General features: G+C 40.4%; 9 protein-coding genes across 12 annotated transcripts in view; 5 read left to right on the forward strand and 4 right to left on the reverse strand.

Moving 5' to 3' along the window:
• Positions 1–17852: 17852 nt before the first annotated feature.
• Positions 17853–32115, reverse strand: LOC106139186 (uncharacterized). Its single transcript, XM_060945587.1, has 16 exons — positions 31697–32115; positions 31305–31536; positions 30518–30701; positions 30259–30418; positions 28547–28708; positions 28323–28471; positions 26459–26677; positions 26150–26248; positions 25610–25832; positions 24569–24696; positions 24268–24450; positions 24016–24186; positions 23579–23903; positions 22910–23023; positions 18077–18234; positions 17853–18005 (listed from the first exon to the last, which is right to left on the reverse strand). The coding sequence occupies exons 1-16, from the start codon at positions 31770–31772 to the stop codon at positions 17865–17867; spliced, it is 2724 nt and encodes a 907-aa protein (XP_060801570.1). The 5' UTR covers positions 31773–32115; the 3' UTR covers positions 17853–17864.
• Positions 32116–33194: 1079 nt separating this feature from the next.
• LOC106139194 (molybdenum cofactor biosynthesis protein 1) lies at positions 33195–44205 on the forward strand. The gene is given in 10 exon segments (XM_060945373.1): positions 33195–33456; positions 34374–34639; positions 37268–37435; positions 37628–37791; positions 38269–38353; positions 38803–38866; positions 39212–39350; positions 39754–39864; positions 41504–41651; positions 41654–44205. Coding segments are annotated over 9 exon segments (1689 nt in total). The 5' UTR covers positions 33195–33456; positions 34374–34422; the 3' UTR covers positions 42247–44205.
• Positions 44206–44395: 190 nt separating this feature from the next.
• On the reverse strand, positions 44396–45122 carry LOC106139196 (prefoldin subunit 2). The gene is made up of 2 exons (XM_013340587.2): positions 44839–45122; positions 44396–44729 (listed from the first exon to the last, which is right to left on the reverse strand). The coding sequence occupies exons 1-2, from the start codon at positions 44976–44978 to the stop codon at positions 44441–44443; spliced, it is 429 nt and encodes a 142-aa protein (XP_013196041.1). The 5' UTR covers positions 44979–45122; the 3' UTR covers positions 44396–44440.
• A 2152-nt stretch (positions 45123–47274) lies between these two features.
• Positions 47275–59186, forward strand: LOC106139187 (exocyst complex component 1). Of its 3 annotated transcripts, none has more exons than XM_060945652.1 (14): positions 47275–47372; positions 47618–47725; positions 48510–48666; positions 48753–48979; positions 49720–50025; positions 50208–50321; positions 50535–50615; positions 54532–54716; positions 54883–55156; positions 55244–55356; positions 55503–55674; positions 57169–57349; positions 58370–58494; positions 58751–59186. In XM_060945652.1, the coding sequence occupies exons 2-14, from the start codon at positions 47636–47638 to the stop codon at positions 58847–58849; spliced, it is 2124 nt and encodes a 707-aa protein (XP_060801635.1). In that variant the 5' UTR covers positions 47275–47372; positions 47618–47635; the 3' UTR covers positions 58850–59186. The 3 variants fall into 3 exon arrangements, with proteins under 3 accessions (XP_060801635.1, XP_060801633.1, XP_060801634.1); XM_060945650.1 differs by having other exon boundaries at positions 47332–47470; XM_060945651.1 differs by having other exon boundaries at positions 47353–47474.
• Positions 59187–59238: 52 nt separating this feature from the next.
• Positions 59239–60662, reverse strand: LOC106139198 (uncharacterized). Its single transcript, XM_013340589.2, has 3 exons — positions 60474–60662; positions 60011–60168; positions 59239–59394 (listed from the first exon to the last, which is right to left on the reverse strand). Exons 1-3 carry the CDS (start codon positions 60517–60519, stop codon positions 59338–59340), a joined length of 261 nt encoding a protein of 86 aa, XP_013196043.1. The 5' UTR covers positions 60520–60662; the 3' UTR covers positions 59239–59337.
• Positions 60663–61700: 1038 nt separating this feature from the next.
• Positions 61701–74556, forward strand: LOC106139199 (major facilitator superfamily domain-containing protein 8). The gene is made up of 7 exons (XM_013340590.2): positions 61701–62171; positions 66877–67120; positions 67435–67556; positions 68309–68513; positions 68681–68927; positions 69564–69834; positions 72409–74556. Exons 1-7 carry the CDS (start codon positions 61932–61934, stop codon positions 72661–72663), a joined length of 1584 nt encoding a protein of 527 aa, XP_013196044.2. The 5' UTR covers positions 61701–61931; the 3' UTR covers positions 72664–74556.
• On the reverse strand, positions 74214–81555 carry LOC106139202 (organic cation transporter protein). Its single transcript, XM_013340591.2, has 8 exons — positions 81255–81555; positions 78259–78466; positions 77892–77992; positions 77557–77711; positions 76873–77132; positions 76280–76628; positions 75909–76090; positions 74214–75547 (listed from the first exon to the last, which is right to left on the reverse strand). Exons 1-8 carry the CDS (start codon positions 81458–81460, stop codon positions 75350–75352), a joined length of 1659 nt encoding a protein of 552 aa, XP_013196045.2. The 5' UTR covers positions 81461–81555; the 3' UTR covers positions 74214–75349.
• A 1524-nt stretch (positions 81556–83079) lies between these two features.
• Positions 83080–92344, forward strand: LOC106137454 (solute carrier family 22 member 6). The gene is made up of 8 exons (XM_060945658.1): positions 83080–83707; positions 88424–88667; positions 89211–89311; positions 89597–89751; positions 90219–90591; positions 90983–91242; positions 91337–91524; positions 92094–92344. The coding sequence occupies exons 1-8, from the start codon at positions 83571–83573 to the stop codon at positions 92256–92258; spliced, it is 1623 nt and encodes a 540-aa protein (XP_060801641.1). The 5' UTR covers positions 83080–83570; the 3' UTR covers positions 92259–92344.
• A 4656-nt stretch (positions 92345–97000) lies between these two features.
• The window catches only part of LOC106137453 (organic cation transporter protein-like), a 16301-nt gene continuing 8305 nt past the window's right edge, over positions 97001–104996 (forward strand). Inside the window, exons 1-2 of one of the 2 annotated variants that reach the window (XM_060945656.1) lie at positions 97001–97531; positions 103300–103513. In XM_060945656.1, the coding sequence (XP_060801639.1) occupies positions 97320–97531; positions 103300–103513 (426 nt within the window). In that variant the 5' untranslated portion in view covers positions 97001–97319. Of the gene's footprint in view, positions 97532–100144; positions 100597–103299; positions 103514–104996 lie in introns of those variants that run through there. The other variant, XM_060945657.1, reaches the window with a different exon arrangement.

Here is a 104996-nt window from a genome sequence, read left to right on the forward strand (position 1 = left end):
ACCCATATAAACCTAACCCCACCCATATAAACCTAACCCCACCCATATAAACCTAACCCCACCCATATAAACCTAACCCCACCCATATAAACCTAACCCCACCCATATAAACCTAACCCCACCCATATAAACCTAACCCCACCCATATAAACCTAACCCCACCCATATAAACCTAACCCCACCCATATAAACCTAACCCCACCCATATAAACCTAACCCCACCCATATAAACCTAACCCCACCCATATAAACCTAACCCCACCCATATAAACCTAACCCCACCCATATAAACCTAACCCCACCCATATAAACCTAACCCCACCCATATAAACCTAACCCCACCCATATAAACCTAACCCCACCCATATAAACCTAACCCCACCCATATAAACCTAACCCCACCCATATAAACCTAACCCCACCCATATAAACCTAACCCCACCCATATAAACCTAACCCCACCCATATAAACCTAACCCCACCCATATAAACCTAACCCCACCCATATAAACCTAACCCCACCCATATAAACCTAACCCCACCCATATAAACCTAACCCCACCCATATAAACCTAACCCCACCCATATAAACCTAACCCCACCCATATAAACCTAACCCCACCCATATAAACCTAACCCCACCCATATAAACCTAACCCCACCCATATAAACCTAACCCCACCCATATAAACCTAACCCCACCCATATAAACCTAACCCCACCCATATAAACCTAACCCCACCCATATAAACCTAACCCCACCCATATAAACCTAACCCCACCCATATAAACCTAACCCCACCCATATAAACCTAACCCCACCCATATAAACCTAACCCCACCCATATAAACCTAACCCCACCCATATAAACCTAACCCCACCCATATAAACCTAACCCCACCCATATAAACCTAACCCCACCCATATAAACCTAACCCCACCCATATAAACCTAACCCCACCCATATAAACCTAACCCCACCCATATAAACCTAACCCCACCCATATAAACCTAACCCCACCCATATAAACCTAACCCCACCCATATAAACCTAACCCCACCCATATAAACCTAACCCCACCCATATAAACCTAACCCCACCCATATAAACCTAACCCCACCCATATAAACCTAACCCCACCCATATAAACCTAACCCCACCCATATAAACCTAACCCCACCCATATAAACCTAACCCCACCCATATAAACCTAACCCCACCCATATAAACCTAACCCCACCCATATAAACCTAACCCCACCCATATAAACCTAACCCCACCCATATAAACCTAACCCCACCCATATAAACCTAACCCCACCCATATAAACCTAACCCCACCCATATAAACCTAACCCCACCCATATAAACCTAACCCCACCCATATAAACCTAACCCCACCCATATAAACCTAACCCCACCCATATAAACCTAACCCCACCCATATAAACCTAACCCCACCCATATAAACCTAACCCCACCCATATAAACCTAACCCCACCCATATAAACCTAACCCCACCCATATAAACCTAACCCCACCCATATAAACCTAACCCCACCCATATAAACCTAACCCCACCCATATAAACCTAACCCCACCCATATAAACCTAACCCCACCCATATAAACCTAACCCCACCCATATAAACCTAACCCCACCCATATAAACCTAACCCCACCCATATAAACCTAACCCCACCCATATAAACCTAACCCCACCCATATAAACCTAACCCCACCCATATAAACCTAACCCCACCCATATAAACCTAACCCCACCCATATAAACCTAACCCCACCCATATAAACCTAACCCCACCCATATAAACCTAACCCCACCCATATAAACCTAACCCCACCCATATAAACCTAACCCCACCCATATAAACCTAACCCCACCCATATAAACCTAACCCCACCCATATAAACCTAACCCCACCCATATAAACCTAACCCCACCCATATAAACCTAACCCCACCCATATAAACCTAACCCCACCCATATAAACCTAACCCCACCCATATAAACCTAACCCCACCCATATAAACCTAACCCCACCCATATAAACCTAACCCCACCCATATAAACCTAACCCCACCCATATAAACCTAACCCCACCCATATAAACCTAACCCCACCCATATAAACCTAACCCCACCCATATAAACCTAACCCCACCCATATAAACCTAACCCCACCCATATAAACCTAACCCCACCCATATAAACCTAACCCCACCCATATAAACCTAACCCCACCCATATAAACCTAACCCCACCCATATAAACCTAACCCCACCCATATAAACCTAACCCCACCCATATAAACCTAACCCCACCCATATAAACCTAACCCCACCCATATAAACCTAACCCCACCCATATAAACCTAACCCCACCCATATAAACCTAACCCCACCCATATAAACCTAACCCCACCCATATAAACCTAACCCCACCCATATAAACCTAACCCCACCCATATAAACCTAACCCCACCCATATAAACCTAACCCCACCCATATAAACCTAACCCCACCCATATAAACCTAACCCCACCCATATAAACCTAACCCCACCCATATAAACCTAACCCCACCCATATAAACCTAACCCCACCCATATAAACCTAACCCCACCCATATAAACCTAACCCCACCCATATAAACCTAACCCCACCCATATAAACCTAACCCCACCCATATAAACCTAACCCCACCCATATAAACCTAACCCCACCCATATAAACCTAACCCCACCCATATAAACCTAACCCCACCCATATAAACCTAACCCCACCCATATAAACCTAACCCCACCCATATAAACCTAACCCCACCCATATAAACCTAACCCCACCCATATAAACCTAACCCCACCCATATAAACCTAACCCCACCCATATAAACCTAACCCCACCCATATAAACCTAACCCCACCCATATAAACCTAACCCCACCCATATAAACCTAACCCCACCCATATAAACCTAACCCCACCCATATAAACCTAACCCCACCCATATAAACCTAACCCCACCCATATAAACCTAACCCCACCCATATAAACCTAACCCCACCCATATAAACCTAACCCCACCCATATAAACCTAACCCCACCCATATAAACCTAACCCCACCCATATAAACCTAACCCCACCCATATAAACCTAACCCCACCCATATAAACCTAACCCCACCCATATAAACCTAACCCCACCCATATAAACCTAACCCCACCCATATAAACCTAACCCCACCCATATAAACCTAACCCCACCCATATAAACCTAACCCCACCCATATAAACCTAACCCCACCCATATAAACCTAACCCCACCCATATAAACCTAACCCCACCCATATAAACCTAACCCCACCCATATAAACCTAACCCCACCCATATAAACCTAACCCCACCCATATAAACCTAACCCCACCCATATAAACCTAACCCCACCCATATAAACCTAACCCCACCCATATAAACCTAACCCCACCCATATAAACCTAACCCCACCCATATAAACCTAACCCCACCCATATAAACCTAACCCCACCCATATAAACCTAACCCCACCCATATAAACCTAACCCCACCCATATAAACCTAACCCCACCCATATAAACCTAACCCCACCCATATAAACCTAACCCCACCCATATAAACCTAACCCCACCCATATAAACCTAACCCCACCCATATAAACCTAACCCCACCCATATAAACCTAACCCCACCCATATAAACCTAACCCCACCCATATAAACCTAACCCCACCCATATAAACCTAACCCCACCCATATAAACCTAACCCCACCCATATAAACCTAACCCCACCCATATAAACCTAACCCCACCCATATAAACCTAACCCCACCCATATAAACCTAACCCCACCCATATAAACCTAACCCCACCCATATAAACCTAACCCCACCCATATAAACCTAACCCCACCCATATAAACCTAACCCCACCCATATAAACCTAACCCCACCCATATAAACCTAACCCCACCCATATAAACCTAACCCCACCCATATAAACCTAACCCCACCCATATAAACCTAACCCCACCCATATAAACCTAACCCCACCCATATAAACCTAACCCCACCCATATAAACCTAACCCCACCCATATAAACCTAACCCCACCCATATAAACCTAACCCCACCCATATAAACCTAACCCCACCCATATAAACCTAACCCCACCCATATAAACCTAACCCCACCCATATAAACCTAACCCCACCCATATAAACCTAACCCCACCCATATAAACCTAACCCCACCCATATAAACCTAACCCCACCCATATAAACCTAACCCCACCCATATAAACCTAACCCCACCCATATAAACCTAACCCCACCCATATAAACCTAACCCCACCCATATAAACCTAACCCCACCCATATAAACCTAACCCCACCCATATAAACCTAACCCCACCCATATAAACCTAACCCCACCCATATAAACCTAACCCCACCCATATAAACCTAACCCCACCCATATAAACCTAACCCCACCCATATAAACCTAACCCCACCCATATAAACCTAACCCCACCCATATAAACCTAACCCCACCCATATAAACCTAACCCCACCCATATAAACCTAACCCCACCCATATAAACCTAACCCCACCCATATAAACCTAACCCCACCCATATAAACCTAACCCCACCCATATAAACCTAACCCCACCCATATAAACCTAACCCCACCCATATAAACCTAACCCCACCCATATAAACCTAACCCCACCCATATAAACCTAACCCCACCCATATAAACCTAACCCCACCCATATAAACCTAACCCCACCCATATAAACCTAACCCCACCCATATAAACCTAACCCCACCCATATAAACCTAACCCCACCCATATAAACCTAACCCCACCCATATAAACCTAACCCCACCCATATAAACCTAACCCCACCCATATAAACCTAACCCCACCCATATAAACCTAACCCCACCCATATAAACCTAACCCCACCCATATAAACCTAACCCCACCCATATAAACCTAACCCCACCCATATAAACCTAACCCCACCCATATAAACCTAACCCCACCCATATAAACCTAACCCCACCCATATAAACCTAACCCCACCCATATAAACCTAACCCCACCCATATAAACCTAACCCCACCCATATAAACCTAACCCCACCCATATAAACCTAACCCCACCCATATAAACCTAACCCCACCCATATAAACCTAACCCCACCCATATAAACCTAACCCCACCCATATAAACCTAACCCCACCCATATAAACCTAACCCCACCCATATAAACCTAACCCCACCCATATAAACCTAACCCCACCCATATAAACCTAACCCCACCCATATAAACCTAACCCCACCCATATAAACCTAACCCCACCCATATAAACCTAACCCCACCCATATAAACCTAACCCCACCCATATAAACCTAACCCCACCCATATAAACCTAACCCCACCCATATAAACCTAACCCCACCCATATAAACCTAACCCCACCCATATAAACCTAACCCCACCCATATAAACCTAACCCCACCCACCCGGGCGAATTTTCTCATTTATAAATGTTTAAGGAGAAACCATATCGCGTTATATTTCAGATCAGCGCCATCTCTTAATTTCGTTTCAGTAAGTTTTTTGTTGTTTCGCTTTTAGTAGTTAGATCCACATATCACTTTCCAGAGGAGAACACTGTGTCTTTATGTTTCTTTTGCCCCTTTATGGCTCAGATAAATTAAACCACAGACCTGTTGCCGATATAGGAATTCTAAATAAATAAATATATACGGGACAAATTGAGTTATCGTCGAACTAAATTCGAAACTTGTGTTACGAGATACTTACTCAACGATACTATATTTTATAATAATTAATTATATAGATAGGCCAATCAGAGAATGTTCGTTTCTCATAACACCCTTACCAGGATTCGAACCCGGGATCCTCTGTGTCACAGACAAGCGCACTACCGCTGCGCCAAACAGGCCGCCATTTCTGAATGATTTATTAAGATTTATCAACACAAAGTAAAATTTTGAGATGTAGGGGAACCTTTCTGAGTACGTTCTACGTGTAACTATTTTTTACTGATACGTCATTATTACTACTTTGCTCATGAAAAGCTTATCTGTCATAAATTTCCTTTTTTTATAAATGATTCATTTTGTGGGCAGCAACATGTTCTCACGTGTGTATAAGTGTTATTTCCTTTAAAAATTCTACATTTCGAGATTTATTTTAAACCATAAAACAAGTCAAATCTTTCATTTTGCTTAGTGAGAAGATGCTTAGGCAGGACACTAGTGTAATATAAAATAATTATTAATGAATGCATTGTGCTTTTCACTTGTAACTTACCTCCTGGAATCTCTCGCTGCGTTAGCTGTGGAGGCACATCTTGTTTTTCGCTGGTGTTTATGTTGTTGGAGGGTTTAGGTACGCATGCTTCGATCGGTCGAGGTCACACTGATTTACATTGCATAAATATAATAGTGTAAAATTTTGTAGCGTTGTAGGTACTTTCTTTTCTTTTAATAATAACTGAGCTATTTTTGTTACAAAATTTACATTTGCTCAAAGAAATTTATGTCAATAAGTATTGTTTTACCAATGAATAAACAACGGATACGCATTTGCTTACAACGCGTTCTGTGTTCATTTGCCACAGATAATATATTAGTGATACGTACGAGTGAATGATACCCACAGGCTCGAAGTGACAATGACATCTATTAATATTCACAGTTGTGGGCTCAACAGAGCCATGATTAATACATACATACAATCACGTCTATATCCCTTGCGAGATAGACAGAGCCAACAGTCTTGAAAAGATTGATAGGCCACGTTCAGCTTTTGGCCTGATGATAGAATTGAGATTCAAATAGTGACAGGTTGCTAGCCCATCACCTATAAGAAGAATCCCAAGTTTATAAGCATATCCCTTAGTCACCTTTTACGACATCCATGGGAGAAAGATTGAGTGGTCCTTTTCTTTTTTATATCGGTGCCGGAAACCACGCGGCGTCAAAGACAATTTGGTTCACAATTAAATAGTGTTAATCAACAACACATTTATTTGGATAAATAGGTAGCCACAAAAACATTTCATGTTAAATGTTGCCAATACGAGACCATATAGCTCGCACTGTCAAAAAGTAATCAGATCTCGTGTAGAGCCAAATTTCTAACCCCACATGCCCAGCCCTAAATCGATAAGCCCTAATTTTACACTCAAGTTACGGGGAAATACTACAGCCATAGCTCGTACTGCGTAGTTCGTAGCGCGTAGCAGAGTTTTGCCACTATAATCTCGTAGGCGTGCAAACCGTGGACGTAACTGGCGAGTCGGCCGCACGGAAAGAGTTCAAAAGATTGAATAGATTTTTAAGCTCAAGCCCATATGACGAATAGCAAAAAGTCCGTGCGGCCTTATTTCGACCAAATTTGATTACCATAAAGGCGGTTCTAGTGAGTTAAGCTTAAAAGATAGATATATTTATTTATTTATTTATTTCAGAAACTATATACTGTCGTGGACATTTTTTGAGATTATTTCAAAAGGAATAATTCTTTCATACATATATTTTTGGTATCTTGCTTGTGAGTGGTTCTTCCGTTTCGTCCTAATCGCCATTCCAGGTCAAAAGTCGTTATGAATATTGTAATTAACCATATTTTTTTTATTGAATAAGGTAGGACGTACTTTTATCTTAAATATCCATCATATATATCAGGTTTAAACCTCATAACAAAAAAAATTTTAGAACAAAAACATGTATTTTTTTCATTCCTCTCCTTGTTCAAATGGACCCTCAGAACGTTGTGACACACTTTTGTTGACTTTCCTAGGAGAAAAGTACATATTTTTTTTTCTTATATACAAATGTATTCACTGACTATTATAAACCTGCAATACAGTATTTTTTATAAGTGTTTAATATGGAAAGAATTGTCTTCAAAGTTTTGTCAACCCAAAAACTACATTGCCTTCCACAAAAATATAACATTAAAATTTTTATGCACGTACAATATATCTATTTCTTGCCAAACAAAAGACGCTCCCGCGCACCTCAGGCCGTCGATACAAGTCGTCAAGAGAGGTCGCACGCTGCCCGGACAAAATATTTTTAGGATTTAATTTCTGAAAACAGCGTTTGTCACGAGTAAGTAAACATTACTTTCCGTAGTTTTTGTATGTGAGTGTAGACGTAAAAAAATAATTTTAACTTTTGGTAGTTAGCATACTGTAGGGTCTAGTTATCAATTAATTATGAATATCTAGCCTTTATTAATTCATGAGTAAATTCAGGAAATCTGCTCAAACTTCATTTCTTTCCCTATAATTCCCTTCCGTTCCCTCCAATTTTTTAAAGGAGGGTAATGAATCACTTTGGATTGTAATGATTTTTTTTAAATGTAAAATTAATATGTACCTACCTATGTCTCTTTGTTAATTTTTTCCTATTACCTATTTTGATTATATCGAATTATAACTTGTGTAAGTATATGTCAGTATTATTGAAGTAACTTAAAATTAAATCTGTACATTTTGTAACCTACCTAAGTACTTAGGTAGGCTTCGAAAGAAGACAGACAGCTAACTTAGGTAGGCTTCGAAAGAAGACAGACAGCTGTCTGTTCGCAATAAACTGAAAAACTACTGAATGAACGGAATAGGTAGGTACCTAATTAATAAAGAAGGTTTCGTGAAATATTCGGTTATTTTGCTTAGTTTTGTTTTTTAGATACATCTGCAATAATGTCGAAGCCGAAGAAACTGGCAACCAAAAAAAAAATAGCTAAAGACTGATTGCGAAAGAAGGTAAAATACGCAGAAATCAAGGCGGATCCTGAAAAATACAAATTAGAGAAGGAGAAACAAAAGAGGAAATTCCTTGTAAAAAAAGAAAAGAAACAAGTCCTAAGTATAACAGAGATGACGGCACGACAAAGGAGCAAAGGCGAAGATGGCGAAAAAACTCCAAAAAATATTTAAATAAGGTGAAAGAGCAGAAAATATTGCAAATAATTATAATAGACAACTCTCCGCCCAGTAATAAAACTGAGGAATTTATAAACATCCAGAACCTACAATACGCGACCCTCTTATGTTACAAGAAGAATCCACATCAAGCCAAAGTACATCGAAGTCACATTTAGTGCATCAAAAAACTAGTATTTCAAGCGCAATGAGAAAATTGCGATACATATCTAAAAAAGCAATAACAATCTTACAGAATGAATTTGATAAACTAAAAAAATGAGAAAGCGCTTTTAAGAAGACATTTATTTATGGAGCAGATGTTAAAAAAGATAAGATTCAAGAAAAGAAAGTAGATGAAGTCATAAAAAACATAAATAATGAGAAGGTACAAGAAGTGATAAAGAAGCTTTTGTTGAATGAAACAGTTTGTCGAGGAGTATCAGAAAAACACAAAAGCCTTCCGAAAAAAGAGGAAAGAGGAGCTTTTACGGGATATAATTGATAATTCGAGGCTCAAAAAGTATGGGATATTGTCAAATATTACTTTTGCTATGAGAAATTAACTGAAAAAAAAAATTCGAGATAATAAAACTGCGAAACTAAAACAAAGTGTTGAAAATTTTCTACAAGAAGATGAAAACAGTCAAATGGCGCCAGGAAAAAACGAATTTATTAAAAAAGGTGCATTAAAAAAACAAAAAAGATATTTAACCGATAATATGAAAAATTTACATGCGAAGTTTTGTAAGAAATGGGGCCATATACATTACTCAGTATTCTGCAAATATAGACCATTCTGGATAATTCAACCTTCATCAAAAAGAGACACGTGCCAATGCAAGCTGCACTCTAACATTGAACTTATTATTAAATTTTTAAAGAAAGCTAATATAATCACAGAAAATTCTTTAGAGGTTTTGAACAATTTATGTTGTAGTGTGTACCTACGAAAGAAATTGTTTAGAGAGAAAGTGCAAAATCTGCAAAAATAAAGTCACGACGTACCAGGAATTTGACAATCGGAAAACTATTTTTTATCATGAATGGATTTTTGAGAAGCAAGACTACGTAGGAAAAGATGAAAAAAAAAACAAGAGAGTTACATTAAAAAAGAAAAAGGAAGATTTACCACCTAATGTCATTATTAAGTTCGAAACTCTACTGGCAGTTTTCTTCAAGCGGGTTTTAAATATAACAATGCAATATTCCGCTATTAAGAATCTGCAACGTGATTTATCTCCTAGTGAAGTCATATGCCATATAGACTTCAGCGAAAATTATTTATTAAAATATAAAGAAGAAATACAAAGTTTTCATTTCGGTGGAAGCCGCCAACAAATCTCTTTGCATACAGGAGTATTATATTTTTATGATCAGGAAACCAAAGTACCTAGTAATTCATAAATCTTTTTGTACAATAAGCGAAAATATAATGCACGATGCTTCTGCTATATGGGCACACTTACAACCAGTTTTGAACATGGCCCAAGAGTTAGTCCCAATTATATCGGTAAAATTTTAAATAGAATGCAAAGTTTTCTAGAGTATAAAATATTTTTTAAGGAGAGGTCAGGGCAAGTCTAAGAATTTTGGATGGCTGCTAATTAGCGATGATGAATCAAACAAAATGATGAATTAGCGATGATGAATACCCGCATCACGAATTTTGCAACGTTTGAATGAGCCGGAAGAATTTAGAAGAGGGCAATTTGTGTTTAAAAATTTACTAAATATTAATTTTAAATAAGTAAAAATGACTGATTGTAACTTTGATTAGGCTGATTACTAATTTAATTCTTGAGAGTTCCTACTTATTGTTTATAATGTTAACTAATCCGTTACATTTTATTAACATTTTTAATGTATGGGATTGAAAGTTGGGTATGGCAAAAGTAGCACGAAAGCAGAATAAATGCAGTGGAAATGAGAGCGTTAAGGAGTATGATGGGTGGAAATTGAGTGACCGGATAAGGAACAGCGTGATAAAGCAATGTTGTGATGTGAAAGAAGATGTAGTTACAGGAATAGAAAAGGGTATGTTAAGATGATTTGGTCATGAGGAGAGAGAGAGATCATTCTGATTATTCATTACTTTCCATACGAAATCATTACACTCCCGTCATATTTAATTTTATTTCATTACCTTCCAAATTCAATCATTAACTTCCGTCCTTATTTCATTACCTTCCGTGGGTTCATTACATTCCAGCTATTTTCTTGACAATGAAAGCTTTTTCATGAAGGCCTTTACTGATAATCTATACTTGAAAGGTACCCGAATGATTATATGTAACTGTTTTTAAAAATCGATTAAAAAAAAAACTTTCTTCAAAATCGTTGAGATTTGAACGAAACGGAAGAATCACTCTTGTACTGTTTTCGCAGCGCACGCAACGAAAGCCCTCAAGGATGAATAATTTTCCCCGCTCTTTTTTCACATTTTCCATTATTTCTTCGCTCTTAATAGTTGCAGCGTGATTTTATATAGCATAAAGCTTTCCTCGATAAATGGTCTATTCAACACAAAAATAATTTTTCAATTCGAACCAGAAGTTCCTGAGATTAGCGTGTTCAAATAAACAAACAAACAAACTTCAGCTTTATAATATTAGTATAGACTAGCTTCCGCCCGCGATACCGTCCGATGTCGGTTCGCGTGGATGGTTTATTTCTCCATTTTGAGTAACTCTAACAATGACATTTTATAAATATCTATTGAACCCAAAAACGGCTAGGCCTATAATAATTAAAAAGTTCCCTCTATTGAGCTACTGCTGTAAAGCTCGCGTTCTGTAGTAAGTATTATTTTCATAGTAATTTCGACCTTGATAAGTAATAAGACTTGATAAGTTCGTCACTGTCAGTAAAGAATTTTCTTTCTTTCTTTCTACATGCTAGCAGTAAATTACTGACAGTGACGAAAAGTTTGCAAAAATAAAAAAGTGATCGTGACAATGCCACAGAAAGTTAATTGAGAGCTTCAGCATACACAACATTGTTAGTGAGCTTGTCCGGAATATGAACATGAAGAATTCTTGGACTGCTCACACGGGAAAGAGAGTAAGATCTACGCCAGCAACACCTAGGGTGTGACCTTGAGTCTTATCTATAGTCATGGCGTATTCGTAATCAAGTTATCGACATTTGAATGTACTCAAGGCATGAGTTTGCCTGCAAATAAGTTACAAGAGTCTGCCGCGAGAGATGGCTGGCCCTCAACCCGGTAAGGACGCCATCTTCATTCGACTAGTGATGTCACACAACAAAAGTGATGTGACATAAACATATTCACAACAGACCACTCCATCTCTTTCCCATGGATGTCGTAAAAGGCGACTAAGGGATAGGCTAACAAACTTGGGATTCTCTTTTAGGCGATAGGCGAGCAACCTATCACTAATCTCAATTCCATCACTAAGCCAAACACCTGAACCTGGCCATTCAGTCCTTTCAAGCCTCTTGGCTCTGTCTACCCCGCAAGGGATATAAACGTGACCATATGGATGTATGTATTATACTTTAATTTGACACCACCGCAACGGCCTCGATGATCCAGTAGTTGGCGCGTGAGACTGTGAAATTGGCGGTCCAAGTTCGAGCCCCAACAAAAACGATATTTTTTTATTAAAAATATTTTTTTTTGTGTTGTTTGAGTATTTTATTTAAAAAACTGAAAATCAAAATACTACATAAGTATAATAAAACGGTAAAAATATTTTGTCTGTACATTTAATATTTTGACTGAAACGGATAGATTTTTTTTTACATTTTTTGTCTGTCTGTCTGTATCCGACTGTATGATCAAGATTCAAGGCAACAGCTAGTTATTTTAATAATAGTTGGGGGTGCCTAAGACTTTTGGCCAAGGCTGTATGTATCCATTTTCCGCATGTTCTCTTCTAATGAAGATTCACGTGTGTTTTATGTTGTGCGTCCAATGTTTTTGTTTCTTTTTGTGGTTTGTTAGAAACTTTTTCTTTACACCAAATTTATACACAGAAATAACGTCAAATACGACAGAAGAGCGTTCACTTGTAGCAAATCTGTCACAAAAAGATGAAAGGCGGGCCATGTCGGAGTGCAAGCCGTGGGTCCAGAGGATCCCTGTGATCCCCGGCGCGCGCGCGGCGGCGGGGGGCGCCGGGCGGCGGCCGGCCGCGCTGCTGCTGCTGCTGACGCTCGTGACGCATGGTGACCGTCGACACAAGCATACTTATTTACTAAATCTTCAGCTACTGCGAATATCTTTTTTTCACATTTCACTTCAATATCCTGCTTTCGTGATTTTCATACTATATTATACCTAATATAGACTATCCAGTAAGTTCTAGCAGTGTAATAGAATTGTTCTATTATAGGAGTTATATCTAGAAGACGCCATTAGTGTACACTACGATTAATAGAAAAGTGTCTTGTTTGTGATTTTTAAAAATAATGGGTTCAAAGAGAAAATGTATGAACCGTATCAAATGTTTAATTCGTTTTGAACACAGGGTTTTTGACAGTCGTGGAAGCAGCAGACCCTCCGCAGCGCGACGATCGCGACGATAAGGGCGATGATGAGGAGAGCGACAACGCACCTTTTGCGGTGAGTCACGAAGACAGACCACCCCCAGTACATTGAGCATCTTTCAATCGATGTGACATTGAATGAAAATACCAATTTTTGTCAATGTTGCTTAATCTTTGTAGTATTATCAAACACGCAATAATATAAATAATCGCACATATTTATAACCGACTTCCAAAAAGGAAGCAGTTCTCAACTCAATCTTATGTTTGTTATAAAATAACGGAGAAAAGTGTAAATAGTTTTGTAATTATCGTTTAAAAAGTAGTTATGATAGGGTTAAAATTTGAAAATGAAAAATTTACCATAATTCTTTTGGCTTACCTATTTTAGAATTTATTATTCAGTTTAGAATTTATTATTAGGCAAAGACTACATCTTTCCACTTGTCATGATCCATGCATACTTCTTTCGCTTCATCCACATTCCTAACTTTCTTCATGCAAGCTCATCAGTTTCGGGTACTCTTAATAGTCCAGTCAAAATAGACCAAAAAAATAGAGCTAACCTTGCAATAATTCGCATAGAGCTGAAAATTGGTATAAACCTCTAATATATGAATAAGTACAAATAATTTGTCAAAAGTCCCCATCGATTTGACACCGATCATACTCCTAAACGCGCATACATAGGTAAGTTTATTGGGACCAACATGCCGCTATGCACCGCCAAACGAGCCTTTTGGACAACTTCTAACTGCTCATAAAAGCGTTTCTCACAAGCAGATATTTTTAATTGAACTCTCAACGTGTGTGTTAAAATGATAGGTAGTAGTGCAACACGACTCGGATGGAGAAGACGACGCGGCGTGGTACTGCGGCGGGTCGCTGGTGTCGCTGCGCGCCGTGCTGACGTCCCGCTGGTGCGCGCGCGGCCGCGAGCTGGCGGTGCTGGCCGCCGGCGCGCTGCCCGCGCGCATGGACGGCGTGCGCCGCATCGCCCGCGTCGTCTACGCGAATGAACTCGGCGGAATTCTACCGGTGAATACCCGCTATTTATAAGAAGCCTTTTTATTATATTCCTGCATACAAATTACAGATATTTGATAAGCGTAAACATATGTTAATGTCGTTTATCAATAATGAAACAGATATAATTTGCAGGGAGAGATGGACGACTCTTCTGAGGTGATAAAGGACGGCGCCTGGAGTGGCGCGAGTTTAGATATCGCGCTTCTCGAGCTTGAGGCGCCATTCGGCGTGTCGGCGGGCGTGCGCCCGATCCTCATGGCGACGACGGCGTCCGATTGCGGCTTCCCCAACGCGTGTCACGCCGTGAGCGTGCGGAGTCTGGACGGGCGGCCGCTCTTGCGCATCGTCGACCTCGCTATGGCACGCGGCGAGGTGTGCTCGGATATTGCGAGACACTGGGCCGCTGTGCGTGATCACGTGCTATGCCTTTCTGGCAAGCAGCTTTGTCCGGTCAGTGTCTATTTCATTACTGAAGTTTTATGTGTATATTCATATCAGTGTGGCGACACACGGTGTTCAATAAGAACAAGATATCTCTAAGTAGTCGTTCATCGGCTAGGTATTGTAAGTAAAAGTGCTTGATGCAGAGCGATCGAGGCACAGGCGTAGTTTGCGGCGGCAAGCTGTGCGGCGTGGTGAGCCGGTCGGCGCGCGCGGCGATGCAGGGCGGCGGCGCGGGCTGCGGCGACACCACCGCCGCGCAGAGCGTGCCGCGCTGGCGCCGCTTCCTGCAGTGCGCGCACACCGCGCACGCTTGCGATAGGTGGGGTATATTTAGTCACCTCAAAGAAAAATTGATCTTCTTCTGGTACCTACCTATAAGTTTATGTATTAGTTAATGTTAGTATTTAGCCATTACTTTCTTTGATGTTAAAGAGATGGAGAGTGTGCAGAGTTATGTATGGAACGGCAGCTATTACCCGAGGCGGAGCCGATTGCGAAAGAAACGTCAATGCGTCGAACGCGGCCCCCGCTGGCCGCCGACGACCGCCCGCGGCCCACACAAGAGCCGTCGACTGTCGAGCCCGCGGAGGAGACGCCTCCTGCGACCACCACCCACGTCAGAGTGTACGAAGTTACGTTCACTAATTTCGACACCGAATCGCCGACAACGACTAGTACTACGACAACTCATACATGTTAGTAAAAAATAATATGGATTATTTATTTTTAATCTCTAGGATTCCTTCTTACTCCTGACTCTGTCCTGGTTGCATCCTGATCACTCTGGATGCCCGGGGTATGCCTTTATGCCCAATCTGGGCAAGATGGGTGAGTCAGCTTTTTACACGAAGTGACTCCTCGAAAATAAACTTGACCCGTACTGGATCGATCATGGTTACAGATAGCTTTCCCTCACCGTAAGAGCATCGATTAATATCTAAACTAATGTAGGCACTATTGGTCTTTATGAATGTCCAGTAAAAAAAATTAACGGAGGCATATCGCATACAGGTATCACCGAAGCGCTGTCCGACACGCGTCGGAAAGACAAGCGCCCGCGTGGACGCAAGCCTGCGGACGTGTCGCTGCCGACACGCAGCGTGCCGCCGCCCACTGCACCCGCGCCCGCGCCCGCGCCGCTCACCGTCGCGGGGCCGCCAGCGCAGCCTCCGCGGATGGAATACGACCCCAGTCGGGCCGATTTCAAGGTTACCATTTCAAACCAGATTCGTGACGACCAAAAATAGTTTTCAATATATTGTATGTCCAATGGTGCAGTTTTGATCGTCAGGCGGGCGAGTACGGCGACAACGCGGCAGAGTACGCGGGCATGGGCGAGGAGCCGGCGGCCAGCAGCAGCTCCGGCCGCAGCCCGGCGCCGCCCAGCACGACGACGCCCACACGGTCGCTGTCCCCGCAGCACACGCCCGAGTCGCCGCCGGCGCCGGCCGAGCAGCACGCGGCGCCGGGCCCGGCCGCGACCGGCTTCGCGCTGCTCACGGACCAGCCGCCGCGCCTCGTCCCCGCCAAGCTTGCCGCGGCGGACTCCGCCGACCGTCCCCAAATTTTTTATTTGTTTTATTTTGTTGTATATTTTTATTTCTTTCTCTAAAAAGAAGTTTTCGTGTTGGGTATTTAAAGTGGTTTGATTTATAATGAATTAGCTTTTACCCGCAGCTTCGCCCGCGCGTATTTAGCGACACCTACATAAGAAGGCGAACTTCTTTTAGACGACGGGCTAGCAACCTGTCACTTTATATGAATCTCAATTCTATCAGTAAGCCAAAGAGCTGAACGAGGCCTAACAGTATTTTTAAGACTGTTGGCTTTGTCTACCCCGCTAGGGATATAGACGTGATTATATGAATGGAATGTATGTACAAAAGAATACATATTTTTCGCAAATCCTACTGGAACAAGTTTTTTACCGAGTTAAAAAGTACCGATAATAAAGACTAACTAAAAATGTGTATTGAAAATTATTCTTTGTAATAAGTTTTTGGAACTTTATAAATATTTAAAAAATGTAATTACATACTTTTTGGCCAATATAAGAAATATGTAGGTATGTACTAAGACTTCTCGTAGTACTCGACGATCATCATCCAAAAATAAAAACAATAAACAACGATAGAAAATAGAAGAGGTAAAGTGATAGGTCATTTAAACCGACATGGCGAATTTTTTAAAACTATAGCAGAAGGGCAAATTTATGGAAAGAGAGGAAGAGTGTGAAAATACAATCACGCAACCTCATTGAAATAAGCCACAGATTGAAATAGGTTACAACTGGCTACCTATAAAAAAATTATTATACAAACTTAGTCCACATTTTAAGTTCATATTAATTATGTAATGAATATAACACATTAAATGTCAATAAGTCCAAATATATAAGTGCAGTGATTATTAAGAATAAGTGCCGTTTTTCTTCATAGAACATTATCTTCCTTTTACAAGTTTCAGTAAAGTGAATAAATAAATGCATGCATCATCAGTTTAACAAAGAGGAAGACCAAAAATAAAATATTTTGATCAAATAAAGCAAACGAGTAAACGTTACAACATACCAGCAAGTAAAAAAATTACAGAGAAAAAAGATGAATGGAGGAAGCTCCACTTCACTCCATCTAAACCTAAAATTTTTTGTAATGTATGTTTGTTTCAGTATGCATGTGCACTTAATCGCACCACTATGCCGAACGGCTTTTTTCAATAAAGTTTTAAATAAATAAATGAGAAGAGGACAAACTTGAATTACGAGTCGACTAGCCTATTCGCTGTAATGGGTTGACAAGGATATCGGATTTGGTATTAAAACAATGTAAACGTGTTTAACTCATTTAATTATGTATCGGAGAGCGAGGGCGGCGGCGCGAGCGGCTGCAGCTCGTCGGGCAGCGCGTGCAGCCGCAGCTGGCGCTCCAGCAGCGCGTCCGCCAGCGCCGCCGCGCCGCCGCACCACGCCGCGCCCGCCACGCACAGCCACTGCAACACGCACACACGTCACGCTCAGCCACTACAGCACACGTCACGCGGCCCGCAGACACGGCACCCACCTTGCAGTGCGGCAGCAGGTCGCGCGCGCGGCACAGCGCGGCGGCGGGCGCGGCGCGCGGGCGGCGCGCGGCCGCCTCCAGCGCCGCCAGCTGCAGCAGCGCGCCGCCCGCGCCCGCGCTGCTCGCGCGTCGCACGCTGCGGTACACGCGCTCCGCGTCTGCGCATATCAATTTGGCATTAAATAATGCGTGCTGAAATTTAAACTCTGTGTTAAGTGACATTTTTTTTTTTTTTTTTTTTATTTTTTTTTTATTTATTTGGTTCACAAAACTGACATTACACAACAACAAATCTTTAGTAACACATCAGAGACTCGTGCGAAAGTGTAACATCTTCTCGAAGTGAACACAACATGCGTTCTATTAAAACAAAAGAAAAAATAAAGTAGTACATACACTGAATAATAAAATTGAAGTTGAAAACAAGAAAATAACAATCATGTGAGCATATTTCTCCTGGCAGTGTTGGTCGATGCACCGAAAATATCAAATTTTGTTGCCGCATCGTTATATGCAGAGCAGATGCGGACCATCGGTGAATTAACCAAATACAATGTGCGTGCAAAAGGGATAGAAAAAGTTTTTCTGTTGTGAAGTCGGCTGCTTGGACGTGGAACAGATATGTTTATTTTACTTAATAGTTCAGGGGAATCAATTAGACCATTAATTAGTCTGTGCAAAAACAAAATATCCAATGTGTTACGTCTTTGATGCAGTGAATTAATTCCAAAATATGATAGTCTGGACTCGTAAGATTCCAAAGTGCGACACATATTTTTTGAGTAGGTTAGGTGATACAGGAATTTCTTTTGAATCTTTTCCAATCGACCGGAGTGGACTTGAAAAAACGGGTTCCAAACAACAGCACAATATTCCAACAAACATCTCACGAAGCAATTAAACAAGAGAATTGTTATTTCAGGATCATTAAAAAATTTACATTTTCTTATTACAAAACCAGCCAATCTAGAGCCTTTTTTGGCGATGTGATCAATGTGTTCTTTAAAATCTAGTTTGCTGTCTATGATCACGCCTAAATCACGGGTATGAGACAACTGAGGTAAGGGATGATTATTGATGTGGTAGAATGAAGACTTAGGGCACATTTTACGTGAAAATTTTATGTGGAAACACTTAGACTCATTGAGTGACATTTTATTTTTACTGCACCATAAAATCAAGCGATCAATATCGTTTTGTAGTTGAATAATGTCATCATCACTTTTTATGACACGGTAAAGTTTAAGATCATCAGCAAACAAATGATATTTAGAGGATATAGTAGTACCCAAGTCATTAATAAATAATATAAAGAACAAAGGCCCTAGAAGAGAGCCTTGAGGAACACCCGAAGGAACATCTTTGGCTGCTGATTTAAAACCCCTTATCTTGACTAACTGAGATCTGTTTCGAAGATATGACTCACACCATCTCAGAAGGCTACCACAAATTCCCACATGTTCCAACTTCTGGACAAGTAGAGAGTGATCAACCACATCAAAAGCTTTAGAAAAATCAGTATAAATGGAATCTACTTCATTTTTATGATCCAGTGCATCATAAATGTCAGTGACGTATTCAAGCAAGTTTGATGTGGTTGACCTGCCCCTCAGAAACCCATGTTGATGAGAATCTATGATAGGTTTAACATGATACAGTATTTTCTCCTGAACCAATGACTCAAAAAGCTTCGGGATAGCAGACAGTATGGATATTGGCCTGAAATTTCTGATGTCACAACAATCTCCCTGCTTGTGTATTGGAGTAATGTGAGCAAGTTTCCACTGAGTTGGAAATTGGCCACATGTGAGAGATTTGTCGAAAATATAATGCAAAGGTGTAACAAGTTGTGAAGCACAATTTCTGAGGAAAATAGAAGGGATAGAGTCAGGACCAGGTCCCTTATTGGTGTTAATGGACTCAAGTGACTTAAGAATCTCGTCCTTTGAAAGCTGAATTATACCCAAAGAAGATTGGCTCATTGATGATGTATCAGGGTTCTGTGGTGAGGCTGATGATTGATCACGTGAGTATGTCGAGTTGAAGTAATCTGAAAATAAATCGCAAATCTCCTGACCACCACTGGCAGTTTGGTCACCAAGAAACATTTCATCGGGTATATCATTGCTGTTTGACCTAGTGGATTTAATGAATGTCCAGAAATATTTCGGGTTATTTTTGATGTAAGATTTTGAGTCAATCTTTAACTTGTTTAAACAGTCTTGTAGTAATTTGTCACAACGATCGCGAAGAATTTGATAGGATAGTAAGTCTCGAGGGTTTAAGTATTTTTTGTATTTGCGGTGAAACTTTGCTTTCTCCTTTAAAGCTTTGATGAGGGGATTGCTAAACCAGTTGGAGTAGCTATTATTACCTTTATAACATGTGGGAGTATATTTTTCAATGATAGGATTTATAGTGTTATAAAATAATTCAACTGTTTCGTCAATACTTTGCGTAGGTTTAAATAAAGTGGTCCAATCTATTAATTCCAACTCTTCGTTTATTTTTGAGTAGTTTGCTTTTGAAAAATTAAGATACATCGTTTTTTTAATTTTAGATGGTTTAGAAGAAGGCAATTTGAATGAAATATCTAAGGTTGGATGATGGGTATCTTCCGGCACCAAAGGATTGCTGCAACTGGATACTTTGAAAAAATTGTTCGAGTTGGTAACTACGAGATCTAGTATACGGTTGTTAGAGTTTGGAATATGATTAAGTTGATTAAGGCTGTTGAATGCTAGAGCATCTACTAGTAGGTTGTCAATAGGGTCGGTAGAGGAATCAGGTAAAAGAAAATTGGACGAAGGATCAAGGTTCCATCGAATTCCAGGACGATTGAAATCACCAGCCAGGATTAAAATAGATTGTTGAGGAAGCTTATGTTGAACAACGTCCGTTAAGTTAGACATTGCTTCCTTCATATTCGTATAAGATACTGGAGAGGGAATATATATACCGCCTATGCATATTGGGATAATGGAGCTTCCTTTTTTCACTTTGAGTAGCACCCACATATCCTCGCTATTTGACTCCCATTTCAGTTTACGCACTGGATTGTATTTTTTAAGGACTGCAATGATGACCCCTCCACCCCCCTCCCTCTCAGATGCCGTAGAATAACGATCACGCCTGAAGATTGTATAACGGCTATCAATAATTTCGTGAGAAAAAACAGATTCCTTCAGCCATGACTCCGTCAACAGAATAACATCCGCCTCTTGTTTCAGTGCATTGGCCAGAATTATGTCAGTTTTTGTATTGAGACCTCTCACGTTTTGATACAGAAAATTTAGATTTAATGTTTTTAAAGATACCATTCAAATAATTAAGTTTAAGGATGAAAAGTGAAAAGTATTTTCAACCAGGTACAATACGACGTATTACAGGGTACTCAAGAAATCTATATCTCTAACTACAAAACTCTTTGAGGTTGGGTCTTTTCTCAAATGCACCTTGCCGTTTCTGACCCACACGAACTGGTATTTCTTCTCCTTTGCGAATTTCCGTGCTGCTGCGTGGAGTTGCTTATTGCTGGGAGATAGATGTTCGCAGATGTACACTGGTGTCCTTTCGCCTGCTAACCCGAAATGAGAAGAATTCAGCTTATCGTGTTGGTGGACCCTATTGAAGGTCTTGACTGCTGCAATTAGATTGTCACGGACCAGTGGGCTGGATAATTTTACGACTATAGAACGAGGACGGGATGAATCCTGGTTGACCTTTGCGACTCGGTGATAGTTGAGTACTTCGTGCTCTCGAAGACCTAGTCCCACAGTGGCGCTGAGTTGCTTTACAATAGTGCTCAGATTCTCAGATTTGTGTTCAGGCACGCACTGGATTTCAATATTGCAGTCGCGTGACTGTTGCTCAAGATTATTCAGCCTGGTGTTCAAATCTACAACTTGTGATTTTAACCCAGCGTTTTCAGTCTCTAATGTCCTTATCCTGTTCTCCTTAGACTCAAGGTCAGCTTTAACTTCCTCGTACCTAGATGACATATAGACAATGCTCTCCGTAAGTTCCTGTAGTTTGCTCCTTGTGTCCACACTTTCAGCCGCAAAATCGCGTTTGATATCTCTAGAGAATTTTGATAGGTGTTCTTCAAGCAATTTTTCTAAGTAAGTTTTCAAATCCTCGCCAATATTACTGGGAGATGTGTCTGTTGTTGCTGGTGAAGGAGTGGTCACTCGACTATCAGCAAGTTTACAATCTTGGCACTTCCAAGTTGCCTTGTACGTCTTAGATTCCTTGCTGAAATTCTCTGAAGGAACACCCAAACACTGGTAATGAAAAGAATTCGGGCATCTAGAGCAAGATTTTACATCACTCGCTTTAATTTGCTTTGAACATTTTTTGCAGAGACTCATATTGCAGCATTCAAAGATTTCTTGCAATTTTTTTTTTTTTTTTTTTTTTTTTTTTTTTATAATGGCAATACTATGCGTACGTCGAACGTCAAAGTCGAGTTTCAGATGACAGATGTCAGAGGACTGTCACTGTCACTCAATTGATATTGACACTATTGACAACTTAAAATGCAAGTTTAGTCGAAGGTAGGTAGAAAAATTCCGCGCTCACGTCCAAAGTAGTGTAAAAATTGCAACTTATCTTTCTCTTGATTTCTTCTTTGTAGTCCAGTTTAAACGTGAAAAAACGACAACACAGCTGTATTTAAGCCAGGGAAACACTTTAATGTTACTTCTAACGTTAATAACAACAATGTGGAATATTTTCGAATAAAAAATGTAGGAGCTCAAAGTACACGGTAGGCAGGGTGACTTTGCAATATCATCGAGAGAAATGAATAAAAAGTGCGTGTGCAAGTGTTACCTTGCGGCGTGTAGAGCGCGGGCGGCGCACAGAGCAGCGCCGGCAGGGCTCGCGCCAGCGCCGCCACGTCGGAGCGCGGCGCGCCGCCCGCGTGCAGCGGGTCGTCCGCGGTCGCTGGAATGCAACAAACATTCGTTTCATTTACTAAATATACATATAATATTTTAAAAAGCTGATCGGGTTGATCAGCTTTTTAATTTACTTTCTAAGAGTCTGATCAAGGTTTCTCGTGACCAGAGGAATGGAAACTTCTAATGTCATATATATATATATAAATATATATACGGGACAAATTACACAGATTGAGTTAGCCTCGAAGTAAGTTCGAAACTTGTGTTACGAGATACTAACTCAACGATACTATATTTTATAATAATACTTATATAGATAAACATCCAAGACCCAGGCCAATCAGAGAAAGTTCTTTTCTTCTCATACTTTGGCCGGGATATGAACCCGGGACCTCCGGTGTCACAGACAGTGCGTAAATTATCACTCTTTTGATTTTAATGTAACTAAAATTTTGCCATATAATAATTTCATTTTCATTTTATAATATCCAATAAGGTTACATAAGATAATATTTAAAACGCATTAGAAATTGACATTAAATGACTTTTGAACGTCGAATACTATAAATGGGTGTTCTGCGATGTAAAGTAAACCGACCGAGCGCCAAGAACGCGTTGTCGGGGAAGAGCGGCGCGAGCTGGCGCGCCGTGCTGGCCGCGCGCGCGTCCGCCGCCGCCGCCAGCGCCAGCGCGCACGCCGCCTGCTCCCGCCAGCGCGCGCCCGCCGCGCTAGTAGCGCCGGGAGCGTCAGCAGCGCCCGCCGCCAGCTGCCGCACCAGCTCGGCGCGCCGCGCGGGCGCCGCGAGCCAGGCGCGCGCGCAGCCCCACTCGGCGGCCGACGGCAGCAGCGCCGCGCACAGATCCTCCTCCGACGAACAGTCATGCTCGAGTGAGCTCTCTATTTCGGAGCATCGCTTTTCGCACTGAACATGAGAAGCAAATTATTAAAATAACCTAATTTATTTTGTGTCAGGTAAATTTTCATTCTTTTCGTTTAGCTCGCGGCACGCGATTTTGTGATATCTGAATGCGTACCTCCTCGACGGCGTCCCGCACCAGCTGCGGCGGCGGCGCCCGCTGCAGCGCGTCCGCGTCGGGCAGCGGGCGCGCCAGCGCGGCGCAGCACAGCGCCCAGCGGCCGCCCGCCGCGGGGCCCAGCGACAGGTACGTGCGCGCCGCGTACAGGCGCACCGGAGCCGGGGTACTCTGTAACGTACAGCAACTGAATTACGAACACACTTCTAGTTCTACTCATTGAGAGTCGGCAGTACTGTAGTAGACACTGACCTGGTCTCGGCAGACGGCTTGCAGCGCGCGCTCGGCGACCTGCCGCGCGGCGTCGGCGTCGCCGGCGAGACGTTGCAACCGCGCGAACTGCAGGAACGGCAACGCCGCGCCGCCCGCGAACCGCTTCAGCGCCGCCCGCGCCACGCCGCACAGGCGCCGCCGCTCCGCCGCGCCCTCTTCTTCCTGTGATAATACACATAAACTTAGAGATATTCCTCGTCATTTGGACACTCTCCCACCACTGATAAATCATCAGTTTACTCTAGAAGTGCGTAGTAAGTTTCTGGGGGATGATGTTGACCTGTTCGGGCTGCAGCAGCACGAGCGAGCGCAGCCAGCGCAGCCGCCAGCACAGCAGCGCCTCGCGCTGGCGCCCCGCCGTGCTCTGCAGGGCGGCCTCCCACAGCGCCTCCACCCACGACGAGTAACCTGACCACAAATTTATTTGTTCAAAACATATGGTCCATCTCCAGACATCAGGACATGTACATACAAAACAAGTTTCGGTGACATCTTCTTCACTTTCTGTTATTATGGTATCTATACTAATATTATAAAGCTGAAGAGTTTGTTTTGTTTGTTTGTTTGTTTGTTTGTTTAAACGCGCTAATTTGAATAATTCTTTCACTGTTAGATAGTCTGTTTATCGAGGAAGGCTATAGGCTACATTTTATCCCGGATATCCTACGGGAAACGTCAACAATGCAGGTGAAAGTTGAATGAGTCGGCCATCTGCGAGCTTTCCACGCGAACGCTGCACAAACCAACAAAGATATAGTAAAACAATGTACCAAAGATGTGAAGTCACAAAAAAGTCCGCGAGAGCATATATCTATCTCTTAAGGTTTACTTACAATAACCACTTTTATGTTCATTTTTAAGATTATTTTTTCATTATAAACATAAGTTATTTCGAAACCAATTTTCTTTAATTCAGTATTAATCCTTATCCAAATAAATATATTTATTACTTTCGGCTTTTCATGTAGACTAAAATTGCCATTTACAGTATATAAATCAGACAAATAGGTTTTGAGATATATGTAGTCGTTATAAGCAATTTGCAGCGAAACATTTAATACGGCGAACCAGCGTTCTTTCTAATACGCGGATGTTTGCAAAAATAAATATGATGCCCAAAATAACTATTCCACGCGGACGAAGTCGCGGGCACAGCTAGTTATAACATAAAATCGAATACGCCAGTGTAACGGTTTTATTAACAGTTTTGAACGTCTAGCCTTTGTGAGTAGTCATTATTTTTGAATCACAATTGTATCATTAAGCCATTCAGGTGAAGTAAATGTGACCTATGACATTGTGAGTATTGTCTCAGTGTGACCTGTCTGGTGGCAGTAGTGCGGCGGCTGCAGCATCAGGAAGTAGTGCACCGCCCTCGCGTCCAGCTTGCGGGCGGCGTGCGCGGGCGGCAGTCGCTGCGCGGCGCTCAGCAGCGGCAGCAGCGCCTCGCCGCCCGCCGCGCCCCACGCCGCGCCCCGCAGCGCGCCCCGGGTCCCGCCTTCCGCCGCCGACAGTACCCACTCCGAAAGAGGGAACAGCGGCACCTGCGAACATTAACGAGCCTGAGCGCGGTGACCCGCAGCAAGAAGAGCGCGGCCGCGTCGGCCAGCGGCAGCAGCAGCTCGGCCAGCGCGGCGGCGGGCGCGCTACACTACCTTGGCCAGCCGCAGCGCGGTGACCCGCAGCAAGAAGAGCGCGGCCGCGTCGGCCAGCGGCAGCAGCAGCTCGGCCAGCGCGGCGGCGGGCGCGCTACACTACCTTGGCCAGCCGCAGCGCGGTGACCCGCAGCAAGAAGAGCGCGGCCGCGTCGGCCAGCGGCAGCAGCAGCTCGGCCAGCGCGGCGGCGGGCGCGCTACACTACCTTGGCGAGCCGCAGCGCGGTGACCCGCAGCAAGAAGAGCGCGGCCGCGTCGGCCAGCGGCAGCAGCAGCTCGGCCAGCGCGGCGGCGGGCGCGCTACACTACCTTGGCCAGCCGCAGCGCGGTGACCCGCAGCAAGAAGAGCGCGGCCGCGTCGGCCAGCGGCAGCAGCAGCTCGGCCAGCGCGGCGGCGGGCGCGCTACACTACCTTGGCCAGCCGCAGCGCGGTGACCCGCAGCAAGAAGAGCGCGGCCGCGTCGGCCAGCGGCAGCAGCAGCTCGGCCAGCGCGGCGGCGGGCGCGCTACACTACCTTGGCGAGCCGCAGCGCGGTGACCCGCAGCAAGAAGAGCGCGGCCGCGTCGGCCAGCGGCAGCAGCAGCTCGGCCAGCGCGGCGGCGGGCGGCGCGCGCTGCGGGTCGGCGGCGGCCCGCGCGGCGCCCGCGTCGCTGCGCCAGTGCGCCGCCCCGCGCAGGCGCTCCACGCGCACCCACACGCCCGACTGCGGCAAGCCGCTTGCGATAGCACGCTCCTGTGCGAGAACACAGTGGTAATATTAGCTCCTTACATGACAAATTGGCGTTTTCTCATACTGGGCAGTTCACTCACAAATTTCTCCCCTTTAGTAAGGAATTCCAAATTCAAATTAATACAGCTATTTACACATGTATTTATGTTTCGTTAACTGTCATTAATTTGTTTTTTTTTTTCTTCTGATTTTTCTGTTTGCATCACTCAGTTTACAAAAATGGAAAACTTGAAATATCGCGTTATTTACGAGTTCGAATTCCATCGTGCGGAAACGGCTCGAAGGGGATAAAGATGTGTATGGCGGTCGCGTCGCAAAAGAAAACACAGTGCGCTTTGGGTTCCAAGGTTTTTGGTTCTGGAAATTTCGACCTGCAGAAGAAGCCCCTTGGACGGCCGGAGACCCTAGTTGAAAATGAAGACTTGAAAGTTATTGTGGAAGCGTAACCATCGCAAACCACATCCGATGTAGCTTCAGGCTTCGGTGTTAGTGATAAAACTATTTAAATCCACTTGAAGCAAATTGGGAAGATTAAGAAACTTGAAAGGTAGCTACCTCACGAATTGAGTGAAACAATCCGGCAAACGCGTGTCGACTGCTGCGTTACATTACTTAACCGGCACAATAATTAAGAGCCATAACCTACAATCGCTGCACTAGCGGACCGGATGTTATTTATTTTAATGACGAAAGCACCTTAAATTCGACAATATATGAGACTGAACATATAATTAAGATCGAAAGAATCATTACCTTTTTCGCTGAAATAATCGTTGCTATAAACAGTTGACACCACATTCACTTTTCACTGCACTTGATACTCGACCAAAACATGTAAATGTACTATAGTTTAGCAGCTGTCCACGCAGACGCATCGCTCACTCAAGAAGAAGAGAGACGGATGTCGAACGCTGCCGAACGCAAAGGCCGATTGTGCCTCTTTGTCGCTCGCGCGTGCACTTCAAGCCTTACATAGAACGCCTCAGAGCGAGGTAACGCCGCATGAGTCATGTTTTTTCGTGCGTGCAGCCGGCTCAATCGAATTATAAGACGTTGTCACGTCCAAAAAAATACTTTTAGGCGTTTGGTGGACTAATTCCAGTGTCCTCCATTATAGTTTTCTCAAATCTGGCCAGACGATTACGTCTATTGTCAGCAATTGCAAACTGTGATCGAAAAGCTAGCTGCTAAACAACCGAGGCTGGTCAATCGCTCCACGCCACTACTGCTTCACAAAAACACTAGACCACACACTGCACAACCGACGGCTACGAAATTAGAGGAGCTTCAATTAGCATGTCTAAGACATCCACCATACTCCCCGGACCTTGCTCCAACAGATTACCATTTATTTCGAAATTTTCGAAAAAACTCGTAATTTTCAGTTCAAACATTCATATCAAAGATATTATTGATTCCCGATCGAATGGTTTTTTTTAGTAAAGGCTGATGCCTTTACTAAAAAACCTGAACTACCTATGGGAAGGCAAAAGTGCATAGATAATAATGGTTCTTACTTTGATTAAATAAATATGTTAAATTAAAAAATATTCGACCTTTTGTTCCTCCTATACCAAACGCCAATTTTATATGTAGGGACCTAATACTTATTAAAAAAAAATAACTCCTACTAAGCGCAAATAGCTACCTCTGCCTCTATCAGCGCCTCCTCTATCTGCTGGGCGCGAGGCGGCGGCGGCGGCGGGAAGGCGGGCGAGGGCGGCAGGCTCATGCTCAGCGCCAGCTCCAGCAGCAGGGTCAGCTGCTCCCACAGCCCGCCGGACTGCAGGAACGAACCTGAATGCATTACATATTGTTACTCTATGATATATAGATATAACAGTCAAGTCAGCGAGCAGTGGATAATGTTACCGTAGATGTAGAGCAGCCGCGGGTAGGCGGCGGGCTGGCGGCAGGCGAGCAGCGCGGCGCGCGCGGCGGCCGTGAGCGCGGCCAGCGAGCAGCTGACGGGGCAGTGCGCCAGCGCCGACAGCAGCCACGCCCACAGCTCCAGCTTCAGCTCCGGAGATGACGCTGTGCACACAGATATTATACATATGGAGATAAGTGTAGGAATAAAAGTCCAAGGATACCTTCAAAGCTTTACTCCTAAAGCTACACAAACTTTATATAGAACAGCATAAGATCTATTCAAAAACAGCAAACCTGGACTTTACACTGATAGTTATAAGGTTGGATATGACTTGGCTAGTAAATAAAACAGCAAATGTGTAGTATCATCGGCTTAGCTAAGGACTACTGAATGCGAATAACATTCACCAAAATTTATACTGTACATACTTGAATTGACTCCACAAAACCCTAACCCGGAACTCTCACAACACAATACAGTTTTTGAAAAATTCTCTAAGTAAATCATTTTACACCGTAGATAGCTCGAATTGCTCTTTTTTTGTAGAATGAAAATAGTTTGTATGTCTGCTGCTGCTCCCTAAAGCAGTAGACCATACGACATTAAACTATGAAAATAACTAAAATATACTAGCTTAGCAGTTGCAATATACTAGAATAGCGTATGCTGCAGAAATAAGCTTTTTAGAAAGTTTCAAAATGTGAGCATGCCACTTCAAATTTGACTCTAATGTTATTCCTAAGAAAGTAGTATTACCAACAAAATCTAATCTTTTACTAGGTACTTAAAATAATATCCGCATTTGCCTGCCGCACATTGGGAAGTGTAAACTTAATGCATTGGGTCCTATTTGCATTTAACAGTAAGTTGTTGACTGTAAACCAGTTAGAATGACGACTAAAGTGCTATTCATAACATCACAGATTTCGCTACGGCGGTTCATCTTAAAAATTAGTGACGTATCTGCAAACAACACGATGCCAGTCTGTTTCTCAATCATGTAAGGCAGGTCGTTTATATACACCAGAAAGAGAAAAGGGCCCAAAATTGAACCTTGCGGTACCCCTATTTTTACCTTAGCTCCTTTCGATTTTGTGTTATTTCAATCTACCGTCTGTAATCTATCACTAAGATATGATTTAATTAGTTCAACGGCAGTAGTGCCGAACCCGTAATGAGCGAGCTTGAGCAGATGAGTTCTATGATCTACGCAATCAAATGCTTTAGTCAGATCGCAAAACACTCCGATGGCTACTTGTGAGTCTTTCCATGCATTGAGAATATGAGTGACAAGAGCCACACCAGCATCTGTTGTACATTTCCTTTGGTATAATTTATTTTGGAATCTGGAACAGCTGATATTGAACCATGCTAGCTACTAAGCTAAACTATAGGACATATAGAAATGCCTTCTTAACAAAAGTTGTTCAGCCTGATGAGCATTTTCTGTTGGCGAAAAAAAAATGAAGAATCATTTGATGTAGAAGCCAAATAAATTAACCTTATCCTTCGTATTTTATAATATTATATTTATTTTAAGTAGATTTTTTAATAAATTAAAAAAAACAAATTGCTAGAACTTTATCCAACAACAACCAACTTCACGCACACCCTCATATACCCTAATGTCGCGCAACTAATCGTACCGAACCCGCGGAGAGGACAAAGCGGCTCATAGCACAGAGTTCAGCATATAGTGTGTGTCTCTCACCGGCTGCGATGAGATCCCGCAACTCGGTGTGGTGCTGCGAGCGCGGCAGGTGTCGGCGCGCTAGTTCCAGCCGCTCAGTGCGCAGCTGCCGGTCATGCGGCACAGCTTCGCTCGCCTCCACTGCGGTGCGCCACGCAGCCATACCGCCGCTGCACCGTTCCTAAAGACCAAATACTATTTTATTTTGTTTCATATTACTCTTCAAGTGTTAACTGGCAACATCTAAAGATATAATTTACGCAGGTATGCATGTAGTGACCTGGAACTGTATGAACTGCATCCACAGCTGTGCGTCGCGCGGCTGGTCGGCGAGCGCGCGGCGGTAGGCGGCGGCGCGCTCGGCCGCGGCTGCCGAGTCGTCCGCGTCGTCCGCGCGGCGCTCCCAGTAGCGGCGCGCGCGGCGCTTCTGTTGGCCTGGCTCGCGATGCGGACCTGGCGTGTATCTGGGAGGTTTAGGCTCATTTACATTGTGAGGTTCTGTGGCATGTCACAATATAATACTTGTAGCATGCCATACAACATTCTATAAACCTTTAAATGACAGAAAGAAAAGTTAGTACATACATACATAAAATCACGCTTCTTTCCCAGAGGGGTAGGCAGAGACTACCAAAAGTTAATGTTAGTGCTATCAAATAATCAAAATCTTATATTTTATTCAGAAAAGAGAACTTAACAGGCATTTTTTCACATCATTTAAGTCATTTTACATTTGAATACATTAAATTTAAGTTATCCACACCATTAATAAAGAGAAAAGATTATATTTTAGTATAACAGAGTGTTCTGTTATACTAAAATAAACTATAAATGTCCTGTGTCTTCAAAATGGACACCCTCCCCAAAAGCGTGCTGGTACTTCGCCCAAACAAATCAACCACCAGAAACTGCCTTTCTCCCCCACAGATTGTAATAATCAAATGCAATGCAATTTTAATTCCACAAAATAAAGGCCAAAATAGCTTAGTTACTCTATTTTTAATTTGAAATTATTTTAATAAGGAATTGGGAGAAATTTGCTGTAGAATTATAATAAAAAAGCTCACTGGGGTCTTCCAGGATAGTAAAGTGTAGAAACCCAAAGGTTGCCAAGGTCCAGCTTGGTGTCAAGGTAGAAGTCATCACTTCTTAGCGGTGAGCGGTCACGTATGCACTGCTCTGTTGCATTGCGGCTCTTTTCTGTTGCCTCGAGGTTCTGATCTGCTGACTCACAGCTCTGGTCATCATCACTTGCCAACAACTGATTTTCTGTCAACTCTGGGATGTCTCGTAACACATCTACACAAAAATTTATGTATGATTCAGTTTTTATGGTTAAGCAATACATATACATTATGGACCATTGCTTATAGGGTGAGGAGGGAGGGTAGGGGTACCACTCCCCCCTCCACCCTACCGCCAGTCGTTCCGGGTGTTCATAAAAACTCAAGATACAAACCAAGTTTAACTTTAGTAGCATCATCAGATAAGAATTGGTTATCATCTTCAGAAGAATAAGCCGGGAACAGAGACATTATCTTCGAGATCTTCAATTCCTTTTACGCTGTGTACATATTTATTTGAACCACATTTAAAATACACTAGTTAAAACAATTAGGTATTTTACGCCCAAACTTCGCTGTGTTACATGGAATAAATAGATTATGAAATATTTAAGAGTATTTAAGTAACTCGTTCAAAAGCGCACTCTGAGTAAGATTAGCACAGAATTATAAATTGTAATTTTGTAGATAAATGAAATAGCGAAATAAATCAGAAAAATCGAACCGGACAACCGTGTTTTGCTCGCGCAGTTGATATTGATAGGTATGTTATGTTTAGGTACTTGAAATCGTACAGCTGAGATAGTGCACCGACTATCGAGATCCGATTCATTCACATCTGAGACTGACATTGGCATATGCCAGTCAGTCACATTAGAATCAGAACAGTGCAGAGCAGACAGTGACAGTCTCGGTCACTGTTAAATTGAACATTCGCTTGAGCTCTAAGACCCCTATTACACTACTCTTTTTTGAGCAAGGGTTCTTTCTTTCTTTCTTTTCTATATTATGGCTTCCACCGGACTTTCGGTGATTCTGCCAATGTCATGGTTTGAAGAGACACGAAGTTACGGAATTATTAAGACTGTACATACATACATATAGTCACGTCTATATCCCTTGCGGGGTAGACAGAGCCAACAATCTTTAAAAGACTGAATGGCCACGTTCAGCTATTTGGCTTAATGATAGAATTGAGATTCAAATAGTGACAGGTTGCTAGCCCATCGCCTAAAGAAGAATCCCAAGTTTGTAAGCCTATCCCTTAGTCGCCTTTTACGACATCCATGGGAAAGTGATGGAGTGGTCCTATTCTTTTTTGTATTCGTGCCGGGAACCACACGGCACTTTTAAGACTGTCTGTGGGTCTAACTAGAATGCTCGCTATTGCACCAGTCTGAAAAACGAATTTTTATTCAGTCACATGCAATTTGTTGGCGTAAGCGGTTTTATGGCACCTATACTACTTTTAAGACCCCAAAAAATTGTCGTAGCACCCGTAGCACTTGCAGCAATTAATTTAACTAATAATAATACTTTTGGAACCAACCGACTTAGGAAACTACCTCCGAGTAGGAGCTGATGACCACGATTTTATTTTTAATTTATTCAATATCCAAAAGGAAGATAACCAGTATATAGATAATATAAGTATATACGATACGAAGTAGAAACGCACCAGCACAAAACTCTACACGAGAGTACTCAATACCCAAGTAACAAGTACCGATACGGTTGTAACGAGAACAGTTTAGTTGAGTACCGAATACATGCATTTTATCGGTACTTTTTTAGGTCTAGCGATCACAGACTGATAGCGATCTAACTATCTACTCTTATTACACTATTCGACATTCAAACTTGTCGACAGTTAGATTCGTCGAGCCCTATCCTGCAATCGGAATTCAGAGTCTAACTGTCTAACTCTTATTGCACTATTCATTTTGAGACGAAGACAATCTTACCTTATTATCAAATAGTCTAATAGCGGCATTATAGTATTAATTGAATTGAGCGAGCGAACTTTGAATTGATAATTTTAACATTTTGATAAACCACTGAATCGCACAGATATCTATTGTCGCTTTATTTCGTAAATATATTATCATGGTCATGTCATGACGTGATAATAACTTTACCAATTTTACTTACCTACTTTTATTGTAGGGATGTGACATTGCTGATAAAAAATCGATTTTTATCTAATCGATTTATTTTTTAAGTATGAAAAATCGATTAATGAATAATCGATTTTTCTTAAGAAAATAATCGATTTTATTATATTGATAGATTTTTTCCTAATTTTTCAATTATTGTCAAAATAAACGCCATATACATTATATCAATAGATTTATTCATAAAAAATAAACAACAGAAACAGTAAGTTCTTGTATAATCAACACAAATTAATGTTTTTATCAATCAAATTTAATAAAAGGAACTTTCAGCAATAACATATCAACCGAATGTCGGTAAAATACTGTTCATCGACTAACTCCATCTAGAGAATGATTGATTAAATACATACATACATACATATGGTCACGTCCATATCCCATGCGGGGTAGACAGAGCCAACAGTCTTGAAAAGACTGAATGGCCACGTTCAGCTATTTGGCTTAATGATAGAATTGAGATTCAAATAGTGACAGGTCGCTAGCCCATCGCCTAAAAGAATCCCAAGTTTATAAGTCTATCCCTTAGTCGCCTTTTACGACATTCATGGGAAAGAGATGGAGTGGTCCTATTATTTTTTGTATTGGTGCCGGGAACCACACTATTTGATTGATTAAATGAATCATCTAAACTGTTTTAAAAGCACAGAAAGAATGCACAGATGGCATTAATGTAATATTATGGAGCTATGATAGTATTCTTTGGCAGTTCGCGTTCTGAACTCCAAGCCAGAAGACAAAAACGTAATGTCGGAGTGCATTTATTGCATGATTATAAAAATCGATTATTAATCGATTATTAATTTTAAAAAAATCGCGTATAAAAATCGATTTTTATTTTTAAAAAATCGATTTTAAATCGATTTTTTCCATAATCGATTTTTTTTTCACATTCCTATTTTATTGTTTACTTTTAGTGATCCAGCCAAACGTGTTCAGTGTGTGTTATGTTACGTTCAAGTGTAATTAGCAAGGGGCTGCGGCTGGTGTCGGGTACAGATGCTTTGGGTCCTGTGTTGTTGCCCGTCAGACTGTGCAACAGCAATGTGGTGCCTGCCCCGACGGCCGTGGAGAACCAAGAGCTGTTGGCTCCGCTAGTAGATTTGATGGGACGTCGCCACAATTATTTACGTATATCTTTAACGGAACGTTGCAATTTACGCTGTAAGTAATGATGCCGTATATATATTAGACAGTCTTCACTTCATCATCAGCCTGATTCAGTTTCCTAGTGGTATCCAGCGTGGGATGGGAGCCTGGAGTCCATTCATTACTATATTCAACTTTCGGGGGGGGGGGGGGGGGGGGGGGGTCATGACTACTTGACCTATGTACCTACTGATAGTCTATTATCTTTTTATATTTTAATGATGTTTGCATTATTTCTATCTGTCACAATAGATAAAAAATTTAAACTTTTATTTATTTATTTATGTTTATTGAACTCATATCACAAAATATACATACATATTTCTTAAAATATGATTAAAAAAATGATTTGTAGGAGTTGTGAAGAAAACTGCAGAATATGAAAATTGCACTGTATTATTGCAACATTCTTAAGTATTTTTACAATATGCATTGATGAACTAACTATTCAAGTTAAAAGGACTTTAAATAAGAAAAACAATAAGTTGAACTAAACAATAAACATGAACTTTAAATATGGTTTGGCGCTAATAATCAATTTTTTGTTCCTATTTTTTAATTTAATTTGTTTTCCAGCCAGTACTACCTACTATCCAATGAAGTTGTGTTTCATTTTAACAGCCTGTTTGTCAAATTTATGTATACTTTTATATCCCTTGCTGGGTTGACAGAGCAAGCAGTCTTAAAAGACATATAATTAAGATTCAAATAGTTACAGGTTGCTAGCTGATCTAAAATCCCAACTTTGTAAGCTTATGCCTTTGCCTTTTACAACATCCATGAGAAAGAGATGGAGTGGTCCTCTTCTAATACAAGTATTTTTCTAATTGGGTGCCGTGTGGTTCCCGGCACCAATACTAAAAAGAATAGGACCGCTCCACCTCTTTCCCATGGATGTCGTAAAAGGCGACTAAGGGATAGGCTTATAAACTTGAGATTCTTCTTTTAGGCGACAGGCTAGCAACCTGTCACTATTTGAATCTCAATTCTATCATTAAGCCAAATAGCTGAAAGTGGCCATTCAGTCTTTTCAAGACTGTTGGCTCTGTCTACCCCGCAAGGGATATAGACGTGACGATATGTATGTATGTATGTTATGTCAGTTAAACTGTAAATGTTAATTGCATATTATAGTCAATATTAGATTTAACAAACTGATGGACAATTAGATTTTTAATCAAAATTAATTTGATTTCATTTTTATTACATATAAATGTTGGTTTTGTCTATGGGTGGGATAAATGTGTATCATTATTTTATCAAAGCAGTTTTATCATAAATTAATATTGACTAATATGAGATTAACATTTACAGTTTAATTTACATAAGAATATCATTATATTCTAGAGATGTACAAAATCCCAATGCATTAAAATTTTTGTATTTTGCACTTGTTCATACCAAACTCGAGTCACTCTTCTCCTTGACTACTACTCAAGTAGTGTAGTAGTCAAAGTGAAGAATTACTGCAACAGGCAAGTCAGCCGCCACATTTGATTGCACCTTCGACCGTGTGCACCATAACACATGCACAATCACTTCGGTCGCATGCTCATGAGGCTTAATGCTTATTCTTAAATCATCAACCTGATTCTGATATTTATTTGGATGGAATACAATAATAAGACGAGTTGAATGATCTTCAACTCATATGTTTCTTGTTAGCTTTTTGCTCATATTATACTATTTCTTTTTCCTTTGTATTTGAAATGGTGACTGTCCAGATTATATTTTGCTATATAAAAATTCTTTGCCAAATATTATAAGAGGTGTACTACTACCAGTGTACTCGTATTATTCGTGAAATAAATCATTTTATTTAGTGATTTTTTTTGCCTTATGTGTAAGAGTATAATATTTGCATGCTACAGTGCTGTTCATCGGGAGGAAACGTGTTTTATGCTACACCTTCCGTAACAGAAATACATACATAACAGCTGAATGTGCCCTGTCAGTCTTTCAAGAGTGCTGGCTCTTTCTACCCCGCAAGGGATATAGAGATTTTATGAATGAATACGTAGGTACATACATTAATCACGTCTACATCATACAAGAAGACAAAGTTTACAGTCTTGAAAATACTGAAATACCTTTTAATCCTTTTGTAAACCCTTATCAAAAGCAAATAAAGGTTGTAATCAATTCTAAAAAATAAGTACCTTGATAATAATTGTCCTTGTGTCAACCTTAAATAAATAAGACTGAAAGGTCACATTAAGTTGTGTGGCTTAATGATGAAATTGAGATTCAGAAAGCCACAGTTAATAGGACTTTCCTTTGACTTTTACAATCTGCATGGAAAGAGACACTGCTGGCACACGCTTAATTTTCTCCACTCAAAGACCAGCATGGCAGTTTGCATTAGTTCAATGTGCATATTTTGTTAATTGCCTTTTCAACATTCATGGAAGAGAGATGGAGTGATCTTTTTCTTAAGTGCTGGGTACCACATGTTAATTTTCTATTATTATATTTAGTTCTACTTAGAAATTCATTCTCAGAGGAACTATATTAATAAATGTAATCCTTCATCTTCTTTCTTTGTGTTCATGATTGAAACTAAAAATAAAAATATCGGTAGCATTTTTTGGGTGCCTAGGTGTCAAAGCAGAGAGTGGTAGAGGTGTAATGTTTGTGGTACAGGCCAGTACTGCATGCCGGCGGAGGGCGTGCCGCTGTCGGCGCGCGGGCAGCTGCTGACGGCGGAGGAGACGCTGCGGCTGGCGCGCGTGTTCGCGGCGCTCGGCGTGGACAAGCTGCGCCTGACGGGCGGCGAGCCCACGCTGCGGCCCGACCTCGCCGACATCGTGCGTACGTGCCACGCTTACGATACACTTTATATTACTTATTTTTGTTTAAGTTTGGCAAATTTAATTAACAATGTCACAATGGAAGCCCACTTTGGTTATCTTATGTAATTAAGTATCTAGTTTGTTTTTGTCCATTCATAATTTCTGAATAGATGATGTAGAAGCATCTAAGATATAAGTGATCCTTGTTCAGAGGGTCTAACGGCGATCCCGGGCATCCGCTCGGTGTCGATGACGACCAACGGGCTGGTGCTGACGCGGCGGCTGCCGGCGCTGCAGCGCGCGGGGCTCGCCGCTCTCAACATCTCGCTGGACTCGCTGCGCAAGGAGCGCTACGAGCAGATGTCGCGCCGCCAGGTATAGTGTCTCTACTTCTGGTTTAGAAGGTGTGACGTCATCAACGATCAACGGTCTGACAAAATGGGATGAAATAACTACTTAATCACTACATAGTATAAAACAAAGTCGCTATTTTAGTCTGTTTGTCTGTATGCTTAAATCTTTAAAATTACGCAACGGATTTTGATGCGGTTTTTTGTAACAGGTAGAGTGATTCAAGAGGAAGGTTTTTATGTATAATTTTTTCCGAATTTTGCACCCGTGCGAAGCCGGGCGGGTCGCTAGTAATTTATAAGTCCAAAAATTAAAACTGTATACGATGTTGAATGCAGCCATGGCATCATTTGACTGACTCTTAAAAGTAGGTACCTATGCTCCTCTTTGGCAAAAGCCTACCCACACATCTTGGTGATAGACAGTTCGAACCACGCGTTCCATGCAGGACTCAATAGAAATCTTGATGAATTAGGCGTGTAATATTGTGGTGCCGCGCAGGGCCTGTCTCGCGTGCTGGCCGGCATCGACCTGGCGCTGCAGCTCGGCTACCGGCCCGTCAAGATCAACACCGTGCTCATGAAGGGTGAGCTCATCATGTATTACAATACTTCTCACAGCAGTAGGGATATATATACTTATTTAAGTTGCTCAATTACATCTTGTACAGCTGATAACGGCAGTTCCGCTCGTTCTTCCCATTACTGTGGTAATTTCCAGAAAAAGTTAAAATAAGTAAGCAAATAGTTAACTTACTATCTTTGTGTCAAATTTTGTCAAAATCGGTCCAGTAGTTTTGAGTTCTTTTGTTACTAGGTTTTGCGCGGGGCTTCGATAGTAATATCAGACCAGAAGAGGAAACAGAAGGTCTATTCTACTCCCGTGCAAAATTTGTAAATCAGTCCAGTAGTTTGAGTTTATTCTCTCTTTATAACGACAAAGACACCTACAAAAATGCAAATCTTTTCTCTTTAGGTATTATGAGTGTGTACAAGCGAAAATACTTTTTTTCTATAATATTAGTGTGGATTTCAGGTTTCAACGAAGATGAAATTGTAGACTTCGTGGAATACACGCGCGACCGAGAGGTGGAAGTGCGGTGAGTCGCTGTTTCAGGTCAACTAGAAACATGTAAAGAAAGTCACGTCGTTATAATGTTGAAAATAGAAGCTTGTGTTTTTCCCAGTCATATCTAAACACTGAACATTTGTCCATGATGGCACATGTTCGGATTAATAGCAACTCGCCAAAAACGCAACTCGTTATAACACGCATGCGCAACTCCTGTTCGCTACTCATTTTCACAACTCTTCATTCTCACAACTCGTCATTACATTTCTCTCATGTCATACTTTATTTTTTAGGCCTAGTAGGTAATTAGTATTATCAATGCTGATGACGAGTTCCTAGAATGATGAGTCGTCGGGTTGCTACTAATCCTCAGGTTCATCGAGTTCATGCCGTTCGCAGGCAACGAGTGGGCGCGCGACCGCCTCGTGCCGTACCGCGCCGCGCTGCGCGCCGTGCTGCGCGCCTTCCCCGCGCTGCGCCCGTGCGCGCCGCGGCCCAGCGACACGGCGCGGGTAACACTACTCCTCTATAGATTGCTTCAAATTAAGGAAAAGCTCGAATGTTTCTTCACACGACACGCCGTTGTAAACTCATGAAAATTCAGGCAAAGGCCTTAAGGCTCACGGTCGCGAGACAATTTTGGCGAATCTAATTACCTATGTAGGTAGTGACTGTAGCACTCGTAGGTAAAAAGCTAAAAACAGCGAACATTGAACAGGTGGCAAGTAGCTGAATAGATACACACAATATGTGATATACCTACGAATACAGAAACGACATTAAAAATTCCTGTGGCCTCGAACATTAAACAAATTAATTGTATTTGAACGATAAGTACCTACCTAACTTATACACAAAATATTCCCTTACATAATTTTTAAAGTTTCCGTGAACTGTATTGGTTTGTTGGAGCAGGTGTGGCAGGTGGAGGGCTACGCGGGCCGCGTGGGGTTCATCGCGTCCATGACGCAGGCCTTCTGCTCCTCCTGCAACCGCCTGCGGCTCACCGCCGACGGGAATCTCAAGGTCAGCATTGCGAACTACATCCACTCGATAATGTGCCATACCGGTGGCGATATACTGCTCATTGTAAATGTGATTTGCCGGAATAGAATACATTTAGGTAGACTGTGCAACTGAGAACTCACAAAGATGAGAGTCAGAGATTTTGGTAGACATGATATTTGAAGGTATTTGTCTGGAATTAGAATGTGTTTTAACTGCAGTAATATCCTAGTCATTGTATCGTGTGTTCATGTGCGGCTACGCTACACCGCCCGACATAATGTTTCCTCCGCCACGAGGCGGGCGCTCGGGCGGCCGTGACTAGCTCTCCGCTTCGCTGAGTTCGATGTCGGCGGAAACTTCGTTAATTATGTTCTTTCAAATTATGCAAGCAACTGAAAAATATAGATAACGAATACCTACATATTTGCATTTTTTAATTTTGTTTACCATTTAAATATTATATTTTTGTAATCAAGGATTAAATGATTCTGATTCTGAGCGTCGATAGTAGAATATTTAGGGTGTTTGAATAAAAATATGTGATGCACAGGAGGATAATTCCTACTCCACCAATGACTTTTTCTGAGTTATGTACCCTTGCAGTGAGGAAACACATAACAAGGAAACATATAGATATACAACCGTCTAAATGTATATGTTTCCATGATGTGCAACCATGATCGTAATGGGCTAAAATTTATCGTAATTATAAAAACCAACGGGGAGAGAGGTGGATGGCAGGTCTTAAAGTATTTGACGCATTTGTATCCATGAATTCGAAAATTTTACAAATGTTTATAATCATTAGCTCAAGAGCATCAGAATCCGACGAGCTTGCATAAAGAGACTTAAGTACCGGCACGTGCCGACACGACTGCTGCAAATTCACTGTTCGGTACATCGGCACGGTCATGTGCGGATAGGCCTTCACGGATCTGTCGGTCACGTGTCGGCACTGTTGTGTGCGGATAGACCTTAAAAGTGCGAGAGATAAGTGACACTATAGGGTTCTCAATCAAATCCGTTAAAAACGCCCGGGATTGGCGAAAAAAAAATCCTTTTCATCAGGATAATGCACCAGTGCACAAGTCAGTTGTTGCAATGGCTAAACTCCATGAACTGCGTTTTGTAGTATTAAACCATCCCCCCTATTCACCGGACTTAGCACCATCGGACTATTATCTGTTCCCTAATTTAAAGAAACACCTGGCTGGAAAGAAATTTTCCACAAATGAAGAGGTCATAACTGAGGCGGAACGTTTTTTCGACGAGTTGGAAGAATCGGCCTATAAGAGTGGCATAGAAGCCCTAGAATATAGATGAAATAAGTGTATTGAGACAAGAGGGGATTATGTAGAAAAATAAAAATATTTTTTTGTATAAATAAAGAAAAAAATATTTTTATTTTTCTTTCTTAGTTTTCTTAGACGGGCCGACAATTTTTCAAACCGCCCTCGTACCTTCGTATCTTTTCTGCTATTGTAGACTGTATATTGTGTGTGATGCGTACAGCTATATTGATTATGTACCTTTGTGTACGTTTAACTAAGAAAAAGAAATTAAACTTGTAAACAAAAGCTGTTGGTTCTCCTGGAATATAAATAAATACGTAAATACGTATAAATAGTATTGCATAATATTGTATGTATTTGGGCAGGTGTGCCTGTTGGGCGGTGCGGAGGTGTCTCTCCGGGACGCGATGCGCGCGCAGCAGTCGGACGAGCAGCTGGCGGCGCTGGTGCGGCGCGCGCTGCGCAACAAGCGGCCGCGCCACGCCGGGATGGCCGCGCTGGCGCGGGCGCCGCACCGGCCCATGATCCTCATCGGCGGCTAGCGCGCGCCTACTGCACCGGCCGCCTCTCGCACCTGGACCGGCGCGGGCGCGCGCGCATGGTGGACGTGGGCCGCAAGCCGGTGACGGCGCGCGCGGCGCGGGCGGGCTGCCGGCTGCGCGTGGGCGCGCCGCTGCTGCGCCTGCTGCGCGACGCCGCGCTGCCCAAGGGCGACGCGCTCAGCGTGGCGCAGGTGGCGGGCGTGCTGGCCGCCAAGCGCACGGCCGACCTCATCCCGCTGTGCCACCCGCTGCCGCTGGACTGCGTGCGCGTGCGCGTGCGGCTGCCGCGCGGGCCCGCGGGGCGCGGCGGCGCGCTGGAGGTGCGCTGCGAGGTGCGCACGCGGCACCGCACGGGCGCCGAGATGGAGGCGCTGACGGGCGCCGCGGTGGCCGCGCTCGCGCTCTACGACATGTGCAAGGCGGTGGACAAGGGCATGCGCATCACGGACCTGCGGCTGCTGCACAAGTCCGGCGGCCGCAGCGCCTGGCCCGCCGACGAGGAGGACGCGTCCGCCGACGAGGAGGACGCGCCCGCCGCCGCTCCGCCACCGGAACCAGAATCGTGACGGAGCGAAACTTTCGCGCTGACCGACCTTTCTCATGTCTAATCCCCTTCCCCTTGTTGTGTATTTTTACACCATACCTACTGTATATGGATTAAAGTTACTGTAATACACGTGTACAGAGAAAAGGATGATACAAGGTATCCTTCTTATCATTATAATTTTATATTTTTAAGGTTATTTTATATTACATATTTAAGTACAGCATGTAATGTCGTACCGTAACACCTAGAAAAATACCTATACCAAATTCGAAACTGCGTCGTACATAAAACCAAAAGTCACGCCTCTCCATGGCCACGATGCCTACATACTTCTTTCGCGTCAGCCACAAAATGAAAGCCACGCCTATTTATGCGTCGTATAAATCGATATATGTCACCGTAAAATAACACAAGAACCGCAAGTTAATAAACTACCTAGGCAATTTATAAACTTTCGTAGGATACTAAACGAGAGATGAATTGTATTATCTTACGCGCACATTTGCGACCACTCATGGTAAATTTATAAACTTACGGATATCCTTTCGAGAGATGCTAAACGTTTCGAACAATAACCTACAGACAAGCTTTTTCATTTATGGTTCTTTAAAATAGGACAAATAAAACACAGCTCTCTGATAGGTCGATGTTGGCAGTGGTAGTTTCTATGTCGCTCGTCATGGGTTTACTTTAGTAAGTAACAAAATAAAACTATTTTTACAGTTTCAAAACAGTAGCAACATTAAACACTTTGTCGTTTGGATAATGCTTCTTATTATGTTACCTAAATTTAAAAATTTACGGAAATGTGGACGTAAAATAATATAATTCATGTCTAGATTAGAACCCTACGAAAGTTTATAATTTTCCTAGGAAATTTAAGAATCTGTGGTTCTTATTATTTTTCAATGACATATATATTGTTTTCTATGTAATGTACCTAGCCCACAAAATAGATAATAAAGTGTCTATAAGAATAAGAAACGATTGATTAAATTTTTAACCTAAACTACTGGTCAATGTCTAGATAAAATGTGACGGCATGGCTGTGTTAAATTAAAAATACTTATATACTGTTACTATATCCCCTGTCCCAAATTGTAACTACAAAGTAACTTTTATAATATATGTACATACTCCTAGTCCTAGCCCTATTTTGGTTAAGGACCTTATAAACAGGGTATTGTAAACGCACTTATTATACTAAGTCATTTTATTAAGCACAATTTTATTAAGCTTTGTAAGGTAAAACTATTTGTTTATAAGGTAGGATCATTTAAGTGTGTAAGAGATAAAATCATGAAATTCAGTATGTTACTTACAATTTACCTAAGTTTTGTTGTGATTATGAAAATTCAAACACCTACTTCAAACAAAAATCTTGTTCTACTAAACTTATGGTTGACACTGCAATAGGTTCTTCTAAGAAGCAGGATTAGAAAGCGGGTCCACAACAAGTTGTTGAATTAAAAACTCTTGAAATTCATCTCATTAAATAAATAAGTGGGCCCGCACTTGGACTGCTCTGCCACTGAGTTTATACTATCAATCACAAGACTAAGTTGATAAGTTTCAGTGAAAGGTTGTGATACTCATAAATGACATTCCACTATTAGGGATATAGACGTGATGATATGTATGTATGTATGACATTCTACTTGCTCTGGAGACTATCAACATACAGTTATAATGATCATTATCATTTTATTTGTAATTAAGAAGGGTTTAAAAGTAATCTTTATAGGTTAATTTGAATAATGTGTTACTTTTTTTATGTACATGAATGTATTTATCTACATCAATTCATTTATGTACTCATTACATAGATGTAGAACTGCACATTTGCTATAGCTAAAGAGTATTCAATACTTATCACATATAATAAATAATTTGCAAGGGCTTCAAAGCCCCATGGAAGGTGACACATTAACAAAAACTGATGGTGCTATGAATAAATTTCGTTAGTATGTATTGAAAATATTGTTTTATTTGTGGAACAATATCATATAAGATTCAAGTCTTAAAACCACGCTATGACCATATAGTTGCACGGTAGGTTCAAGTGGCTGCTGGTTCATAAATGAATCAATTCTTAATTATATGAATAACGATATTGATATAAAATGCTCTATCTGATATATTATTATAAAATTAAATATAAAGCAGGCTAAAAGATAAGTGTTAATTTATTAATATAAATCGTGTGAGTGTGGTCACCCACTGGCCACGAGCACGTTGGTCTTGGCGGCAGGCGCGTCCTGTGCGGGCTCGGGGCCGCCGCCGCGCTGCACGCGGATGTCGTGGCACTCGATGTACTCGTTGATCTCCTGCCCCTTTTTGGTGAGTTGCTCTTGCAGCGCCGCCAGCGCCTTTGGGAGCAGCTCGCGGTTGTTCTCCAACTCCGGCAACACCTCCGCCACCGTTCGCTCCACCAGCACGCCGCCCACCATCCGGAAGCACTTGCGGCTTCCCTCTACACCCTTCAGAGTCTCGATAACGATCCTACCCGAATAACCCAATATTTTAATTCAGTTAGAGTAGGGTGGACCATACAAACTACATTTATAAATTGCTACATTGAAAAATTTACGGTTAGGGTATTCAAACTTACTTGTGTTCGTTTAGATCCATTTCCAATTCTGATATTTTATTCGCAAGTTGCCTTTGTTCGCTTCGAAGGTTTTGGAATCCGCTGAAAATTTCATCACCAGATTTTCCTTTGCCGCCTTTTGAGGGTGCGGGTTTAGCCATTATCTCTGGTTTTTCTGCGAGTTTAAATCAAAATAAATAACTGATTCATGTGCGAATATTCAAGATCATCAAATTCCATTGAATTCATCTCATATTCTGATTGTCATTTCGGTATAGGAAAGTGTTGCCAACTGAACTCAAGTTAAAAAATCAGTAATCATAAGTAAAATAGAAATATGTGTTACTTTCTAGCTACATAAAACATGAGTGAAATCAGTGAAATAAAGGGTGTATTGACGTATATTCATGATATAAAATTGGATAGGATTTTAATAAAAAAGTTTGGTTTGTTATTAAATTAATTGTCTGGTAATTATTTTTACGGTGTGATTCCCGGTACTTCAGATTAGAACCACTCCATGTCTTTTCTATGGATGCCGTAAAAAGCGACTAAGGGAAAGGCTAATAAACTTGGGATTCTTTTTGTAGGCTGACTTAAGACGCTCGGTCTTGAGCTTCGCGTTTTAAACCTTTTTGTAGGCAAGGGGTTCGTAATCTGTCACTATTTGAATCTTAATCCCATCATTTTTCGTCATTATATCTGAAAGTGATCTTTTTATCATTTCAAGACTTTTTGCTCTGTCTACCTCGCAAAAGGATATAGATGTGACTATTAATGTATGTATATATTTGTATATTATTATGAAGTATTTATCCCTTGTAACATTATTCCCTTGACAGAGCTTACAGTCTAGAAAATACTCCAAAATTACGTTCAGCTGGATAACATAATGATGTTATTGAGATTCAAATATATTCCTTCGCAGATTTCGTAATAAGGATAGTAGGATCAAACGATAACTTAATGATGAAGCGTTTACTGGTGTGGTAGAATGGTGGCAGGAGGATAAATTGTACGTCCTATTTTAATAAGGCAATAATTGAATCGACATGTTTTGTGCCGTGTGGTTTCCGGCACCAATACAAAAAAGAATAGGACAACTCCATCTCTTTCCCAAGGATGTCGTAAAAGGCGACTAAGGGATAGGCTTACAAAGTTGGGATTATTTTTTAGGCGATGGGCTAGGAACCTGTCACTCTTTGAATCTCAATTCTATCATTAAGCGTTAATTAGCTGAACGTGGCTATTCAATATTTTCAAAACTGTTGGCTATTTCTACCTCACAAGGTAGACCATATGATTGAATGTATGTTTTCGAAAAACAATAAAATAAAAAAAAAACAATAGCTATAAAATAGGCTATTACACTCTTTTTTGAAAACTGTTTTAAATCAATCCTGAGACTGTGTTATACCTATAGAATTTTTATTAAAATTTTTTGAAGCCGAAAAGTGCTCTAAAAACGATTTATTATTTATGATTTTGTATTTTCGCGCGAAAACGCCATCCGCCATGCTGTTTTGACTCGTGACGTCATACTTTTAGTAAACAATACGGCTCTACGTAAGACTAAAGTAAAAAGATTTTTGTAATAATGAATTACAATACATATTGTTGGTGTCTTGTTCCTGAATGCAAGAATACAAGTATAAAAACACCAGAAAAATTGTGGATTCCACTGCCAAGTGATATTAAAATGAGAAACCATCAACGTATTAATCCTCGGTAGATTTATATTGTCTGCTTTCAGAAAACCGTCTTCCATGATTCTATTAAATTATTAAAGAGTAAAAACCCAAAAACGTGATAGAAATTTTAAAATTTCAAAATAAACAGAGCCTGACATCATCAATATGTTTTCGATTCGATATTTGTTTACTAAAAGTATGACGTCACGTCAGTACCCAACATGGCGGATAGCGTTTTCGACTTTTGAAGAACAGATTAAAAAAGAGGATTTTTTAAATTGAATTATAAAATCCATATTGCACTTTTATGAATAATGATCGATGTTTTTCTTTTATTTTTTACAAAATCTATAAGATACGTGCATTTTTATATTTTTTTTTACATAGTGTAAAATAGCCTATTGTTCCTTCATAATTATCTAGGGAAATTTTTATAGCTTTTCGTTTTTAACAAGAATGAAGTTGGAAATACTCTAACAGATTTTGAAGCCTAATTTTGCCATGCTTGAGTTGAAATAGTACCTAGTTAAAATAATATTGGGGGTTCAAAATTTTTAGGTTAAATTTTTTTTTTAAATTATTGTAATGTCATGATCATAAGTTTTATACGGCTTAATTAAATACATCAAAGATTAATGAGACCAAGAATTAAAAGCCAAATTACAGTGGTAGGTACATACCGTTCGTTTGCTCTTCGTATAGATTATAAGGTACGTTTACCTTATCCTTAGGAAAAAAAACCTACGAAACATTAAAAGATCGAAGCGAAACGAATTTTCCGATGCCAACGTTATTTATTGTCATCGTCAGTTGTGTTGTGAACGTCAAAGTCAACAAACAATAATGAAAACTTCCAACTAAAGAGTAGGTACCTACCTAGAGAAAAAAGCATAAACAGAAACAGAATTAAACAAATAATACAAGCTTATCTTTAAATAATTATTTTATCTTATTGTAGGACGGTAGGTAATATTTCAATATTGTAGGTATATTAATAGTTTGTAGTATATATAATTGCTAGCACGAAGACAATTTCGTTTTACTTAGGTATAGTTTCACAACTCTGTCTCAATTATTTTTGTGAACTTTCCTTGTAACTTATTTTTCAGATACAAGGGGGATTAACTATGAAAGAGGAGCCAGTGTTGCTGGAGAGGTCGGCTGACGCCAAGGAGCTGGCAGACGCCTTCACGCATGCCAACAGTGCCTCCGACACTGTATGTGTATTTTCATTTATTGTGGTTTGTTCCGTATCGTCTTACTGTTTTTTCACAAGAAAATAATAATGCATTCTATCTATGACCGATTTTTGGAAATCTACGATCCTAAGAAGGAAACCATAAAATTGATATCAGTTCAAATTTGGATTGGTCATTTTGTAGAGCATTCAACATCCTTCTAGTAATACTTCTATTGTCACAGGATGCTAGCCCATTAGCCCATAGCCTACAAGAAGAATCTCAAGTTTATTAGTAAATCTATGTAATGCTGAAAATATTGTAAATAGGTATGTAAAATATGTCATGACCATACTTTTGGTATGAATATAATCATAAAAGGGTTGTCAAATCAATACTGTTGCCATTTCTGGCATGTAAGTGATAAGTATTTGTTTTCATTAATACTTGTAAACTCACCCATTCCACCAACTGTGGTCAAAGGAAGACAGTCTTCCTGTGAACACTGTTAATGCCAGGATCATATTGGTCAGTGTTAATTTCTGTTTGCGTTAAATAATATTTCTTTACATTGTCAAGAATACTGATAGTCACCTAAGTCAAGGTGTTCATGATTTGTATCTTTGATGTAATTACTAAGCTAATGATGCAGTAATGACATATGGTAAATTTGTGTCAATTATGACTTTAGTATAAAATGTGTTGCTAGTATAACCTTGATCTGCAACTTACATTCTCATTCCTAATTTCAAATTTCAGCAGCTTAGGCTGTGTGGTAATAAGTCAGGTAATCAGGCTGTTAGCATCTTTTGTTTGTCGGCAGGACTTGTCGGAGGCGGCGCTGGGCGCGCTGCTGGAGGAGGAGGCGGAGGGCGGCGACGCGGAGCGCCGTGTGCGGCGCCTCGGCGAGCGCGTGGCGAGGCTCGACGCGCTCAACGTGGCCGGCATGCTCGCCGCCGCCACCGAGGGCGGGGGCGCCGGTAAGGTTACATTCATAATGCTAATACTATTAATTTATTTATTTGGTCTACCATTGTATGCTACATTGATACATGATATATTTGAGGCGCGCGCCTGTCGTCGCGGCTGGAGGAGGGCGCGGCGCGCGGCGCGGAGCTGGCGGCGCGCGTGCGGCGCTGCGCGGCGCTGGCCCGCGGCGCGCCCGACGCCGTGCTGGCGCGCTCGGGCGCGGCGCGGGCCGACGCGGGCGCGCGCGCGCTGCTGCGGGAGCTGGCCGAGATCTACGAGTGGCTGGACCCGCCGCCGCTCCGGGACCTCGACGATCTGGCCGAGGTGACTTGTGGTGCAGTTATTCCTTTGTTTTAGTTTGAAATGAATTTGGCTATCCTACTAATATTATAAATGCGAAAGTTTGTGAATATGTCAGGATGTCAGTAAGGATGTTTGTTACTCTTTCACGCAAAAACTACTGAACCGATTACGATGAAAATGGTATGTAGGTAGCTGAAGACCCAGAATAACATATAGGCTACTTTTTATCCCGGAGTTCTCGCGGAATTGATAGGGTTTCCATGCGGACTAAATCGCGGGCGGCCTCTAGTTATCAATATTTACGATTTTATTTAAATGTTTTTCAGTTTTTGGGTATACTCTGATTTTAAATGTTGAACTTTTAATTAATAAAATTGTACCTAATGACTACACCTACTTATATGTATAGGATTGTTCAAATTCAATTTTTTTTTTCAATATTATGGGAAACCTCTTATCACTTAATAATTGTCACATCTTTTGGTTTCACAAAATTGTTTGATATCAAATAAATTACTTAAAACTAAGTTTATTGCCGCTGCAGCATTTTCTTCAATAACATTAACTTCACAACTATCCAAACTTAGAAATGTGGACGAGAAAATGCATTGTTTAGATTAATTAATGTAAAATTATATGAAATTTGAATTTCAATAATGTGTTTTTATGGATACAATGTGCATTGTTTTTAAATAAATGAATATGAATTTGAATGTGAACAAACGTTCTAAAATAGCATTTATTGGGCGCGTCGTGCGCAGATATCGCTCGGCAGCGCGGAGGGGCGCGCGCGCGCGCTGGCGGCCGCCGCGGCGCTGCGCTCGGCGCTGCGGGGCGCGGCCCGCCAGCCGCCGCACCGGCGCCGCCTGGCCGCCGCGCGCGAGCGGCTGCGGCGGCTGGCGCGCGCGCGCGACCAGCTGGCGGCGGCGCTGGCGCGGCACCTCAACAACGCGCTCATCCACCTCGCCAACGAGGCGCGCGCGCACCACGCCGACCTGCTGCCGTACGCGCCCTTCATGCGCTGGCTCAAGGACATGGACGAGAAGGCCTTCGACGGGCTCGCCAAGGTAAGTCTTCTGCTACTATTGTAATTTGTTTTATCTCTCAAATATTTCGACCCAAGATTGAGTGGGCTAGATTGTTTCCACGAAGACACTCCTGTGTCGAGAACCAATAGTTGAAAGAAGTAAGAACTTTTGTAGGAACATGAAATGATTGTACGATCACCACGAGTCACCCGCGCCCGCAGGTGTACGTGAGCACGTGGTCGCGCGTGTACGAGCGCGAGACGCGCGCCGCCTGCGACGGTGCGCGCGCGCAGCTCGCTAACAACAGCGAGCAGGCCGACACTCTACTGGACGGGGTACGTTTATTATCTACTTACAACCTACAGATCCACATACATTTCTTTTAATACTTAATTTTTACGTTGATACCAATCAAGGCAGATCGACACTAAAAGATAACCAAGAAACCGAAATAACTATTTGTTGTTGTTATTATAGTATTATCACATAAAAACTATATTTACTATCTTATATTTCTGTAGCGTATAACTTTATTATTTATTTAATAGGTATTAACATTCGTCGAAAATCTCTGCAACGCCGAACAAGATTTTTGTGCGCAATTCTTTTATTTGGACGTCGATGTCAAGGTGAGTTTGTTGATTATATTCGTTAAGGATATCTAGGATCAACAACATTGTTTTGAATTGGTTGAACGCGAAGTGTGTTGCTATATTCAAATTCAAATTCAAATTCAAAATTTTTATTCATTATTATAGGATATTATTATATCGCTTAATAATTGTCGTATGGTGTAACAACTTGGTTGACGTCAAATAAATTACTTAAAAACTAAGTTTACTGCCGCTTCCAAGGCGTCAGTGCAGAAGAAGCGGTAACAAACTGCACTGCAGCATTTTCATCAACAACGTCAACTTCACAATATTAAATTATACTTAGAATAGAATGTGGACGGGAGAATACATTGTTCACGGGAGATTTATATATTTATGAGATTTAATATTGAAAAAAGAATATATATATATATATATATATATATATATTATGGATTGCCAATTTTAAAAAGATTTATGTACAGAGTGTACTGAAATTTTGATTTAAGTTCAAATTAAACTACAATTAATTACGAGGTTCCTGTGCCAAGCTCGAGCCAGATGTTTTTATCATTAAGGTAATCATCAGTCCTATAATAAGCCTTCCCACAAAGTACTTTCTTTACATACTCTTTGAATTTTCGGTTGGGCATATCAAGAACAGACTCCGGCAACCTATTATAAAATCGTATACAGTTCCCCATAAATGATTTACTGACTTTGCTAAGCCTATGAAACGGCATGACTAATTTATGTTTATTACGTAAATTTCTATCAGTTGTGGCACTAACTTTTTGAAAAAAAGAGGTATTTTTCCTAACATACATTATAAGATCAAAAATGTACTGGGACGCTACTGTAGGTATGTTTATTTTCTTAAAGAGTTGTCTTAACGAGTCTCTTGGTCCTAAGCCGTAAATTGCGCGAACGGCCCTTTTCTGAATTATAAAAATAGTTTGTATATCAGCCGCGCTACCCCATAAAAGTAAACCATAAGATAACAAGCTATGAAAATAGCTAAAATAAACAAGCCTAGCTGTAGCTACATCTGTCAATTGTCGGATCCTCCTAACAGCATAAGCGGCAGAGCTAAGTCTATTGGATAGTTTAGAAATATGAGCACCCCACTGTAGCTTTGCATCAATTATAATTCCTAAAAACTTTGTATTTTCAACAAATTCTAATTTCTGGCCTTCCAGTGTTATGTCAGTATTGGCCTGCCTTACGTTTGGAAGGGTAAATTTAATGCATTGGGTCTTATTAGCATTTAAAAGAAGATTGTTGGTTGAGAACCAGATAGATATGGCCGACAGTATATTATTAACCGAACTTACATTTTCGCTATGGCGATCTAATTTAAATATTAAAGAAGTGTCATCGGCAAACAGCACTATACCCGCCTGTTTTTCCACCATAAAAGGCAGGTCATTGACATATACCAAGAAGAGGAATGGTCCTAAAATTGAGCCCTGAGGAACACCCATTGAGACGCTTGATCCGCTTGACTTTACTCCATTAATATCTACAGTTTGAAGCCTATCAGTCAAATAGGATGCCATTAGTTTAGTTGATTTGTGGTCAAACCCATATTGACGAAGTTTACGCAAAAGTGTCTGATGATCTACGCAATCAAATGCTTTAGAGAGATCGCAAAAGACTCCAACTGAATCCTGTGAACTCTCCCACGCGTCATAGATTTGAGTAACAAGTGCTACTCCCGCATCAGTGGTGGACTTCCCGGCAGTGAACCCATATTGTTGGGAATGGAAAATGTTATTGATTTTAAAATATTGTTGCATTTGATTAAGCATCATCTTCTCAAACACCTTGCTCAAAACTGGCAATATAGAAATAGGTCTATAATTGCCAAGGACTGTTTTCTCCCCTTTTTTGAATAGAGGTATTAATTTGCTACATTTCATTAAATTTGGAAAAATACCCTCATCAATACATTCATTAAATATAAAAGCTAGATCAGATGCAATAATATCTATGATTTGACTTATGATACTAACAGACATACCCCAATGGTCTTCAGACTTTTTCAAATTAAGTTGTTTGAACGCCTTTAATATATTATCAGAGTTAACATATTTAAATTTAAAGACAGATTTGATGGGAGTTGTGTTATTATTAAGTAGGGTTTCAGCGCGCAATGGACAAGAGTCAACGTCAGAAGTTAGCTCCACAGGGATTTTTGCAAAGAAATTATCAAAAGCATTTACTATGTCCTGAATTTTAGAAATACTTTTGTTACCGGATGATATTTGTTTAATACTGTCTCTATCTTTGATTTTGCCAGATTCTTTATTAATAATGTTCCATGTTTCTTTAATTTTATTTGGTGCGTTGTTTATTTTACTACTTATGTGCAAAGACTTGGCTTGCCTGCAAACTTTTTTAAATAATTTTGAATAATTTTTGACATATTCTACAAAACTGGGGTCAAAATTGTATTGTTTCTGGGCATATAAGTCATATAACTTATTCCTACTCTTGTGAATACCTACTGTAGCCCATTCACTGAACTGTAATCTATTACGAATATTGACTTGTTTCTGCTTGAACCTTTTTGAGTATTCAGCAGAAATCATATCAAATAAATTGTTATAATGTTCATTAGGATTATTTCCAGAATATGTTAAAGTATTTAATTGATTTGCAATGTTTATTTTAAATTTTCTTATGTTTTTGGAAGAAAGAGGTCTACACATAATTTTATCATTATTTAAATTGTTTAAGGACTCTTTCTCAAAGGTAACATATTGACCGGTGTGATCCGAGGGCAATTTGTGAATAATTGATTTCCGTATATAAAGATTATTGCAAAAAAAATTATCCAGACACTTGGCAGATGTAGATGTTATTCGGGTTGGTTCGAAAAAAACATACTCTAAATTATAATATTTAAACAAATTAATAAATTGTATACTAACGGTTGATTTAACTAAAATGTCAATGTTAAAATCACCACAAATAATTAATTTTTTATTACATTTTGAGGTAACATGTAACACTTGATCCATTATTTTTAAAAATTGTTTAAATTCACTGTTTGGGGGACTGTACACACAAACAATTATATGATGATCTAGCTCGGCACAGGTCACTTCGGCACACCGCTCAACCGAAAGTCTGGTTATGTCTGTTCGCTCTTTACAGCGAAGACCGCATTTGATAAATATCATAGACCCACCTCTAATTGCAGACTTTCTGTTTAAGCAGCTCACAATATTATAATTGTTTAGGCTGAACATCATCTCCCCCTCCATGAGCCAATGCTCAGTCAAACATAAAATGTCCACATTTAATTCTTCTAAAACTAGTTGTACTTCTAATTCTTTGCCGGGAAGACCTTGTATATTTTGATGGATAATTCTTAACCCTCGAGGGTTTCCCGTTGTCTGAGTGTGCAGTTTAAATTAACTGTCAAGTCAACAGAGTTACCATCACACAGAGTTGGCAATTCTGTAGTCAACTTATAATTAATATTTCGCTTACAATGTAAACTCATCCAAACATTAATATTACTAGCTACCAATGTAGCAATTTTGTTCTTATGGTATCTGGATAGAAATATTCTATCATTGGTCTTAAAACAATCACCTATGAAATTGTTTGTGTCAAAAAACACAAATTTGTCACTGTGACGACATGTCAACGAATGCATAACATTATTGAGTAGGTGAATGTTTTTATTAAGTTTTGGAGACTGGCAACTCATATATGGAAAAGCACATAAAATTATTTGGTTAACTTTTAATTTATTCAAAGATTCAAAACAGTTAATTATATCTTTCCTGCCAATTTTAAAACTATCACCAATTAATATTACTATGGTGGATTTATTATTTAAATTTACATTATTAATTCTCTTAATAATTTGGGTAAAAGATGCATTTGGCATGCAGTAATTTATAAAAGACTGATTTAGGGTATCACAAATATACAGGGCGAGGGCAGCGACGGCGAGCTGTCGGACGCGGGGTCGCGGCGCGCGGGGGTGGCGGGGGGTGCGGGGGGCGCGGCGGGGGCGGGGGCGGGGGCGGAGGCGCGCCGGCTCATGGCCGAGCTGTTCCCGAAGCTGGAGGCCGAGCTGGTCGGGCTCGTCGCGCACATCGAGCGCCAGGACCAATAGTGAGACTCTTTGTATAGTACCTACACCTTTAAATACAAATAGAGGGAACAGAAGTCATTTGATTCTGATTGCTATTTTGTTTTATTTTTTCTCATATTTATCATAAAATTCGACTGTTTTGTTTATTACGTTAAATTGAGCAATTAAATTATACAAATATAATAGCGGCGCGATGCGCGCGCTAGCGTGCGTCGGTCGTCGCGTGCTGGGCGCGGCCGAGAGCGGCGCGGGGGCTGCGGGGGGCGGCGCGGGGGCTGCGGGGGGCGGCGCGGGGGCTGCGGGGGGCGGCGCGGGGGCTGCGGGGGGCGGCGCGGGGGCTGCGGGGGGCGAGGCGCGGTGGTCTCGTGGCGCGCTGGCGGCAGTAGCGGTGGTGGCCAAGCGCGGCGCAGACAAGTTTATAGCAGAACGGATTGCCGCCTTCCCCGATGCCGTTAGGCAGGTGAGCCATCTTAATACTTCCTTACTTTGAACATTTTTGGTAAGCAATGATGAAGAAATGTTCGAATGTGTGTGTATGTGTGCGCAGGCGGCGCGGCGCCCCAAGTGCGGTCTGCTGAGCTTCCTAGCGGAGTTCGAGGAGTTCAGCGCCGCCGCGGAGGAGATCTTCGCGCGCTCCAGGCGCGCCGACCTCGACCGCTGGTGAGAAATTCCAGTTTATTATTCACTAGAGCACGTCCGTGATTCACTTAAAGATACAAAGTAACAATTGATTTTTAAATTGATAACATAATTTTTTTTTACACATTTTTGGGTTTGGTACAACATGAGCGTGTGTGTGAGGGCAGGTACGTGTCGCTGGGGGCGGGCATGCTGAGCGCCATCGCGCAGGCGGAGCACCCGCGCACGCCGCGCGCCGTGCTGCGGCTGGAGAACTACCACCGCCTGCAGGGCGTGCTGGCCGCGCGCCGCGTGCCCGCGCTGGAGCCCGCGCGGCTCGCCTGCCGCAGCCGGTACAAGGTCAGTGTACAGCCAGCACTAGCACCGCCTGCAGGGCGTGCTGGCCGCGCGCCGCGTGCCCGCGCTGGAGCCCGCGCGGCTCGCCTGCCGCAGCCGGTACAAGGTCAGTGTACAGCCAGCACTAGCACCGCCTGCAGGGCGTGCTGGCCGCGCGCCGCGTGCCCGCGCTGGAGCCCGCGCGGCTCGCCTGCCGCAGCCGGTACAAGGTCAGTGTACAGCCAGCACTAGCACCGCCTGCAGGGCGTGCTGGCCGCGCGCCGCGTGCCCGCGCTGGAGCCCGCGCGGCTCGCCTGCCGCAGCCGGTACAAGGTCAGTGTACAGCCAGCACTAGCACCGCCTGCAGGGCGTGCTGGCCGCGCGCCGCGTGCCCGCGCTGGAGCCCGCGCGGCTCGCCTGCCGCAGCCGGTACAAGGTCAGTGTACAGCCAGCACTAGCACCGCCTGCAGGGCGTGCTGGCCGCGCGCCGCGTGCCCGCGCTGGAGCCCGCGCGGCTCGCCTGCCGCAGCCGGTACAAGGTCAGTGTACAGCCAGCACTAGCACCGCCTGCAGGGCGTGCTGGCCGCGCGCCGCGTGCCCGCGCTGGAGCCCGCGCGGCTCGCCTGCCGCAGCCGGTACAAGGTCAGTGTACAGCCAGCACTAGCACCGCCTGCAGGGCGTGCTGGCCGCGCGCCGCGTGCCCGCGCTGGAGCCCGCGCGGCTCGCCTGCCGCAGCCGGTACAAGGTCAGTGTACAGCCAGCACTAGCACCGCCTGCAGGGCGTGCTGGCCGCGCGCCGCGTGCCCGCGCTGGAGCCCGCGCGGCTCGCCTGCCGCAGCCGGTACAAGGTCAGTGTACAGCCAGCACTAGCACCGCCTGCAGGGCGTGCTGGCCGCGCGCCGCGTGCCCGCGCTGGAGCCCGCGCGGCTCGCCTGCCGCAGCCGGTACAAGGTCAGTGTACAGCCAGCACTAGCACCGCCTGCAGGGCGTGCTGGCCGCGCGCCGCGTGCCCGCGCTGGAGCCCGCGCGGCTCGCCTGCCGCAGCCGGTACAAGGTCAGTGTACAGCCAGCACTAGCACCGCCTGCAGGGCGTGCTGGCCGCGCGCCGCGTGCCCGCGCTGGAGCCCGCGCGGCTCGCCTGCCGCAGCCGGTACAAGGTCAGTGTACAGCCAGCACTAGCATAATCTGTATTTTCCCAAATAATTAATCTGTTATATTTATTTTTTCAAATAACTTTGAAATCGTAGATGGGATGTGAGGTACATCGAGACTTTGTTTTTATTACCAGCTTATATTATTGGTATAACTACAGCAGTTTTGAATTATCTGGGAAAGATTCCTTTGAATTATTTTAAGCTGAGGATTATTTATATTAATTCACTAAGCCGGGCAGTTATTATTCAGGTTCCATATAATCGTTTCCACTTCAGCTTAATCAGTATTTGACAATCCAAAAGATGTGAGTGAAGCAGAGGATGTAGGAAGGGGATGCGAGATTGACATGGGCGCGCTGTCCAGGAGGCGCTGCGCAGCTACGTGACGACGTACTTCGGGCGGCCGCTGGAGAAGCTGGCGACGTTCTTCGAGGGCGTGGCGGAGGCGGTGGCGCGCGGCGTGCGCGAGGACGAGGTGGGCTTCCGCGCCGCCTACAGCAAGCACGAGCTGCGCCGCCTGCTGGCCATGTACCCCGCGCACGAAGGTAGGCGGAGCCACCACATTGATCGATTTATATTTTGTGACTGTTAAGCGAAATACCTACCTATATCAATTTCTGGAGCTGGTGTCCGGTCTTAAAGTTATAATTGTTGTCCCAGCGCAGCGGCTGGCTTAAGTCATTTCTGATTAATTGTATAAGATTTTGTAATAAATTACCAAAAAGTGTTGTTGATAGAAAATTCAAAAGGTACATAAAAAACGAACTTTGTAGGAAAGCCTTTTATAGCGCGGAGGATTATATGAATGAAAAACATGTGTGGCCCGAGTTTGACATAATACTCGTAGTTAAAGCCCTCTTTAATGCATCTGATTTTTTGACATGGTATTGACATAATTTGTGCAGCATGTACATGTTTTATTATTAGATTTAGTAATGTTCGTATCTAATTTTTAAAATAAATCTATTCTATTCTAATGACCGGCTACCATTGCGTTGTGTGTAAAATAGGGCAAAATTAACACTAAAGGTAACGGTAAATAACGTTATTTCCAAAAAGTTAACTGATACAGGTAAGGGCGAGATATCGGTAATGTAAATCTTATAACGTTATAAAACGATATTAAATTATGTACCTTCTATATCGTTACTAATAAACTATAAGAATAGCGATACCAATTAACTTTATTAATAACATTACCCATTAGCGTTTTAAATGTTTAGAACTTACTTCGAGGCTAACTCAATCAGTGTAATTTGTCCCGTATATATTTATATATTATTTATATTAAATATCGTAACCGTTATGTGAAATGAAAATCTGTTCTGTTTTATAAAATATAGGTAGCTAAAGTTTGTCTGTCGCAACGCAACTGTACGATACGCGACGCGATTAGAAGTAATCACGGCGAATCCGACATTAAATGAACGAAAACAGTCGTAACGTAGTTTTAGTACTGATAGGAAAAACGTTTAGAATTGCGAGCACTAGACTTTATTTTTCCAAGGCCTTGTATTTTAGAGAACGTAATGAATGAGGCTGCATTTACTGTTTGTGCGTGGCAGTCCGCAAGTCGCTGCACCGGCTGTACCGCACCGTGGACAAGCAGCTGAGCGAGGAGGGCGGCCTGCTGCAGGTGGTGTGGCGCGCGCTGCAGGAGGAGTTCCTGGCGCAGCACACCGCGCTGCAGGTACACATTACTCGTGTTACCCGTCCACTTGCCTGAATGTGCAGGTTTCCTCACAATCTATTCCCTTAGTCTAAGACCATCGGTTAGTATTCAAACTAATGCACATAACTTTGGAATTGTTACTTGGTACATGGCTGAGGTGGAATTGGAACCTGTGGCTTTCTGCGCATCAGGCATTTTAACCGGGCACCTTACCGATTCGACCACTGACGCTATATATATCTATATGTATTAATTAAATGATAAATGTTTCCAGTCCCGCATCGCGGCGTGCTACCCGGGCGCGGGGCTGGCCCTGCCGCTGAGCACGCAGGACATACTAGACGCCTTCTCCGACATCGCGCGCGAGCACTGACCGCACACGCATCATTATTTATAAAGTTATTGAAGCGCCGTGGCTACCGGACCACTGACTTCACTCATTACACATTGGATTGATTGAAGTACAGTGGAACACTCCCTGGGAGTCCAGTTTGGTCGTGAGAAATTAACTGCTTGGATCTTACAATCATTGTTATGATGAACTAAGATGTTTTATATTAGTATTGGCTATCACATATTTAATACATATTATAAGACATATTTACAAAGTTATGATTATGTATGATACATGCTTTATTGTTATTATATGCCTATAGAATAGATGACCTGTAAAAAGTATATTGTTTATTAAATTATTTTGAGTAAAAGTATACTTTATTTTTAATTCCGAAAACCTTGTTAAAAAGTAATGAAAAGCAAAAATCTTGATTACAATTTTATTGATTTAACGGCTAAATACATTATCCTTAGAATTAAGTCTCGTTCATCACACAAGTGTGACTGTGCTCCGATACCATCAGTTTAGTCGATGGACTTGGGGGGGTAGTAGTTGAGGTAGACCAGACCTGAAGCTTTAGCCTGGAATAACAGATGATTTGATTAGTTATTGATAACCAGAAATTCATATAGAAATTAAGAAATAAACCTGAAGGTGAAACCAAATTTATGATTGTAGCATTGTAGAATTTTAGTCAAATGTTAAAATTTTTTGATATGTACTTTAATTGCAACAACAAAGTGATTCTGTAAAGGTTTCATCTTTTAAGGTAGATACAGTACCTTAACTTTTCACAAGTGCTCTTAATTCTATCTCACTCAACATAAGCAAGTCCAATGATCAGTTGTTACCATATCTTATATTTTTCAAGCCAAATTAGTTTAGTGTACAAGGATAGCAATTAATGAATGAGTGCCGTGTGGTTCCTGGCACTAATAGAAAAAAGAATAGGACCACTCCATCTCTCTCTCCCATGGATGTCGTAAAAGGCGACTAATGGTTAGGCTTATATACTTGGGATTCTTCTTTTAGGTGTTGGGCTAGCACCCTATTACTATTTGAATTTCAATTCTATCTTAAAGCAAAATAGCTGAATCTGGCCTATCAGTCTTTTCAAGACTGTTGGCTCTGTCTACCCTGCAAGGGATATAGACGTGATTATATGTATGTATAGCAATGAATATACTAGGTACATACAGCGATTATACTTCCAACGGTGAAGGCGACTCCGAAGAGCAGCACGGCGTTGTAGCGGCGCTGGTTGGCGTCGTACTGCGCCTGCCACGAGCCGCTCGGCACGGGCAGCTCGTCCATGGACGGTGGCTTGAAGTGCTCTCCGCCATGGTAGCGACGTACTAATAGAATAAACATTTTAAAATCGATAACTTGATGCTTGACTTAAAATATCCAACCAGACAAAACCATACAAGAAAATATCATCAATTCCAAGGGCGGTGAAGATTGCGAGTCTGATTAGGTTATATTTTACTATTATGTAACCTTGCAGTGTTTGATACGAAGTTGGATTTCGACATTTTTTGATGAAAGGTTTTAAATGAAGTAATATGAAGAGTTTATTTATGTAAATTAATAGGTATAAGTTTATTTATAACCCGAATAAAGTGAAATAAAAATTATGGCGATGGAATTGAAATCTTACCTGTTTGCTGGAGTAGGCGAGAAACAATGGGCCGTGACACAAACATTTTTAAAATTTTAGATTTTCGGCAGAAAATCCAACTTTTGTTTTAATTCGGGAGGAAAAATAAATAGTTTCCTCAATTGATTTTGTAAAATGCAATGGAATGAATGTCTTCTTGGCTGTCCACAATTACTGTCTGTCAGCTGTCACTGTCCAAAAGGGGCAGTGTCAGTTTGACATTGATAATGGAATTATATCTCAAGTAGTATTTTTTTAAGCCTGTGGCTGCGCCGCGAAACAATAGGTTGCTTTTTAAATGTAATACAACAACTGCTATAATTTTGTGATAATACATTTCGACTTGTCAGTAACATTCAAGGCTTTTCATTATTGACACCTCCTCTTAAAATAAAAAAAGAAATAATGTATAACTAATAATATCGTTTGAGGAAAAACTTGTAATGGTCCAACTTTTGAACATATTATTTTTTTAACTTAGGAGTCAGTCATAAAGAATTATTTCAATTCCAACCAATTTATAAATTCGAAAGTTTGTTTGTTAGGATTTCCCCTTCGAATTCAATCCGTTCAGGGGGAAAACTATGAAGGGGTAGGTACCTTTCCGGCACAGAAAAATCCGTGAGGTACACCCGCCATTCTGACACACATAACATTTTGTCGAAGTTAAGTTTCAGAACCACGGATCTCCATGAAATTCCATCCGCGGGCGAAAGCTACATTTAAAACATACCTTAATCTTCCTACTTACTTTCCTATAAACTGCAGGACGGATTTTGATGAAATTTGGTACACGGCTATATTATGAATTGGAATAACATAGTTAGGTAAAGGATACTTTTTATTCTGAAATTCCTCCGGGAGCGAAGCCCCGAGTTAATAAATAGTTTTTTAGTAGTCAGACAAAAGCAGAGCCAAGTTTTTATTTTTGAACTTTTGCTGCACTTGCTACTATTTATGAAAGAATCTCTAGGCCCTGACCAACTTTTACAATCCATTCTTAAAGTGAACAGTTGCAGGTAACTTATTGTTTAGTATAAGACGTAGCCTTACCTACTCTTCGAATCTATTCATTACAGTTACATAGTTACTTTCCTACTATAAACAGTAATTTGAACATGGCAGTTGATTAGGCTGCATGAATGCAGGTGTTTACTTGTTAGAGAGCCGAGAGGGAACGAATGCCAATAAAAAAATGATAGTCGGCATACCACTTGAGGGAGATCGGAGGAGGGCGGAGTGCCGCAGTCGCGGAGGGAGCGGCGCGCGCGCCGATCGCGTACAACTGCGCGCGCGCACACTCTTGCCAGGGGCCGTCCGCTGTTCTTTGTTTACTTCGGTGTTACTAATGTCGCGTCGCCTCGTAAACCAAACACAAATATGTGACCAAGATAGAATAATAAAATAGCTCTTTGTTTTAAAATCAGCTGTTTGTGTTCTTGAGAGGCTTTGTGAAACATGGATGAGGAAGAATCGAAAGGCCTGACGAAGGCGAATGGAGTGAAAGTGGTTACAGAAGGATCGGGCGCTCCTAAATCTGAAGACGGCAGAGGGGAGGATGCGGGGGCGGGGCTGCTGGAGAGCGAGCAGCAGCGGAAGGAGCGCTGGCGCAGCGTGTATGTGATATATTTCACCATGTTCCAGATGTCGCTGGGCTTCAGCATCGTCCTCACCGGCGTCTGGCCGTATCTCGACAAGGTTTAAGTAGTTCTTCACTCTTCCTTTTGATCTTTCAAACCAACTTCGACACGTGTCCATTTGTTAGGTGCACCTAAATGGCAACAAACTGGCCTGTCTGTATGTTGCAGGCAACATGTATGGAGTGCAAGCCCTTTTTTTATAAAGTATGTAGTCAGTCACAGATTGTAAAAAGCTTTCAAGGAAAAGACTATTAGGTAATTTGATTCTTTTATATGATGATGATAGGCTTCAACCTGTCACTCTCTGAATCTCAATCGCTGAACTATCCAACCACGTAGCCTTTTAGACACTTGTGTCTGTCTGCCTAGCCCGGGACTTCACAATATTCCCATGGGAACCTAACTATTTATAATAAGCATTTGTATATTAATTTTAAATTTTCAAAGTTACAAAAACATTCCAACGTTTAAACATACCTACAATAAACCAAAGTACTTAGATACCTACACGAAGTGCTCAATAACATTTGTACATGCAATGTTGTACAGGTCACAAAGGTCATTCTCATTGCAAGAGCCGTTTCTTTGAAATATCAAGAACATAGAAAAGTGGTGAGGAAGGTTTTGCTTTTCTATAAATATTGTAAACAAGGCGACAAATAGGTAGAGTTCTAGTACATATACATATTTATAGCCATAGAGTTGTTAATGTAGGTATGTTACCTAGGCAGGTAATATGTCGATTGAAAAACCGTTCAACCCGAAGATTTAATACCTAATAGACGATTGATAGACGCCGCTTTTGATCCTTAGACTTCATCGAAATCCTAGAAGAACGTCTGTGGTAGGATTATTACCGAATGCTACCTATACTCTCGTGTCACGTAGTAGGTATGTTAACCGCACCTCAATGTCACAGCAGTTCAGTGCCGTGACTCCGCAAAATATTTGTATTGACGGCCTCTGTGGCGCAGCGGTAGTACGCTTGTCTGTGACACCGGAGGTCCCGGGTTCGAATCCCGGCCAGGGCATGATGAGAAAAGAACTTTTTCTGATTGTCCTGGGTCTTGGATGTTTATCTATATAAGTATTTATTATAAAATATAGTATCGTTGAGTTAGTATCTCGTAACACAAGTCTCGAACTTACTTCGAGGCTAACTCAATCTGTGTAAATTGTCCCGTATATATTTATTTATATTTATTTATCTCCCTTGAATGAAGTCGTCTGGACTCATCGATGTTGTTTGGGCTCGGCTGCTGTTCATTGACCGGCGAGCGACCCACTTCGTAAGCCGTGATAATGTGAGTCACAGATCGAAGGTCATCGTGGTTGTTTGCAAACTCACACACTACTAACTTATACATGTTGTAAGATAGACAAAGCTGTCATATAGTTATATCCCTAGGAATATAATTATATATCGGAACATAGGTTTAAGAAAGCGATTCATTACTATCTTACTAGGCATATAACTAATATTATAAACCAGTTCCAGTTATGTGAGAGAATTATAGGTAATATAACTAGATATTGTCGGCGGCTCTGCCCGTGTGTATTCTATCTTCTATAGTCGCTTTGACCGCGGAAAGTTGTGAGTTCGTCTTCCAACAACTTTGCGAAGTAATGACGCCAGTTGCCATCTCCGATTTTTAATAAAACCATATTTAAAGATTGCTTGTCACAGTGTTGCCTGTTATTATATTCAGTGTTATTTTATTAAAAAATTCAATAGAGATTGCAGTGTGTTAAGTCATTTTTCGATATGAATAAAGTAGAAATTCTAGCTTTATCTAAATTTAATACGGTTATGTAAATTGCATTCAAAAATGTTTAAGTTATTAAAACCCAAATTCTTCTTCCTTGAACTGGTTTTGACGAAACAAAGTTTTGACAACGCTCCTAATAAAAACAAAAAATGGATAACAATATACGTTATCCACTTGTAAACACCACGTTCAAATCCATTGAGTAGTATAAAAGTTTTACCTGCAAACAGACAGACAGACAAAAGATTGATTTTGTAATGAAAACAATTATTTCAAAGGTTTGTACATATTTTGCTAAACCTAATCTAGTAATATTATCATATCACTAAACTTGAACCGTTTTATATTAAGTTTATGCCTAGTAAGATAGTAATAATCGCGTTTTTGTAACAACTATATTCCGGTATTTAATTATATTAGACAGATATTAGTTTTATTTATAGCTACAAGACACACACACATTAAAACCAGAAAATAAAAGTTATCCCAAAATAGGCTAAATAGGTAAAACAAGCCATGCGTGCGCGTGCGCCGCAGCAATACAAAAAGGCAGCAACTCAGCGACAATATTGCTTGATATATATTCCTAGCGATAAAACTACATCACGGATTTACCTATCTTACTGCGACATACACACATGACTCGACTCATGGTGTAGTTTCGGAATGTAGCGCTATGAGTTTGTCGTGCAAGCTCGTACGCATATTATACCAAAAATAACCGAAAATCGAGATCAACTCTTTGAAATAATCTCCGCGATGCGATTCAGAAATAATTCGGGAATAACAACCAAGGCGTAGTGTAAGTATCCAACTTAAAAAAACCTCAGGTAGAAGGATCTGATGACATGACATCACACAAAGATATTTCTGTGAATGGGTGCAACCTATAAAGTCTTATGGACATAGTCACGTATGTGCCCAACCAGCTGATCTGATACTCGTAGTTGATAGGGCAGTAGTTTGGTTACATGTTACATACCTAGGTATCTACTTGAGAGAACGAGGGTTATACCATTAGTAATTAAAATGATTATGAAATCATCTTACACCTCTAGAATAGCCTACACCGTGCCGTGTGGCTCCCGGCAAAAATAGAAAAAAAGAATAGGACCACTCCATCTCTTTCCTTGACAGACTTATAAACTTGATATTCTTCTTTAATACGATGGGCTAGAAATCCTTCACTCTTAAAATCTCAATTCTATCATTAAGCCAAACAGCGAAACGTGACCTGTTGGTCTTTTCAAGTCTGTTCGCTCTGTCTACCCCGCAAGGGATATAGACGCGATTAAAAGTATATATGTGTGTAATAGCCTTCATCATAGCTTGGGTTACTTATACTAAATGTTTTTAGAGGTAAGTTATATAATGTCAGAGCGCATAAAAACAATACATATACACAAAAGAGGCAAAACAACAATGTATTTGACATGATAAATCCCTGCATATCAGTCTTTGGCACACAAAACGCATAGTTACATATTGACAGAATGCGGTGCTGCGATGCAATTACTATTGTCTGCCTAGTTAGTGCAGTGTTGACATTGGCTTTGTACACAGGTTCTGCATCAACAGCGTCACTGAGCCTTCGGCACAAAGTTGTCGCACTCAAGAATTGAAGAGTAATAATAGTCGCTTCATTGTGACGTCGTTAGTGGACAGAACACGTCCAGGTGGCAGCGCCCGGCCACCTACACCTTCACTGGTCAATTGTAAAATGTATAGTTGCAGATCTCGGAAAACCCATGTAAACAATTCTATTAATTTTTGTTATATCTCTGCCTTCTCCTCAGGGAATATTATGTTTTAATTCTCCAGTAAGAGCTGAAGAATAGAATATGCAATACGTCCTATAACATACCGTTAATTATGTGGCCCCGGCACCAATTTAAAAAATAATAGGACCACTCTATCTCTTTCCCATGAATGTCGTAAAAGGCGACTAAGGGATAGGATAATAAGTTTGGGATTCTTGATATAAGCGATGGGCTAACAACATGTTACTATTTGAATCTCAATTCTGTTATTAATCCTAACAGCTTGACGTGGCCTGTAAGTCTTTCAAGACTGCTGGCTCTGTCTACCTCGCAAGGTATAGACGTGTTTTGATGAATTAATTAATGAACATAACGTTAATTTAAATGGGTAATTATTGACAGTCTATTTTATTACGATGGTAAATGATTATGATACGTCATTATAGTTGAACTCATCGTACATAATACTTCGGCTTGCAATAAACAGCAGTAGTCACGCCTAATTGAATTGACATGTGTGAATGACGTCGAAATTGTATCCGCCGATTACTAACAGGTATCAGAAGAAGTACTTTCAACATGTAAGTACCTGTTCAACCACTTTGACCTTATCATGCAGTTCCTTACTCGATTGCAACTTTTTTATTTGACCGATAAGGTGTTCAAAATAACGCGCCCTAGGACAGGAATAAACCTTTTTTATACGTACATACATATATAATAATCACGTCTCCACCTTCATTCAGGGGATTATCAGATTAACCGATACGAGCACAGCTAGTACCTGTTTCTTATCGGACATCGATTCAAGCTTGAAAACGTGCGTCCTATCCAAACGAACAACAAAAACGCAGTATGATTGTTAAAAAAGTGCACTTTGGTCAGTCAAAAGACACGACAAATCCACGTTTAACTGCCATGACTTGAAATCGCAGCTGAGATTCAGAGTTGACGACAGGTTAAAGTTGCCAGCCTATCATCCCAATTTTGTAGACCTTCTCTTGATTGACTCAGAAGAATTGAGAATAAGCAGACACACTTATGTTTTTGCTCAAATCAACATGTATGTTAACAGTCCTCATATACACAAAGTTAGCTAACTATATAATGTTATTTCTTACATTGGTGGGTGGCTAATTAGATTTTTTTTTCTCTCAATTTTGCAATGGGCTCATTCGATTAGTAAAAATAATTAAATTACCATCCCATGAGTAGAATGTATCTCCGGTTACAGCTAGAGCCCGGCGCGAAGAAGGAAGTGCTGGGGCTAGCAGTGGGCGCCAATCCCCTGGGACAGCTGCTGTTTTCACCGCTGCTGGGGCTGTGGGCCAACCGCGCGGGGTCTGCGCGTGCGCCGCTGCTGGCCACTCTCGCGCTGTTCGTGCTCGCCAGCACGCTTTACGCGCAACTGCATCTCACACGACCCTACGCCAAGTACTGGATGCTTCTCGCGAGGTTTCTCGTCGGTGTTAGCTCAGGTTAACTATATATATACCTTGGTTTGTCTTGACCTTCATAATTCATATATCTTTCTAGGATTCTGCAAATTTAACATATATACATACATAACATCACGCCTCTTTCCCGGAGGGGTAGGCAGAGACTACCTCTTTCCACTTGCCACGATCTCTGCATACTTTCTTCCATTACCACGAAGCAAATTTAAGACGAAAATAAATTAACATATAAGTAAGTAGGTAGATCTGCTTTCAGTTATTTGAGCTTGAGAGTTGTTTATTCTCCAGTAAGATACTAGACAACCATAGATTCAGATGTAATATTGTTTGTACAGCCAACATCGCAGTGGCGCGGTCCTACCTGTCGTCAGCCACGCTGGTGTCGGAGCGCACGCGCGCCGTGGCCTGGGTGTCGCTGGCGCAGGTGCTGGGCTTCGTGGTGGGGCCGGCGCTGCAGGTACTTCGTCAGATAAACCACACATTATTGTTAAGAGGCTTACAGCAGCAAAATAATATTGCGAAACGCACGCACACATTGACATTATCGACTTCCACGCCATCTATCAACAACACTTGTGACCACAAGTGGCGAGCGTGGTGAGACAAAATTGAAAGGAAAGACATAATTTGAAAATAGATACGTCATGATCGATATAATCTCACATGTGCACATAAAATATTTATTTCAAAAGAAACTTCCTAAATCGATTTAAAAAAAAAATTACCTAAGTGGTTTATTTCACATGGTTTCAAATGAAAAGATACATATCTAATATTTTTATAGTTATTCTATAATAATTTAAAAATATTTACGGCCTACTAATCTCCATCTGACCGACAGATCCAATAGGTAGGAACATACTGAAATACCACATTCAACTGATGGATTTGAGATTCAGATAGTGTCAGGTTGCCTTTCCCCTGATTGAAATTATTGTTATTTGTAAAAAGTGGAGCCTTGGTATCTCTGAGTTTGATTTCTAAAGTGCATAATTCTGTGTTGTATTATTATCTATAATCTAATCAAATTGTCTCCGTCGATTTATAGATAACACTATGAGGATGTAGATACGACTTGTACGACTACTTATTTAGATAAAAGAAGAAGAACCTTTTTCTTTTTACATAGAAAACTACATACAAAATGTAAAGAAGATATTTTGATTCATTTTCTATCTTCAAAAGTATCCTTCTCCCTGTAACTTGCAGGCCGCCGCAGCCCCGCTCGGGCCGGGGCCCCCCTACCCTCCCCCCGGCGACCTCTCCTCCCCGCTCCGCCTGGACATGTACACCGCGGCAGGCTGGATCAATGCAGTTTTCGGGATCGTCAATTTCGTGCTGTTCTTACCGTGGTTCTTCAAGGAGAGGCCCATCGCTGCCAGGGAGGCCATGGTGGCACAGGGAAAAGATTCAGGTTAATGACTGCTATATTTAAGTCCAGTCTAGAATCAGTACCTATAGTTTTCCATGAAATATAAACTCATGATTACGGGGGTAATGTTATAATGATGGAAAGAACCAAGGAAGTTACAATTCCAGTTATAGACAATGGGTAGCTAACTTATATTAACTTTACAACAGAGAAAGAAGCACTGAAAGCACTCAAGCCGGACTTAATCAGCAGCTGGACGTTGGTGCTGGCGTTCTTCGTGTTGGTGTTCAACTTCGTGCTGTTGGAGACGCTCGCCACCAGCCTCACCATGGACCAGTTCGCGTGGAGCAAGCGCCAGGCGCTGGAGTACATGGGCGCGCTCATGAGCGGCGGGGCAGTCGTCGCCTGCGTCACTTTCGCGCTCATCTCGCCGCTCACCAAATTCTTTGAAGAAAGGTGAGATTCAGAAAAATCACCTCTCCCTCCCACTCCAGATAAACCTCCCTTTAGAATTGTTTTAGCTTAAATTTTAGCTGTTATTAGCTGCTCAGCCGTTGCAATTCGAGCGCTAAATTCCGCTTTCCTATATGTCTTGTTGTAAAAATATATCCGCTTTTTCGTGTCTTAATTTGACTAAGTAGTTAGTAGAACTCGTCTTTTTCTTCCTGGCGTTAGTCCCGGTTACATCCTCACCTCTCTAGAGAGGAGCCTGGGCTGCGTATTTACGACCATGATTGGGTTGGTGACCTCAGCTGTCTTTTCAGGGGAACCCAACTCATATTGGGTCATGGTTACCTGAATACCATGGTTCAGTTGCCTGAATGTGCAGGTTTCCTTATGATATTTTCTCTCATCGTTAATCATCGAATAGCTCACGGTTGTAGAAGTATTAAGATGTAATTATAGTAATTCTGTTACGGAGTGATGAGAAGTTTCGGGTCCAGCCGCAACAAAAAGCAAATAAAAAAAAAATTTGCTTATTGAGCATTTTAATGCCTGATGAATCGCGGCTTTCAGGGTGTTGAATCGGAGGTTGTTCGTATTTATACTTCAATCAGAACAAACCCTGCTAATAAGACACTTTATTTTCAGAGCGCTACTGCTCTGGGGCGGTTTCCTATTAACTGGTGTGGCATCACTACTGTGCATTCCATGGGGCCCGGGCGGGCCGCCGCTGGCGCCGCCGGACGCCGCGGAGGCCGGCGGCGGCTGCCCGGCGGCCGCGCAGCCGTGGTGCGAGACCACGCGCGGGCTGACGCTCACGCAGTTCTTGCTCGGCTACGCTAGCGTCTCCGTGGGGTATTCGCTCGGCGTCACGCTCATACAGACCATCTTCTCCAAAGTGCTGGGTCCTAGGCCGCAGGTTTGTTATTCCTTTTTTTAATATCTTTATACTTATTTGGACAATTAAGTGTCACAAAAAGGGTTATGTGGAGGGAAAATAGAATAGTTGATGAATAATGGTTGATGCCGCTCAAAAAAATAATATTAGGAAAGACTCAAGAATGAAGTGTTCTGACATCTGAAAATAATATGGGAACTATATTTTCTATCACCAAAATTTATATTTGTCATCAAGTTGTATCACCTAATAAATAGATCTATCGCCACGAAATATTTTCGTTCTCAGATAAACAAAAATTGTTCCCAGGTATGAATTATCAAATTAATGTTAATATATGTGTAAAATAAGAGATCGATAACCAATAAAATTATATTGAATTACATGAATATAAACTTCGTTCTTATAATAATAGTTTTGTTACTTAAATAATAGCTCTGTGCTCAGAATGGTAGATCTGTCACCAAATAAATCGATTATCGATCCCTGACTGCGACTCCTTTTTATTTGATATTTTGTCACCAATACAGTAGTAACATTTTATTTCGTTCAGATATTAAATTAATAGTATTTGTTACCAATTTAATACATCAATTTATAATTGGAAGTGTCTAGTCTGCCACCAGTGGTCATTTAATAAAAATAAATATACTGCCACTTGTGGTTAGATAAAAAATTATATTATTCTGCCGCTATAGGCACAATAACAAATAAGGCTATTTTGCCACAAGTGGCAAGTCAAACCAACAAAATATTCTACCGCTAGTTAGAGGCAGCACACCTACCAAAAATAAACAGCCACCAAAGCTGAGGCAAGCCTTTTGCGGCAATTGATATACTTATCAAAAAGTAGTAAATGATACACGATTTCTAAGAAATATATTTATTTTTCATGTACGAGTACATAACAACGTTTATTTAGATATTGTTTCATTTCTATCTTCAGTTTTTACATGTTTCTCAGCCTTTTCTAGATTTTGTTTCTGTTCAACAGGTTTCTCTATATGTAGATTTATTTCTTTCTCATCCTGTTTATTATGTATTATAAGTTGTCTCTCTGCGTATTCTATATTTACTATCTCTAAATCTTCTGCAGTATGGTCGATTATATGTATGTGAATTATTTGTTTTTATCGTTACATTTTCATAGTTTTTTGTGTCTTCCTTTTCTGTTTCTGGTTCAATATGTATTATTACATGTGTCTCTAAGTTTATTTTATTGCTTTCATTATGTATTATTACTATATTTTTAGCAAATCCAATTTGCTCTGTTTCTAAAACCTCTGTAGTGTTATTGTTAATTTCTATGTTACTTGTTCTTTTAAACGTATTTTCATCTTTATTTCTGTCATCATTTTCTATTTCTTCGTCGTTTATTTCTAAATGTTGTATTTTTTTGGTCTCTTCCTTTTGATTAAGTACTGTTATTGTTTTATGGCCTTTATTATTTTAACATAGCTGATTTGTATTTTTGCGGTACACAGAAAAAGCACTCTAAGTGCTTTTTCTGGGTTTTATCGTTAATTATAATTTACAGTAATACAAACAATGAAAACAGTTTAAAACTTCCTCATCAACTACAAAAACAAAAACCGAAAGGGTTATGTTTTTGTTTTTGTCACATTGCTAACTTCGGTACGATACTTTAACATAATGAAATATATGCTTTATATACAACTTATAAGGAACATATTCCAATAACTAATAACTTGTGGCGGAATAGCATTTTATATTAGTCTGCCGCAATAGGAACAACTTCACTACGCTGCCCTAGTGTATTTTAAAATTAGACTTTATTTTAGTTTGACTAAAGGAACAAATTTGAATACCACAATACTTGTGGCAGAATTATTTAATTTCTTATTTTACCACTAGCGGCTTAGTAATTCGATTTGTTAAATGGCCGTTGGTGGCGGACTAGACACTTCCTTTATAATTTTAATGAAAAAATGATCAAAGGGGCGGAGACAAATTGGCGCGCTTTAAAAATTGACCAATCCGGCCTCAACGATGGGTAGTATTAACTATTGATTATTTTAACTTTAATTAAGTGTTTTATCTACTATTCTGCAAGCCATAAGCCAGCTATTTTAAACCAGCGCTGATTGTTCAGTGGTAATTATTTTCAACAATAAATATTGATTATTTTAACTTTAATTGTTTTATTTACTACTCTGCTAAAAATGTTATTTAAATATAATTTATACTACCAGTGGAAATTTAGAACCTTGGGAGTCTAGTTAAGTAGCAGAATCTTTTGGTTGAAACGATGATGACAACCCTAATTTTTTATTTGAACTTAATGCAATTTTCTAGTAACATAATATGATTTATTGGTGATCTCTTTAAATTAGTTTGCTTAAATACTTATTAGGACACACCTATTATAATACATACAAAAATATTTATTTGGTACTAGACCTTATATCTCAGGATTTTAGGTGATTTATTGTGGAACTGATTTTGCATTGTTTGGTGACTACATTTTGGTGACAGATCTACTATGTTGAGGACAAACCCTATTATTTAAGAAACACAAAACTAATTAAATTGGTGATAGCTTAAATGATACCCAAATAATATTTCCTGGCGCAGGGCGTGTGGATGGGCGTGCTGACGGGCGCGGGCTGCGTGTCGCGCGCGCTGGGCCCGGTGTTCGTGGCGGCGGTGTACGCGCGGCGCGGGCCGGCCGCCACCTTCAGCTGCACGGCGGCGCTGACCTTCCTCGCGCTGGCGGCGCTGCGGGCGGTGTACGGCCGCCTGCAGCCGCCGCCGCTGGCGCCGCCCGCAGCGGAGCTCCGGCCGCTGAGCCGCCCGCCGGACGAAGCGGCCACAGATTTGGTCGCGTAGCACGCACGGGAGTGTCGCTTTTGTCCAGGCACTACGGCGACGTGGTTGAATAGTTGTAATGGAGTATAACGCGGCCAAACCTGAGTTCACCTATGGTACTGTGATAAGGAGGCGATTACTCCTACTATATAAGGTTGTATATATGGAAGATTCCGAAGTCCCTCGTTACAGTATTTTACCAATATACAATACAGGGTAGAGAAGTCACGTGACAGGGTTTTTACAGATAAATCTTGTAGATTGCGCATAGGCATAGGTCTTAAACTTGCGGCAGGTGCGCCGTAGGAAAGTACCCCCTAGGTGATTCGACGGCCTTAAGTTGATGCTGTTGTTGTATAATCACTCCCAGCCGGTCTTCAGAATAATAATAATATATTTTTGGTAATAATATGGCAGGTCTATTTACAGCAAAGCAGTCTCAGGTTAAATATGTATAAAATTTCTATCATTATAATTCTTCATGAACTGTCGCGTTTTATCAAAATTTATAGACTATAAAAATATTTTGCATTCATTCAATATCGCGATCAATTTCGTTACGAAATAGACTTGAATGGGCCGTATTAAGGTTTTAATTACCTAGATTATGTTAAGTTAATGTTTGAAAAAAAATACCTGAATATAAACTGGTGTAGGTTAGATTTTTATTTGTGGTTAAGTTGTAAATTAATGTACATAGTTAATTTCGATTTAAGGTTAATGAGATGCCTACCATTTTGCCTCGTTACCTACACTATTGTTAGGCGAACGAGTATTAACATTAACATTTTTGCACTGAAATGATTTGCCATAGTTTTTACAATTATTTTATAGGGTATGGAACTGTTATCTCTTTCTTATTGTTTGAAGCTTCGTTATAGAAAATCTTATTCATAAATGTATGCTCAAACAAGCACAGTAAATGACTAAAGTGCTCAATACAATGTGTTATAAATAAATGTGACTTTAAAATCCTTGTTAGATGTATTGTATATACGTATTTTCTTATTGTTCCGATAAGGTAACTGTAAGAATTAGATAAAATGCGTCGTTGGTTGACAATGAAACGATAAGTAAGTATAGGTATTTAGTGTTTAATGACTGCAATTTAGTTTAAGTAGTGTTCCGGATGTGATAACAATGTGACAACTGAGTTATTATTGTAAGAACAGATGTTTATATACATAAACCTATTTGATTGATCGTGCCATGGCGGCAGCGGATGCATGTTCTTATCATATTTATAACACGATTTGGTACCCCACTGCGAATCACTTATGTATATAAGCGTGCGTTATTATAACGCTTTATTAAACGACTTAACAAATTATTTCAAAGTTTAGTTGACGAGCGTACTACAATCAATATAATAAGCCACATAAGGAAGTTTCAAATATGCATAATTTCTGTTACAATCGGCTAGTTAGGGCTGGTCTGAGCTGAGTACCTGTCTGTACATACGTATTTATATTAATATAGTTTATGATGTTATGTATGGATTATTGTAATGTTGGAAGCTAGCCGTTGTGTTCAATTCAAAGTTAAACGTTTTGTTTACACTTTTGAAACTATTTGCGAAAAATAATACTTAAAAAAGTTAAATATATTTACGTGTCATGTTGGTCCTAGGGGTAGGTGTTTTATTTACGTGCAATGAATTACTATTTTTATATTTGGTAGCTAATTATATATGTTTACATCCATAGAAAGTTGCAATGTGTTATGAGTAAGGAGGACTGGGTCACGCAGCCATGTTTACGAGCCCTGAAAATGTTACAACTCTCTTCAGGGTTCCTGATAGATTCTTAATAATATATCGTCAACGGGAAGCCGAAAAGTATTTCATCCAGTCCTGTTGGTGGAATGTGAAGACATGTTTGTACAGAGTTTTAAATAAATGACGGTTTTACAAAATACCTGTTATTTTAATTTATTTCAGTTTAGGCGCAAGTAAAAGTTACAAAGTATTTTTTTCTACTTAAACGATAAATAAGTACTACCAATAATAATTAATTTATCGCCTTAAAAATATTTATTTTTAATATATAACAAGTATCTTACTTGTACACGTAACTTTACTATCATTTTAATATAATACTATAATTATAATAATACCTAATAGCTGGGTATCACTTGTACATTTAAGTTAATGTAAATACTGAACAATGAAGAAGGGATTAGGTATGAATACCTGCAGTACAAACTGAGTAAACCTTCTTCATTATTACGAGTAGATAAGATTAATAAGTACATTTGGGAGCAGAATTATTAAAAAAGTTAACAACATGTGCTGCATTTAAAATGTCTTGGGATAAGTCGCGACCAGCGGCTATGGTTACCTCATAGAATAGAATAGAATAGATTTATTTTCAAAATTGGATACAAGGTATCACTTATTGACATCACATCACTTAAATCTAATTATACTCGTAACTACTACTGCTTCCAAAGATCATGTGTAGAATTTTCACCGGATGTCAATTTACACCAAAGACATCTCTATCTTATCGTATGACGGCAAATTTATATTATTGTCGCTTCATTGGAAATCGTCAGTTTTCTGGACCAACTAAAGTGACTTAGATAAAAAATTGACTAGAACAATTCGACCACACCGTTAAACATTTGCTAGTTCCATTTTCAAAATTTAAAGCCTTAACTTAGATAGTTTTTTTAAACTTAATTTGCTATTAGACTACTGAAGCTGTCACATGTCTGCCGAGAGTACAACACGTGCGGGGGGTGGGGGCGGAGGCGCGGGGAGCGCCGCCTCGGGCTCCCGCAGCTGCTCGGCGGCGGCGACACTCTGCGGCAGCACCGCGCGCCTCGTCTCCGGCACAAGCAGCACCAGCAGAGCTGCTGATAGGGAGCACCCGCCGTACAGCATCGCTTGGACGTACCCACTCTGAAATGTTTACGTTACGAGAGAACTTTACTTGTGGCTGCAGTAATGGGGAAAGTTGTATAAGAAGGGTAATTCCTACTCTCTTCTTCTTCAGAGACTGGAGGCTACTATTAGAGATTTTTCTTCCTTCTTTGAACATTTTTCATTTCAAATATTGGTTATTTTATTGCCCTTATATCAGGTCAATAAATTTAATGTTATCTATATATCATAACGTTAGAACGTAGTGAAACTCCCACTCTTTGATTCATAGACGGAACCTAAAGTTCTCCCGAAGGATGATACAACCATAACAAAATCCAGGACGCTGATTGGCAATCGCGATGACATTAATATAAAGTCAAATCATGCCATGACTTACAAGCAGCGGCGTCTGTGGCGCGAGGATGGAGCCAACTCGGCCCACCAGCGAGGTGGCGGCCAGCGCCGAGCTGCGCGCGTGCGTGGGGAACAACTCCGCTGTGAACACGTACAGCGAGTTGAACGCGCACGTGATGGCTAGCTTCCCCATGAAGAACAGGCCGAGACCCGTGCCGGAGTGGGCTGAAAACAGACAAAATAATGAACTGCCTAAATTTGAAGTTCTGCATCAGGGAACTCATGCCTGATTTTTGTAAAGGATATGAACAGTAACATGGTTAATCAAGATTTCAATGTGGTGTCTATTGCTAATCAGAAAGTATTCAGTGGACATTAAAATTGTGAAAAAGTAGAAAAACCAAGAGCACTTACTTATAAAGAAAGGCACGACACAGGCTACGCCACAGAGCAGGAACGAGAAGAAGACTGTGCGCTTCCTGCCAACGCGTTCCAGTAGCATCATCAGCAAAAGAGACGCCACGATCTCCATGGCCATGTTGAGGGCGAAGTTGACGTGCCTCTGTCCAGCCAGCGACACGGAGTTGATGCTGAGCCCGTAGTACACGAACGAGCAGGCGGCCCAGCACCACCCGCACAGCGCGAACCGGCCCACCAGCACGCGGGATTTGACCAGCCGCAGCCATGGGTTGCCGTCTGTCTTTGATGCTTCTTGCGCGTCATTGCTCTCTAATGGTTTTATTAAATCTTCATTGAGAACTACCTAAAACAAGTTAGTCGCTGTAAAATACTATAGAAGTTCAAAGTGTCTTTAAATTATAAAAATACTAATATAAGTTTCCGTCTGCATGATATCATGATAATTGTAAGGCATTTATTGACTGTCTGGATGTTTTTGAAGAATTTTTGTAGATGAAAATGAGTGAGTATAATAAACAGTCAGGATTAAATTATCAGAATAATTCTATACATATTCCTATTTACAACTTTAAAGCTGTCCTGTTGACCTTGTTGACTCTAGCCATCTTCTTCAAGACGGCAGTCAGTTCCATTCCCCGTCCTCTGGCCAACAACCACCGCGGGCTCTCGTCCAGCAGCATCCAATAGAGAGGCAGCAGCAGCGCAGGCGCGTGGATGGTGACCAGCAGATGCCGCCAGTGGGGCAGGCCCCAGGCCGCCAGCGCGAACAGCACGCCGCCGAGCCCGTACGCCACGCCCGTGGCGCACGCGAACGCTGCGCGCACTTGAGGACGCGCTAACTCCACCACTGGAACATTACAGTGTTGGTTGTTGTATCTGTCTGTCACATTGAATTATTTTGCGTTTACAATTTTCTGGAAGCAACCTAACCTTAAATTTCAAACCTTTACTAAATAACGACTTACCTTACTACTTATAAGCTGTGGAATTTAATCCAAATATATATTTTTTTATTAAAAAACAATTCTTTTTCAAACCCATTGTGACTTCAATCTGAGACATACTTTCTTTTAACATCCTCCTCAAGTCGTTCGCTCACTGAAGGTGAGCTGCAGTAGGTTTACATACATACATAAAATCATACCTCTTTTCCGGAGGGGGTAGGGAGAAACTACATCTTTGCACTAGCCACTATCCTTGCATACTTATTTCGCTTCATTCACTTTTATAACTTTCTTCATATAACAATTTCAGCTTTTGGCCAAACTCACCCATGACATATCCTGCGCTGTTAAATCCATATCCGAGCATCGCTTCAAAGAATTCCATGGAGATGTACATATTATAGTTAATAGAAAGAGCTTTCACGATGCCCAGTGCGCCCGCGCAGCCGGAGAATATGCAGAAGGCGGTGCGGCGACCCCATCTGACAACACACATTTTCGTGATTAGAATTCGCAAAGCAGGAATATTTGGATTCGATTGTACTCAATTAAAAGCACCTCTGAGTAGGTAGTTGCTAATCAGGTAGATCTGATACTTGTTTTTTATGTGCTGTGCAACGAGAAATAGGTGATGAAAAAGATGGTGGATAGTACACACTTACAGGTCGGAGACATATCCTGTGAGCAGCAGCGCGAGCGGCAGCGCGGTGTTGCGGACGGAGCCCACCAGCGTCCGCAGCCAGGGCCGGCACCCCAGACCGAACTGCAAGCGGGACCAGGACTTAACATTATCAAAAACAGTCAATAATTTCCCATAATCTTACACTTAGGTAACTGACGCGGATGAACATCTGATTTATCGACGGTTTTAGAATCTGTTCGTCAGGGATTATTCCGATTCCGATTCTGAGCCGAAGTAGGGGGTTAATTATGCAGGTAAATCTGAGGCCCTTTTCATTAGCTAAAGATTTATGTTCAAGGGATAATAGTTGGAAGAAAAATCATAAAATAATTTAAAATCTTAGTTACCTCAGAAAATACAGTATTATCATTCTCATAAAGTATATCTTCACATTCTTGTGTCACTACTCTGTAATCTTTTGGGTGGCAGGAATCAATGGTGTTGTTGTTGAGTGGCTGGTATCGCTCGCAGGTGGAGTTGGGCAGGAGAGCCCACACCGTCTCGTTGCTGAACTGGTCTTGTGAAGGCCAACCTTCGCACTCTGGTATCACGCAACTGGCAACAGTTTTTGGTCTGCTTATTATAAAATGTTGAACTTATTTTTGATTAAATGCATTCGAATTATGAAGAGAAAAGTCGGCCAATCAATCAGAATGAAAAGGAAATTTAATTTGCAAGCCCAATTTATGAGGCGATTAAAAATGTATTTTTAAAACATTTTGATGCTAATGTGAAAGATTATGGAAGAGTTGATATCAATTTTGATAAAAAAAAGTATTATGAATGTTAGTACGAGTAGATAAGTAAGTTCTAGTTTTGCAACAAGAAGAAAAATCTGAAGGGCTAGAGATGCGTTACGAGTTTAGGTTTCGTTATCAAAATGCGGATAAGATTAGAGCGCAGTTGTGTTTTGATTAACGGTCATTGCTGACACGTCTTCAGTGTTGATAGCCCCCTCGTCTTTTTACATCGTATTCTCCAACATACATAAATACATATGGTCACGTCTATATCCTTTGCGGGGTAGACAGAGCCAACAGTCTGGAAAAGATTGAATGGCCACGTTCAGCTATTTGGCTTAATGATAGAATTGAGATTCGAATAGTGACAGGTGGCTAGCCTGTCGCCTAAGAAAGAATCCCAAGTTTGTGAGCCTATCCCTTAGTCGCCTTTTACAACATCAATGAAAAAGAAATGGAGTGGTTCTATTCTATTTTGTATTGGTGCCGGGAACCACACGGTATTCTCCAACCTCCAACAGAAAGTTACATTTACAACAAGACACAAAAGAGGACCATCGGTAACTTTTGTCAGTGCAGGGTTTATATCAGATTAATTATCCGAAATCATCAAATCATCCGGAATATCAGTAATTATCCGAAAGCTAATCAATTAAAAAAATATAATCAATTAAAAAAAATCTGTCTGATCTTTGAGTTGCTGTCTTCTGTTTCTGAATAAATTTTAGATAAAGTTAGTTACGTATTGATGCAGACAATAATGGATGGACGTGACTAATTGATACATTGAAATTGATAAAGTAACACATGATAAGGTGCTCAGACGGAGATAACGACTGCACTATATCACCCAGAAGGGCAATTGTTTTGTTGTGTTGATTACAAATGACAGATCCTAGGTTCAAGTCCCGCAGGGAGTGTAATACTCCGGGATAGGAAACCTTCAGTCTTGAAGAACAAAACCATCAACAAAGCAGGTTATGCTTTTTTGATGGTTTTCTTGTTACGAAGATAAGACTGTTTGTCCCGCTCGCCTTCAAGGCGGTATGTATTTGAATCTTCGGCATTAGTAACGTGTTGATTAAGCAATCACTTGAAAGGACTAAATCGTTATAAACACTGCGAAAAATATATCGAAAATTAAAAGGACTTTTGTTGAAGAGAATATTATAAGTATCAATAGTGGAGTATAGGCTATCATTTGTTTCGTTAATGTGGAATATTTTTACTTATATTCTGTTTGTGTGCCTTTATATATTATTAATAAAATAAAAAGTATTTTACGAGGAATATCAATTTAAGGAAAGAGAAATTTCCAAGAAACCAGAAAATATTTTACTGGCAATAAAGAGAGGAATGCCGATCATGATGACCAATAAATTACTTTATCGGTCGTGTAGTTTCCAATACCCCTTTTGTTCATTTTGTATCAGATTGATATTTGATTTTTTTCGATTAACCTTTCGGATAATATACTTTTTCGAGATAACTTTGATACTTTAGAATTGTATCAACTGTTGTGGTCGGCCTGAAATTTATACTGGAGCAAAAGGCTCATTTATAAAATATTTTATGTAATCTTAATTTGGACAAATTCAGATAACTCTAACTAACAACGTCTCGGTCTAATGAAAATGTCGGCACAACACCTAGGTGTAGCTTCTAACTACTTGCCAGACATCAAGAGAATGAAGAAGAATTAAGGTTTTGGCTTTATTAAGCTCCAAAAATACTCCTGAAAATGTACACGAAATGCGCATTTAAATAAGAACTTATTAATACTACAACATTTACATAATTACCCTTTATCATGATTATAATCTGAACAAATATTTGAGGCTGTTACGGCACTATCTCGACTTCGCTCGATTACCTATTATCAAAATACATTTCCAAAACCGATCCAATACCATCACTGCTTTTAGTGTATAATCATCGTCATCCTGACGCTGTAGACCATGATCCACGAATGAGAAGGTCAAATTATTACGATTAGCGAATGAAACATTACCTGAGTTGATCGTAACAGGGGAATCAGACGAGATGTTTTGATATTAGAATGCCTAGATGTGCAGATTTTTAAACGATGTTTTCTGACTCCGTAAGGGAATGAGGTAAATTCGATAGGTTAACTACATGGCAGTGTGATACGAGCTCAGTACTCAGAGTGCTTCTAGCTCAAGTGCTGACTCCCGGTCAGGGCTGATCAGTAAACGGAATATGTGAGGTCGGTGACAGCTTCTGACATTTGACTATTTTTCTCAAGGTATATTTCATTGCTGTAGATTTTTACAAACTACGGTTTCGTTTGCCTTTAGAGCAATATATTTGCGTGTTTATTTTGCTGTGTCGTATAAAATATTCAGTAGAATTTGTTACACGTATATTAGGTAAAACCCAGGCAGATATAAGTAATCTTCACGTATCAAACTTAATATCTTAAATAGGTCTAATACTACTAATTTGGCTGTTGTTTCACGCAACTGCGGAAATTATTTTTAATTTAAAATGCTAATAGTTTCTCAAGTCAGACTGTTATGTATAACTGGCGAGGGTATTATTGTCAACATCTTTATAAAAACTATTGAAGGAGTGAGTCTCACCGGAAAGGCACCAACTCAGCCACGAACACATAGTTCATGGAGTACATCGCTGCGAACAGGTTGGGGATGCACAGCAGGATCACCACGTACCGCTGGTACAGGCCGAAGGGCTTCAGCTGGTCGAGGGCGGCCTCGAGCGCCGCGCCGGGCTCGGCGTGCGCCGGCGCAGCGCCGCCGTCGCCGTCGCTCGCTCTCTTCTGCACCATAGCACTCGCGATACTGACAGGTGTGCGGGAGAACAAATGCTCTTGTCACGTTGAGATAAGAACACACTCGTTTCTGTGCAAGCTATTTTATACTTTATCTTCTTGGACTTAAATCTATTTTTAGTATACGTAGCCTCAACCCATTGCAAGGGAGAAATGCTGTTGTTAGTCTGATCACAATTCTGGCAGCAGTTTCAAAATAAAAACTTGCAGATCGTCTTTTTTAGTCTCCATAGATATATCGAAGAAATTCGAATCTTTGTTTTGTTCGTATGTTCTCAAGACTTGTACAAAATCTAATCCAGTCTTCAAGCGAACTGCTAGACACCACCATTTACTTCAAAATCTTCCTAGGGACTGCGGTTATACAGATACTTAATTACTAGAAAAAAGCCATTTATTGTATGTAATGTTTACAATATATCGAACAATTTGTTGTAACAACTGGGGCGTCGTTCTCAATAACAAATTTTGTAATATACACCTGAAAAACTGTCTCTTTTATTTAGCTGTCAACTTTTGAAGTCTCGAATAAATAAGTTCAATAAAACATAATGGGTTAACCTACTCATACAATCTCAATACTAGGTGCTGAAGAAATAATCTTTTAATTTTTTTAATAAGTAGACAATACCAATTAGTGTTATACCTAAATAACTCACCTATTAAAGAAAGAAAGAATGCTGGAAGACAAGATTCATATCATTTTTTATTGAAAATACACTTAGATTTAAGTTTCAACAAAGAGTTCAGAGAAGCGTGATGTAATATGATATCAGATTTTCTCATTGATTTTATAAACTTTATTTATTCCTTAAATAACATCTGTGTGAAATGAAAACGCCTAAATGAATTCAGCATTAGGCACTGCAGTAGTATTGCTCAAAGCAATATCAAAGTTCTTTTGACGACTAGATTTGATGTGCGCCATAATTTTCCAACTGCTAATATTTATTTTTAAAGATTATCATTTGGTACTTTCCTCTCTACCTTTGTTTTTCTGATATTCTATTGCAACTACATTAGATGCAGAAAAAAAAACTTGCTGAACGACTACAAGTACCTATCACTTGAATTTTATGAAACGATGTTTTTGAAAGTGATCAAAATAATAGAATTTCACCATAAAGTAGGTAAATATTTGAGTTGGTAACGTGATAAAGAAAACAAGAATTGGAGGCATCGCTAGAAATAACAAATAATAGAGGATGGCATCTGACCCCACGGCCGGCGCGTGTGGCCGCGGCCGGAGAGTAGCCGGCGAGGCGTTATCGTGGTGTATCTGACGTGCTCGTACAAATTGTGGTCGTACTTAGGGTTGTCAAGTCACTGTACATAATAGTCAGAGAGACCTGAAAGTTTAAACTAATCTTTTGGTAAAAAGAGTTGTTCGGATTTTTTTAATTTTTGAGACGACGTAAATATCGATCCACAAAATAACAAGCCAGATAAGCCGGATACCGTAAATTTTAGCCAACCAGGCGATCATAAGCCTGACTTCCTGACTCCGGCTTGAGCCGGCTGCCTGGCAACCCTAGCCGCGCTCCTGTCCGAGTGTCCATTCACCGAAGCTCCCTGAAGCGACGCAGCGTGCTCGTGCGCAATAGTGCGCGCGCCAGGCGACGCGCTACACGTGTCTTATACAACCCAGAGGATATCTCCTTTGGCATTAACCTTTTGGCAATAACATCGATTATAAATAAATTCAATAATATCTGAAATAACTTTAAGTAAATTTCTTAATTTTCCTAGTTAAATTTAAGTCATTAAAACCAAGCGGAACTCTTTCTGTATATCTGTGTATTAATCAGCTTAAATATTCGCGCTCAAATTGAAACTGAATTTTGAACAATTAACTACGAATCCCCGAAATATTTTTACGGTATAAAAAGCGTGTTCTAGAAACCGTTAGTTATCATGTTGATTTACATGCCACAAAGGGAACGAAGACAGCATCATTAGGGAACATCATTCGAATTTTAGAACTTAAAAAGTGGACAATATCAGCATAAACAAAACAACGAAAGTTTTATCTCTGCGAGACAATACAAAGATTACGAGCAACAAAAGAAAAAAGTGCTTTAGAGTCCGCGTGCTCCGTGACTCCGGGATGTCTGGTGGAGAAGGCTGGAGCGGCGGGTGCGGCTGGTGGCAGGCGCGGCTGGCGCTGCTGCTGGCGCTGCCGGTGGCGCTCACCGGCCTCTACAACACCAACTACGTGTTCTTGGCCGCTCCTACCGAGTACAGGTAAACTCCTTTAAGTAGGTATTTTAGGAAACATTCACCTCTCCTCTTTTCATTTGTCGATTAAAATTTAAACTAAGTACTTAAAAGTAATAACAAACCGATGTGCGTTGTCTGATAGTTGTTTAATTAAAAATCGTGTCATCGCAATACTTTCCCGTCTTCAATCGAGACAGTTTTAACGATTGTTTTAACTTGTTGACCTGTGATCACTGCCTATGATACAATACATTGATTATTATAATTACTATTTATTTATCTCGCAATGTCACAACAGAATGTAGGTACCTACTTTTTTATGTTGAAAAAACTATTTTACTTTGAACTCAGAATGTATTTCACAATTGTATTATGTGGATGCTGATTCGGTTCGTAGTGTTGTAAATCAAAGTTTAATTTTTTTTTAAGTTGACGCCTATAGAAATGCTCAATAGGTAATTAACTACTCAAGCAACTTCACAACAGCATAATTATAATGAAAACTCCTAAATCCGTGAGCATATCAAATGGCTGATATTTTAAAACTTACCTTTTTTATTCTATAAATTTCCGAGTAGGAAGATGTAGAAAAAAAATTAAAATTAGGTAGTTGAACACACACTTAGGAAATACGAACAAATTTAAATTTGATGTAATTTGAGACGTAAAAACGTAAGTTGGTTTGTATACCGTATGCCCATGTTTGTAGGTGTCGTATTTACCTACATGTGAGTTAACTGTATCGGATGGTTCTCTGCCATCCTCTGCGATGATCATGGGACACACCGAGATACTTTCACCGCAACAAGGTGTCGAGCACGTGACTTTGAAATGTTTTTATCATCGAATGCTTTCGGTCACTATGTACTATAGTAATAGCACTTGTCTAGGTAAAGATGCCATTTTATTGAAATAGTTTGCCAACACATGCACCTATTCAAAGAGGATTTTAATTATTGCTACTAGTATCACAGATTTATTGTTCAATCATTGTAATAACTCAACACAGTTTGTGTCATGTTTTCCTAAGAATATTAGGTCGTGCTGCTAGGATTCCTCAATAAATCTTATCACTTACCTCAATATTCTTGTATGAAATGTTAAAGTTTCAGATCTAAAGGCATTTTCTGATTGATTAACGATACTTTGAAAAATCTATTTGAATTTAGTTTATAGTTTTGATACGAGTATAATTCCGTCATCAGTCCATGACCATATCCTACAACATAATTTAAAGCAATTTACACAAATTTATTATTCATAAATTCAAAGTAAAACTACCAGAAATGATGTTGTCTTGATTAATTTAGATTTCTACCATTTAAAGTTTGTAACCAGTAGATTTAGCATTTGCATAATTTTATATATAGCCCGGCAGAAATTACCATGTTGGTAATTCCTGCCGGGCTAAATATAAACACAGACAGGGACAGGTTTGTCAGCTCTCTGAGGGACAGGACGTGGTCGACCGGGGTTTGGACTCCATGGTCGTTGGCGGTGTCTGCCACCCCGCTGTGTACACTGTGCGAACAAAGTTTTTAAGGTGTGATACTGCCCCACTTATAGCGACATATTGTCAACGATAAACAAAATAACGAAACTGATTTCCGGGAAAGGAACTAAGTGGTACCAGTCGGTAGATCCTTTCATTCATGAATATTTCCTTAGGTAGATAGTTATTAGCTACTTTTACAAGTTTTCCGGAAATGTATAATTTTATGATTCTATTCTCAAGGCAAGTATTTGAATTTCATGTCCCCTGCCTCTATAATTTAGAAGGGAAGTGAACTAGGTACCTAATTTCTACATCCATTTGCGATATTTATTATTGCACTGGTAGATTCTTATTTGCTCTCTTCCATGAGAGAAGTATTAAGTTATTGAATTCTATTATTATCTATCAAGATTCAAGTTATATCAATATTAACATTTTACATGATGCATAGAGGCAGCCAGGAGAATAAAGTTGTTTCTCAAACTACCATGAAATATTATCGCCAATAACAGACAAAAATCAAGAACTTTTTATTCAGAAAAAATACTCCAGAATATTTTTTCTGAGTTTTTTACGCCTTTTCCTTCTTCTTTCTAAATGAATATTATTATCTGATTCGATTAGAGTCACATACCAATCTGCTATTAACCGGTTCAAAAGTTAGTTGTTCCGTGTTTCAATAGGTAGGTATACGTGAATAGGATATGATGGCCATAGGCTTCTTTCCCAGTGACAACCCAACTGGGATTAACAAGAGGAATACCATGTCATACAAATCAGTATACTAGGTATATTGATGATATCAATAGTTTTGTGTGTCCGCCCCTGCCAAACGATGTCGGTTTTTAATTGAATTTAGTAACTTTGATCTTCTGATTGTCCGATAAGAAAGATATTTCTGTGGGTCAGAGTGATTCAATTATATATATTTAGAGCATTGGGCGCCGCGCCGTCTTGTTGTTAACGAACGCTGCGCCTACGCACGGACGACGGCAGGGTTGCCAGCTAGACCAGTGAGGAACTGGGGCAAGGAACTCGGGAACTACAGTTATTTCCTCAGTTTTTGACCTGACCTCGTTTTGGTGTTTTGAGAATACGGAGATAATTATACATCACAAAATATACGAGGTGTGAAAGTTTCAACTATGTAGAGTGGTTTTTCGAATGTACTCCTTTGTAGTATTCGGTGGAAATGGGAGTTAAATAAACTCATTTGACCACGTCCTAGGATGGGTGCTGAATATAGTCAAAATGATGTTCATATACGAAATGACACAATGTTCTCGTAATCCAAAGTATGGGCAGTTATCAATCTATTTGTCTCCCAGTGTCCAGGTGCGATATGGGATAATCGTATATCGTGTTCCTCTGTCGCCTTCCGTGAATATAAAATAAACGCATCGTTTCAATGAAAAATAACATCCTCAGCCCAATATGAATTTTGTCTAAAGATGATGGTATAGAGAGGTTGTTAAAACGGTTGTGAAAACGCCCGTTCTAAGGATTTAGTAGATATCATTAAATTTTTTGTGAAATTACTAAAAGATAGTACTTATACAAGATATCTCAAAATAAAAGCGTACTTATACACGAGTACCTATTTGTAGTTTCAAAGTTAATCTGATCAGTTAACTGGATTCCTAATTTGCCACTAAAATTGCCTATAAAAAAGCGATCTTAGCCTGCGATAGTTTTTGCGCCAATAATTGTATCAGTTATCTGGCGGTTACCAGTGCGGACAAAGGGTCAATAAAGCCCCGTAATGGTTGGACAATGCTGTCTGTCTGCCCGCGTCATCTCGTAGAAAGGCAGCTTTGTGTTCCATTCCTGGCGTCAAGAAAAACCTTTAATCTATTTTTTAGCAGGCGTAGTTTTCCGTTACCATAACCTTGGGTGTAATGGTAATAATAGATTAGTTCGTGCTTATACAAATCACCTTATTTTTTAACTGTGCTTGAGCTTTGAGTATGAATATTAATCAAGTAAAATTATTTCTCAAAAAAATTATCAATTTCATTGTCTCACTTAGAACCTATTTACCTACACCAGAGTCATCCAGGCCTAATGGTCAAGAGGATGTTGATGGTCTTCAAATAAACATATCTACATTCCGCTAACTTTAATGTTTACAAATATTTATATGTTTGAGATGGCTTTAAAACCCTTCAATAAATTATTGATCATGCAGTTTGCATGAATACTGTCCGATTGTAGGTGTCACATTTTAGTGCGATTGTTGAACTGAAAGTGTGGAATGCAACTAACAGCTGACGACAAATATAGAAGATAATTATAGAAGACCAGATTTAGAACCTGGGTCAAGCGGGTTCATATGTAGTTGTACCATACTAGCTTGCAAGATTCACGGATTTAACGATTGTTGGTATAACGCGCTTTTAGTTGTAAGTTGTAGGCTCAAAATACTTTTTTTCCCAGAAGTAAACATTCATAAATAAAATCACATTCTTTCCCGGAGGTGTAGGAAGCAACAAAACATTTTCAATTGATACGATTCCTACATACTTATACTTTTGATTCAAACTTGTGAACTGAACTTTTCGCCAGTCTGCTCAATTCGATCAAGGTACGTTCGTCTAGGACTTCTCCGTCAATTTTTTCATTCACACTCATGTACATTTGCTTATTAATAATTAGATTTTTTCTTTTTTCAGTCATTGGAAATTTGTATATGTGATTTTGTTGAAAAATAAGTAGAAAGTGTGAGTGTTGCCTGTGAGCAGCTTATCTAGACTAAACAAGGCGCACTTATCATATTGAAAGGTGACCGGTGTCTAATTCGTTGATAACGGGTCAAATCATCACCTTTGCGAGAGGAACATTCAGAACAATAGAATTTTCCATTACATTAGCTTGCATACTGGTTTAGTAAAACGAACACAGTATCCCAGGGGTGTTGTAAAAGTTAATACATACATACATGCATGTGGTCACGTCTATATCCCTTGTGGGGTAGTCAGAGCCAACAGTCTTGAAAAGACTGATAGGCCACGCTCAGCTATTTTTAAGTTAATCAAAGAAGAATTCCATGTTTATATTATGAATTTCGATTCAACACAAAGCCATAAAGCTGTCTGGCTTTGTACCCTATAAAGGATAAGTACGAGATAATAGGTGGGATCTATTATCCACTTTAGATTTCAGACAATATTGTCTTATAGACCGCTTTGCAACGACTTTTGCCAAAAATTACCTACTCCTGCAAAAAATTACTATCCTTTCCGCAGATGTATCGTGGCACAATGTGAGGACTGGCCTGCGGCAGCCACTCCTGGCGAGGTTTCCTCGGAGGCCTGGCAGCCGGCATGGCGGCCCTGGGCGCTGCCGCCCGCCGCCCCGGCGAGACCCGACGACGCCTGCCTCCAGTTCCGGGCCACTGGTCCCGGGTGCGGACCTGCAGACTTCGACAACACCACGCTGGTCTCTTGCGACAGGTTCCTGTATAGAACACGCAGTAGTATAGTCGCTGAGGTTAGATATTTAATTTATTAATACCGGTGGATCGCGGGACATATACTCTTTTATTCCACACCTTTTTTTGAATAATTTTGGGTGTTTTTACACAAATTAATAAGTCCATTATGTACAAAAATATTGGCTGATATTATTTAATAGGAGCGATTTTGATCGATTTGAGGTTTGCTGATCAAAAATACTTATATGAGTTGAATTTGAAATTGTACATACCTACTTAAGTTACATCGCCAAAACAATCTGTCTCAACTGTAAGAACAGGAGCATTACCGGATACATAAAGCAATCTTAATTACAGGAAGATCCAAAAATCTGTTTAGTACCTATCTACATATAGAAACTTGTTTTCAAAACAGGAAGCATTAATTTATAAACTATAATAAATCGTTGAGGAGCTGGTGAGGCTACTTTTCTGATCTCTTCTAACTTAACGTGTTTGGTACCCTGCGCCGCCATGCTTGCGTTTCTAGCAGTTATCTCTCCGCTGAGTCCCGTTAGACTTTAAGTCTGTGGTAACAATTCTTGTACTGTTGTTGGCAGTTCGGGCTGGCGTGTGCGGAGTGGAAGCGCGCCCTGGTGGGGACGGTGCACAACGTGGGCATGCTGATCTCGCTGCCTATCATCGGGTTTATATCCGACAGGTGCAGTACTATATTCATCTGTTATAGAGTGGTATTGTTCGGTTGGCGCACTGATAGAATTAAATCGGTGGTATGGCGAGTGTATCTGAGTGTTTGCCTGTAGTATTCGAACAGGAAATGATTATTATAAAAGAAAGTAAGTAGCTGGTAAAATGTTAACAGGGTCCTGAGACTAAAAAGAGAGTCACTCACCATCTTTCTTGTATCATGTTATTACGGTTAATAGCTTTGTAAGACTTTTTTATTCTGATGAAGGAAGTTGACAGATATACTAATGACTTACAGATGGGGCCGGCGTGCCGCCCTGGTGACGTCGGCAGTGGGCGCTGGGCTGCTGGGGCTGGTCAAGTCGTTCGTGAACTCCTACTACACGTATCTGCTGGCTGAACTCGCGGAGACTATCCTTGGCGCCAGCGTCTACCCCGCAGCATTCGTCCTCAGTAAGTGTTCACAGTATTGGTTGATATAGCCAGGTCGAAAGTCCAGTTCTAAAGCCAGTTCAGTACAGGGCTGTCCCAATCCAGGATCATGTTCAAAGACTCGTCCCTGCCTCCTCTTCAGAAAGATAAGCATATAATCTGGTCCTAACGCTAGGGGGATAAGAAGATTAGGATCGGAAGTGTAAATAATTACCGTCCCAATTCTACGTTCTAGATAAAAAAAAATAATCAGATGTCCGTAACACTGATCCTGGTTTGGCTCTTCGATGTGACCATAATGTCATAGTAGTCTGATTACAGTGTGGCTTAGATCGATTTTCAGATAATTGACGAAATGTCTGATTATACAAAAAAAAAGTGCACATAGAATTTACAGCTACAATTTAATAACATCCTTAATCTTTTTAATAAGTAAAGCAATAGCCATATGAAAGATACAACTATAACAAATGCTTTGGTATTTTTAGTGATCGAGTGGCTGGGCGTGGAGCAGCGCATCTTCGCGAGCTTGGTGCTCGGCATTCCCCTCTCCGCAGGTGCTGCCCTCTTGGCTCTCCTGGACTATCTCAGCGGCTACTGGAGACTATGGGCACGCATCGCGTACCCACCTTCATTCCTACTGTTGCTTTATCCCTGGCTCTTGCCCGAGAGTGTACGCTGGCTCGCCTCCCGTGGAAGACATTCTGAAGCGCTCAGCGTGTTGAAACAAGCAGCGAAGTGCAATAATAGTCCCGTTAGTGAGGAGAACTTGGAAAAGATGCTGCTTAGTGAGACCGAGCAGGTTAATAATAAGGTAGCGGCGGCAGAAGATGAAGAAGGACTCATCAGAGCCTTTTTCAAGTAAGTTATATAATACACTAGAAGTTTAAATGTATCATATTTTTTTTATAATTGGTTTGAGTTTTTACTTTATAATTGATTGAGGTCAATCTGCCTGGTGGTAAGGCCTAAAGTGGTGCACGGAAGTTCAAATAATGCCTAACACTTTTGCATTGAAAATCTCCAAGTTGTTTGTATCAGTGAAGAGAGATGAAGGGAGGGAATACTAAATCACAGATTTGGCGAATTGTAAGGTGTAATTACTTACATGTGGACTTGCATATACTGCCAAATAGTATTTAAGTATGGCTCTTTATTTACCACAAGATATAAATACCGACACCTCCAAGGAGCTAACAATTTGAAAATCTCTTGGGATACTTCACATCCAGAATACACAATATATTTTCAGATACGGCGCCCTCCGCCGCCGGTTGTTCGTGTGCTTCGCGTGGTGGATGTCGGCCGTGTTCGTGTTCTACGGGCTGGCGGTGCGTGCGCACGCGCTGTCGGGCTCCGCGCACGTCAACTACGCGCTGGTGGCGGCGGCGGAGCTGCCCGCGCTGCTCCTCAACACGCTGCTGCTCGACAGGATAGGCAGGAGGCCGCTTCTCACTTTCGCATTCCTGCTCACTGCTGTGTCGCTTATTGCAATATCTTGCATACCACAGGGTGAGTTAATAAATATATGAGAAACAAATCTATAGTACCTTCTGCTTTGTGTTAAATAATTGTCAACTCCTGAAATTATACATAATGCTTGCAGAAGGAGGCTGGCGCTGGCTGAACACAGTGCTATACTTGTCAGGCAAGGTCGGCGCGGCGATGTCCCTGAATGCCCTCTACGTGTACACTGCCGAGCTGTTCCCGACGAGGGCCAGGCAGAGGCTGCTGGCGGCTTGCTCCACGTGCGGGCGACTTGGGTCCTTGTTAGCTCCGCTCACGCCACTCACGGTAAACAGTTTGTATTAATTTACTTTTGAATGCGAAGTGCCGTATTGTTTTATATACTCTGTGAGAAGGCTTATTATAGGACTGATGATTACCTTAATGATAAAAACATCTGGCTCGAGCTTGGCACAGGAACCTCGTAATTAATTGTAGTTTGATTTGATCTTAAATCAAAATTCAGTACACTCTGTACATAAATCTTTTTAAAATTGGTAATCCATAAAATATATATATATATTTTTCTTTTTAAATATTCAATCTCACATAAATCTGAACAATGTATTCTCTCGTCCACATTCTATTCTAAGTTTAATTAATATTGTAAGGTTGACGTTGTTGAAGAAAATGCTGCAGTGCAGTTTGTTACCGCTTCTTCTGCACTGACGCCTTGGAAGCGGCAGTAAACTTAGTTTTTAAGTAATTTATTTGACGTCAACCAATGTTGTTAAACCATACGTTTTGACGATTATTAAGCGATATATAGTATCCTATAATAATGAATAAAAATTTTGAATTTTGAATTTTTTGAATTTTGATCATCATCTAGCATCTAATCGTTTGTTGTTTGCCAGGCGGCGTACCGCTGGTGGCTACCGACGGCGTTGTTCGGCGCTCTCCCGCTATGCAGCGCCATGCTGACCCGGCTCGTGCCGGACACGCTGCACCGCCGGCTGCCGGACACCTTCTCCGACCTCGACCCGGCGCCGGGCACCGTGCGAGACGAAGAACAGTGCTGAGCTTTACAATAAAATATACATTATCGCTCCATTCCTTTTCGTCGACCTGGTTCAAGCGGGATAAGGTTACCCAGTGAACAAGAGTCGCGTCATAGAGTAGAGATGGCTTTTTGTACCCACTCCTGGATCATAGTCATCAAGAAGCTTGTTAGTTACTTGTTGTTTTAAGCTAAATTCGTAAAGTACTAACTTTTGTTTTAAAATTAAGTATACTTAGAAATAGAATCAACATGTTCAAAATATGTTACCCTGCCTAGTTGATTTATTTTTGTGAGGAATGACTTGTTCCATAGCCGTTCAATGTTTTATAAAATAAAGTACCTCGTTGGCATGACATGCATCAATGTACGAGTATCTCTATATCAATAATTATGCTCTCTGTATCGATAAAACTATATCTGTTATAGAAATAGAGTATTGCTGAATTTTGTTGAAATCAGATCTCCATTCGTCGTTGCGTTTGTTATAAGTTGTAATTTATTGCTCTTTATCAACTCAGAAGTGAAATTGAATAAACTGTAATATACGAGTACCTACTCGAGTTGTAGGGTTATGTTTTATACTTTTATATAATGTTTATAAGGATCATTTGCATCAAGTCTCTCTAGCGCACCTTTTTAACCACAATTCCGTTACAGATATGAAAGTTCCTATAGGCTCATTAGGTGTAAATACTGGTACTTGAAAACTTTGAATTGAAAAGATACTTGTAATAAGACTGTCATTGAAAACATAATGTACATCTAAGATAAATATAATAATAATAATAACATCACCACCCCTCAGGACGAAAACCTCGTCATGGCTGAGAAAGAACTTTCTAAGTACTTGGACTTGGCCCATGAGGTTACCTATATACAAATATGTTTTTTTATTTTTTTTATATTAAATGTATATTTTAAAATGTTGTAAGTGAAAAATAAGTTAAAGAAAAGAAATAAAAATTAAATAAATTTACCAAAAAAAGTATTTTTATTTTTAATACTAGGACCAGCGCCAGAAGACTTCGAAGAGCAATGTTGTGCTACGAATATAACGTTAATAGATAAAGGATATAAAAAAAATCAAATACCTAATTGTTCTACCGGGACAGATACCATGATTGGAAGTTATCAAAATGTTTTTATAAATCATAATGAAATTAGAATAAATTTTAGATTTGAGTAATTCTAGTCTCTATAAGGTTATTCAGATTACTGTGCACTATTGAAAACTTTTAAAATGTACCGTAAATGTCGCCGCGTGGTTCTTGGCACTTTAGAATAGTACCACTTCAAATATCGTAATATGCTACTAAAGGCTTATAAGCTTGGGTTTCTTTTTGTAGGCGATGGGCTAGCAGCCTGTCACTATTTGAATCTCAATTCCACCATTTTAAGCCATGTAGCTGAATGTGGCCATTCAATCTTTTTGAGAGTGTTGACTCTGTCTACCCTGCGAGGGATATAGAAATGATTATATGTATGTATGTATATATGTACCGTATTGTAAGATAGTCTGTAATCAATTAAATAATGAATTTTTTGAAAGCAACTTCGAGATTAAACTTCAACGTAGATGTATCTGAGGGAATTCTATTACGAGATTTTGAATTATGAGACACACGTACAAACCGCGTTACGATAGTGAACTATAATTAGTTCGACTAATAAGTATTTCTCATTCGGAATGCCAGCGTGCAAGTACCTACATGGCAATGCAATCGTTTCTCAAAGTCAAGCACTGTGTGATTGACTGCAGGCAAACAATGCAGTCAATAGATAGTCGGTTTTGACAGTGACGAGACCTTGACCCACTGGCTCTCCACCACTTACAGCGACGCCCAAGGCGAGGTCGGTGGCGGGCCGCCGCCGCCGCCCAGCTGCTGGAGGGTGCTGTGGGCGACCACAGTGCCATTAGAGCTGCCGACGCGGCCACCATCCGTACCTGGAAACTCGTATATTTATAGATTTCACATTAGGGAATTCCGCAGGGAAATTCACATTTTAAATCAATCGTGATTTAGTAATAATTAAACCTGCTTGTCAATCGCTAGTCGCTAGGTATATATATTACTTCTACCTCATTACTTAATGGTGACTCTGTTTGATAGCTCGAACGGTTAGAGATCTAGACATAATATAGTACTGTGTACTAAAACATACCGCTTGTTAGATACGAGTTTGAATCTCCACACATTTTATCGAAAGTATCAATCGATCACAGTGTCATTGTTTAAAGAGAATATTGACAATCAGCGCGACGAAGCGAACCCAATTGGAGCCCTTGATACATCCATTTTGTACGTAATAACCAACCGACCCTGCAGTGGAGCGCAACACCTATCTGGGTCAAAGATCGGGGAGTGCCAGTGATTCATGGGGATTTGAAGATCGTGGGCATCAGTTCTGTGTAGTGTGAAAAACGATGGAAGATAAAGTAAAGTCTAATGGTGGCGATCAGAAAGTGACGTTGACGTGTGGGGTGGATGCTGATGGAGTTCTTCGGCAATTGGGGCAAGCGGGGAGGTTCCACCTGCGCACGTACGTGCTGGTGGCGCTGGTGGCTGTTCAAGTCGGTCTGCTGCACACTACCTATATATTCCTGGCTGCGGACCTGCCTTACCGGTGAGTCGAATAGATCTTATAGCTTAAGCTAGTAGTGTCTACTAGAGCTTGATGAGCTAGTAGGTACAAATTGTCGATTTCTCTTAAAGAAAAATTTTCAAACAAATCTGTTTAATAACATAAGTTTCAATTCACTTTTATTATTTTAAATGGTGGCTAACCACATGTCACGTTATCGTTCTTTCATATCAATTAGTATTTGAATGCTTGAGGTTTTGAAAAACTATTCGATAATAGCTCTTACATTTCAAACCTCGTTAGTTGACAAGTTAAGAGTCTTTGTGGTTACAGCAGCATGTACCGGCTCGTCCAATAATGTACACATCATTACCTTATTCATACTTATCAAATATACATCGTGAATCGCTCATATATAGCATTTTCTTTAGTTTTTGCATTCTTTTAAGTAGGTTCAAGTTTCTGATTGTCCCGTGATACTTCTTTTTCCTCGCAGATCGGAAAAGTAAATTAAGGGAAAGTCCTCTTAACTTGGGATTCTTCTTTAACCAATAAGTTAGTAATCTGTCCCTTTTTGAATCTCAATTCGGTCATTAAGCTATCCCACTGAACTAAGCCTTCAAGTCTTCGCAAGACAGAAGACGACGACGAAGAAATAAACGTGACTATGAATGTATTCTTTGAAACATTGATGTTTGGAGTATTCTTAGGCCATAGGACCAGTTCGTACTTACTACCTAAAATCTCGCTTCTTTTTCGCGGGGTACCTGCCTGATAGCAATCTTGGTTGTTGTCTTATCAACAACCCGTGCTTTGGTATCGCCCTGGTTTTTGCATTCAACAAATATAGCGAACAGAAAGTAATAATGAACACAGACCACGTTTGAATGACCGTTTATTTCTTAAGTAATCTCCTGCTATAGTAATTACGGGGTAATTGAACGCACAATGAAATTGGTTACCTAACTACATATTAAAGAAATAAAGTATCATTCCAATTTAATAAATAACGATTTATCAGCTTAAAGTTATGAATTTATGTCCAAGAATAATCTGGGAAAATGATATTGCTAAAACGTTTGATTATATAGCAACTGATAATTAGTGGTTATAATATTCGTTGGAACCCCCGTGAAATGACAGTCGTTAACGTGTTGACGTCCGACAATGATGTAATGACACAGCGCCCGGCTCACTTCGTGCACCACAATACGCGCCGTCTCGCAGTGCGGTGGAACAAGGGCCGCGATATTTGCTTTATCATCTTTTAGCTGGAAATCTCGCATACTTGTTTTTTTGTTTGCATTAATGTTTGAATTGTTTTAACAAGTTCCAGTGTTTATTCTCCTCTGTTATTTTCTTAAGGATAAATTTATTTGTCATTTATCCTTAGTTATTTTGTTTAATTATCACTATTGTTATTTGAGTTGGTATTTTTCCTCACAATATTGTTGCTCTACCTATATTCTCATATGGAGTATTGCTTACACCAGTTACAGGATAACCAATTGTATTTGGAGCTTTTACAGGAGGCTATAAAAGTATGATCTGCTTTATGTTGCGTGGGTCCAATAGTAACAATTTACCATCAGATGGGCTATATACCTGTGTATCTATCTACTTCATTTTGTATGAAAAAGGAAGTCATTACTCTGAAGGTCAGATAAGGATAAGGTGTTAAATAAAATTAGTATGCAAAGAGGTGATGGGATTTGATGAGGATATAAACATTTGACCAGAGAAAAGAATAAAGCAGGAAGTGGGACATTTGAGGACGAGGCTCTGTAATATAATGAAGTAAAGCATAAATTAATATTTGTAAGTCACAGTATGTCGAAAAAGGCATAAAGCGAAACTTGTCTTCAAATTAGAAAAAAATTAGTTATAAATATAAAAAAAAGTTCAATACTTTTAAAATACATACTCATTATATCTATGATAATCGTTTGCTAAATTTCTCTCTCCTCTCAGCTCCTTATCAACGACAAAATTTAAGACTAAGGTAGTAGAAGTAATTTGTGATAATATTTCGAGTTTGCTATAAATAAACAAAGCGAACATTACGTATGGCCAGGAAGCAGAGAAAGTTTCGCTTGTCGGAGCTTGCGGCGTGCGCGTGGGCATGTTTACAAAGAGCCTTTAGCACCTGTGGCGGCACAGTAAGCAACGCCTCCGGCGCAGGCGCAGGCGCGGCGAGGATGCGCTGAGACCGCGCGACCAGTCGCGAACTGCGGGTCACCCTTCACCCGCGTGCCCCAACTACATAAAAACATTTAAACCTGACGTAAACATAACTCTTTGGAGGTTTATTTAAACTTATAAACTTATCCGTATACACTTTAAAAAAACGAACTCGGATTTAGTTATTTTAAAATTAAATTTAGCAATTTATTATTAAATGTCCTTTAACTTTACAATCTAATTTATTTGTGGTAATATCCTTGCACGCGCCTATATGTGAAATCAAACGTTTTGACACACATTTCATTTGATCAAAATGGAGAAATCCTCGGGAAATATTGGAAAACCAGTGGCAGCGGAAGTAGTGTCTCCGGCAAGTGAGGGTTTTGACACGGAGCGGCTGATGCGAGAGTTGGGCCAAGGCCGGCTGTTCCACCTGATGAACTATGGTCTCCTGGCCGTCACCGTGTTCATGGCCGCCATCTACGGGATTAACTACGTGTTCCTGGCTGGCGATGTGTCCTACAGGTACTGTAGCATCATCATCTATCCATATTTTGACAAGTATAATAATTAAAGTTTGATGTAATTTTGTTTTAGTCTTATCTTGTTTGTTAGTCTTATCATGGCAGTTTAAAGTTTTCAAACATTCTTTCTGTCTAATCAATTGATTCGGCTTCTACCTGATGTTTGTATGTATATAAATGCTACAGCTTACTTAAGAACAAACCTGAAGAGAATTATTTTTGAATCATAATTTAATTATAAAACTGAGTGTAAAACAAAATCAGAGAACAATAAATAATCCGCACACTGTTTTAGCAAACTAATTGTTTTTTTTTGTTCGATCTTCTTCTTTTATTCTTGTTACTTTATTTTTATGGAACCGATATTGTACTACTAGCAAGCAATCTTCTCTTTCTTCCTCCTGGCATTACTTCTAGTTGCATGAGACCCGGAGAAGACTCCAGAGAAGCGAGGAAAACAATGATTGACCATGGACATACACAACTAGGAAAATAGTCCTTGGTTCATGATCGAGGTGGGATTTGAACCTGTACCTTTATGCCGGGCCTTCATACCGATTTGACCACCGATGCTCTCAAGGTACTACCTACTAGCAAGCATTATTATAATATTTTTTTTTGCGAATGGTTCATAAATACCTAAAACTTGATGACAAAGCAAATACTTAGCTTTAAATTTTATTTACCACAAACTCAATTAGCAGACTATAGTGGAGGCTAGAGGATATTTACTTTGCAAATTATAAAAAGCAAGACAGCTTGATGTAGGTGTGACGCGTCCCGGATACATGGACCGCTGGACATGCTTATTGGTCCTTCGCAATTGTCTAGTCTGGATCCTGAAGGACACATCCTGTTAGCGGGCTGCAGACTGATGACATTCTTGAATACAGTGCATCCATTGATTGAACTTGATTCTGTCGAGGATAATTTGCAAAGGGTATGCAAGCTCCATTAAAATGAAAAGTTTCACTTCGCGGTCGCTACTGTCGTCAAGAATCAAGCGCCTAATAAACGCACAATTGTCAAGCTCAATAGAAAAAAAATAAGGCTAAGACGGTTAACTTATGGAGGCATTACAATGTGCGAATTTTTAAGCTTTATTCGTAATCGTTATTATAAGTAATTCTGGGAGTTAAATGCCTGTAAAATACGGACATTTACATTTTTAGAATGGTAAATAAATAACATGGTGACGAGAAGGATCATAGTCCTAGGAAATTTTTCAATTGTAATTCTTCAATGTGTCACTTGATGTTAACATTATTATCGTATTTATTGATTATAAAAATTATATTTATTCCACTTATCTTAATTTATACATAGAGGTATAATAAAGAGTGTATTGAATTGAAACAACAAGCATTTGAATTGAGTGATAGATTATCTCGCAACTTAATCCGAAAACCCACACTAGTATATTTTACAAGGCAATATTGCAAAATACGAATTTAAGACATCGCTTTGACTAAAAGCATATTTAAATAAATACATATTTTTCAATAAATATTTTCGAGTATTTCCTAATATAGAGAATTGTCGAATTGACGGATCGCTATATTGGAGATCCATGAAATAGGGAAAGTTGTGAGAGTCAATGTAGGTACCTAAAGAAGTGTAGTACTCATATTTGTATGTTGTAAGGCGTTCAAACATGCTGTGAATGGGTTTTTCCTTCAGCAGATGAGTTATGGGTTATTCTCATTTGATACATACATACATATGGTCACGTCTATATCCCTTGCGGGGTAGACAAAGCCAACAGTCTTGAAATGACTGAATGGCCACGTTCAGCTATTTGGCTTAACGATAGAATTGAGTTTCAACTAGTGACAGGTTGCTAGCCCATTGCCTAAAAAAGAATCCCAAGTTTGTAAGCCTATCCCTTAGTCGCCTTTTACGACATCCATGGGAAAGAGATGGAGTGGTCCTACTCTTTTTTTGTATTGGTGCCGGGAGCCACACGGCAACTAATTTGATATTTTATGTATGTATTTATATTTATAATGTATGTATTCTGTATATATTTTATGCATCTTGTATGTATTTTGTTTGTAATGTATGTATTCTGCAGTATGCATGTGCAATTGTGCACTTTGTCACATATCGCCAACGTTTGGTCAGCTGGTATACCGAACGGCAAGCGGTAACCAAGGCCGTCCTTTGTACAATTTGTTGAGCAATAAAGTTTAAAATAAAAAATAAATATGGAAAAAATTTAATATCTGTAAACCTTTAATTTGGTGGAATCTCTCTCAGTCAAGCGTTTCAGAGAAAGGATCACTTTAAAATTTTTACAAGAACTCTGACTTGTTCTAATTAAAACAAATGTTTTTATTTGAACTTGAATTCTTAATTTGGGACGACTGCAGATGATGATAAAGATGGCATGGTACTTTCCACTCGATGTTTAAAAGTAGTCGCCGTAACCGATGTGACTGCTCATAATACAAACGTACTCTCAGTACTTATAATTCCTTTTATTGTTTTTTTTAATTAATTGTAGGAAATAAACTGGAACTCGTACATTTTGAGCTGAGAGAGATTAGCTGTCGAATATTTAGCGATTGTGTTTACATTATTACAGTAAATGTTATGAGTTCGGTGTCGCCAACTTCCAGCGCGGCCGCCGCGGCGCTCAGACGGTCGCGTGCTCGTCGGTTTTGCAAATTGTCGACGAAATTAGTATTCAGTGGCTAGTAAATTTTATGCTTTATAAATCCGCATTTCAAAGGTTTCAGTTGTCGAATAAGGTCGTCACTCACAACAGAGTTTAAACTGTCTAACTTTTGCCTAATAGTGTACTGAACGAGTTGGCAAAAATAGCGTATGGTGTTGGTTTCAAAAAGGTTTAGTTGAAAATAAAGTGATGGGTGAAGGAAAAGCTGTCAGGGATTCTTGTCAGGGGGGTGGTGTGGACACAGAGCGGGTGATGAGTGAGCTGGGAGCCCGGAGCCGCTTCCACCGCTTCCAGCTGCTGGTGTACGCGCTGGCGGGCGCGGCGCCCTGGACCGCCGCCCTCTACAGCACCAACTACATTTTCCTGGCTGCTGACGTGCCGTACAGGTTATATTTTACAAATCTTAAGTTGGATGGTAGAAAAGAGGATAGTAAGATAACTCTAACTCAGTCATGAGAAATAAGACTTTTATTAAATTTTGTTGTGTAATAATTCATTCGGATTTCTATTGTATCGAAAGATGGTCAGCATTCGAATTGCACATAAACAACGAACAATCAATATGTATATTGCAAACTTATAGGAAATACCTACAAAGCTATGAACTGTCATAATATGAGAGCACAAGAAGGAATTAAAGGCATAATAAGGATAATTGCCCTGACCACTAATGCGATGCAATACGTTCATTACTTTCAAACGAAACACTAGGGAGACACTTAAATATCGCTAAAGATGTCAATAAAATTATATTTTCGTTTCGTGGACCTTGCATCGTTTTATTGTTACGCAAATGTCCACCCACACTTGAAGTCGCATATCCATTATCAATTTAACACTTCGTTACTATGTTTGCATTTACTTATTCTTTTTAATGTTTAGAAACAAAGTACCTGTTGAAACAGCGGGGTGCGACTTGTTTTAGGTTGACATTCAAGTGAATTGTTATCGCTACTTCAAATGTTTAATCAAGCTATTCAATAACAACAAGCACACAACAGGAGAAACATAACTACTGACGCGACATCTTATTTAAACAATTGGCGCTGAGTAAGAAAAATTATAGATTTATACGAACCTAACGTAAAAATGGGACGTCAGAAGATTATATCCAACCATTTTTTATGAGGTATACAAGGTTGAATTCGTCAGTATAGACCTGAGAGATATTAAAATTAAAAGCTACCATGGAGAAATACAGGATGAAAGAGTTAGACTGGGAGAGCCAAATATAGTGTTGGGAAGAGACTGCTGGAAGAAGATGCAGACCTGAGTGACCAATAAGTTCCCAAACACGACGTGCTTTTGTGTTGTATGGTCACAAATTATAATTTAAATATAAATCCCATACACTTAACTTCAATACGGAATCCTCAAAGAAAACTCCGAGCAGTGTTCGCCCTTGGCAAATTTTTATAACATTTTATGACAAAAAAAGACAACAATCCGAACAAAGTAAAAATAAAAAAAGATTAAGATCCTGCTATAAATAGTAACTTCGTGCTCCATTATGTGACATCACTGTTATTATACTATTCATTCGTATTTCGCTTTTTTGGTTTGTAAAAAATCTATAGTCGAACTTGGTGGTCGTCAGTTATACTGATGATACTTAATTACTCCACTGATTACGTGCATTAAATGAGCTGAAAGAAATCGAAGATATTATTAGTTTTTATTCCTACATACTACATATAACCACGTCTTTATTCCTCATGGGATAAACAGAAGTAAACATTAGTATCCAAATTATTATATTTATCTCTTCAAGGCGATAGAAAAACAACACCAACATGTGAGTGGAAATGAGGTTTTAGTTCAACCACTTTTCTGTTTTCTATTATGTTAACATTTGCATTATCTTTCTAGCGCTGGGTGGTGGTGGTGTCAATATCTTCTATTGCAGAATTCTGAGAGTTGGGACAATCGTATTCGTCGTAGTAAAGTTATTCGGAAATGCTTGGTTTTCACTGCATGTGGAGAATATACATAAGTTCTAGTAACTATTAGACAAGTAGTTTATAAAATTGTTTTGTATTTATTTGCGGCACGTGCCCGCACTGGCACTCGTGCGCAATCGCGGTAAACTACGTGTTTCAATTTGAAGCACTTTCGTACATTATTGTACATGTCCTCTTGATTTGCAAGGATAAATGCTTACAGAAACTAATTCTTTAGAAACATTCAATAAAGCTGTCTGCATCCATTCCAGTTGAGTTTTAACAATTTTCAAATTGATATAGGTATTGTGGTTGCACTAGCAATTTTTCGTATCCTTAATTAAAAATATGATTAAAGATTCTCGTATTTACAAGATCTGTGACCGTTAGTCACCTTACATTAGGTACATACTTAGATCTTACTCCTAAATCGACGGGTATAAAGTAATGGCCCATTCACAGACTAATTTACTTGTACGCACTCACATTGTCTTCCATCCATTGTATAATTAATTGCCTCGGAAGCCACAGTCGTAGATAAGGACATGCTCTCTTATCTGGATGCAATAACAGGCATAGTTGCATTAAGTGCATCTGCTTTGTTGCACGCGAACTGATTCTGCAGTCATCACGTGGCACGCGTGAAGTCACTTCAAGCTGAGTTTAAATTTGAAGCAGGTTTGACGAAATAAGTATGAATTAGCCATATTCGTTTGTAAACTATTTATCGCACTTAAAATGAAATATAACAAATTACAAAACAGTCATTGCATTTAGAAGAATATGTTCCGTATTGTATAATGTTTTACGAGGATACTCGTAAAATTTGAAAAAATTCAAATGAGGGCCAGCATCGTTACTACAAGTATATAAATCTCAAATCATATGAGGATAAGAAGTTCTTGTTATTTGTTTATGTCGGCCTCGTCTAATAAGATCTTTTACTTGTTTTTTTTTGTCAAATGTACGGAGACACTACTAAACAGCTTTTCTTTTTAATTTAGCACAGAAATAGACTAGACTTTCATAAAAAGTGAAGTAGCACAAAGCTTTTTTCTTCCTTTGAACTGGAAACCAGATAGAAATTCCCAGGACTTTGCTCGTAAATGTGTAGTAAAACAATCTTGAATCCAACATATTCCATTCCAGATGCGTGGTCCCCGAGTGTGAGTTGTCCAACAGCACGGAGTACCACCCCGCCTGGCTGGCCGGCGCGCTGCCCCCCGCCGGCCGCCAGCAGCGCTGCTCGCGCCGGGAGCCGCTGGGCGCGGCGGCGGGCTGCGGCGCGGGCACCGCCTTCGCGGAGGAGCTGCGGCCGTGTGACCAGTGGCTCTATGCTTCCTGGGATACGATAGTTGCTGAGGTAGGTCAGATTTAACTTTGGTAAAAAAAGGTTAATTTTGAAATAAGTGCCCTGTGGCTCCCGGCACCAATATAAAAAAGAATAGGACCACTCCATCTCTTTTCCATGGATGTCGTAAAAGGCGACTAAGGGATATGCTAACAAACTTGGGGTTCTTTTTTAGGCGATGGGCTAGCAACCTGTCTCTATTTAAATCTCAATTCTTATCATTTAGCCAAATAGCTGAACGTGGCCATTCAGTCTTATCAAAACTGTTAAGACTGAATGGCCACGGCTCTGTCTACCCCGCAAGGGATATAGACGTGACCATATGTATGTATGTATTGATAAAACGACGACAGTTCTTACTAAGCAGCTTTCAGCAGACCACTTCCCGCTCCCGCTGGGAACGTGATGGGTCGGGCGGCTAATTCCACTGCCGCCATTCCAGTTTATTATAAGTTCATAAGTTGTGAAAGTCTTAAAACATTCTAGATCTACAATTTGGGTGGTCTGAATGTTACTGATGATATGACTGCTCATTATCCAGTGAGAAATTGACAGAAAGGTCACATTTTTGGTCACATTCAACAAAACGTTTGGACTCTCCAATAATGTGTTACTTGACTTTTCCTACTATTAACTTAATTTGTTTCTTTAATTTATTAGAAAGCTTAAGAAGATCTGTATTAAAAAATCTAAAAATATCTTTGTGTTTTCTTCTTAATTCAATCAGACTCAATATAACTTTCATTTCATGCCTTCACGGACAGGTGCTAAAAGGGACAGTGAAATGGTCTAACGACTTTCATTGATTATACGAGTCACACTGACCAAAGTTCATGCTACAGTAGGAACTTTCCTATAATTATTTACCTTATCGGGTCAACGCCGACATTTCTGGAGCCGTCATTGTTATTCCCCAGTAAATAGCTTCTTATCGTGGAATAAGTGAAATGCTTATTAGAATTTTTTTTATTATTGTACTTTTAAACATATTTACGATTATACAATTTAAGAAGATTATAATTAGATTTTATTTTAATTAGATTTTATTTTAATTTAGTACCTACCAATAGATTTCTTGAAAGTAAGAAATTTTATTCGATTAAGAACTCAAAATATATCTTGAACTCCAAAAATGTGCGGTTCAGTGCCCACTAATGAAAGATGCTGTTTCGACCTTGTCACAAAAGGCATTGACTGCCAATAGAGCGCGGCACGACCTTCGGCACCCAGCTTCATCAATCTACCGCAGAATTACGCATTCCTCCTCGTAAACCTGACCGCCAATTTTAATCTCCTTACGCAACTGATAAGAAAACGGTTATAAGTAACGTTACGTCTATGCATTAGTTATTGATTTGTATTTTGTTTGATAAATTATATGATTGCCAAATCTGGAGGATAAAATGGGTTAGCAGAGGTCTAAATATTAGTTTTATCAACTCCCACTCCCACTTAGTAACTGATATTATTTTTTTGGTTTATAATTTGGCGCATG

This window comes from Amyelois transitella, chromosome 8 (genome assembly GCF_032362555.1).
Source record: "Amyelois transitella isolate CPQ chromosome 8, ilAmyTran1.1, whole genome shotgun sequence".
Lineage (NCBI taxonomy): Eukaryota > Metazoa > Arthropoda > Insecta > Lepidoptera > Pyralidae > Amyelois > Amyelois transitella.

What these genes read in the sequence shown, in the direction of transcription:
- LOC106139198 (XM_013340589.2), bottom strand. Translation starts at nt 60,519, where the DNA reads ATGTTTGTGTCACGGCCCATTGTTTCTCGCCTACTCCAGCAAACAG. An exon ending in TCGCCTACTCCAGCAAACAG is followed by an intron (nt 60,169 to 60,473) that starts GTAAGATTTCAA and finishes TTATTCTATTAG; the next exon opens with TACGTCGCTACCATGGCGGA. An exon ending in CCGTTGGAAGTATAATCGCT is followed by an intron (nt 59,395 to 60,010) that starts GTATGTACCTAG and finishes CTGTTATTCCAG; the next exon opens with GCTAAAGCTTCAGGTCTGGT.
- LOC106139186 (XM_060945587.1), bottom strand. Translation starts at nt 31,772, where the DNA reads ATGTCTCTGTTCCCGGCTTATTCTTCTGAAGATGATAACCAATTCTTA. An exon ending in TGCTACTAAAGTTAAACTTG is followed by an intron (nt 31,537 to 31,696) that starts GTTTGTATCTTG and finishes ATTTTTGTGTAG; the next exon opens with ATGTGTTACGAGACATCCCA. An exon ending in TGCTGCTGCAGCCCGAACAG is followed by an intron (nt 24,451 to 24,568) that starts GTCAACATCATC and finishes GTATTATCACAG; the next exon opens with GAAGAAGAGGGCGCGGCGGA.
- LOC106139202 (XM_013340591.2), bottom strand. Translation starts at nt 81,460, where the DNA reads ATGGTGCAGAAGAGAGCGAGCGACGGCGACGGCGGCGCTGCGCCGGCG. An exon ending in AGATGGCTAGAGTCAACAAG is followed by an intron (nt 76,629 to 76,872) that starts GTCAACAGGACA and finishes AACTTGTTTTAG; the next exon opens with GTAGTTCTCAATGAAGATTT. An exon ending in TGTCGTGCCTTTCTTTATAA is followed by an intron (nt 76,091 to 76,279) that starts GTAAGTGCTCTT and finishes GTCTGTTTTCAG; the next exon opens with CCCACTCCGGCACGGGTCTC.
- LOC106137454 (XM_060945658.1), top strand. Translation starts at nt 83,571, where the DNA reads ATGTCTGGTGGAGAAGGCTGGAGCGGCGGGTGCGGCTGGTGGCAGGCG. An exon ending in GCAGTAGTATAGTCGCTGAG is followed by an intron (nt 88,668 to 89,210) that starts GTTAGATATTTA and finishes TGTTGTTGGCAG; the next exon opens with TTCGGGCTGGCGTGTGCGGA. An exon ending in CTCATCAGAGCCTTTTTCAA is followed by an intron (nt 90,592 to 90,982) that starts GTAAGTTATATA and finishes ATATATTTTCAG; the next exon opens with ATACGGCGCCCTCCGCCGCC.
- LOC106139187 (XM_060945652.1), top strand. Translation starts at nt 47,636, where the DNA reads ATGAAAGAGGAGCCAGTGTTGCTGGAGAGGTCGGCTGACGCCAAGGAG. An exon ending in CCTTCGACGGGCTCGCCAAG is followed by an intron (nt 50,026 to 50,207) that starts GTAAGTCTTCTG and finishes CCGCGCCCGCAG; the next exon opens with GTGTACGTGAGCACGTGGTC. An exon ending in ATCGAGCGCCAGGACCAATA is followed by an intron (nt 54,717 to 54,882) that starts GTGAGACTCTTT and finishes CAAATATAATAG; the next exon opens with CGGCGCGATGCGCGCGCTAG.
- LOC106139199 (XM_013340590.2), top strand. Translation starts at nt 61,932, where the DNA reads ATGGATGAGGAAGAATCGAAAGGCCTGACGAAGGCGAATGGAGTGAAA. An exon ending in GGCACAGGGAAAAGATTCAG is followed by an intron (nt 68,514 to 68,680) that starts GTTAATGACTGC and finishes ACTTTACAACAG; the next exon opens with AGAAAGAAGCACTGAAAGCA. An exon ending in ACCAAATTCTTTGAAGAAAG is followed by an intron (nt 68,928 to 69,563) that starts GTGAGATTCAGA and finishes CTTTATTTTCAG; the next exon opens with AGCGCTACTGCTCTGGGGCG.
- LOC106139196 (XM_013340587.2), bottom strand. Translation starts at nt 44,978, where the DNA reads ATGGCTAAACCCGCACCCTCAAAAGGCGGCAAAGGAAAATCTGGTGAT. An exon ending in ATGGATCTAAACGAACACAA is followed by an intron (nt 44,730 to 44,838) that starts GTAAGTTTGAAT and finishes TTATTCGGGTAG; the next exon opens with GATCGTTATCGAGACTCTGA.